The following is a 135,189-nucleotide window of genomic DNA, read 5'->3' as shown; positions in this document are numbered from 1 at the left end:
ACTCCACCGTGCCACTTGGGGGATTGTTCCCTTTTGCTGGTCACCCTATCTGCTCCATTTCCAGTCTGAATGTGTCTCAGGGGTTCTCACACTGGGGGTCAGGAGCCTGCCCTACCATCTGGGGACCCAGGCTCCGGCTTTGCCATCAGCCAGGGGGGCCTCAAGTTACAGGCCCCAGGGCAGTGGAGCTGGGATGGGCTCAGCCGTCCATCCCCCTCCTGGGATCGTGGAGTAACTTTTGTTTTCAGAAGGGGGTCGCTGTTCAAGGATGTTTGAGAGCCCCTTTAGTTTCCCCTTCCAGCCTATGCAACTTGGTAGATCTTTGGCTGCTAGGTGGGGGGCCGGGGTTGTCCCAGAGCTTGAGGATGGGCTGGTTCCTGTTTGATCCTGGTCTGCAGATCAACCCCTGGGATGGGGGGACAGACAGACAGACAATCCGGGGGGTGGGGGAGACAGACTTGCTGGGCCTCTAGGCAAGTTGGGGAGGGGGGCAGCTCTACACTCCTGGAAGGGGTGGGGCCTCAGGTGGAAGGGGCGGGCCTGGGGCAGCCAGCCCCCAAAGCTGCCCAGAGCATGCGGCGCCGAGCTCCAGTGGGCTCAGGGAGCCCCAGATCCTTTTGAATCACCGGGCCCAGGGGCAGTTGCCCCCTTGTTGGTGAACCCAAACCAGGGCATTTTTGGGGTAGCATGAGACAGCCTTGTCTGCACCCGCCCCTTTTGCCGTCCCCGGAGAGTTACTCTCCAGTGCCCCTGGGAAGGGTTTGCGGGTTTAGAAAAACAGGTGGCGCTTCAGTGGAGATGCAGCTTCCCCAACCAAAGCATCAGGTCGCTGGCCTAGCGTAGGCCGGGCCTGCAGCTCGCCGGTAGCGCTGATCCCAAGCTGCTCTCCCCGCCGGGCTGCCTCCTCCCCCTCTCGACGTTTGCCCCCCGTCTGTGTCTCTGCCCGGCTTATCAATGGCGTAACATATCGCCCCACCCGCCCGTTGACTCAGCACTGCCTGCACAAGCGCTCTGTGCGCCCCTCCCGTCCACCCCACCTTGAAATGGGTTAACTGGTTAAACATTGTGTTTAACTGGTTAACCAATTAAACAGGCGTTTCCATCCCTAGCTGTGGCTGAGGCCAGGGCTGGGGGGCCCTTCCCACTCCCAGAAGGGACTTCCTGGCCCACTGCGCCCTTTCCCCTGAATGTTCCCTTGTGCCCCTCTAGGCACAGTTTGGGGTCCTGCACTGTAGAGGAAGGGGGTTAGGCCGTGCTGATGTAAGGCACTGCTCCCCACGGCCACGTGTCTCGGGGGGTGCAGGTGGAAAAATACTGCCAGCCCTGCGGTTACTCCCCGGGACGTGGGCACTAGCTGAGAGGAGCGATGGAGAAGAAGGCCCAGCGGGATTATCCCAACAGCTGGCAGATCTGGGGACAGGCTGAGGGGCAGAGATCCTGGGTTCCCAGGCTGAGGGGCAGAGATCCTGGGTTCCCAGGCCAGTGGTGTGGCCGGCGTTGTGACCAGAGTCGTGGCCCGGGGCTGCCTGCATGGTGGAGCCAGAGCAGAGCGTTCAGAGAGATGCCCACGGGGGAATCCAGCCCTGGCCTAGGTGGGCCCCAAGCATTCGTTGCCCTGAGTTCTAGCTTCTTGTGCTCCGACTTCCGGCCATTGGCATTCGACCCAGGGCTTTCAAGCTGTGGTGATGGAGGGCGGGGAAGGGAAAGGAGTCTACTAGGGAGGGGGGCAGTGTGTGTGGGGGGGTATGGGGCAGAGGGCCAGGCCCAACAGGAGTGGCGGCTCTGGGAGCCAGGCTGAGGAATGGGAGCAGTGTCAGAACCTCCCTTGTGCATTGGGGATGCTGTGCCCTGAGTGGAGGTGGGGAGGGCTAACTGGCCCGGCGCTGGAAGCTCCAGAAGGAGTGGTCTCCCCATGCGGCCGCCGGGGCGCTCTGTGAGCTGTAATAGGATCGTTCTGATGCCGGCAGGGGAATCGCTGCCATCTGGGAGTGGGGCACTTCGCCAGCTGCACCACCCATGGGCCATTCCCACCGGCACCCTGCCATCAGCCAAGGCTACAGGGCAGGAGTTTTCCACTCGCTGCAGTCTCCCAGCCTTGCCACAGGCCCCACCGCAGCGATTAACCCTCTGGTGTCCAGTGGTGGGGAGTTCCACAGGCTCTATCCAGAAGGATGCCTGCCTCTTTCCTTGTGTGGCTCTGGTCACAGGGCTGAGGAGCTGGCCCCCATGGCCTTTAAACACCCCCTTGCATGTCACACTGTTACCCAGTGGGGGGAGGGGGGGCAGGACAGTTTGCCCTCAGAGCAGGCCAGGAGACCTCACCGTGAACGTCATGTGGCTGTCGGAGCCTGAGCAGGTCATTACAATGGAAGGACTCGTAGGATGACAAATCCACTCCCCACCGACATGGCTGCCTGGCGACCTGCACCCCGAGGGGAGATGGATTTCCCCAGCTCTGCACAGGGAGCCTGAGCAAGCCCCCAGCTGGAGAGCAAAGGGCTGGGAGGTGGGGTGGGGTGGGGTGAAGAAGAAATGGCTACAAGGAGTCAGGGCTCTGTCCTGGGAGCTGAGCCTGGAGGTCAGATGGGGACAGAGCCTGAACCAAGGGGTTCTCCCTGGCTTGGCTGGGCACTGGGTTTGGGCCGGGCTCTAACTGGCCTGGCTCTGTGCTTCCCTAAGGCCCTCTGGTGCTGTGTGAGAGCCGCGTCACTGCAGTACTTAGGGCCAGTGAAAACAGACAAGGTGGAACCGGGACCTTGTCCCGGGGGGGCTCCCTGACAGAGCTCCCAGGATGAAGCTGAAGGGTCAGGCAGCCAGGCCTGGAGCAGGGTGAGACCCTGTGCGGGCCTGGCACAATGTAGGGTTCATCTGAGTGCCTGTTCCAAAGTTGGGGTGTAGCACTGAGCCTGTGGATACACAACCACACAGGGAAAGACACCCCATGCACATGTAATGCCAACAGGCGGAACCGAACCTGAGACCTCTGGAGCTTAGTGCGTGAGCTAAAAACCAGCTGCCTATTAGCTAAGGGTCCTCGTTATTCTTCCGGTAAGTGGTATCAGTGCCACTAGATGGGACAGTCCATCACACCCAGCATGTGTGTAGGTTGCACACAGTCACACGCAACCGTAAGCACAACCACATAGGTACAGACACCCCATGCACAACCATACATGTGACCACACCCTATGCACAGTCACACGTCCAACTGCAAACATCCCACGCACAACCACACAGATACACCATGCACAGCCACACACCGCCACAACCATATCATCCACAGTTACAAACACCCCATGCACAATCAGCTACATGCTACCACAGCTAGGCCAGGCAGAGTCAGCCGTACACACACCAGGCACCACTGCACATACCCAACCTCACAATGATCACGCCAACACATGCGCAATTTCCTACAACCCCCCACAGGTGTGTATACACAAACACCATGTTCACCCACCCACCACACCCAACCATACATACACTCAATCTCCAAGCATAATCATACGTACATACACACGGCTACATGCACAGTTACACACGTGTACATGCAGCACCACCACGCAGGCCAGCCAGGGGAGGGGGCACCCATGGGTGACACCTGGGGAGTTAAAGGTTGAGCTGTAGCTGGTGATCGAACAGCTGCTAACCCCTGGCCAATGGGACTCTGGGGAGGGCTCCAACTGCACCAGAGGGCTGTGGGAGATGTAAAGGGACAAGATGAGACTCCCTCCCCCCAGCCAGTCCCTCATGGCCCTTTTAAATTGCTAGGCCCCAGGTCAGCTGCCCATTTGGTCCCCCCTCCCGGGGACAGCCTTGTTGGTAGGGTCTGGCAGCACTTTAGCATGGCTGCTGCACAGAACTGCTGGACCCTACCAGCTGGGCTGCGGATGGGGGAGAGCAAAAAGGCAGCTGTGTGCAGGCCGGCCCAGCGGCCAGTTCTTACCAGAGCACCGCACCAGCCCAAACTGGCCCAGTGTCACCTCTACGATTCCCTCTGCTCTCTCCTCTCTCCACGCCCTCCCTTTTTCAGTTCGTTCTTTTCTTTCAGCCGCCCTTCCCTTCTTTCCCCTTTTAATTCAGTCTTTCTTTCCTTCTCTAACACATTCTTCCATTTCATGGTTCAAATCCTTTGTCTCAAGTCATTTCCCCCTTGTGTTCTTTCCTTAACCCTTTCCTTTCCTTTCTGCCTCTTTCACTTCTTTCTTTCCTTCTTTAAGTGGCTTTCTGTTTTGCTCTTTCCTTCCTTCCTTTTTCACTTATTCATCCTTTCCTTCGGTAGGCCCTTGCTTCATGTCTTTGTTCTTTCTAACATTTTTCCACTCATTTTTTTCTTTCCTTCTTTAGGTCACTCTGTATTTTGCTGCTTCCATCTTTTGAGCATTCTTTAATTCCTTCCTAGGAACACAAAATGATGAGACCCATGGCCTGACTAGCCCAGTGACCTATTGTCCAAGTATGCCCTGTGCCAGCTGCGTTAGAGGAACTGAACAGAGTTATCGAGTGAGCCATCCCCTGGCACCCAGTCCCCGCTTCTGGTAGTTGGAGATTTAGAGACATTCAGAGCATGGGATAATAGAAGCCTTTACAATCGTGGCCAATAGCCATTGATGGACAATTCATGAATTGATCTCATTCTTATTTTGAACCCAGTTACAGTTTTTGGTCTTCACAACGTCCCCTGGCAAGGAGTTCCGCAGGTTGACTATGCGTTGTGTGAAGAAACACTTCCTTTTATTTGTATTAATTAACTATTAATTTCATTGGGTGACCCCGGTTCTCTAGGCATGTGAAGGGGTAAATAACACTCCATATTCAGTTTCTCCACACCAATCCTGATTTCGTAGACCTCTATTATGCCCCCCCTTGTTTCTTTTTTCAATTGAACAGCCCCCGTCTTTTCAATCTCTCCTCCTATGGAGGCTGTTCCATACCCTTCATTGTTTCTGTTGCCCTTCTCTGAACTTTTCCCTTTCTTCATGTATCTTTTTTGAGATGGAGCAACCACATCTGCATGTAATATTCCAAGAGTGGGTGAACTATGGATTTACATAGTGGCATTATGATATTTTCTGTCTTACTCGCTATCCCTTTCCTAGTGGTTCCTAACTTTCTGCTAGCTTTTGGACTGCCACTTCACAGGGAGCCGATAGTTTAATGCTGACTCCAAGTCTTTCTTGAGTGGTAACAACTGATTGAGACCCCTCACTTTGCACATAGTGTTGGAATTATGTTTTCCAGTGTGCATTACTTCTCATTTGTCAATAAATTTCTTCCAACTCATTTTTCTTTTTATTCTTGAATTGATTCTTTTTCAATCACTCTTTCCTTCTTCAAAAACAACCAGGAGTCCTGTAGCATCTTAGGCTACGTCTACACTACGAGTTTTGCTGCAAGAGCCTATGCAAATGAAGCGCAGATTAGCATTTTCTCACGCTTCATTTGCATACTCTCTTCCTATCCGTTTTTGCGTTAGGGGTTTTTGCCAAAAACAAGCAGTGTGGACCACTCCCTTTTTTGCGCAAAAACCTCTTTTTTGTGCAAAAACCTCTTTGCGCAAGATCCTTATGCCTCAAAAAAGGAGGTATACCGATTTTGCACAAAAAGGCTTTTTTGCACAAAAAGGAAACGTCCACACTGCTTGTTTTTGCACAAAAACCACTAGTGCAAAACGGATCAGAAAAAAGTATACAAATGAAACATGAGAAAATGCTAATCCGCGCTTCATTTGCATAGGTTCTTGCAGCAAAACTTGTAGTGCAGACATAGCCTTAGAGACTAACTATATATATATATATATAAAGTATCATGAGCTTTTTGTGGGCCTCTCATTTGAGGAAGTGGGCTGTGCCCATGAAAGCTCATGATACTATTTATATATTTTTGTTAGTCTCAGAGGGTACGTCTACACAGCAGGGCAAAAGCCGAATTAAGCTACACAACTTCAGCTACGTCACCTGCAGAGCTGAAGTCGAAGTAACTTAACTCGGCTTTTGGCGCTGTCTACACGGCAGCAAGTCGAAGGAAGGCCTCTCTTCCTCCGACTTCCCTTACTCCTCGTGAAATGAGGGTTGCAGGCCTCGGTGGACGAAGTCCTCCAGCTCGACATTGTTTCGAAATAACGGCTTGCGGTGTAGAGACGCACTTTGTGATTTGGAAATAACGTCAGTTGTTCGGAAATAACGCTGCTGTGTAGACTTGCCCTGAAGCGCCACAGGACTTCTCCTTCTTCTTGAGTTTCTTCTTTCTCCTTCTTTTAAATTCTTTCCTTTAGTCTTTCTTTCTCTCTCTCTCTCTCTCACTCACCTACCTTCCTATTTCCTTATTTGCCTCCCCCACTCCTGGTCTCGCTCTCTCACACTTGCAGAGTTGATGCCCTTATAAAGAGCCCCCACACAGGCTCCTCTCACTTCCTGCCCTGCACACCCAGCAGCGCTCAGCCGCGTGGAGCCCCAGCTGTTAGCAAACAGCAGGCAGAAAGCGACCCGCGGAGCCAGGGCTGGCGGGAGAAGTCGCTCGACCCCCCTCCCTGGCCTGGGAGCACGGAGCGCCCCCCCCCCCGAGCCCGATCCCTCCCCCCCCGGAGGGTAAGTTCGGCGAGAGGTGCAGAGGGGAGGGGGGGCTGGAGTGTCCCACGTGGGTGCCTGGGGCGAGCCTCCCCCCTCCCCGCTCCGTGCAGTCCACGTGGCAGGGCAGCCGAGCCCAGGGGTGTGTTGTCTCTGGGCTATTTCGGGGAGGGGGCGCGCGGAGGCTGCTGGGTGGGGGGCTTAGGGAGCTGGGATGCTGGAGGGGCAGGGGGCACAGGAGGGGGGCCCCTGGGACGAGGGTGCCCCCCCCCCCGAGGGCTGTCAGCTGTCAGGGGAGCTCCACCCCTGCCGGGGGCAGGACGATCCTTTGGGGGTTCAGGCCAGAGAGGGGCTGATTTTTCCCCAGGGCCCAGATCTATGTCTGGATTCCCCTCCCCGCCCCCCAGATGCAGGAACAGTTTGTATGGGGTGGGGGGGCGCTGGGAGCCATTGAATCAGACTGAAGTCCCAGTGTATAATGGACACCAGGTGGCCAGGGGGTGCCCCCATGCTCCCAGTCCCGGCATGTAATCTCCCCCCGGCCTCTCTTGGGGGGCGGTTCCCCTCTGAGGCCATTTTCCCACCTAAATTCCTCTGTCTTCACATTATCTCGCGCGCGCACACACGCACACACTCTCACACGCACACACACACGCCTTGGAGATTTGTAAGCTCAACAGAGTTCGGAGTGAGTCCCCGCTACGTGCAGCCCCAGCACCAGCTGGACCGGCTGGACTGGCCAGGATTCCAGCCCTCGGTCGTTCCAGCCGCTTCCCTCCAGTCTCCAAAGGAGTGCCTGGGGGGCACTGCCTAGCTCCCGCCCCTTGGCTCTTTCCCCGTCTGCCCCCCAGTTAGCTTTGGGAGCCTGCTGCTTCAGCTGTATTGGGGTCGCTTTCCTCAGGGCTTAATCGGAGCCCCCCTGCTCCGGCACCTCTGGGCCTGGTGGTTCCTAGCCCCCCTGCCCCGGCACTTCTGGGCCAGGCGGTTCCTAGCCCTCCTGCCCCGGTACCTCTGGGCCTGGCATTTCCTAGCCCCCCTGGTTTGTGGTGTCAGTTAAGAGAGTAAAAGGCGCATTCTAGGATTCTGTGACGTGGTTGCATCACCCAGGAACCGCCCTGGCTCCCAAGCAAGCCCTGGCATCCCCATATTAAATCCATGTTGGTATTTCACACTCCCAGACCCCCAGGCCAGACTGGCCCCTGCGACCAGCTCGTCTGACCTCCAGCTGCCCCGGGCGCGCTTGTGCTTGAACGACTGAGAGCAGGTGGGTGAGGTAAGCCCGCTGCTTGTCCTGCTTTCCAGCACCACAGAGTAGCACAGCTGTAGCCCCCCGGCAAGCACAGCTCAGACCAGAGCACAGCGAGCAAACCTGCGTCTATTTCCTGCCCAAGAGGACACGCTTGCTGGGTGTTTCTCTGGCCTGGCTTGTAGCTTCAGTGACTCTCAATAGGAGAAAGCAGGGCCTAGTGGTTATGGGTGGGTGCTAGCCTAGGACTTGCTAGACCTAGATTCAGTTCCGTGCTATGGCCCCAGGCCTGGCACAAGTCACTTGGTCATTCCGTGCCTCAGTTTCCCCTTCCATACCACAGGGATAATTGGCCTGTCTGGATGAGGCTACCAAGGCATTGAGGGGGAGTGGATTCTGTGCTGTTTACTCCGTCTTCCAGACTGGCAGGGCAGAGGTTAAATAAGGACCAGACCCCGGCAACACCTACTTCCTATGCTTTGCTATTTATTTAGAGCCGGGAGAAGCAAGGAGAGAAAGTGGGAGGGGCCAAGCAGGAGAGGGGCGGGGCAAAGAATGAGCCAGTTGCTCTGTGTCCCCAGCCAGTGGCCCCTGCGGAGCCAGGATGGTGCTGACGTTGCAGCAGGCGTACCGCCGGCGGTGGTGGATGGCATGTACCGCTGTGGTGGAAAACCTTTTCTTCTCCGCCGTGCTGCTAGGCTGGGGCTCCCTGCTCATCATGCTCAAACACGAGGGCTTCTACTCCCACATGTGCACAGGTGAGAGGGGAGGGGCCCAGGGAGAAGGTGGATGGGGTGGAAAGACAGAAGTGCAGGGCACAGAGAGGGTGGGCGGGACTAAGGCAGAGAGGGGAGGGTCAAATAAAGTGGGAGGGGCCAAAGGTGAAAGGGGAGGGGCAACAAGAAAATGGGTGGGGCCAAGCTGGATGGAGAAGGGCAAAGAAACTGAGGGAGCAAAGAGAAAGTGGGAGGGGCCAAGCCGGAGACGGGTGGGAGGTGATACGAGGAGAGGAGGACAAAGGGAAATAGAGGGAAGGGGGCAACCAGGGGATGGACTGAGATGAAGAGGGGTGGGGCCAAGCAAGGGAGGGGTGGTGTCTGAGATGTGGGGGCGGGGCTGAGTTGGGGTGGGTGGAGCCATAGGGAGATGGGAATGTGAGTGGCCCCTCAGAGCTGGGCTCCTTTGCAGACCAGCAGGGGCTGGCTGTGGCCCCTCATCCCAGGCGCATAGGGCAGGCCTTGCGGGGTGGATGGGTCTGACAAGGCCTGGGTCGTTCTGCCTGCCAGCGGTGACAGACAGACAGACATAGCATGGGGAGGGATAGACAGACACCATGATTTTGGCTCTCAGTGGCTTAAGGCCAGGCAGGGCCCAGGCACCAGCCTACACGTCTGCCCCATACCAGGCTGTTCTGGGATTTGTCCTAGGGGGTTCCCCTCCCCCAACACCTACCCATGGGGCTCCTGGGAACAGGGTGACCGTGAGACAGGTGCCAGGCGTGGTGTGGTGCAGCGCACCTGAGCCGGGGCTGGAGATCCCTGGGGACTCCTCTGCCTTATCACTGTCCCCAGTGGGATCGAGCTCCCTCCCATCCCCGCCATGGCACCTCCAAGCCTTGCCCTGCTCCCCCATTTTCCCATCCCCCATGTGGGGCTCCCGCAAGCCCCATGTTCCCCCAGTGAGAGCCTCTCCTTGAATCCCATGAGACCTCTGGCCCCCTGCTCCCCCATAGGACCAACCTCACTCCCATGGGACCCCCCCTTCCCCACTGAGCACTTCCTTGCCCCCCACGGGCTTCCCTGCTTCCCAATGTGTCCTCCCGGCCCCCCCACCTGAATAGTTTCCCCGTGGGGCCCTGCCCAGCCCCCCCCTGGGGTGAGGCCGGTGTGAGTCTGACCCTGCGACTGTCCCCAGGTGAGAACGGGACCAACAGCTCGGTCAGGGGGCTGCCCCCTCACCACTGGCCCAGCTGTGTGGAGCAGGAAGAGATGCTGAACCTGGGCTTCACCATTGGCTCCTTCCTGCTGAGCGCTGCCACCCTGCCCCTGGGGGTGCTCATGGACCGGCTGGGGCCCCGGCCGCTCCGCCTCCTCGGCAGGTGCGAGGGGCCCCTGGCTGGGGGGCAGGGAGGACATGGGAAGGGGGCCTGGGTCCCAAGGTGGGCGAGGTGGCTGGGGGAGGGCCTGACGGGGGTGCCCCAGGGCGGGGGAAGGGCCCATGGGGATCCCTCATCTGCTCTGATTGCTGCTCTGTGCCCCTGTAGTTGCAGCTTCGCTGTCTCCTGCGCTCTGATGGCCCTGGCAGCCTACGACCCCCCAGGTGAGGTGAGAGCCCCTTTGCCCCCACCGGCAGCACCCACAATGACCCCAGCCCCTTCCCTGAACCCCACCTGTATCTCCATTGACAGTGCCCCCCTCCAACGCTTCTCCTGAGCGCCCCTCCCCCCTGGCCTCGCACCCCTCCGCTCTCCAGCCCCTGCCCTCCGCTTTCCCGTCCCCTCTTGCTTTGCCTCCCCACCCCTCCTGGCCTCGCACCCCTCCGCTCTCCAGCCCCTGCCCTCCGCTTTCCCGTTCCCTCTTGCTTTGCTTTTCCCCGGGGCCTCGGGCCCCTCTGCTCTGCTGCCACCCCATGTCCTGCGCTCCCAGCCCGGACTCATCCATTCTTCTGTTCTCTCCCCTCCAGTTCTCTCCCCAGTGATTTTCCTCGGCCTGTCCCTGAATGGCTTCGGGGGCATCTGCTTGACTTTCACCTCGCTGACAGTGAGTGTGGGCTCCATGCCCGGGGCGGGGCCTGTCGCCATGGGGCAGGAGAGAGAGCCGTGCCCCTCGCGATGCCTGGTGGGGTGGGGGGTGTACCATGGGGGGTGTACCGTGCCAGCCCTCTCCGGGGTCACAAATGGTCTTTGGTCCCACGGCCTGACTCCTCTATGGATACCCAGAGGGGACAGTGCCTTGTTTCCCCCCCCCCCAGTCTTGGAATGGGGGGCCAGACCCCCACAGCTGGGTGCCAGGGGGCAGGCAGCATTGTGGGATGTGACAGACGGGCCCCTCCTTGCTGGGGTGGGGAGAGGGGACAGGAACGATCCCCCCACAAGGCGCAGTCCGGGGGGGTGGATTTCACCCTCCCCCACCTGCAAGGCCTTTCCCGCAGGCAGAGGCGGGGGGGGGGTGTGTGGCCCCTTTCCTGGCCTGCGCTCCCTGTCCCCTTTCTGGGCCCCACCCAGGAAGCTGGTGCCTGAAAGTGGGGATGTCAACGCTCCCCCCCCAGCCCACATGGAGCATGGCGCAGCACCTGGCTCTCAGGGCGGGGCTCGGCCTGGGGAGGGGGCTGCGTGTGGGTCTTGGTGCTGGCGGCCAGGGGGCTCTGGACCTTCTCTCGCCCCCTCCCAGGGCTGGGCGCGCTCTCCGGGCGCCTGCTTTGCACGTGCTCCGCTCCGGGCTGGGCTCGGAGCCGTTTCCCTCCGCTTGGCCCAACTGCTGGCTTGTCCGTTGGGGCGGGGAGGCTGGCCCAGTGCCCAGCGTGGCTGGGTGGGGCTGGTTCCCTGTGGGACGGGGAAGGGCCAAGCTCAGAGCCAGGCCTGGGAGCCTGTTGGCTTGGTGGGGGCTGGGTGTGCTGGCACTGGGGGTTTGGCATCCAGGGGAGGTGGGTTGGCGGGGATGTTGCTGCAGGGTTTCCATTGGGGCTGGCTCCCCGGGCCCCATAGGGCAGGGCGGGGGGCTCTTGGAGGCCAAGTCCCTGTGTAGGGCTGGGAAGGGCATGACCGGGATTGGGCGGGCACTGGGGGCCATGTGCTGAGCTGGGAGACCTGCCAGCGCCGGCTGCCTGCGAGCCCTCGGGGCAGGCTGCCCGGTGACCTTGGCCCACGATGGGAGCCGCTCTGTGTGGGTGGTGGGGGGGTAAGGAAACTTGCAGGGGGTGAGACGCAGCCTGGCTCTGCAGCTTCGCTCCGTCCAGCGCAGGGGGAGTGACTCTCCGCCCCCCCAGGTCATGTTGCATCTTGGCACTGGCACAGCCCCCCCCCACACCTGCCAGCCGTCATGTGACCTGGGCAGGTAGCCAGACAGCCAATAGGAAGGCAGGATGGCGGGGCACACCCCCCTGGCCCTGCACTGCGGGGGAGGGCGTGTGTTGGAACAGGGCTGAGGCACCATGTGCTGGCCTGTTTACTAAACCAAGGTGTCCTGCCAGCAGCTGGAAGGGGGGTGGGGAGAGCAGCTGTGCTCCCCTCCCCTAATGGACCCCGGCTCTGCTCCAGAGCTGAGCCCAAGGCCTGACACCCCCTCCTGCTCTAACCGTGTATGCACAACCCCTCCCCAGCGGGAATCCAGGTTTCCTCCCCTCCACTGCTCCCCTGTGGAGACCCTCCCCCCACTGGGGTCAAAGGGAAATGCCCCCCCCTGGAACTTAATGGGTCTAGGCCCCCCAGGGCAAGTCGGACTGAGCCAGGCAGCAGGGAGAAGCTGGGCTGCAGAGGGGGAAGAAATTGGGGAGGGGCAGGAGGCTTTCCTGGTGCCCGGGTTGGTCCCCTAACATCTCCCCTCTGTGTCCTCCCCAGCTGCCTAACATGTTTGGGAACCTGCGCTCCACCTTCATGGCACTGATGATCGGCTCCTATGCCTCCTCGGCTGTCACCTTCCCTGCAGTCAAGGTATGGGGTGGGGAGGGGGCAGGTTCAACCCTCCCTTCTTGCCCCAGAGCAGTGGGGCTGCTGGACTGGGGGAGGAGGGGACTCAGAGTTCTCAGCACCCTGGTATGCGGCAAGAAATCAGAGGCACTGGCGTGACCCCTGCCCAAGATGCCAGCCAGGTCCTCCCTGTCCGTCTGCCCCCCTCCCCATCTGTGCCCGCCCCCTCAACTCCTGCTCCCCTGCTCTCAGCTGATTTACGACGCCGGAGTCTCCTTCATCGCTATCATGCTGACCTGGTCGGGCCTGGCCTGCCTCATCTTCCTCAACTGCCTGGTCAACTGGCCCAAGGAGTCCTTCCCGGCACCCGAGGAAACCAACTACACGTGAGCCAGGGTGGGAGAGAGCCAGCCTCTGCCAGCAGGGGGCGCTGCAGGGAGCCGGGTAGGGGTGCAGGCTGTGGGGGAGCACCCGGCTACTCCAGCCCCAGCCTCTGCCAGCAGGGGGCGCTATGGGAAGAGGGGTGAGAGCGGGGGGGGGGGGGGCTCCTGGCTACTTTAGTCCCAGCTTTTCCCAGCAGGGGGCGCTGTGGGGGTGGGATGGGGCTGCTGGCTGCATGGGGAGCACCTGGTGCTTCAGTTTCAGCCTCTCCTCCTAGGGGGGCAGTGGCAGCAGGTCCTCCCCTAGCAGGAGGGGTGTGGCAGGGGGGGCAGTGGCAGGTCTCCCCTGGTGGGGGTGCTGGTTCTCTCACACTCTTCCCCCCCCCTCCCCGGGCAGGAAGAAGATCAAGCTGAGTGGGCTGGCGCTGGATCACAAGGTGACAGGCGATCGCTTCTACACCCACGTCACCACAGTGGGGCAGCGCCTGAGCCAGAGGGAGCCGTGCCTCCAGGAGGGCAAGGAGCTTTGCCCGTCCATGCAGGACCTGTGCCATGGGGCCACGATGCCGTCTGAGCGTGAGTGCCCCACAGCACCCAGCTGGACCCAGCCCCGGCATCCATGGGAGCAGAGAGGCAGGGTTGTGGTGCAGGGGAAGTCCTGCTGCAGCGCCCCCTGCTGGGTGTGCCCTGGCAGGGCAGGTTTTGGGGCTGCTGGGGTGTGTCTCTGTGGGGCGGTTCGGGGTGCATGGGGGAAGGGCTGTACCAAGGTGGGGGCAGAGCTTTCCCAGGAGGGCAATGTGAGGGGGCCACGTGGGAGTGTGGGGTGTCTGAGGGCTCAGGGAGTCTGATACCCACCCACCTCCATGGGGAGCAGGGGGCGGGGCTGGGCTCTGCCAGGGGGCGGAGCTCTTGCAGGCAGAGGTGGTGAGGGCGGGGCCAGCTGTGGTTCCATGCAAGGCAGGTGGCCTCTTGCATCAGGTGGCAGCCCAGCTGCCTGGGTGTCTGGCTCCACCTGCTGGCCAGAGCGGGAACTGCACATACCCCAGCTAGGATCCTACACTTACCAGTCGTGCTGGGTTTCACCTGCACCTGCCATCCCGGACCCACAGGGGGGAAGATCCCCAGCACACACCAGAGGGGGGTGTCGGGCATGCGGCCAGCCACCTGCGCAGCTGTGGGACGGGGCCTGAGTTTGGAGAGAACCCAGGAGTCCTTGCTCCCTAGTACCACCACTTCCTGCTCCAACCACTAGATCCCACTGCCCTCCTAGAGCTGGGCTAGAACCAACAGGCCTGACTCCCAGCTCTGCAGCCACACTCCACTCCTCCCCCTCCTGGCCTGGGGTTAGAACCCAGGGGTCCTGGATGCCAGCCCCCCAACTACACCTCACTCCTCCCTCTCCGGGACCGGGAATAGAACCTGGAGGCTTGACTGCCCACCCCACCCCACCTGGGGGGGGACTCTGGCTGAGGCTGTTGGGGTGATGAGGTCTCTCCGCTGGGGGGCGGAGGCGATTTGGGGGGTTTCTGGGGCTGACATCTCCCCCATAGCTCCCCTCCTCCTGCAGGCTCCATCCCTTTCCGTCGCAGCGTCTGCTCCCCCATCTTCCTCTGGAGCCTGATCACCATGGGCATGACCCAGCTGCGTGTCATCTTCTACATGGCCGCCATGAACAAGATGCTGGAGTTCCAGGTGACGGGCGGCGGCCAGCACGGTGAGGGGAGTCTGTCTCCAGGGCTCCCTGCTGCAAATCCAGCCAGACCACAGCCCCGGGGAGGTTGGGACCGTCCCCCTTCGGGGCGCTGGGCTGCCAGTGAAACCCGCAGCTGCCTTCCCAGCCTGGGGGAGCAGCGTATTAGCCGCCTGATCCGTGGGCTTGGAAAGGCCTTGGCTTAGCACAGAGAGGCAAAGGTGAAGCTGGTGCAGTTAGCCAGCCAAGCCGCTAGGGCCTCTCTTTCCATGTGGCTGTTTGCCAGCCCCGAGGCCTGGCCACCCGCCCCGAGGCCTGGCCACCCGCCTCCGTTCCCCTTTGTTCTCTTGCTGGGGCCTGTGCCTGGCGTCTCAGCCGCAGGCTGGGGAATGTCTCCCCCACTCTTGGCTGCAGCTGCTAGGAGTGAATGGCCCGGCCATGGGGTTCCCGCTCCCTTTCCAGGTTTTCCATTGAAGTGGGTCTGTTTCCATCAGCCCTTTGTTGACCCTTTGCAACCCCGCCCCCAACCACCGAGAACAGTGTGTTAACCCTTTGCACTCCTGCACAGAGCAGCACACAGCCCAGAGGGAAACTGAGGCACCGGAAGGTCTCATAAACCGAGTACCAAAATTCTGACTGGGTCATAAGGGGCCAGGAGAGGAATGGGGGCACGGGGGCTGGTCTCATAAAGCCGCAGGGCATGTGCCCTGGTTTGTCCCCTGTCCCTCAGAGGAGGGGGAGGTGAGGCCAGCAGGGGGAGCTGGGGGCAGGGAGGGGTTGGGGTAGGAGGGGGAGGTGAGGCCAGCAGGAGGAGCTGGGGGCAGGGAGGGGTGGGGGTAGGAGGGGGAGGTGAGGCCAGCAGGAGGAGCTGGGGGCTGGGGGCAGGGGGGAGCTGGGGGCAGGGGAGGGGGAGGTGGGGGCTGGGGGGGGGTAGAGCTGGGGGAGGGGGAGGTGAGGCCAGCAGGAGGAGCTGGGGGCAGGGAGGGGTGGGGGTAGGAGGGGGAGGTGAGGCCAGCAGGGGGAGCTGGGGGCAGGGAGGGGTGGGGGTAGGAGGGGGAGGTGAGGCCAGCTGGGGGAGCTGGGGGCAGGGAGGGGTGGGGGTAGGAGGGGGAGGTGAGGCCAGCTGGGGGAGCTGGGGGCAAGGAGGGGTGAGGGGTAGGAGGGGGAGGTGAGGCCAGCAGGGGGAGCTGGGGGCAGGGAGGGGTGAGGGGTAGGAGGGGGAGATGAGGCCAGCTGGGGGCGGGGGGAGAAGGTGTTGGGGGCATAGATCGGGGTTGGTGATGGGACCTTCTCTCCAGGCCCTTTATCCCCTGTCTGTCTCTCTCCCCATGGACCCAGTGCCGGAGGAGCTGATGGAGGAGGCTGAGAGCACAGGTAGGGGGTGCTGGGGGGACCCCAGGCCAGCGCTGCAGGCTGGCGTGTGGGGGAGGGGATGCTGATTCCTGGCCCCAGCCCTGGCAATGGTCGGAGCTGCCGAGGGACAGGGGAGCCAGGTCCCCAGGGGGCAGGGAGTGGGGCTGGCACCTCCCAGGGGGTCGATGGGCCCGTCCCCTCCCCTGGTGCTGTGTGGGCGGAGCCTGGGAGCAGGTTTTCCCCCCATAGGGCAGAAGGGTGGGGCCTGGGTGTGGGAATGGGGGCTGGAGATGGGGCCCAGGGGTCTCTGCCCTGATGGGGGAGGGGTGTCTCCGTGCAGCGGGGTTGGCAGCCGGTTCTCACCCTCTCCCTGCTGGACAGTGGGGTTCTACGCCTCCATCTTCGGGGTCATGCAGCTGCTCTGCCTCGTCACCTGCCCCTTCATCGGCTACGTGATGGACTGGCGCATGAAGGACTGCGTGGACGGGCCCGTGGGCGCGGGCGCCGCTGCAGCAGCGGGGTGAGAGGGTGAACCCCGGGGCGGGGACCCGCTGTGGGGGGTGACTCTGGGGCGGGGACCCCAGTGGGAAGGGCTGGGGGCGATTCCTGGCACAGGGGCCGCGGGGCGGGGACCCTGCTGGTGACTCTTGTCCCTGCCGTTCCCAGGACCGGGGCTGAGAAGTCGCCCGCCAGGCCCCGTTACCGCAAGATCCAGAAGCTCACCAATGCCATCCGGGCCTTCACCTTCACCAACCTGCTGCTGGTCGGCTTCGGGGTCACCTGCCTCATCAACAACCTACCTCTGCAGGTACCCCCCCCACCGTGCCCTCTCCTCGCCTGCCCCCGCGGGCTGGTACCTCCCTGAATCTCCTGCCCTCCCCCTGGTGCCCCAGGGCAGGGCCTGGGCCGATCTAGCTGTCTCTCTTGCCCAGTGACACCCCCCCGGGGTGCCCCCACATTCCAACCTCCCCCCATCTCCCTCCCTCTCTCTCGCCCTCTCTCTGCAGTTTTTGACCTTTGTCCTGCACACCATGGTGCGAGGCTTTTTCCACTCCGCCTGCGGGAGTCTCTACGCTGCTGTGTGAGTTCCCACCCGCACCCTAGGGTGCCCCCGCCACACCCAGAGCCGGCAGGGTTGCCCGCAGGGGCCTGAGCTAGCAGCCTCGTCTCCCTCCCTCCCTGATCTTCCTGGGGTCCACACCCGGGTGCCCAAGGCTGATGCAGTTTGGTGGGGGTCAGTATCTTCTCATGGCCAAATATATGGGGGGGAGTGACCAGTGGGGATGTGGGGCAGGCAGGAGTGGAGATGGGGGGGTTGCCCCCCTGGGTCCTACACATCTGCCTGTTGGCAGGGGCCATGGGAGAGGTTTGGGGGTCGCTAGCTGAGGGGGGCTCACTCCCAGGACTTAGGGGCAGGGCCTGGTGACCCAGAGGGGGAGGCGACACCGGGAGGCAGAGCCCTCACTGGCTGCTTGGCCTTCGGTTGGCAGGTACCCATCCGGTCACTTCGGCACGCTGACCGGCCTGCAGTCGCTGATCAGTGCCGTCTTCGCGCTGCTGCAGCAGCCGCTTTTCATGGCTGTGGTGGGGCCCCTGGACGGTGACCCCTTCTGGGTAAGCACGGGGGCTGTGGCCCAGGGCCAACCATGTCTTAGGATCCCTTCCCCACCGGCCTCGGGAACGCCTCCTCCAATCCCCATCCCGTGGAATTAGCACATGGTAAGGGGGTGGGCCCGTACCTGTGCCTGACCCCGCCCCCGAGGGCTTAGACTCCGCCCTGTTCTAGGACTGATCTGCTATGGGGTGAGTCTGGGACCCGACACCCCCTCCCCTGGCTGGGCAGTGGCTTTGAGGAGACACCCAGCCCGTTTTGACTAGACGTTGCCGTGTGCCTCAGTTGAATGCGTTAGCTAACACTGGAGAGGTGAGGGGCGGGGCTAGACACAGGCTCCTCCCACCATCCTGAAAGGAGTCTCAGGAACCTCCCTGCCCCTGGAGAAAGTCAGCATGTTTTGGTACATTGAGGGGAAGAACAGGCTGGACATGGGGGCGGGGGAGAGGGAGGGGTGCAGGCTCTCCTCTGGCCCCAGGATGGGCGTACAGAGTGGGACCCGAGCCTTTCCTCTCTAGGGAGCGCTGACCCCCGCGCCTAGAATGGGACAGTCCCTGGTGGGGCAGGTGACTGCATCCAGATCGGCAAAGCTGCCCAGTTGGCATGCAACGAGTCTTAGAGTGCCTCCCCCCCCCCCGCCCAGGCGAGGCGTGCAGGGCTGTGGCACGGGCCCGTTTCCCAGCTTGCCGTGCCGCTAATACAGGGGTGGAGAAGGAACATATTTTGGTGGCTGAATCACTGAGTGGGTAGCTCAGCTGTGAGATGAAATCACTGATTTTCCCCCGCCCCTCCCAATCTCTCCCACTTGCCTTGCATCCCCCCCAGGTCAATTTCGGCCTCCTGATCTTCTCTCTCCTGGGCTTCCTGCTTCCCTTCTACCTCTGCTACTTCCGGCGGGCCCTGCTCCGGGACCAGGCGGCGCCGGCAGACACCCCGGATCTGGTGGAGGGCGCCCAAGTCAAACTCCAAGCCGGCGTGGCCCTCAATGGCATGCTGAGCGCTGACGACACTGCGGCATAGGGGGGGTTGGGGAACGGGGAGGGATGGGGAGCGTGGGTGACATAGAACAAAATGCCAGATCCGCTCATCAGCCGATTGCCGAACAGATGGGATGAGACACTAAGAGCAGGAAAAAGAAACACTTGTAGGTTTCAATACGCGGGAGCCATGGAAATAGCCGAGCTGCGACGAATTTCTAATAGTTTTTATATATATCGAGAGAGAGAGAGAGATCTATATATTTTTGCAGGGAACTCTATAAAGCTCTAGGGCTGTAAATAGCTAACCAAAGATTGGGGTGCACGCCCAAGCCCCAAATCAGGATACACCCTTCCCCTAAGTATCTCCCCCTTGGGAAGGGTGCTGGGCCAAGTCCCGTCATCATAATAATTTCTCGCACTTACCTAGCCACTCATCTGTCAAACAGTGGCGGGTGAGTATCTGATTTCCCTTCCCCCCATGTTATAGATGGGGAAAGTGCCTCGCTGCCAAATCCTGGGTTTGAATCATGACGCCCCCCTCCTTTCCCTGCCTGACGGACACTGTGTTAGCAGATAGGTGAATTCTCAAAGGTTTCTCTCCCTGCTAGGACGTCCTTCATTGGCCAACATGGGCTGTCGATAAAGTTTCCTTTAAAATGGGTTCAACCCAAATGAAAGGAAGTGTTTCCTCGCACATGCACAGTCAACCTGTGGAACTCCCTGCCACAGGATGTTGTGAAAGTCAAGACTATAACAAATCTTAAAAAAAACCAGATAAGTTGATGGAGGTTAGGTCCTTCAATGAGAATTAGTCAGGATGAGTAGGGATGATGGCCCTAGCCTCTGTTTGCCAGAAGCTGGAAATGGATGACAGGCGAGGGATCACTTGATGATTCCCTGTTCTGTTCGTTCGCTCTGGGGCATCTGGCATTGGCCAGTGTTGGCAAACAGGACACCGGGCTAGATGGACCTTTGGTCTGACTCTGTTGCTGTTCTTATGTTCTCTAGGACTGTGGTTTTCAAACTTTTTTTTTTTCGTGACTCAGTTGAAGAAAATTGTTGATGCCACCACCCAACATAATTTAACTAGAGTGTGGGCTCCGGGGTGGGGCTGAGGGCGAGAGCTTTGGGGTGCAAGAGGGGGCTCTGGCTCTGATAGAGGAAGCAAAGGTGGGGGAAGCAACTAGTCGACTATCCAATAAGCTTTTATTTATCGGATAGTTGACGTCCTTAACATCCTTAGTCACAACCCCTAGTTTGAAAACCGCTGACCTAGGACATCCCCTGCCTGCCAACAGTGGGGTGTCGATAAAGATTCTTTCTCTCCTAGGACGTCCCCTGTTTGCCAATACTGGGTGTCAAAGATTCTTTCTCTCCTAGGACGTCCCCTGTTTGCCAATACTGGGGTGTCGATAAAGATTCTTTCTCTCCTAGGGTGTCCCGTTTGCCAATACCGGGTGTCAATAGAGTTTCCCTCCGTTCTTGGGCCACCGCACTCCAAGCTGCCCTCTATCTGCTCACTCTGGGGTGTCGATTGTGTTTCCTCTCCCCTGTTTTCATAAGCTATCTCGCTGGGTACGGTGGCTGTGAGCCCCACCCCACTCCAGCGGAACTAGGTGCTGAGGGGTGTCGGCTGGCATGTATTTCTCAGGTGCTCCGACTCGTCTCTTACTCGGGAGAGAGCAACGGTCCACGGTTGGTACGAAGGGTGGATCAGATAGGATGGGGGCCATTCTGAGTCCGGCTGAGGCTCTCTGGGGTAGGGGGGTGGTTGACAGCACCGGAGGGAGGGGTCTGAAATCAGAGGCCATCTCGTCACTCCAGGCAGCGCTGGGCAACCACCCTTGGCCACCTCCCCAGTGCCATCATTGCATCTGTTTTCTGCGGTGTTACCACCCCCCCCAGGAGCCAGTGAAGGGCTAGGCTGGGAATGAGCCCCTGCCCCCTCCTGTTTGTAACCCCCACTGTCTCTCCCCTCCCCCCTCACTGGTACTCTCCAGCCAGCGGGGGATTTAATTTATTGTTCTGCTCGTGTTTCAGAGGAAATAAAAAGGGAACGATGAGGCTGAGCGGTGATTGTGTGCAGGGAATCCGGCCTCCACCCCCGGCGAGGTCCCTTCTCTCCTGGGGCTTCCAGCAGGCTCCGGACAAGGCCCCACAGGAGCGGGCACCTAAGGATGCCAGAGGCTGGAATCAGAGAGCAGGAGCAGCCAAGCTGGCTCCATCCTGGCTTAGGAGGGGTTTAGTGCATGCTCTGCAGGGACCCCCGTGCCGGAGGTCTTAGTGGTGACAGCGAGCGCATGTGCAGGACACGAGGGCAGGTGTGTAGCGAGGGAGCCCTGCGGCACGCCGGGAGCTGGCATTCTGGGTCTGCCCCATGCAGGGACAAGGGCGAGTCCTGTGTCCCACCTGAGCGGGGTCTGAAATACCTGTCGCAGCTCAGAAGGGGGCCTGGGCGTCGTGGCCGACAGGTCAGGGCAGAGCTCTGCTCAGGGCACAGCTGCCATCCAGCAGCAAAGGCATGAGCTGGACAACATTTCAGGGCTTTCATGTTAAGAGTGGGGTCTCATCCGCACGCCTTGTGCCAGGTCATCCTGTCTGCAGAAGGAGGGTGCAAATCAAGAGGGGTGACAACAGTGAGCCGGGGGCCTGGAACACTGCCCAATGCTGGGTGATTGAAAAGATGGGGGACTGTTACCTTAGAAGGGTTGGGGTGTGGATGGGCTGGAAGTCTATAAAATACCCAAGGGAAAGCTGCAGCTGTTCCTCTCCTTGCCACCTGACAGCAGGGGACAGTTGGAGGTGTGGGAAGGCTTGTTTTAGACAACACCCTGTTAGCCGGTGGAACTCCCTGCCACAAGATTTCAGTGAGGCCAAGAGCAGGGCTCCAAAAAGGGACTAGTCCTTTCTACAGAGAACAAAACTAATCTTGACTTGTAGTGAATGCTGCCTGCGTTGGGGCAAGGATATTAGACCTCCGACTGCTGGGTTTAAGCCAATCCCTGAGGGCTAGGCATGAGGACCAAAGTCTCACACGTGTTCCCGCACGGCTCTTACATGGTCCAGGGCAGCCGCTGGTGCCCACCACTATTAGAGACAAGAGACTGGGCTTGATAGCCCTGGGCTCTGCCCTGCTCTGGTGGGCTCCATGTTCTCTGTGGTGACAGGCTAACCAGTCGCTGCAGCCTTATGAGCCCCTGTGGTCACCCAGTCAGAACAGGGTTGGGCCTGGTTAGTACAGAGATGGGACTATGTTGGGGGGCTCTGCACTCAGTCAGTATGGTGCTAGGGGGCGCTGTGCTGCAGGGTGGGGGGGGTCAGTGTGAGGTATTGACCTCCTAGTCGTTTCTGGCTGCAGTACTCTACCGCAGTGCTAGGGGGTGCTGTGTGACAGGGACCAGGGCAAGACTCAGTAGGGGGCGCTGTCCCCACCCAGACATTTCTTGGCTGCAATGTCCCTGCCTGGTGTTTTGGGGCGCTGTGTGACAGGGAACAGGGCAGGACTCCCTAGAGGGCGCTATCCCCTTCCAGACATTGCTGGTTGCAATGCCCCAGTCTGGTGGTAGGGGGCGCTGTGTGACAGGGAACAGGGCAGGACTCCCTAGAGGGCGCTATCCCCCTCCAGACATTGCTGGCTGCAATGCCCCAGTCTGGTGGTAGGGGGCGCTGTGTGACAGGGAACAGGGCAGGACTCCCTAGAGGGCGCTATCCCCTTCCAGACATTGCTGGTTGCAATGCCCCAGTCTGGTGGTAGGGGGCGCTGTGTGACAGGGAACAGGGCAGGACTCCCTAGGGGGCGCTATCCCCTTCCAGACATTGCTGGCTGCAATGCCCCAGTCTGGTGGTAGGGGGCGCTGTGTGACGGGGAACAGGGCAGGACTCCCTAGAGGGCGCTATCCCCTTCCAGACATTGCTGGCTGCAATGCCCCAGTCTGGTGCTAGGGGGTGCTGTGTGACAGGGACCAGGGCAAGACTCAGTAGGGGGCGCTGTCCCCACCCAGACATTTCTTGGCTGCAATGTCCCAGCCTGGTGGTAGGGGGCGCTGTGTGACAGGGAACAGGGCAGGAATCCCTAGAGGGTGCTATCCCCTTCCAGACATTGCTGGCCGCAATGCCCCAGTCTGGTGGTAGGGGGCGCTGGTGACGGGGAGCAAGGATGGGGATCTACAGTTTCTCTGCTATGCCTTGGCCCATAAACCCTCCCCACAGAAGCCCCTTTCCGCGTGCCAGTCGCCCACGGGCCACACCTTCATTCCAGGACAGGCCAAGCTGCTTCAACCCCTCCCAGACTGAGCTTCTGGGCTCCAGCCCTCCTGCTTCACCCCACAAGCTGCGCCCAGCGTGTCCAGCCGAGCCAGCCACCAATGTAGCTCAGCATGATGGCAGCCCCGAGACTGGCATGGGACGGCAAAGGGCAAGCCGGAATTCAGCCTGTCCCCTTCGCTCGTTGGGAGTGGCGTGTGCAGGAAACTTGGCAGCCACGTCTCTGGTGGAGTGGGGCCAGCTGTTGTCTCTGGAGGCTGTGCCAAGGATTGGCGCTGGTGCTGGTCTGTCCTTAATGAGCCCTTCAGCTCCCCCCCCCCCCCAAGCAGGTACGTGCGCCAAACACCTCGGCCCTTCTGGGCTTTACACTCCGGGCACAGCCACACAGAGGGAAACTGAGGCACGCATGGAGTCCTCCAGATACTTGTCACCAGGGGCTCAGGAAGGGGCCCTCTTCCCTCCCCCTCAGCGCTAGTGCCAATGCCCCATGGGGGAACTGGACAGGCTGTGCCACAAAGCAGGCGGGAGTTTGCTAATCGGTGTTTTCACCTCACTGTCCATGCAGCCCCCAGTGTCCCAGCATAGCACTAGGGCATGTTGTGCTGCAGGGCATGGGGTGGTGGAGCTATTTGGGGGCCGCTCTCCCCCGCTGCAGGCAGTGGCATTAGCAGCTCAGTGCTGGTTTAGGTTCTGTCTTTCAGAGGAGACTCAGAAATGAGGCTTGGCCAAGGGGCAATAGGGGACCAATTGCCCTGTTGCGGTTTCCAGCAACTCAGTGGCATCACCTTGCCAACTCCAGCCTTGTATTTCCCTCCCACCTCCCCGCTCAGCCCCGTGGAGTATCATTTGGGCAGCACCGTGGTTCCTCTCCTAAAAGCCTCTGAGTGTTACTAACAGCTGCTGCGCCTTCCCCCAGAGGTGGCTGCATCTGAGGCTGGAGACATAAGGTCATTGAAAAGTGTGGCGGGGTCCTTAGGCCTGTAGTGCCAGTGACACAGCTGGTATGGCCCTGCCCCCTTTTGGCTCTGGCCCCCTTGGTGGAGCAGGAGAACAGCTCGGTATAATTGCCCAGAGCTGGGGTTGTGTTTAGTGGCGCTGTGCCCCCTTGCAGTCCCCTCTAGAGCCCCTGGGAACCGTCTGCATCTCACTGGGCTGCGGCCTGGCTGGGTCAGGACTAGCGTGGCTGGGTCGGCTGCTTTTTTGCTGGTCAAGCGAGAGAGTTTGCCAGTTTTATGCTGTGTGGCCCATCCCGCTTCCCGGCTGCTGCCGTGGTTTGGCCTGGCATGGTCCCAGCATGTGGCATGTTCTCCAGCAGGGCAAGGCCTGCGTGCCAGCCACGGTGCCCTCCCAGACACAATGGGCATGGCCTCCAGCTACTCGTCTGCTGCTCAAAGCCATGGTGGCTTGGCAGTGCCAGGGCCTGGCCAGGAAGCGCCACAGTGGGTAAGGCTGCGGGATGAGGTTGAGCAAGGCTCCTGGGAGACCATGGGGGTGTGTGCGTGTGCCAAGGAGCGGGGTAGGGGTTAATTAGAGGGGGTGGGCAAGCCGATGGGGGCTCTCATGAGGCTCAGACCACAGGGCTGGTGTCTCTCTCCGAGCTCCTGTGACGTCCCTGGTCATTGGTAGGTCCAGGACTTCCCCCTCCAGGACTCCCCTCCCCTCCAGCTCTCCCATGGGCGGGGGGTAGTGTAGCCAAGGGAAGACATTGCCTTCCCAAAACGGCCTACACAGCCAGCCACCGGGGAGACTGGGGCTCCTCAGCCGCTGGCCAGGGCTAGGGCTGGGACCACAGCATGGCAGCCCCGGCCTTCCAGGGGACCAGGAAGGATCAGGTTGTTAGTGGGCGGGGCTTGGCTCCAGGGGTGGGGCCTCAGGGGAAGGGGCGGGGCTAGGACTTGTCTTCCCCAGCTGGGCTTTCACCTGCGGCCCATGGGCTCTTCTGTCTTGGTAGGAGTCTGCCCCAGCACAGTTGGGGTTGGGAGTCAGTCCTGCTTGGGCAGCCTCGGCATGCTGGGTGGGGCCCCTGGAGGCATCAGCCCCTTCCCCTAAGCAGGTCCCAGATGCTGGCTGCCATGTGTGTGTGTGGGGGGGGGTCTCTTTCTCACACACTCTCCGGCAGTGCAAAGCCGGGCTCCAGGGTGCCTGGCGTGAACAGCCGGACCCGGCAGGAAGAGCTGGGTTGGGTTTTCTGCTGTTTTCCTGAAAGGAGAGTTAGGTGAGGAACCTCAGGTTGTGCACTGAGCCCAGTGACCCGAATGGCCAGCCCCATGGTGAGCCGGACCCCTCTCCTGCCTGCCCCGGCCCAGTGACCCGAATGGCCAGCCCCATGGCAAGCCGGACCCCTCTCCTGCCTGCCCCGGCCCAATGACCCGAACGGCCAGCCCCATGGCAAGCCCAGACCCCTCTCCTGCCTGCCCCCGGCCCAATGCCCTGAACGGCCAGCCCCATGGCGATCCGGACCCCTCTCCTGCCTGCCCCCGGCCCAGTGACCCGAACGGCCAGCCCCATGGCGATCCGGACCCCTCTCCTGCCTGCCCCCGGCCCAGTGACCCGAATGGCCAGCCCCATGGCAAGCCGGACCCCTCTCCTGCCTGCCCCGGCCCAGTGACCCGAACGGCCAGCCCCATGGCGAGCCGGACCCCTCTCCTGCCTGCCCCCGGCCCAGTGACCCGAATGGCCAGCCCCATGGCAAGCCGGACCCCTCTCCTGCCTGCCCCGGCCCAGTGACCCGAACAGCCAGCCCCATGGCAAGCCCAGACCCCTCTCCTGCCTGCCCCGGCCCAATGACCCGAACGGCCAGCCCCATGGCAAGCCGGACCCCTCTCCTGCCTGCCCCGGCCCAGTGACCCGAACAGCCAGCCCCATGGCAAACTGGACCCCTCTCCTGCCTGCCCCTAGCCCAGTGCCCCGAACAGCCAGCCCCATGGCAAACTGGACCCCTCTCCTGCCTGCCCCGGCCCAGTGACCCGAACGGCCAGCCCCATGGCAAGTCTGGACCCCGCTCCTGCCTACCCCCAGCCCAGTGACCCGAACGGCCAGCCCCATGGCAAGTCTGGACCCCGCTCCTGCCTACCCCCGGCCCAGTGACCCGAACAGCCAGCCCTATGGCAAGCCGGACCCCTCTCCTGCCTGCCCCCGGCCCAGTGCCCCGAACAGCCAGCCCCATGGCAAGCTGGTATAAGGGCGAGGGCTGAGACTAAAGGCCCTTGGCATTCAGAGACGCAGCGGCTCGTTCTGCGATGCTCGTGTCTCGCGCCCTGTCTCCAATTCAGTGCGGGCTGGGGTTGTCTGCTCCGTGCGTGCCAGCCGATGGCAGGCAGAAGGGGGAGGGCGCTGCCTCTCGCCTGCCAGGAGAAGGACGCAGCCTTGGCTGCTTCCCCAACCACAGGGGCAGGAGGGGAGCCCGCTGCTGCCCTGCCCAGGGCTGTGCCAAGGCTAGCAGCGTGCCACAAAGGCCTTGGAGGATTTTATAGCTCTTGGTCAATACCCATGAACTGAGCCTCGTCCTGCCTGTGGAGTGCACAGGTCTTGATCTCCTTGTGGGCCAGGTGGGGAAACTGAGTCTCAGAAATGGGCAGGAGCTCACCTGAGGCCAGATAGCACGATCCTGACTCCTTGCCTCATTGCTGCTCTAACCACTAGACTCCACTCCCCTCCCAGAGCTGGGGATAGAACCCACGAGCCCTGACTCCCAGCCTCCCCGTCCCTGCAGGAACCCGCCGGATTCCATTTCCCTGCTGGCGAGAGGACCGTGAGTCCTGGCTCCTCAGCCACCTCCTCCTGGCTCTTGCCATTAGATCCTACTCCTCTCCGACTGGCTGTGTGTCACTAGGCCTTGTGCCTCCCCCCAAGGGGACAGCTGCCCCTCGGTGACCCCTTACATAATATGGCCTCCTCACTGTTGTCCCCACTGTGGTGCTTTCATGCGCAGAGGGGTCAGGGATCCGGCCCCAGTTCTTTCCAGAGCCCGTTGGGGGGGAGGCACAGATCCAGTTGCCCAGGGCTAGAGGAGACCCCCCCCAGGTGGGGGAGGGGAGCGTTATGGGGTGGGGAGCGCCGGCCCACGAGGGGCTGGCTGCCCAGCCAGGTCTCTATCCTCAGCATCAGCTGGGAGGGGCTGATGCCCATTCCCTCCCCCCATGCCTGTCCTGGGTAGGCCACCTTCCCATGGGGGCAGGGGCGGCCATAGCGCAGCCCTGAGGCACAGAAACACGAGTCTGGGTGTGTGGGTGAGGGAGGCCCCCCCCCCATGGACCCTCAGGCCCAAGTGCTCAGAGCCGGGCCTCCCGCCTGGCAGGGGCTGCTCTGTGCCAGTCAGAGGCAGAGTGCCCCGGGGCACCGCGGTCTGCAGCAGGGCCCAGGCGAGACCGCCCAGCATGGGGGGCAGGCCCCTTTCCTCACCGGCCCCCCTGCCCTGCCACAGCCCTTCGCTTCCCGCTCCCGGCCCGGGCTAATCCGTGCGGCAGGAAGTAATTCCCACAGCCGGGGAGATTATTACAAGAAGCTGGACTGCGCCCCTTCTAATCCTGGCACCCAGGGGTGGGAGAGGGGGCACAGGCCTAGTGGGGAGGGGCTGGGGGTCATTTTGGGGGCTCCAGCTCCCCCCGTCTGAAGCCAGGTGCCTGGGGAGGCCTCTCTCTGAGGAGGGGCCCTAGAGAACGGAGGGATAATTGGGGGGGGCGGTCTCCAGGCCGAAACCCCCCCCCAGCTGGGGAAGGGGCCCTGGTTTGGAGTCCCTGGGAGGCAGCCAGTGTTAACCATTGAGGGGCCAGGCCGGCGGCAGGCGGGGACCATGCTTGGCATCTCCTCAGGGCAGGGAGCACCCGTGGGGAGGGGCACTAATTCCATGCCACCAGGCCGGGGCCCTGTGCCGTTGGGGGTCAGCTCAGCCCCTCCCAGCAGCGTGCCCCCCAACGCCTCACCCCACTCTGCTTCCCACCCAGGCCTTGGGGTGCACAACGGGAACCCCACTCCTGCCGGGACCCCCTGACAGCTTGTTGCCGGGCTGGGAGGGGCGTGGGGGGGGTCCTCAATGTGGGGAGGGAGGTCGGGACCCACCCCCCCAGCTGTCGCAGGAGGCAGCGAGGAGCCAATGAAGCTGCCGGGAGAGGCTGGAAAGGGGAAACCCACCTGGGTCATGCAGCCAAGGGAGGGTGCGAAGGGGCTGGGTGTCGGGGGAGGGCCTGCGCCTGAACCCCCCAGCATGCTGCTGCCCCCCCAGAATCCAGCAGTGAAGCTGCCCCCCCATCCCCAGAGCCATGGAGACGGGGGTCCCTGAGCAGGGAACCGGAGTCCTTCAGGCGGGGTCCTGTCTCTGCTGCCCTCTACAGCCAAGTCCTGCCGGCTCTTTCTGCCCCTGCCCCCGGTGTGCCCTGTCCTGGGGCGGGGGTGCTGCCTCCCTCAGCCTCTGCGCCTCACTGCAAGGGCAGCACAGCGGGACGGGCCAGGATGAACACAGGCCAGGCGCTGGGAGTGGGGGGTTCCCACTTAGGGCTGCAAAGGCCTGGCGAGGTGTTGGGTTTGCACCATGGAGGGTATGAGCTGGGGGGAGGGGGGGACAGATGTGGGGCAGGCGGGCACCGAAAGGGGGAGGGGAGACAATGGAGGCCAGTCAGCATCACACCCGGAGGGGAGGGGCTATGGAGGGGGAGTGCCCGCAGTTCCATGGCTGTGACCCTGGGTATGAGCACCCACCTCTGTCCTGGCTCCCAGTACGGCCCGGGGACTGGGGGGAGACGAAGCAGCTGCCCCCATCACCTTAAGTGAGGGCCTCCGGATTCAGGCCCAGGGGTTGCTGCCCCAAGGTGCAGCCTCCGCCCCAGCAGGATTCCTGGGTTTGCTCCTGGCTCCACTGGGAATAGCAAAGACGATGCAAAAACTGCATCACCTTTGAGAAATGCATCCAACTGTGACCCTAGTGTGAGCCATGCAGCGAACCCACCGGAGTGTGCGGCGAGTCCGTTGCTGGGAGGGATAGGAACAGCCGGTGTGTCACCGTCGCTCTGCCGGAGTGCGCAGAGAGCCTGAACCATTGCTCGGAGGGGGTAGGAACAGCCGGTGTGTCACCATCGCTCTGCCAGAGTGCGCAGAGAGCCTGAACCATTGCTCGGAGGCGGTAGGGACAGCTGGTGTGTCACCATCGCTCTGCCAGAGTGCGCAGAGAGCATGAACCATTGCTCGGAGGGGGTAGGGACAGCCGGTGTGTCACCGTTGCTCTGCCGGAGTGCGCAGAGAGCCTGAACCATTGCTCGGAGGGGGTAGGGACAGCCGGTGTGTCACCGTTGCTCTGCCGGAGTGCGCAGAGAGCCTGAACCATTGCTCGGAGGGGGTAGGGACAGCCGGTGTGCCACCGTCGCTCTGCCAGAGTGCGCAGAGAGCCTGAACCATTGCTCGGAGGGGGTAGGGACAGCCGGTGTGTCACCGTCGCTCTGCCGGAGTGCGCAGAGAGCCTGAACCATTGCTCGGAGGGGGTAGGGACAGCCGGTGTGTCACCGTCGCTCTGCCGGAGTGCGCAGAGAGCCTGAACCATTGCTCGGAGGGGGTAGGGACAGCCGGTGTGTCACCGTCGCTCTGCCGGAGTGCGCAGAGAGCCTGAACCATTGCTCGGAGGGGGTAGGGACAGCCGGTGTGTCACCGTCGCTCTGCCGGAGTGCGCAGAGAGCCTGAACCATTGCTCGGAGGGGGTAGGGACAGCCGGTGCGTCACTGCTGGAGTGCGCAGAGAGCCTGAACTATTGCTCGGAGGGGGTAGGGACAGCCCGTGCGTCACTGCCGGAGTTCGCAGAGAGCCTGCGCTGATCTCACTAGGAGGGGTGAACCGCCCCATGTGTCTCTGGGGGGTGTTAATGCCAGTGCCCAAAGACCATCTCTCCTCTCCCATGTGCCTGCCTCCCATCCCCCAGCCCATGCCTCTCCCTCACCCTCCCCACACGAGCAAGGGGTCTGCCGGGTGCACAAGGTGGGTACTGAAGGTCATGGGGGTTCAGGCATCCATCAGTAGCTGAGTCTGGTCCTCCTCCCCCATAGGATCCCCTCTTCTTTGATCACTCCCCCCCCGGGGGCAATGCTTCTTGGGCACGCCCCCCCTTAGCATGAGTCATCCCCCCTCATCTCCTTTGGGGTGGGCAAGGTGGGGCCGGTCCACAATGCTCGGGGGGAGGGGGGAGGGCAGGTGTGTGCCCGGGACGGCAGAGGACAGGCCAGGCTGGGTGTGCAGATCTGGGCAGGATGATAAAGGGGCTGTCCCTGGGGAAAGGAAAGTGCTGAGCCCACAAGACCAGGGGTCACCCCCGCAAGGCGGGGCAGGCAGGAGAGAGATGGGGGGAGCGAGAGGGACGGAGGGGGGTGGAGAGGCCCCTTTGGATGCCCTCGGGGCAGGCTGGGCCTTACTGCCCTCCTCTCGCTTTCTTACTAGGGGCAAGTTATTTCTCTGTCTCCGTGCCGGGAGGGTGCAAGAGGGGCACAGAGCCAGGATCTGGGGTGGGGGGTGGGGGGAGAAGAAGCATTGAATGAAGGAAGCAGCTGGAGGTGGGGGGAGGGGGATTCAGCTGCCTGGCTGTGGGGGAGGGGGCCCAGCTGGAGGGGGGGAAGGTGAGTGGTGCCTCTAGGGTTTCGGAAGGTCTGACGGGGCTTGGGGCATTAAACTTTCATGCCGGTAACCTGACCTCCCCCCCAAGCATTGTCTGCACAACCACCGGCCTGGGTCACCTTACAGACTTCAGCTCTGCCAGCCTGCCCGGGACAGCTGTGTGCTTCTCCGCAGCAGTGCCGGCCTGCCCCTGCCTCGGTGCTGCGCACTTCCCCACAGCAGTGCCGGCTTGCCCCTGCCTCGGTGCTGCGCACTTCCACACAGCAGTGCCGGCCTGCCTCTGCCCCGGTGCTGCGCACTTCCCCGCAGCAGTGCCGGCCTGCCTCTGCCCCCGGTGCTGCGCACTTCCCCGCAGCAGTGCCGGCCTGCCTCTGCCCCGGTGCTGCGCACTTCCCCGCAGCAGTGCCGGCCTGCCTCTGCCCCGGTGCTGCGCACTTCCCCGCAGCAGTGCCGGCCTGCCTCTGCCCCCGGTGCTGCGCACTTCCTTGCAGCAGTGCCGGCCTGCCCCTGCCCTGGTGCTGCGCACTTCCCCGCAGCAGTGCCGGCCTGCCTCTGCCCTGGTGCTGCGCACTTCCCCGCAGCAGTGCCGGCTTGCCTCTGCCCCGGTGCTGCGCACTTCCCCGCAGCAGTGCCGGCCTGCCTCTGCCCCGGTGCTGCGCACTTCCCCGCAGCAGTGCCGGCCTGCCCCTGCCCCGGTGCTGCGCACTTCCCCGCAGCAGTGCCGGCCTGCCTCTGCCCCGGTGCTGCGCACTTCCCCGCAGCAGTGCCGGCCTGCCTCTGCCCCAGTGCTGCGCACTTCCCCGCAGCAGTGCCGGCCTGCCTCTGCCCTGGTGCTGCGCACTTCCCCGCAGCAGTGCCGGCCTGCCTCTGCCCCGGTGCTGCGCACTTCCCCGCAGCAGTGCCAGCCTGCCCCTGCCCCGGTGCTACGCACTTCCCCGCAGCAGTGCCGGCCTGCCTCTGCCCCGGTGCTGCGCACTTCCCTGCAGCAGTGCCAGCCTGCCTCTGCCCCGGTGCTGCGCACTTCCCCGCAGCAGTGCTGGCCTGCCCCTGCCCCGGTGCTGCGCACTTCCCCACAGCAGTGCCGGCCTGCCTCTGCCCCGGTGCTGCGCACTTCCCCGCAGCAGTGCCGGCCTGCCTCTGCCCCGGTGCTGCGCACTTCCCCGCAGCAGTGCCGGCCTGCCTCTGCCCCGGTGCTGCGCACTTCCCCGCAGCAGTGCCGGCCTGCCCCTGCCCCGGTGCTGCGCACTTCCCCACAGCAGTGCCGGCCTGCCTCTGCCCCGGTGCTGCGCACTTCCCCGCAGCAGTGCCGGCCTGCCTCTGCCCCGGTGCTGCGCACTTCCCCGCAGCAGTGTCGGCCTGCCCCTGCCCCGGTGCTGTGCACTTCCCCGCAGCAGTGCCGGCCTGCCTCTGCCCCAGTGCTGCGCACTTCCCCGCAGCAGTGCCGGCCTGCCTCTGCCCTGGTGCTGCGCACTTCCCTGCAGCAGTGCCGGCCTCACCCCCCCCCCCACGTGTTGTGCACTTCCCTGCAGCAGTGTCGGCCTGCCCCACCCTCCTGCTACGCGTTTCCCCACAGCAGTGCCCATTGCGTGTACCTCTCTGTGAGAGAGAATAGGAAGTCTCCGTGCATGACTGTGCATCGGCGTGTGTGTGCCGGTCACGCTGGATGTGCGTGTCAGTGTGTGTGCACCGAGGCGTGGATGTGCGTGTCAGTCGGCGTGCGCGTGTCAGGGTGCATCATTGTGTCTGTGCATCGGTGCGGAGGGAAGTTCCCTGCGTCCCCAGGACAGGCGCCCGGGGGGGCTCGCTGAGTGTCTGGAAAGTGGGTCAGTGAGCTGCTGTGATGTCACGCATAGAGCTAGGTTGTGGGCACAGGGGGCCTGGGAATCTGGGCCAGACAGAAGGAGAGTATGGCTGTAAACTGCCCTCTGCCCACCGCAGCTCCCTGCTGGACTGTGTAGAGTGCACCTCAGCAGAGCCCCTGCCCCGAGAGCACCCCTCCCACCCCGACACTGAGACAATCGGAGACTCTCCTTTTGCTGGCAGCAGTACAGAGCCCATGACACACAGCCATGCTCCCCTCCAGCAGAGGGCAGTGATGGGCTAATCAAGCCCCCCCCCCCCGCTCCCCCGCCCAGTGCAGGGGATCCTTTCCAGAAATGAGGCAGGGAAAGCAGGCCCACGCCCAGGACACAGACAGAGGGACAGGCAGGACAGATAGACACTGGGAGCAGAGGTGCCGACGTCTCTCGCAGCGCATGAATTGGGGGGGGGGGGATCCGTCTAGCCTAGGGGGCCTGTCTCTTTATACCCTGCAGCCTGGTGCCCTGGGCACCCAGGACACCTTCATCGCCTGCCTTTTGTTGCTAAATCCCTCTCTGCCCTTTGCCCATCGCCTCACATCCTGCTCTGGGCACCAGCTGCCCTTGCCCCCATGTGCTTTCCAGCTCAGATGCTGGGTGCATTGGGCCACCCCCCCCCACCTCCTCTCAGCCCACCTGCCCCCGCTGCTTCTCTAAGTCATCCCTCTGCCCTGCCCTTTGGACCCCCGAGGTGCGGTGCCGGAGGACAGGGGAGACCCACCCCTGCATGGCGGAGGGGAGGGCTGTGCTGCAGCTGTTCTGGGGGGGCATGAGGGGTGTCAGCCGGGCTGGGCCAATCTTCTGCCCCACTGCCAAGTCCCACGAGGGCCCCTCAGTCCCTCGCGCTGGGAGCTGGAGGGTGCCCCATCTCTTCGCTGGGGGCATTTACCTTCTGGTGTTCCCATGGGGTGGGGGTGGAGCCCATCAGGCAGCCAGACGGTAGCTTTGATCAGCGTCCCTGGAGCTGCTGGACCTTGGGGAGCCCCGGGGAGCAGCTGGCTCCCTGAATCCCATCCCGTGCTCGCTAATGTCCTTATGGCTTTAAGGTAGAAAACCACTTAAGATGTTTATCTTTTGCTTTCCTGCGGCTTAATCCCCGTGGCCCCCCCTCCCAAAACAGCTGTTCCCGCCGCTCAGCGGGATCTTCACTAAATCGAGCGGCTGCCCAATGGGTTGTGACAAGAAGGCCAAATTCCCCGGCAGCCGGCCCCTCCTCCCTCCCTCGGGCCAGGGTGTGGGGAGAACATGACAATGTTTAGCACCTAGCGACAGCGGCCAAGATCAGCTCCCTGGTGTGCCCAGGCCCCAGCACTGCCCAGACCCGCCCTGAGATCAGGGCCCCCGTGGTGCCAGGCATCACACAGACACACACGAGACAGCCCCTGCCCCAGAGCGCTCCCAGCCTGACTAGCTAAGGCACGGGAGGGGAAACTGAGGCCCGGAAGGGAAGGTGATTTGTCTGACGTCGTGCAGCAGAGCCAGGGATGGAAGCCAGGAGGCCTGAGTGCATGAGCCCCGGGGACCCTCTGTGGCTGACCCTGAGGGCCCACGGCTTTGTCACCCCCTCCTGAGGCACTGCAGTGGGGATTGTTCGGTGGCTTGGCGGGCTGGAGAGCACAGCCACAGAGAGCCGCCGTGGGCCCTCGGCTCCGTGTCCCCGATACGTTTCCCAGGCCCTTCCGCACAGCCAGGGCCCAGCCCAGTGGCTGGAAAACAAGGCAGCTGCTTGGGAGAGGGGCCAGGCCAGTGGCAGGGCAGGTACCAGCTGGAACCCGGCCCCGCCTGGCCAAGGGCGCTGGCTATGAAGAGCTGCCGGGGCGGCTTCGGGGTGCTACAGACCCCCACTGCTGCTCACCAGGCTGGCAGGCCGTGGGCCTGGCCTTGATCCCAGCTGCAAGCTCCCTTCTGCCCCACTGATTAAAGGGCCAGCCCCATTCTGCCCAGCTGCCCTGTCCAATACCTCCCCCCCACACACTCGCTTTAAAGGGCCAGCCTCACTGCCCTCCGGTGCCTTCCTCCCCCACCTGATTTAAAGGGCCAGTCCTGTTCCCTCCACCGCCTCTCCCCACGGAACACGTGCCCACAGATGGGCAGGAAAGTGCAACAGCACAAGGGGGTGGGGAGCGAATGTGAGTGGTTGCCAGAGGACAGGCTGGGCAGGCCTCCATTAACCTCCTCCCCTTCTGCTGCACCCCCCCCCCCCCCCCCGAGAACTCCCCATCCTTCCTCTGCTTTCTCCCTCACCCCGACCAGCAGCAGAGCCCTCTCCCCGGCAAGGGTCGCCTGTAGGCTCCCAGGGCAACAGCTGCCGTGTGGTGCCATGTGGATTGTACCCAGCCCAGAGCGGGAGGGTCCGGCTGCCAGCAGACTCCGGCCCACATTGCTGGGCTAGACTCCGCTCCCGCCAGCGTCTCCCCAGCAGCTTCATTTCAGAAGAATAATGAGGCCGCTTCGTGCCTCAGTTTCCCCCGTACAACAGGGAGGACAGCGCTGCTGTGTGGGACAGGGGGCAACTGCATTACAGCTGGGGAGGGGGCCAGAGAAGTGCTCAGCCAAGGGATTTTTTTGGGTGGGTGGGTGGGGGGCTGCCCCATAAGCAGTGGCTCACCCCATCCATCCTGCTGAGGGGAGGCTGAGCCAGGTCCCGCCCTCAGTGGCTTTAACTCCTCTGGTAGGCACAGCAGCCTTTGGCCTGCCCCCTGCCCGGCTGAGGGAAGGGGCAAGGTTGCTTTGGGTTGGGCTCTGCTCTCCCCCCCATAGCTGTCCAGGCCCCTGAGCCTGCGTGGGGAAGAGGGTAGAAGGGGGGTGCCCCCATGGGTGCAGGTGACACAAGGGGCCCCAGGCCTGGGCATGGAAAAGGGGTGCTGGCCTGCCTTGCTGGTAGGGTCCTTCGTGTGGCCTCCTGGTGCTGGTTTCAAGGCAGATAAGTGGAGGGACCATGAATATTTCACGAGGAGAACGACAAGTCCTGGAAAGGCAGAGCCAGCCCCTGCTCAGGGCAGCCCTCCTCTTGACCCCAGCCACACCCCACCAACTAGCTGACCTCTCACCCCAACCCCGTCTGCCCACCCCCACGAGCAACCTCATGCTCCCCCAAGCCAGCCCCAATAACGGGGAGACTGAAGTGGGGCAAAATGGCTCAGCTCAACATGGGTTCCAAGGGTGCATCCACACAGCACCGCAACTCGAAATCAGAAAGGCAATTTGAGCTACGCAAAGTGCGTAGCTTATTTCAAGTTAATTTCGAAATCGCTTCTTTCATAATTTGGCACGGTCTACACAGCACCAGATTTCAAAATAAAGCGGTAGTCCAAAATATCCTTTACTCCTCGTAGAATGAGGTTTACAGGGATGTCGGCATAGCGAGCCCAAAGTAATGGGCTAGCTGTGAAGACGCAGGATAGCTATTCCGGGATACGCCGGTAGCCTGAAATAGCACTGCAGCAGAGATGTAGCCCAAGTGATAAATGCTGGGCAGGGGCTCTGGGCAGCAGCCCACCTCCGTACATCATTTTTGGTGTGACTGCCACCATTAGGTTCCAGAGTTAACAATCATTCTGAACCCTCGCAGGCAGGTGGCGCAGGCAGGTTGCACACGTGTGTGGCACTGTTGCACCATCGCAAGCGAGCACCTGCTTTGGGAGATCAGAAGGGGCATGGAAGTGTGGGACTGCCAGGGTCCCCAAAGCTACTACCAGCTTCAGAAGCCCGAAGGCAGTCTTTGAAATGAGAGCAGAGGTTCGGGGGCAGGAGATGACGAGCTGCTGGGGCTGTGCCTGCGCTGTGGGGTGGAATCTCTGCCAGCTGCTCCGAGGCACTGGGAGCCAGGGCACCTACCCCAGCTTGACTCAGGTACCTTGGCACCCTCCTGGTGCAAGCTGGGGTCCAGGAAGCGAGCCGAGAGCCAGCAAGCGGCTTATCCTTCTGCTGCCCAGCAAGGAGACACGAGCTCAGAAACTGCCCCCCCTGCTGTGGCTGCCGCCCCCACACAAACTGTCCTAAACAGTCCGACAAACAGGCCTAAAATAATAGACTTTTTTAATAAATAATTTTCCAACCCTTTTTTTTTTTGCTTGTTAGAAGGGGGGGGGGGGGGGGGAGATGAGCAGCAGAAAAACATCCAGCATCAGACGTGTCAGCAAAGGGGGTCAGAGCCCCCGAGCAGGGCTTGGGGGATCCCACCAGACCTGGGGGGGGGGACGCTTTCAGCCCACAGGGCAGTCCAGACACATGGGGGAGGGAAAAAGAGGCTAGGGGGTTCTGGGAAGGAGTGGTGCACCCTGGGGTGGGCTGGGGGAGGGAGTAGCATAGAGAGGATAAGGGGGCAGGTATGGGGATGAGGTGGGGTAGATAGGTGCAGGGGCTGGTGGGTCGGGGGGTAGAAGGACAATGATCCCCCCCCCCCAGCATGAGGTGAGTCTGTGACTACTGGGAGACCTCCAACAACCTCCCCCACAACCACATAGCATGTCACATGGGGGAGGGGCTCTACCCAGGGTCACAGCCTGCCTACACCCCGTAGCGTGGGGGAGGGGCCCGTGGCGCAGGGGAGGGGCAGTGAGCAAAGGGGGGGGGAGGGCTGGGGTGGAAGGATCCATCAGGAGTGGGAGGGGTTTGATGGGGGAGTTGGGGTGCCAGCAGGGGGTCCCCAGTGGTTCTGTTCACACTAGTGCGCTCCCCCCCCAAAAGCAGACAAGCAGCAGGAACCCACCAGACCTGGGGAAAGGGCCCAGTGCCCCAGCACCACAGTCCCACTCGCCAGCTGCCCCGCAGGGCAGGGGCGGGGAGCACCAAGGCCGTGTGTTCCAGAAAGGGGGGGGGGCGCTCAGGGCCGATGCCCCCAGTCTCAGTGCCATGGGGAGGGGGAAGGGGGAGATTTAGGGCCTGTCCTCCCCTCCCCTCCAGTCGCTGTCCTTGTTCAGTCTGGTGGGGCCGGGTCAGAGCCGGGGGGCCCCCAGCAGCAGCAGCAGGGTCAGGGCTGCGGGCAGCACGCCCGGCCGGCAGGCCCCAGAGTCCAGCGGGGAGCAGCCGGGCCCGGTGCAGCTCTCCTTGAGTCGCCCCTCCTCGCTGTCATAGCCGGCCCAGTAGTCCACCTCGGTGGGCGAGTCGTACTTGGGGCTGCGGATGTCGCTGGCCGGCAGGTCCCGGTAGAAGGAGGAGGGGTCGGCGGGGGGCGCCCCGGCCTCCCCCAGCCCGTACAGGTGGTTGGAGGAGCCGTTGCTGCGGGGCCGGCCCGCCCCAGCCTCCCCGCCCCACTTGGGGCCCCCCGCGGGCCGGGCCGGGGCGTGGTTGGCCGGGGGGCAGTCCTGGAAGTCGGCCGGGCTGAGGTGGCGCAAGTCGCGGCCATGGTGCTCGGGCGGGGTGGCGCAGGCCACGGCCGAGCTGGAGACACGGGCGTGCTGGAACCAGGCCCAGAGGGAGCGGGCGCGGCAGTCGCAGGCCCAGGGGTTGTTGTTGAGGCGCAGGAACTCCAGCGAGGGCAGCTCGGCCAGCGTCTCGCCCGGCAGGGAGGCCAGGCTGTTGTTGAACAGGTAGAGGATGGTGAGCTTGGCCAGGTCGCGGAAAGCCCAGCGGTGCACCGAGTGCAGGCGGTTGGCGTGCAGCAGCAGGCGGTCCAGCCCCCACAGCCCCCGGAACACGTGCTCCGACAGCGCTCGCAGCTTGTTCCCGTGCAGGAAGAGGTGGCTCAGGTTGGCCAGGTCCACAAACAGGTCGTCCTGAAGGATCAAGGAAGGAGGGAGAGAGGACAGATGGGCAGAGAGGGGGTAGAGAGACAGAAAGAAGGGAGAGCCAAGGAAGGATGGAAGGGACGAGATGCACGGGTGGAGGAATAGATGGAGACAGGGGTAGAAGGAAGGACAGACGGATGCAAGGGGTAGAAAGGAAGGACGGACACATGGATGGAAGGAGAAGGAAGGAAGGAAGGAAGGATGGACAGACGGAGTAGAAAGGAAGGAAGGATGGACAGACGGGGGAAAGGAAGGAAGGAAGGAAGGATGGACAGACGGACGGAGGGGATAGAAAGAAGGAAGGAAGGATGGACAGACGGAGGGAAAGGAAGGAAGGAAGGAAGGATGGATGGACAGACGGACGGAGGGGATAGAAAGAAGGAAGGAAGGATGGACAGACGGGGGGAAAGGAAGGAAGGAAGGAAGGATGGACAGACGGAGTAGAAAGGAAGGAAGGATGGACAGACGGGGGAAAGGAAGGAAGGAAGGAAGGATGGACAGACGGACGGAGGGGATAGAAAGAAGGAAGGAAGGATGGACAGACGGGGGGAAAGGAAGGAAGGAAGGAAGGAAGGATGGACAGACGGGGGGAAAGGAAGGAAGGAAAGAAGGAAGGAAGGACAGACGGACGGAGGGGATAGAAAGAAGGAAGGAAGGATGGACAGATGGATGGAAGAGGAGGGAAGGACAGATGGACGGAGGGGGTAGAAAGGAGGCAGGGAGAGTAGAGGGATGAAGGAAAGAGATGCATGGGCGGAAGAATAGATGGAGACAGGGGTAGGAGGCAGGAGGGGGTAGAGAGAAGGAAGGAAGGAGGGAGGGGGAGGGAGGGCAGAATGGGGGGGGTGAGGAAGAGGAGCCAGGGAGGCGGAGGGAGAGCAGGAGGCGAGGAAGAGACGGGACACAGAGGGGTGGGGGAGAGAGGGGTGGCAGGCAAGTCATGACATGAGCTTTTCCCCTCAACGCCCCCCCTCCCCTCTGCTATGTGGTCTCTGCAGGGCAGGACCAGCTGTGCAGGAGGCAGTGGAGTCTGGCAGCCCCCCCCCCCACCCGCGCAGGCTGCAGGGGCCGGGCTGCTCCCTGCTGTGGGTGAGCCGCAGCGCCCGGGCCGGATGGCCGTGTGGTCGGAGAGTAGCTGGCTGGCAAGGCACCAAAGAGCCCCTCTGCTCCCCCAGCCTGGCCGCAGGAGAGCGGGGGAGGGGAGCCGCAGTGCCGGGCCCAGCGGGCTCCCAGCAAAGGGCGGGGGGGGGGGGGAAATCTCAGCCTGAGCCCAGAGAACTAGGCCCCGGGTGGGCAGCTGCTAGAGGGGAAAGGCCCCATTTCTACCCGCCCCCCCCCCAGCCAGCCAGTGCCCTGGCTTGGCCACAGCTGGCCGTGGGGTTCCGGAGCCCCGCCCCGCCCACCTGGAGGTAGAGCAGGCTGTTCTCCTGCAGGTACAGGTACTGGAGGCTGAAGAGGCTGCGGAAGAGGGTGCTGGGCAGGCTGCTGAGCTGGCAGCGGTAGAGGTGCAGGGACTGCAGGCGCTCCAGCCCCCGGAAGGTGTCGGGGTCCAGGCTGCGCAGGTGATGGTTGTCACCCAGGTCCAGCTCCTCCAGGGCGGGCAGGTGGTGGAAGGTGCCGGGCTGGATGGAGGAGATGTTGTTGGAGTAGAGCCAGAGGGTGACGGTGCTGGGCCCGAAGGTGCCCGCCCGCAGCGCCCCGATCAGGTTGTTCTGCAGGAAGAGGCGCTGGGCGTGGGGGGGCAGCGCGCGGGGCACGGAGGAGAAGTTGTTGGCCTGGCAGCTGACGGTGGGCGGGGGGAAGTAGCAGGTGCAGAGCATGGGGCAGGTGGACTCGCCCGTGGGCAGGGCCGTCAGCAGCACCAGGAGGCAGAAGAGGGGGGTGACGGAGCCTGCAAAAACAGAGAGGCAGGAGGTGAGGGAGACTCAGGGTGGGATCCCAGAGCCCCGCCTTTGCCCCAGCTGGGGGGGCGTCCCCCCTCCCGGATCCCACCCGCCAGGGAGCCCCTCCCACACCAGCCAAGTCCAAGCAGGGGGGCCCAGCCCTGCTCCCGTCCCTCCGCAAACACAGGTGCGATCCCATGCGTGTGTGGAGGAGTCCTTCGGGCACCTTCTTCCCCAGGTGGGCAAGTGGGTATCCCCACGCTCAGGGCAGCCCTGACCCTAGTGGCGAGCACATGTGTGTGTTCTCGTGCGAGCACTCGTGCGCGGGGCGGCGCACGCTCGCGTGCGGCGTGGTCCTCCCCCGCCCCCCGCCACGCGCGCGTGTCCCATGTGCGGATGCATGTGCCCGGAGCGTGTGTAGGTGGGCGGCTGACGCCAGAGCGAGTGACACAAGCTGCTGCCGTTCCTGTTCACACCACCTCCGCCTCCTCCTCGCCCCTTCCCCGCTTGGGGCGGCACGTGTCCTGCTCCCCACAACGCAGCTGCAGCCCCACACCCACTGGCCTTACTGGGGCGGCAGCATGGGCTGGTGGGATCCCCACAGGCACATGGGCAGGACCCCCCAGCCCCAGTCAGGTACCAGACAGGCACAGAGCTCCCCAAAGATGCCCCCAACCGCCCCATGCTCTGGTGCCCCAGCCCCTGCCCAGGGCATGCCCGGTCTCTGGGAATTTGAGGAGCCGAATTCTGATCCCTTAATCCTGCTCAGAGGCTTAAGCCATGTCCCCTGAGCACTGGTCCAGCCCTGCCCCCGAGACCCTCCCCCCCCAGGGCTGGGCAGGAGTCCAGCAGGGCCTAGTGCCTGTGGGGCTGCTCCGGGCCCCCGCCCCGGCCGAGCGAGCGGCTGTAACCCAAGGAGCCTCATCCATAATTCAGGCCTGTGGCTCTCTAAGTGCAGGGCGAGGGAGGGGGAGGAAGGGAGGGCTGGAGGATGCTCAGCCAACCCCCTTCCCACCATGCACAGGACTTGTGCCCACCCGGCCTGTGCCCCTGGGCTCAGCTCCCTCCAGGCCTGCCCTGCTCTCCCCTCCTGCCCCCCAAGTGCCCCTCCCTGCCCCAGCTGGGCTGCCCCACTGCCTCCTCCATTCACTCCCCCCTACCAGCTCCACTCCTCCAAGGGAAGCGGGGGGGGGGGGGCTGCCCCTCGCACAGCATGTCACCAGCCTTCCCGTCTCCTCAGCCCCTGGGGTTTGGCTCAGCTGCCGCCTCTCCCGCTTACCTGGGGGCCCCGTGCCAGCACCCCAGCCGCCTGCCCAGGCCCTCCCCAGGACTGTGCCAGCCCCTCCTTTCCCAGCTCTCCAGGCCTTCAGCCACTCGCTTAGCTTTTCCCAGGCTCCGGATGGAGGTAGTGCCCTCATGGCCGGCCAGTGCCCTCTTGGCCTGCCAAGAGCTGGGGCAGCATCTGCCCCACCAGCTCATGCCTAGTGGCCCATTTGGCCAGCTGACAGCGAGACCCCCCGAGCCAGCAGGGATAGCTGAGCGGCTTCCCGGGACAGGCATTTGGCCACGGAAGGAGGGGAGCAGGGAGGTGTGTACAGGATCTGGCGGGCATGAGGTGGGGAAATTCACTACAGAGTGGGGAGAGGCATGCCAGGGCAGTGAGCTGGGGTGGGGGAAAAAATGGAAGGGGGATGGGCAGCGGAGGGGCAGAAGATGCAGCTCTCAGGCTCAGGGGGCAATCCAGACTCCCCCCGAGGAAGAGGAGGGTGGGAGCAGTGCCGAGGTGGGGAGCGGTCCCCCTGGCCTCGGGCGCTCAGACAGACAGGGGGGAACCCTGAGGGGAGGCGGCTGGCTGGCCATGCGGGCTCCACGGCGGAGGGGGCACTGAAGGGGAGTGTGGTGGTGAGGACGAAGGCTTTGGGGAGCAGAAGGGGAGGGGGCAATACCCGAGGACCTCCCCCTCCCCGGCAGGGCGACGGCTGGCAGGGAGGCCTTGGGGCGGTGATGCAGGCGAGGGGACTCCGGGCGGCTGGGAGACGCTCTGTGCTCGTTCATAATTTAAGACCCCAAAATAAGCCGCCGCGCTGGGCGCTCTTGCGTAACGCGCATGACTATAAACAGCGCCAAGCGCCAGGGGTGCGGGGGGAGGGTGCCGGGATCCAGCCAACAGGGGGCAGCACTGCCCAGGCACCCCCTCCCCAGGGCCGGGGACCAGCAACTCTGGACACTGCCCGTGGGTGCTCAGCGCCATCGGTCCCAGCTTCACCCCCTGCTAATCCTGCCCCCTCCCACGCCCCCCTGCCACCAGCCTAGTCAGCGCTGGAGTGGCCAGCCCCTCGGTACCCGATGCTCCAGAGGAGAGCACAGAGCCCCAACCCACCCCGGGGGGTGCAGCTGGAATCCCCCCCAGACCTGTGCCTTTGGGGGGCTGGGAAAACACCCCCTAGCCAGCTAACCCCCCACCTCCAGTGCTCCCTAGAGGAGAAAGGTGCAGTGTCCCCAACCCCCCCTAGCCACCAGCCCGTCCCCCCACCCAGGGGCTGGCTGGGAGCCAGCACCTCCTAGAGAGAAAGGCCCCACGTCCCATTCCTTGGCCTGCCCCCTGGATAACTAAACAGCTGGGTGTGGGGGGAGAGGGGCGGCACTGCCAGAAGGGAGGGGCTCTGTGCTCCGTCTTTGTGGAGGACACACAGAATGTGCTGAGCTGCTTTGGCTCCCCATCACGCTGCCCCCCCAAACCCAGACATGAACACCCCCCCCCCATGGCTTGTCTTGTTCATGCACCCAAAGCTGCCCTCCAGGCCCCATCCTGTCCACCCTCCCTAATCCCTTCCATGCTCCCAGTGTGCTGCCCCATCCCATAGCCCCACCCCAGGGAGCTGCACTGCCAGTGGCCCTGGCACTGTTCTCATCACCCGTCACAAGACACCGCCCCAGGGGGCTATGTCCCCCACTGTCCCATTCCCTAGGCCCTTGCTGTCCTGGGTCCCCCACCCCGGGCACTGTGTCCTCCCTCACCCAGCACCACTCCATCGATACCCCCCCAATTGGCACTACCCCTCAGCACCACCCTCTCCTCCCCATGCTTCCAAGCCAGCAGCACCTTCCCAAGCTGCCCCAGCTGGTCCCACCGGGCTGGCACCCGGGAGCTGGCTGGCAGTGGCGCTTACCGTGCGGGAGGCGTCCCAGCCGGGGCAGCATGATGCCAAGGTGAGCGTAGAAGGACAGAGCAGGGCAGGGGCAGTGCCAAGCCACGGTGACACCCGGGCAGCAGCGCCCAGTGGCGGTCCGGCCGGAGGGGGTGCTGGCTTAGCGCCAAGGCATGGAGGACAGGATGGTGCCAAGTCCGCAGGGCTCACGGGTGCCCAGGCGCTGGGATCCCGGTCCAAGGTGCTGGCTCCCTGCAGGTGCCCAGGGTGAGGCTGGCACCGGGGCACTCTCCAGAGCCGGTTGGCTCAGCCCGGGCCGGTGCTCTCCAGTGCCCCTGGAGGAAGTGGGTGCAGTGCCCGGGTAGGGCACCCAGCGCCCAACCGGTGCCCGCTGCGCTCTGCCCAGTGGTGCCCGGCGCTCTCCCTGCGCCCCCGGCTGGCACCGTCCGGGCTTAGCCCCCGCTGCGCCGACGCCAGCGAGCGCACGGCGGCCTCATGCCGGTGGGGGCGCGGGGCGGGGCGGGGCGCTGCGCTCCGGGCTCGCTGCGCTGCGCTCCCGGCCGCTCGCGGGGAGAGTGCGCCCTGCGCGCAGCGCAGCCTTATCCCGGCCCGGCGGCTCCTCCCCTTGCCAAGGAGCCGCCGCTTAACCCTTGCGGGGCCTGGCTCCGCCCCGCCCCGCCCCGCCCCACGGGGGCAGCCCCACGGCGCTGGGCTGCGGGTGCCACCACAGGGCGGGGAACGGGGCAGGCAGCGTCCAGCGCAACAGGAGAGATCGGTGCGCAGGGCAGCGGCCGCTCTCAATAGCTTCCCGGGGGAGGGGGATTCACCACGGGGCAGGGGGGAGCCGGCGCCCCCTTGAAGGGAAAGGTCCCGTCTGCACCCCTCTCAGCCATCCCGGCCCCAGCCCCTGCCCTCGGGCCAGCGTCCTGTCTTCCTGGGGTGGGCTCAGAGCCTGCGCCCCTTAGAGGGGAAAAGGCCCCGTGTCCCGTTCCTGGCCCCGAGCCACCCCTCTTAGGGCTGCCTCACCCTTCCAGCATGGGCAAGGGAGCAGAGGGCTGAGGGCGGGGCTTAAAGTGGGAAGTGGGAGGAGCTAAGGAAGGGACTTGCCCCTCCCCTGTCCAGCCCCTCCTCTGCTCTGGGGCTCTGAGGGGCACATCTGGGAGCTGAGCTGGGTGGGAGGGGAGGAGGAGGCGCTGCCAGGGAGCTGGGAATGGGCACCAGCTGGTGCTGGCGTTGCCAGGGACTCCTCTGCCAGCAGGCAGCCCGCTGCCAGGAAACCAACCAGCAGCTCTGGCCGGGTGCCCCACTTCTCCGCTCAGCATGCCACGGTCGGCACAGTCCTGGGGCCACGTGCCCAGCTGGAAGTAGAGGGATCCGCACCTGCGGGCACCTCCTAGGCATCACACTCCTGCTCTGCTGGGTCCATGCCCCATGGAATCTACCAGGAGGCACACTGCCAGCCCAGCAGTCAGTGCCCTTAGGTGGGGGCAGGTGCGGAGGGCCCATGAGCTGTGCCCTGTGGCTGGCCAGTCTGTGTGCCCCGCCCATGGCCGTGTTTCCCAGGGCTGGGCTGGGGGGGGCTGGGTTGGCGGGCACTGCCAGGCTGCTGCGGCACAAGCTGGCGCGGGGTTTGTTTGCTGCGCTGCCTCCGGCGCAGCTCCCGGGGAGTGAAATATCACAAGATGGAGAGACAGACGCTGCGGGTGCGGGTGGGCGGTGGGCGCTGACTCAGGGGGTTGTCATCCGCTGCTGGCCATGTGCTCCGTGCCCCAGGGAGACCCACAATGCACCAGGGGGCCCACGCAGGGATACCCCCAGGCTTTGCATGGCCTATCCCAGGGCCCTCCACGCCTCCTTAAATTGAGCCACCAACTTTCCCAGAATACCCGGCACCCCTCGGTGCTCCTCTACAGAGCTACCCAGCCCCCACCCCCAGAGCTACCCACTCCCTACAGCACAGTTCCTCCTACCCCTCAACTACCCAACTCCCACAATGCTCCTACCCTCCACATAGCTACCCACCCGCTCCAGAACCCTTCCAGTCCATGTCTGTGCCCCAAAGGGTTAATTGCCTATGATGGGCAAAATCCCCTTGGTCCCAGTACCCTTTGGGTAGCCTTCTAGAGGTCATTTAGTCCAATCTCCTGCTCAAAGCAGGACCAACCCCAACTAAATCATTCCAGCCTGGGCTTTGTCAAGCCAGGACTTAAAAACCTCTAGGGGTGGAGATTCCACCCCCTCCCTAAGGAACCCATCCCAGTGCTTCACCACCCTCCTTGGGAAATAGTTTCTCCTAACATCCAACCTGGACCTCCCCCACTGCAACTTGGGACCATTGCTCCTTGTCCTGCCATCCCTCACCACTGAGAACAGCCTCTCTCCATCCTCTTTGGAACCCCCCTTCAGGTAGTTGAAGGCTGCTCTCAAATCCCCCCTCACTCTTCTCTTCTGTAGGCTAAACAGACCCAACTCCCTCCGCCTCTCCTCGGCACTTCTCTAGATCGGCAGGCAATGCTCCCCCTAATGCTGCCCAATATGCCGTTAGCCTTCTTGGCAACAAGGGTGCCCTGTTGACTACTATCCAGCTTCTTGTCCACGGTCACCCCCAGGTCCTCTTCTGCTGCACTGCCACTCAGCCAGTCGGTCCCCACCCTGCAGCAGCGCCTGTCTTCACTTGTCCTTGTTGAACCTCATCTGATTTCTTTTGGCCCAATCCTCCAACTGGTCTAGGCCAGCCTATGTCCTTGTCCGCCCCACAGGCCTCCCTACCAGAGGGGAGCAGGGTGTGGAGCACCCCAGGGGTAGGGTGGGGAGTGTGTGGTGTTGGGGACCCGCAGCCTCGGGCACTGTCGCCCCATCCCTGCAACCAGGGCAGGCCTGGACTAGTCTCTGCATAGGCCCCCTCGAGTATCCATGGCAATGAACTCTGAACCCGGGGTCAACACGAGGTGGCAGCTGTGTCCCAACCCGAGGTGATAGACAGACAGATGTGCGTGGGATCGATCGAGAGAGACGGAGGGGTGTAAGCAGAGAGGCGGAGACACACGGGCGTAAGAAGGGGGTGAACGCTATAGCTAGACGTTCAGACAGGGGAGTGAGACAGGGGTGTCTGGAGCAGGTGGATTTATCACCGTGTTTGAGATGGAGGGATGGACAGATGTGTACAGGACAGATGGAGAGGAAGATGGATCAAGCCACAGCTACGGCCAGGTGGACAGATGGCGGAGGGCCTGTGCGCATGATGCTTTCTAACACCCTGCCCTCCCCACCCCGCCTTCATTAACCCCTCTGCCCACCTGCAGCTCCTGCCTCACCTCTAATCCCTGGGCCTGGCTAGTGCTGTGACGTACACAACTCAGCGCTGAGCTGAGGCCGACTGGCTCTCCCTAGGCACCCATGCAGCTCTCCTGTGATCACACGTGGGGGCAGGAAGAGGGGCTCACGTACATCCCCAGAGCGGCCAGCCCCCCAGGGCGCCTCTGCCAACCCCTCTGCCATTCATGAGAGCAACACCGAGCCTAGTGGCTGCAGCTGGAGAGCGTGTCAGGAATCGCCAGGGGCTCCAGCCAGTTCCTGAGGGGCAGAGTTAAGCTGACGGGGCGTTTACCTTCACGCGATAGCTCCTGGTTTTCGGTGGTGTAAGTGCAGCTGAATGTGATGTTCCATAGGGCAAGTGTCACTCTGCATTAACAAAGAGTTTTGCTAAGACAGACAGACAGAGCCCTGCATGAATACAACTGTCTACCCTCAGATGCAGATATCTGTGGATCAAAATCGGTATCCGCTGCTCTGTGGGACTGGATTCCCTGGTGATGCTGTGGCCAAATGAGAGGAATGGGCGACTGTGCAGCAGAAAAGCTATGTCCCTGCCTCTCCCCCCCCCGGCTCTTCCACTGGCCTTCCTGTTGGCATTTTAGGGAAGGGCATGTGATCTCCCACACATCACCCCTATGGCCACCCTTGGAGGTGAGCCATTCTGAGACAGCCCGGTCCATGGCCAGTTAGTTTGTCAGCTCCGAGGAAGCGCAAGGCACCATGGGGGCCTGTGATACAACCGCCAAAACCTTGTTTTCAAGTTGGCAAGTTTGGTCAATTCCCCCTGTGCCCCATACGTGGAGAGCAAACCAGGGTAGAGACCTTCCCAAGGTCTCAACTGCTCCAGAATTACCCCAGCCAAGTGCCCGGTACCCTCAGCCCTGGGTGTGGTGGAAATGAAATTACAGCGTGAGGAGTCAAACTAGCATTTGGGTCCCCAGGCAGGCACATGCCCAGCAGGGCGAGGCCGTGTCGACACGTCCAGTGGCACATCTCCCGTGTAGCCGCTTGTAGCCAGTGGGAGAGCTCTCCTGTCCACGTAGCACAACCAGCTCAACGAGTAGAAGGAGCGGCGCCGTTGGCTGAGCATCTCCTGCCGACATGACGCTGTGTGCAAGAGAATTTTTGCTGGCCACAGCTGTGTTGCTCGGGGGAGTGTGTTTTCTTCACACCCCCCGAGTGAGAAAAGTTTTGCCAACATGAATGAAAGAAACTGGAGAGGGTCCAGAGAAGAGCGACAAAAATGATGAAAGGCCTAGAGAACATGAGCTACGAGGGAAGGCTGAAGGAATTGGACTGTTTAGTTTAGAAAAGAGAAGACGGAGGGGACATGGGAGCGGTTTTCAAGTACCTAAAAGGGTGTTATAAGGAGGAGGGAGGAAAATTGTGCTCCTTGGCCTCTGAGGATTGGACAAGAAGCAATGGGCTTAAATGGCAGCAAGGGAGGTTTAGGTTGGACATTAGGAAAAAGTTCCTAACTGTCAGGGTGGTGAAACACTGGAATAAATTGCCCAGGGAGGTTGTGGAATCCCCATCTCTGGAGATATTGAAGAGCAGGTTAGACAGACACCTGTCAGGGATGATCTAGATGGTGCTTGGTCCTGCCGTGAGGGCAGGGGACTGGACTCGATGATCTCTTGAGGTCCCTTCCAGTTCTAGTGTTCTAGGATTCTATGATAATGCTAGTGCAGGCCTGGCCCACGTGGGGATGCCGTGCGCGTGCACAGAGGGAAGTGAAGGGGGTAGAAAGGGAGATGTTTGTTCTATGTGAGCAGCTCATGGGGGGAGTCTTGTGGCTGCTAAAATCTGAGCCCCCCCCCCCCAGGCACAAAGGGTGCACGTTGGCTCCGGGTCGGACATCAGAAACATCAGCTTCAAGGTGGAGGAATAGGCGCAAATAAGGAGAGAGGGCCCGGGGTTCAGTGAAAGGAGGGGGACTCTGCAGAGGGAGATACGTGGGCTGGGCAGGTCGGACGGAGTTGGTGGATTGGGGGGTATCATGGGGTAGTTCCTCTGTCCCTTGCCCAAGGGGCACTGTTGAACCCATGGGCCTCATGGCACCACACCCCACGTTTTCTGCAACCCTGAAGTCCTGCCTCCTCAGGGCAATGTGGCCTAAGAGCTGGAGTCTCTAGCAACATCCCCTTCACCAGGGCAGTATGGCCTAGTGGCTGGAGTCTCTAGCAATGCCCTTTTCACTGGGGCAGTGCGGCCCAGCGGCTGAATCAAAAGTGAAGGTGCAGCATCCCCTTGGGGGTTAATGGGGGTGGGGTAGGGGGACCCGGGCCCTCCCTCTCCACCAGGTCCCAGCCCAGGCCCCTGTCAGTGGTGGGTGTGTCCCACCATTAGATCAGTGGGGAGTCTGCCCAAAACACGCTGAGCTTCTCAGGGGTCCAGTTCCCCACCCATGGGTACTTCCTACCCTGTCAGGGTTGCTGGCATCTTCCCCACCTGTGTCCTCCACGCCGGGCCCTTCCGTGTGCCATTTCTGCTGGCCGGCCTCTGCCGTGGGGTCTGCCTGCTGCTCCTCTGGGCTGGAAGCCTCCCCGGCTGGTCCCTGCTGGCCGGCCTCCCGGTTTGGTCTCCCAGCTGGCTCACCTGCAGGAGCTCAGGCAGTCCGTCCTTCCTCCTCGGCCGCCAGCCCAGACTGAGTCCCCCTCCCGGCTTTTATACCTGGGCTGCAGTCTGAGCATGCCCAGCAGGGCTTCTTCAGCCAGGTGGGCCTGGCTAGGCTCAGCTTTCCCAGTGCGGGACTGGTCCACCCCGTCACAGGGGGTTAAGGGGAGGGGCCAGGCATTGGGAAGGAGGACATGGGATGAGTGGGAGGGGGCTGATGGTGACTTGGGGCAGCTGCCAACTCCCCAGTACTCTCCTGTGGATGCCAGAATCTAGGAACAACCTCTTTTTGGGGGGGGTCCGAGCATCTCTCCCCATCTCTGTGTCTACCCCAGGATCTGGGGATCCCCAGCCCCCATAGGAGGGTCTGACCCCCCCACACCTGCCTTGTAAGCCAGGATAAAGGGGACTTGACTCTCTTGAGGTGTCTAGAAGCCATTCTCTTTCTCTCTCCATGGGATCTAGCGTTACCTGACCCTCCGGGGGTGTTCGAGTCCCGCTCCTACTCCTCCAGGCCAGCTGGGAGCTGGGCCACTTTGTCCTGTTATGGGCATCTGAGCCTGGCTCTCTACCGCCCAATGTGTGCCAGGCTCAGGGGAAGCCCTGCCCCTTGGGGAGTGGAGCCAAGAACAGAAGTGCTGAGAAGATTGGGCGTGTCTCTTGCAGACTTTCCAGCCCTGGGATGGGGGACCAGATATGCAGGGAGCGGCTGAAACCTCTCCAAGCGATTCTTGTTTTCCCCTCCTTCAGCTGAGAGGATCATACTCAAGGACCGGGTCCCCCATCCCACTGCTCTGAGCCGGCCGGACTGCGGAGAGCTGCCTACAGCTCCTTCCGTCAGAGCTCTGGCGCGTCTAGCAGCTCACCAGATCGACTATTGTTAAGTTCTCAATCAGCTCTGAATTTAAAACCTGACTCTCCTCAGTGGCCTAACCTCTGCCCAATGACTGCCTTGAAACTTGGTGTGCCTTGTGTGGGCAAGGGCTAGAATTTGGGGACTTTTCACCCAGGGGCTCCTAGCTACTCCCGAAAAGATCATTTCACAAAGTTCTCCCAGCTGCTTTGGTGCACTGCTGGCTCCTCGCATGCTCCCGGCTTAATCAGTGACCTGCAAACTGCGGGGAGGGGCATGAATTGTGAGGGACTGTGGGGATGGAGGAGGGAGGAGGGGGCCGCCCCAGTTTTCTCTCACACGCGTACAGTTCCTGCATGCACCATGTACTAAATCAGTTCAGTTCTCTGCAAATGGAGTTGCCCCCAACTCAAAAAAGATACCTTGGCATTGGGAAACAGTGTAGAAAGGGGTATGATGAGGGGTATGGAGAGGCTGTCATATGAGGAGAGGTTAATAAGGCTGGGGCTTTTCAACCTGGAAAAGAGATGACGAAGGGGGGATATGATAGAGGTCTCTAAAGACAAGACTGGCATGGAAAAAGTGAAGGGGGGCATCTTGTGTTACTCCTTCCTATAACACAAGAACTAGGGAGTCACCAAATGAAATGAATAGGCAGCAGGTTTAAAACAAACACAAGGAAGTTTTTCTTCACTCAATGCACAGTCAACCTGTGGAACTCCTTGCCAGAGGATGTGGTGAAGTCTAAGCCAAAAAGAGAGTTCAAAAAAGAGCTAGATAAATTCATGGAGGTTAGGTCCATCATTGGCTATTTGTCAGGATGGGCAGGAACAGTGTCTCTAGCCTCTGTCAGAAGCTGGGAATAATTGACAGAGAAGGGATCACTTGATGATTGCCTGTTCCATTCACCCTCTGGGGCATCTGGGCATTGGCCACTGTCGGAAGACAGGACACTGGGCTAGGTGGACCTTTGGTCTGACCCGGTTTGGCCACTCTTATGCTCTTGGGCCATGGCCCATATCTCAGATTTCTCTCACCGGCCTTTTAGCAGCTACACGCTGCAAACATCTCAAAGCATAACGATTATCCCCATCCCATCTTAACAACGTGTACAGAGGGAATGTGTGTGGGGGGGGGGGGCAGGGAAAGGCGCATAGCGATCACATAACTGTGTGCCCTAGTGGGGAAGATACTTTCTGTCTCCCCTTCTCTGGCCATATGAGCGAGAGATTGGATGAGATTGTAACCACAGGGCTGCTGCGCCATTTTGGGTATGTCTAGACGACATGCCTCTGCCAACAGAGGCATGTAAATTAGGCTACCCGACATAGTCAGTGAAGCGGGGATTTAAATATCCCCGGCTTCATTAAAATAAAAATGGCCGCCACACTGTGCGGGCTCAGCTGATTGTCAGCACAGCGCGTGAGTCAAGACGCGGATCAGTCGGCTGGGGAAGCCTTTGTTGACCACTCCTGTAAACCTCGTTTCACAAGGCATAAGGGAGTGGTCGACAAAGGCTTTCTCTGTCGACCGATCCGCATCTTGACTGCCGCGCTGTGCCGACGATCAGCTGAGCCCGCACGGCGCAGCGGCCATTTTTATTTTAATGAAGCTGGGGATATTTAAATCCCCGCTTCATTGACTATGTCGGGTAGCCTAATTTACATTCCTCTGTTGGCAGAGGCATCTAGTCTAGACATACGCTATTATGTAAGGGGAGACCACGAGGTGTTTGGCCAGAAGCTCTCCGGGAAGTTTGTTGCTTGAAAAGAGACAGAAGTGGGACTCTCTGCCCTGTCCCACCAACACACTTTGCCTCGTGGTGCCTCGGTTTCCCCGGTTTGCTCAGTGGAGCGAATGGCCTTTCCCTCCTTGGGATCTCCTGATGGAAAGTGTTGTGGAAGAGCTGTCAGGACATGGCCATGGGAGTCCCTGAGTTGCCGAGCTGCGCCACAGTCACAACTGCCCACAGACCCGCTGTCTCCTGTCAGCCTGTTCACGTTCTGCTCCGAGAACGGGGATATGACATGGCAGAGCGATTGGCTGACGGCACCTGGAAGAAGCTGGTGCTACTTCTATTGTGACTTCAGCAAAACTCCAGCCTCTGACAATGAGCCATTCCCGAGTTAAAGGCCATGTCCACATCGCCCTCATGCCGCCTTCCTTGCATAATGCCCCAGCACACCACAGTTTGTATCCACACGCTGCCTTTGCCTAGAAATGAGATGATTGGAGAGGGGGCAGAGATATGACAGAGTTCTACACAGTCACAAATGGTGTGGACGACGTGAAGTGTGATTCACTCCTTCACCTGACACAAGAGCCAGGGGATCACTGGATGATATTAGCGGGCAGTGGGTTTAAAACAAACACACAAGGAAACACTTCTTCGCAAAACACGCTGTCCACCTGTGGAACTCACCGCCGGGGGGACGGCATGAAAGCCAAAAGGATAACAAGGTTCAAAAAGGAGCTAGACAAGTTTATGGAAGATAGGTTCAGCAATGGTACAAGATGAGCAGAGATGCTACTCCATGATCTGGATGCTCTTAAAGCTCCAGCTTCTAGAAGCTGGGACTGAGCGACAGGAGATGGATCACTAAATAACTGCCCGGCTCGCAATTTTCATCTCTTTTTCCAACTCCTCTTTGTAGTGTGGACACAGCCTGAGAGGGGACATGCTAGCAACTTTCCAGGACCTAATAGAGCGTTACAAGGAGGGGGGGGGAATTGTTCTCTTTGGCCTCTGAGGATTGGACAAGAAGCAATGGGCTTAAACTGCAGCAAGGAAGATTTAGGTTGGACAGTAGGAAAAACTTTCTACCTGTCAGGGTGGTTAAACACTGGAATAAATTGCCTAGGGAGGTTGTGGAATCTCCATCCCTGGAGATACTATAGAGCAGGTTAGACAGACACCTGTCAGGGATGATCTAGATGGTGCTTGGTCCTGCCGTGAGGGGGCTGGTCTTGAGTTGAGCCAATCAGCATGAGAACAGGGGACACCCCTGCAGACAGCTGGGCTACATCTTACTGGCGGCTTCTTGTGCAAAAACTCTTCTACAAGAGCGCGTCTACACTGCCATGTGCTTTTGTGCAAGAGCATCCGTGCCAGTGTGGACGCTCTCTTGCACAAGAAAGCTGAGATGGCCATTTTAACCATAGGAGCTTCTTGCGCAAGAAATTCATGTTGCCTGTCTACACTGCCCTCTTGTGGAAGAGCTCTTGTGCCAGAAGGCTTATTCCTCACGGGGAGAGGAATTACTCTTCTGGAAGAAGGCCTGTTTTCTGTCGCTGTGCTATAAATTGACTTGCACAAGAACACACGTGCAGTGTAGACAGCAGGCAAGTTTTTGCGGAAGAACGGTTGTTCTTGCGCAAGAAGCCACCACTGTAGACATAGCCCTGGAGATGCAGGCGGGAGAGTTACAAAGACAGACCCAAGAGCTTTAGGACTGCACAGCAGCAGAAGGGTGGGCTAGGGGGTGAGCCCTGCCTGGCAGTATCTGTCTGCTGGCAGGAGTGGCTCACAAAAAGTGGGTCCCTGCTTTTCAGACTGGTCCAGGGCTGCCAGGTGTCACTGCTGGGTGAGCACTGCTTTAGCAGGCAGGGAAGTCCCAGCGCTGAGGCGTGCAATGGCGTGCGAGGTGTGCGAGGCGTGCAACGTCTTTTGTTGCACGACGTCTGGTGGCGAGAGAGACAAGCTTTCGAGTTCCATCAAACTCTCCTTCAGGGCTGGGAACAGCGCTGGGGGGTGTCCCAGCGGAAGAGGAGGGGGGTAGGTTGTGGAGCATCGTGTGGCAAACATGAACGGGGCCATTAGCCTTAGAGGACAAAGAAGGCTTAGTGCAGGGGTGGGGGACCTCAGGCCCAGGGGCCAGATGTGGCCCCCGGCTTGTCTGGATCTGGTCCCTGCGGCTCAGGGCTCCCTCCAGCATTGGGGAGCACAAAAAAACCCCCCAAGGCTCCAGTGTGCGAGGGGAATGTGGGGCGAGTCTTCCTCCTTCTCCATCACTGAGGGGGCTTTTGGTTTGTTTTTTGTTTTGTTTCTTTGCTTCTCACTTGTGCGTGGCCCCCGACAGATTTTCCTGTGGGTCAGCGGCCCACAAGACCCTAAAAAGGGTCCTCGACCCTGGCTGAGGGGGGTGCAGATCACCGGGAGCTCGCCTCAAGCCAGTCTCCGCTGGGTGCAGGGCTGCTGGTGGCCAGCAGAGGTCTGAGTTTAAACTCCAGGGCTTGTTTTTGGAAGAAGCTCAGCAGGGGTTGAAACCCGGGAGGGCAGCCCACAGGGCAGGTCTGTCCTTGATCATGTCTCAAGATGATTAGTTAATCAGATGGCCTCTGAGGGGTTTTCCCTTCTGTCACCTGATGGTTCCAACTCCTTGCACCGGCTGATGGTCGAATGGTTCCCTTTAGCTCTGTTCCATCAACTTCACTTTGGCTCCACTATCCACCGGGCGAAGTGCCCTGTGCCAAGGAGCGCGCCGAACTAAATCCAGCGCTGTGGGGCAGAAGATCAGTGCACATTGTGGGTGTCCAGAAGCCAGGGGACAGGGATGGGGGAAGGGACCAGTGCCTGGGGGGTAGGGGAGGAAGGATGCTCTGGGATGGAGGGAAGGGACCGGTGCCTGGGGGGTAGGGGAAGGAGGATGCTCTGGGATGGGGGGAAGGGACCGGTGCCTGGGGGGTAGGGGAGGGAGGATGCTCTGGGATGGGGGGAAGGGACCGGTGCCTGGGGGGTAGGGGAGGGAGGATGCTCTGGGATGGGGGGAAGGGACCGGTGCCTGGGGGGTAGGGGAGGGAGGATGCTCTGGGATGCGGGAAGGGACCGGTGCCTGGGGGGTAGGGGAGGGAGGATGTGACCGGTGCCTGGGGGGTAGGGGAGGGAGGATGCTCTGGGATGGGGGGAAGGGACCGGTGCCTGGGGGGTAGGGGAGGGAGGATGCTCTGGGATGGGGGGAAGGGAAGGGGAGGGAGGATGCTCTGGGATGGGGGGAGGGGAGGGAGGATGCTCTGGGATGGGGGGAAGGGACCGGTGCCTGGGGGGTAAGGGAGGGAGGATGCTCTGGGATGGGGGGAAGGGACCGGTGCCTGGGGGGTAAGGGAGGGATGATGCTCTGGGATGGGGGGAAGGGACTTGTGCTCGGGCGGGGGGGTAGGCAGAGCTCCCCTCCCCCATGACACCAGTGCCATCTCTGGCCACACTCTGCCCCCTCCCTGCAAACAGCGATCCAGGGGCGCCCTCTGGTGTCCTCCTGCGGCACGGCCGCCCCCTCCCCCGTAGGGGGGATGCTGTGGCGCCGCCTGGGGCAGGGGCCAGAGGAGAGGTGCCAGGCCGGTCGGGAGGTGGGCAGTGGGTGCTTGGTCCCTCCGGAGAGCCCTCATGCAGCTGGTCCTGGGAGGGGCAGATGGGGCTATGTCCGGAGCCTGGGAGACAAGAGGCCGGGGCAGCGCGCTGGGGGGGGGGGGCTGGCTGGGCGCTGGAGGTTGCTGAGGGGGCAGCACCCCCAGCCCATGCCAGGCAGGGCCCTGACTGCGCAATGCTGCTGCTTCTGGGACTTTGGCCTGGTGGTGCCGGGGGGGCCCTGTGCCAGCCCGGCTGGGCCCTTGTGCTGCAGGCTGGTTTGGGTGGGAGGCAGAGCCCAGGTGGTGTCACTGGGCCAGATCCCCAGGAGAGGTGAGGCCCACAGAGCTTTCCCGTGTTCTCTGGCACCCACCCACCCAGTGAAGTCATCTGCTCCCCCTATTTACCAGAGGTGCCCGGGAGGGGGGGGGGGGCGGGTTCCTCAGCCGCCCCATCTCCAGGCCTGAGCCAGCCTCTAAGGCCTGAGTGACAGGAGGGGACGTCCCTTGTCGGGGGAGTGTGACACTTCTGGGGTATCTGGGGGTGCAGGGTGCCTCAGCCGTGAGGGAGCCCTGTCAGTGCCCCATCGGGGGAAACTGGCCCCAAACTGCCGGTTCCTGGGCTCTTCCCTCAGCCGGCTAGCAATGTACACAGCCAGCCCTTGCGCTCCCTAGATGGGGCCTGGGGGCAGAGCAGACATAACCCCATGCTAAATCAATAGTGATCGCCAGCCCCTCCCACATGTGAGTCCACCCCCCCAGCGAACCCCCCAAAAGCCCGGGCCTGGACGCCGCAATGCGCCCGGATTGGCTGCCCCCGCGGGAGCCAGGCCCCCTGCACCCCAGCCTCTTCCTGGCAGCCGGCACTGGCCGTGTCTGCGGGAAAGCCAATCCGGCCTTTCTCTGACAGCGCTGAAGCGAAAGCCCTGAATAGCCGCGGGCGGAAGGCTTGGAAACGTCTTGCTTGAGGAACACCAAAAATAGACGACGCCCCCAAGAGCCGGGCTGCGGGACGGAGTCCCTGCCCTGCCCGCCGAGATCTCACCCAGCCGTCGGTCCGGCGGGACGTCTCCTGCCCTCCTTTCCGGCGCTACCACAGCCGCCCCCCATCCTCGTCTCTTTCCCCAACCGCCGTGTTTTGTTACATTCAGCTCCCGTAATGGCGGCCTTTCTTCCTGGGCTCTTCTGAGCTCCGTCAGGCCGCCTGTGCCGGCCCCCACCGAGGCTGGAACAGGCGGCGGGGCAAGGTGGAGCCGAACGATGGCCGTTCTTCTCACTCTTACACTGTTCCCACATGCCAGCTTCACATTCAGCAGCGTTGGCCCCTACAGTCTCCCCGGCACAGCCTGGAAAAGCGATGCAACACCACGGCCTGTCTCAGGAAACTGTATGTTCCTCCGGGGGGTGAATATTCCACCCCCCAGAGCAATGTCTGCCTGACATCCGTGCCGGTGTGCACAGGGCTGTGTCAATGGGAAAGCTTCTCCTATGGGCAGGGTTCCTTTTACAGAGCGTCTTCCCAGGGCCACGGGGCGGCTGTGCCACTGCAGCGTGGTAGGTAGAGACAGGCCCTTCGATTGTTTCTCCCACATGCAGCCCACGATAACCATGACAACCGAAGAGCAGGGTTGGAACAACCATACGGCAGTTCTACACCCGGCGCACAGGCGGGGCGCGGCGCCAGGGGACACGGCGCAGGCCAAAAGTATAGCGGGGTTCCAGAAAGAACGAGAGAGGTCTCTGGAGGATGGACCCCTCGCTGGCTCTGAGCCGAGATAGCCGGGGGTGGAACCCCAGGCTCCGGGAGTCCCTAAGGGATGGGTCACCCGATCATTGCCCTGTGGTGGCCCGTTGCTCTGACCCAGGCCGTGCGTCTGTCCCTCATCAGGAGGCTCTTAGCGTTTGGGAGAAGCTGCACCCAGCTCAGAGGGGGACCTGCCCCTCTGGGGGCATGTCTCGGAGCCGCTTCCCCATCTGAGGCCAACATGGGGCACCAGGATCGTAGCGGTCCCCGTATACGGTGGGATCCCGGCCCCTTCGTGGGAAGAAAGCAGGTGATGCCGGGTGGTGTTGGGGGCTGGGCAAGACGGGGCTGGGGTCAGAGCTGGTCTGACGGGTGCTATGGGCCCAGCCCCCTCCCTGCTCCTGGATGGGAAGAATTCATCCCCGCTGTGCTCCTGCCTCAGGGCCACCCGAGCGGCCACCCGTGAGTCGGTGGGCACGGGCACTTCCCCCCACACGGCGTGGGACTGTGTTGCAGGCGGCCGCAAGGCGAGGGGGTGAGGGAGCTCGGTGCACGAGGAAGAACCGCCACTCAGCTCTCTGCGCCCCTGCTCCCGGGACACCCCAGCATTAATTCACACCCGCCGAGGGAGAGATTTGTGCTCCAGGGGGTGCAATTCTGCAGCGGCCCCAGGGAACCACCCTCCCCCCTACAAATTCTGTAGGGGCTTCATGCACCTGGCTCGCCGTTGCTTGCCCACACCTCGGCATTACACCCGCCCACTCTGGGACGGAAAGCTGCCGAATCCGACGGGCAGCCGTTGGCCCTGGTGTGAATTTCCATCCATCTTGCAAGGCGGTGGCGTCACCGGTGTGAATTTCCACCCCGTTCACACTCATGGTGCACTGGTGTGAATCTCCACCCCATTTGCCTTTGGGGGCTGTTGCTCCCCCTTTTTATCCTCACTCAGTGGGTGTGTGAGCCCTTTGGATGCATTTCCCCCCACCTTGTACCTGAGGAGTTTCCACTTAAAGCCCCATTCCTCTTAGCAGACAGCCCAGCCCCTCCACAAAGCCAAATTCACAGCTGAGAATCTGCACCCACTAAGCGATACAAAAGCACCAATTCCACCTTCTGACGGTCACTCACACTTTAAAAACAGCCCAGAAAAGCAACACCCGGGAATCAAATGATTGGATGCTCTTGGACAACGTGCCCTCTAACTGTTCCCATCCACGTGTGGAATACATTTTGTTACATGCGCAGAGACCTGTGCAGAGGTGCACCACCACACCTGCTGCCGGATGTGGGCACGCTCCTAATCAGCTGGGTACAATCTGAATTTCTCCTGGGTGGCCGCCCAGCTGCTCCGCTTTCAGTGGAACCCCAGAGATACATTCATTTTTGAACCCTTCGTTTTCACTCTCCCAGCTCACAGGGCAACAGACTGAGCCAAACCCTTATCTGAGTGGTTCAGAGGTGACTCAGACGCGGTGTGTGTACCCAGCCATCCTGCTTCATGCCGCGAGTGCTGCCCAGCAAGTCCAACAGGGACAGAACCTTTGCCCCTTCTCGCAGATTGCGCAGGGACACAGGGCAGCCTTGGCATTGCAGGGGCGGGCGTGGGCCGGGTGTTGCAAGGCCTTGGGGTGGGCAGAGAGATGCAAAGGTCAGGCTGGAATTCCATTTTAGGAATGGGGGCTCCATTTTAGGTTCCTTTCTCTCTCCCTGTGGGTGGGTCAGAGGTGAGAGCTGTTGGCCGGCACTTAGACTTTTGTTCCTCTGCATGTCACGTTATTGGATTTTGAGGGGAGCAGCCAGGTCACTGCTGCACCTATGGGGAGGGGGTTGCCCCAAAAGCCGATACAAAGGGGGCCATGTAAGGTGTCAAACAAAAGCTTACTTTCTACTGGTTCTGTATCTGCTCTTCATATATCTGTATAATACCTGTGTGTGGAGTTATGAATATGTACTCTGTATGGAGACTGGAAGTTTCTCTCTATGTGGTTGAGTAATGGGCCAGGAATGTTTGCCTATGGACATGCTAATGGGCAAGTCTCCAGGGAACAATGGATCTCTGGAGGCCAAAGACACACCTGGCCACTGGCAGTGTGACTCTCTCCAGCTTGGAAGAAGCCAGGAGGGGAGATAAATAGACCATGTGGCCAACTCCATCTTGGTTTCCAGTTCTGCTCCTGACCCCAGATACGGCCTCGCAGGGAATCACAAGCCAGGATGATCTGTGGACCCATCCTGGCATAGGATGTGCACCAAGGACTTTTAAGCCAGCAGCTATAACATCTCTGCTGCAAGCCTGCATGGAGAACTGGGAGATTCAATGCATGTAATGTATGATACTTTAACAACCTTACTCTCAGGCTTTTCTTTCTTGTAGTAATAGAGCTTTAGATGTTAGATTCTAAAGGATTGGCTCAGCGTGATTCGTGGGTAAGGTCCAGAGTATATATTGACCTGGGATCTGTGGCTAGTTTCTTGGAACCGGACAGAACTTGTTCGGGGAAGAGGAGATTGGGTTCTAAGATTGCTCACCAGTGTACGAGGCCAGAGCCATCTGGGGCACAGATATTGCTGGGGTGCCAGAGGGGTTTTGCTCGTGAGGCTTCAGGCAGGCAGCCTATTTGGGAAGGTCTCCAGTCTGGGGGCTATAGAGAGCCCCGAATTTGAGCTATTTGCTCTGAGCGGACACCCTCAGCGGTGCCCAGACCCGGCCCGGTCCGTCGCACTGCGCCAGGCTTGGCCTCAGCTACTGTGCACAGGGGAGGGGAAATCTGTTTCCTCTCGGCCACCAGTGGCTAGAAGCAATGGCCCAGCCCTGGCCGTTCTCACTGGCTTGCCGGCAGGGCCTGTCATGATGATGAGGGTTAGCCAGCAGCCTGGGGATTAAGGGTTAACTACACCTAGCCAGGTGGAGTCACCAGTAGGAATGTAGGTGGGACTTTCAAACTGGGACAAACGAATTTGGGTTTTTTCCCTTTCTCTTTTTGTTTCTCTGGGTGTGTTCTCTGCAGCTACAGAGAGGGACAGGCATGTCTCTCTCTCTCCAAGGCACCATTCTTCATTTTCTGTAAGTAGGGTAAAGTTTAGGTAGTTTTGTTAGGCTTTATTGTGTTAAGGGTTGAGTATGGGATGTGAGATCTGGCACTGCTTAAAAGATGTTTTGGCTTTTCTTTGTAACTAAGTTCTAGGCCCATGGAGTTTCTCCATGAGTATTTTGTTACCTTCCTATCTAGTCATGATGCTTGCAACAGGAATATTGTTGTCATAATAAAAGTTCTTTCTTTTCTTTTTATTAACCTGGCAGTGGTTAATTGTACGCCCTGCTTTTTATTTTAGGGGTGAGATTTCCCAAATGATCTTTCCCCTGATTTCTTTATCAACAGTCTGGTGATGGCACCGGGAAGCTGGAGTGTCTAAGGGGTTTTGCTGGTGAGGCTTCCGGTTGACCGGGGAGGCAGCTGAAGTGCTCGGTGTAATTTGAGGGGTGCCTGGGGAAGGACCCCAGTTGAGGGCGGTAAGTAGCCCTGGTTTTAAGCAATTCGCCCTGAGCTGACACCCTCAGTGGTGCCAAGACCTGGCCTGGTGTATGACAGTGGTGTATTTTGCAAGAGGCACAGAACCTGGTCAATTGAACTTTAGATCAAGACCCCACGCTATTCGAAATTTGATTTTGAGACTGAGAGTTTGATTGGTTAATGAGGCATTTCTGGACTCAATTACTGAGTAAGCTTTTGGTATATCTGTTATGGTACTCCATGGATATGGAAGCATTTGTTTACTTTTCATGTATTCCATAGTCTAGTCAAGTGTGCATAATGTATTTACTATGTTTTATCTCAGACCTCCAGGAAGAAATCACAGCCAGTGTGGCCAGAGGCTGTCCAGTACCATCTGTGATTTGGGGGGCATGTTATGATTATGAGGGTTAGCCAGCCGCCCGGGGATTAAGGGGTTAACTACACCTAGCCAGGTGGAGTCACCAGTAGGAATGTAGGTGGGACTTTCAAACTGGGACAAACGAATTTGGGTTTTTTCCCTTTCTCTGTTTGTCTCTCTGGGTGTGTTCTCTGCAGCTACAGGGAGGGACAAGCATGTCTCTCTCTCTCCAAGGCACCATTCTTCATTTTCTGTAAGTAGGGTAAAGTTTAGGTAGTTTCGTTAGGCTTTATTGTGTTAAGGGTTGGGTATGGGATCTGAGATCTGGCACTGATGCTTGCAACAGGAATATTGCTGTAATAATAAAAGTTCTTTCTTTTCTTTTTATTAACCTGGTAGTGGTTAATTAAGAACATAAGAACGGCCGTACTGGGTCAGACCAAAGGTCCTTCTAGCCCAGTATCCTGTCTGCCGACAGTGGCCAGCACCAGGTGCCCCAGAGAGGGTGGACCAAAGACAATGATCAAGCGATTTGTCTCCTGCCATCTCTCTCCAGCTTCTGACAAACAGAGGCCAGGGACACCATTTTATCCCCTGGCTAATAGCCTTTTATGGACCTAACCTCCATGAAATTATCTAGCTTCTCTTTAAACTCTATTATAGTCCTAGCCTTCACAGCCTCCTCTGGCAAGGAGTTCCACAGGTTGACTACACCCTGTGTGAAGAAGAACTTTCTTTTATTAGTTTTAAACCTGCTACCCATTAATTTCATTTGGTGTCCTCTAGTTCTTCTATTTAGGGAACTAATAAATAACTTTTCTTTATTGGCCCTCTCCACACCACTCATGATTTTATAGACCTCTATCCTATCCCCCCTCAGTCTCCTCTTTTCTAAACTGAAAAGTCCCAGCCGCTTTAACCTCTCCTCATATGGGACCCGTTCCAAACCCCTAATCATTTTAGTTGCCCTTTTCTGAACCCTTTCCAAGGCCAAACTATCTTTTCTGAGGTGAGGAGACCACATCTGTACACAGTATTCAAGATGTGGGCGTACCATAGTTTTATACAGGGGCAGTAAGATGTTCTGGGTCTTATTTTCTATCCCTTTCCTAATAATTCCTAGCTTCCTATTTGCCTTTTTGACCGCTGTTGCACACTGTGTGGAAGTTTTCAGAGAACTATCCACGATAACTCCAAGATCTCTTTCCTGATTTGTCGTAGCCAAATTAGCCCCCATCATACTGTACGTGTAGTTGGGGTTATTTTTCCTGATGTGCATTACTTTACACTTATCCACATTACATTTCATTTGCCATTTTGTTGCCCAATCACTCATTTTGGTGAGATCTTCTTGGAGTCCTTCACAGTCTGCTTCTGTCTTGACTATCCTAAACAGTTTTGTATCATCTGCAAACTTTACTACCTCACTGCTTACCCCTTTCTCCAGATCATTTATGAATAAGTTGAAAAGGATTGGTCCCAGGACTGACCAAGGGGGACACCACTAATTGTACGCCCTGATTTTTATTTTAGTGGTGAGATTTCCCAAATGATCTTTCCCCTGATTTCTTTATCAACATTTGGGTGGTGGCAGCGGAAGTTTTATTCCCAAGATCTAGGTTTTTAAGATTTCGGGGGAAGTTTTATACCAAAGCCTGGTAGATAAGGCTTTGGGGTACACTTGCTGGCCCCCACTTCTGCATTTATTATGCCAGAGTGGGGAAGGAGCCGTGACAGGGCCGTCCTGAGGGGGGGGGGGCAGAGGCCTGGGGCGACCCCCCCATCTCTGGTGCCTCTGGGTTAAATATGCCTCCTGCCACAGGCCTCACCCCTACTCCCCCCCCCTTTGCCCTCTCCCCGAGCAACATGGCCCAGGGGATTATGGGAGCCTGGCACTGTGGGAGCAGGGGTCATCTGCCCCCCATACTCCTCTCACCATGCAGGGGGCAGGAGCCAAAGCGGCTCAGCAGCTCCCTTCAGGCTCTCTGCACCTTGCTTCTCTGCGGGGGCAGGAAGGGGAGCACCTTGGGACTGGGGGGCTGGGTCCCTCCCATGCCCATATGATGACCGTGGGGCGGCCAAAAACGCGGGGCCTGGGGCAGCCACCCCAATTCGTCCTACGGTCAGGCTGGTTCTGCTTGCCAGATGCTTCCCTGATTCGGTGGGGTGACCGTTCGCAGCTCCCTGCCCGGTGGGGTGACACCCCCACCTCCTCTCCTGGGAACAGCTGTTTAGCCTGTTCTGTCACGGGAGTCAATGCCATGTTCAGCACTCACAAACCAACCAGCCAACCCCCGCTTTGTCCCACTGCCCGGGGGCCTGGTGGCCTTGCAAGCTACGAACCATTGCATCGCAAATATTTGCCCTCCTTTTTTTTGGCGTCTATGAGGCAAAAGGCCCAAGCTCGGAGAGAGCCGTTTATTTCTCAAATAACTCGGAAAGCGATGAAATAGGAAATGATGGAGCAAATCTGTCAGGACCGGCGGGCCCCAACACACGGCTGTCTCTCGCTGCTGGAAGAGACTCCTGTCAACGTTTCCTGTTCTGCCAAGTTGGCGGGGGCCTCGATCTTCCTTGTCAATGACAGTTGTGGCTGACTAGAGAAAAGCCAGCCAGCAAGGAGATTATAACGGGACTTTGTTTGGTGCCACTAGCGCCGCGCAGCAATTTGATTGGCCAAGCTGCTCTGTTTCAGGGATGCTTGTGGGAATCTTAATAATTCTTGTCGTTCTGAGCAGGGTGTGTGTGTGTGTGTGATGGCTACGTTCTTGGCAAAGAAAGTCTGTCCCCAAGACACATACATAGTCAAAGACACGTCTCAGATCTCCTGGTCTGCTCACTATTATGATTCCTTTGCACTGCGAGCCATGTCAACTGTGGTCTCCTCAGTGATTCATTTCCACTGCCGCATTCTCACAGCACCAGTGTTGATTTTCACGCCCATCCACTTTGCACTTGCTTTTCACCGGCATAAATGGCCACCGGAGGTTGCCTCGGCGCGTCGCGGTCTGACAAGCTGCAGCGAATGTTGCTTTTTGGGCATCTGAAATTTGTCACTGTTGCCTCGCACGAGAGCGGCTTCGTGAAGCGGAAAGGGAACGGTGGGGGGGTGGAAGCCCGTGCTTGTGGGATCGGGTTTGCACGTCGTACGATGCCACGGATGCCTTGTGTTTCCATGGGCGGTGCGATCAAACAGAGAATAAACGATTCCATCCACAAAATGAAACCAGGTGTGTCCCGCTCTTTCTCGGAAGCTTCTCGGATGAGCTGTGCGTGATTTTCTAAGCAGCCGATTTCTCTTGAATGAGAAAAGTATCTCCCTCGCTCAGCGATGGGCAGGCTAGGCTAGTGAGCAGGCTGCGTGAGTGGCCCCCTTCATCCCTGCAAGATCGGTGTCACCAAAACAGTTTCCCAGGAGAGGGCTGTTTTGCTCACGGCGCTGGCTTACCTAGAATGTGCAGGGGGGGGGGGGGGGCCACCGACTGATCCATAGCAGCGCTGTGATTGGCTGCAGAGGGAGCGCCCGGGTCACACAGTCAGTGTTGTGCACAATCGGCCCCCACCTCACCTCACGTGCCCTTTTGTTACCGGCGTGTCACTTTAATAACACCAATAGGAAAAAACGATGCAGACGGAAACCAGGGGACTCTGGCAACCCCTGCACGTGGGCAGCAGCAAACAAAACGTCTCATGGGCCCCACATGGAAACCCCGATGGGCCGCAGGTTGCCTGCCCCTGGCAGAGCTACATGAAAAGGACATCGAGGTTGTGGGGTCAGGGCAGGAAATGCCCGAGTCCAGGGTGCCCGAGCAGTCTGAATAGTCTTTCATGACATGCCCCCAGAGGTTTTTTCCCGGGGCCCGTGCCTCATTCAGTGCACAATTTCACTATGTTCACTATTTCTTTATCTTGGGCGGCGTGGGAGCCTCGTCCTCTAGTCCAGCCCGGCTCTGAAGACAGAAATCTCAATTTCCTCATGGGCGTTTCTATGGTGCCCGTCACTATAGCATCCGAGAGCTTGTCTGTCACGCGTTGCTGTCCCCATGGGAGGAGGGAGTGTAAGGCGGACACGACGGGGATACAGTTCTCCAGGGTGGTGTTGAGCCGCCCTGGTCATGAGCCCTCCCGTCCCTGTCCCTTGCTCCCCGGCCTTGTGCACCTTGTTCCAACTTCTGCAACAAACGAGGCAGGGGCCCTGATAGTCATCCCCCGCCCCAGCACAGCCCTGATGGGTGCCGGCGGTCCTGTGGGGAAAAAATAGCAGGCGACCATGTCACTAAGGACTGGCTTCTAATGCAGGGGGCTGTCCCTCTGCCCCCCCTTAAGACCTTCAGCTCCTCTGGCTTCCAGGACCCTGTCCTCCCTGATCCTCCTCCTTCCTCTCTGGTGACTCCTTCAGCACGTCCTTTAGAGGGTCCCCCCACCAGCCTTTTGTGGGGGTCCACAGGGCAGGGTCCATGGTCCTCTTCTCTTCTCCCTCCATCCCACAGCTCTGGGTAATCTCCATCAACACAGACCCAACTCCAGTCTCTACGTGGCTGACGCCCAGACCTACTTCTCTGCCCCAGGCCTGCTACTGCCGCAGCTGGGCCCTTTAAATCACCGCCTGGCTGCAGGAGGCTAGCCCCAGCCCTGCTCTGGCTGCCTGAGGCTCTGCCCTTTCTGGGGGTGCGGAGCTGGATCCCCCCCGCCGCCTTGTCCAGCGGCCCCATGAGTCTGTCAGCCCCACTGTCTCCTGTCTTGTTAGAACATAAGAACGGCCAGGCTGGGTCAGACCAAAGGTCCATCTAGCCCAGCGTCCTGTCTGCCAACAGTGGCCAATGCCAGGTACCCCAGAGGGAGGGATCACAACAGGGAATCCTGATGTGATCCCTCCCCTGTCACCCACCTCCAGAGAAACAGGCGAGGGACACCCTTCCTACCCATCCTTGTTAATAGCCACTGATGGACCTAACCTCCATGAATCTATCTCGCTCTTTTTTGAACCCTGTTTAACATTCCAGACTTCACTGCATCCTCTGGCAAGGAGTTCCACAGGTTGCCTGTGCGCTGAGTGAAGAAAAAATTGTTCATGGTGATCAACTGCCTGGCACGTGGACCGGAACCTGGGTGTCATCTTTGACTCAGACCTCTCTCTAGGTCCTGCCCTCCAGGCTGTGGCTAAGTCGTGCCGATTCTTCCTGCACCACCTCGCTGAGCTCCGGCCTTTCCCGGCCCTCTTCAGCCTCAGACTCACTCCCAAAGTCTTGTTGTCTCGTGTCCCTGGGGCACCCTCCTTTTCAGCCTATGGCTCTGACCACGCCACCCCTCCCGCTGCTTCCCTTTCCCTTTTGTGGCCAACACATCATCTTCACGTGCTGGGACCCCTGTGGTTGGTCCTCCTGCTTCACCGGCGAGGGGGCGGCGCTCACATCTGATCGGCCCGTGGTGCCAGCCTCCACGGCCCACTTGTTATATTTTCAAAGAAGCCCCCGCAGGCTTTCTCCTCCCCCTGCCCGCCCCTCCCGGTTCCCCTCCCGCTTGGCCTTGCTGCCCACATCCACAAAGCCAGCTCATTAGCCTCCCGCAGGTCTCGCCTGGAAACGCTCCTTTGCCACGGTCCGTGTCCGCCCACTGTATCCCGCTGTCGTCTCTTCTGCTCTTGGGTTGTGAGTGGTGGGGCAGGGCCCAGCTTGAGGTTCTGGATCTGTCTAGTGCCCAGCCAGGGGTGTTGGAAGCTCCTAGAAGGGGGGGGGGCATGGGCACCCTGCTCTGCTCTGCCCTGCTCCACTCCCATGCCCACGCCTAACGCTTGAAGCCCCACCCCCAGGTCCCCTCTTCCTCTGAGGCCCCGCCCCCAAACAGCCTCTTCCTCGGAGGTCCCGCCCCCTCTTCCTCTGAGGCCCCACCCCCAAACAGCCTCTTCCTCGGAGGTCCCGCCCCCTCTTCCTCTGAGGCCCCACCCCCAAATAGCCTCTTCCTCGGAAGTCCCGCCCCCTCTTCCTCTGAGGCCCCACCCCCAAACAGCCTCTTCCTCGGAAGTCCCGCCCCCTCTTCCTCTGAGGCCCCACCCCCAAACAGCCTCTTCCTCGGAGGTCCCGCCCCCTCTTCCTCTGAGGCCCCACCCTCACTACACCTCACCCCCCTGAGAACCTGCTTGCTCCTCTCTGCCCCTTGCCCCCATCACTCACCCTTAAGGCAAGCAAAAAGTGAAGGGGCCCAGGCCCACCTCCCCCTATTCTGGTGCACTTGGTACAAGGGGGCCCCTGTCCATGGCTGGGCATCCAGGACACTGCTGCTAGCTGGGCTGGGGCATGACTGGCCTGCAGTGGGTGGCTGGAGATTGGTTAGGGCCAGGCCTGGTCAAAACCCAAAGTCAGAGAGGTGAACGGGGCCATGGCCTCACAGCAAAGGCAGGACACCAGGGCTCCAGGTCAGCGGTGAGGCTAAGGCCAAAACATCTGGCCACTTAGACAGCTCCTGGGACGGGCCCATCAGAGACTTGCAGAGGGCTGTCACTCATGCCTGATAGGGCAGGGCTTTGCCTTTCCATATGTCTTGGGGGCAGTCCAGCCTGGCCCCCTGGTGGTGCTGAGGGATTGGCACTTGCCTTGACCCCCGTCCACGTTGGTTCTTACACCAGCCCTTATCTTTGCTTCCCTTATCAGTCCCCTACAGGCCTCCGGCTGGGTTTGATCATCTCCCTCCTGTCCCACTGCCCTGTGCAGGGCCCTCAGTGACCACTCAGCCCCCCACCCCTACCCCTTTCTCTGTCCCCTTTTTCCTGACCCACGATCCTGCTCCTACCCAGGCAGCAGCAAAGCTTCTTGATGCCATCAGGACAGGGTGAGGCGAGAACTCCCCCTCCCTGCTTCTGGGCCCTGCCTTTCCCTCTTGCTTTCTGTGGCATTTTCCAGGGGTCCCACCCCCACGTGGCCCGACATGGCTCTGCATTGCCCCAGCTGGGACTGAATCACTGTGGAACCCCGGCTCACAGCCTCCTGCCCTCCCCACTAGCCTCACGCTTCCAGCTAGCTCCTCTCCCAGCGAGAAGCCCCTCCAGGGCTGCCTCCCCTCTGGCGTGGGCCCCTTCTCTCTGGCTCGGGCCGGGTCCCCAGGGGAAATCAAGCAGCACAAGCTTTTCCAGGCTCGCTCCCTCGGTGTGGCATCCAGCAGAAAGGAGAGTTTGTTCAGGGAGAGGGGAAATGAATCCAGAATATTGATTCTGCCACAGAGCATCTACCGGGGGCGCTATTCTACAATGTCTCATCCTGCTCGGTCAGTTTCCTCCCTTAGCCAGTGCCTAAATGGCACAGGGACGGCTTGGCAGGGCCAGGCAGGGCTGGGTGGGAGAGCAGACAGACCCCCAAGAGGCATGTCTGGGCTAGTGGTTAGATCGAGTTAGACTGGCTGCAGGAGGAACTCCCTGGCAGTAGTAGGGGGGTAGCTCGGTTTATAGACCACGCAGGGGGAGGCTAAATGCACAAATGGAGGCCAAGGTGCCTGAGTGGACGTGGCTAGAGTCGAGACAAGTGGGTGCTGCTGCCTCTGAGCCCAGGACTGGGACCCCCTGGAGGAGCGAGATCTCTGGGCGGAGGAGCGCCCTGGAGAACAGAGAGCGCTCTGTACGGGAGACCAGTGGCTCTGTGACCCAGAAACTTGACACCCTATATCCAGAGACATGCGTGTGTTGCCCAAGCATGAAAGGGCTAATTGATAAATGAGGCATCCTAGGCGTCAGCGCTGCTCTGGGCTCACAGCCCAGACAACAGCCACTTGTGCTCATAATGTCAAGCACCGCACTGAAAGAGCCACTCCGCGCGTGTCAGCTGGCCTCTGTGATCCCAATGGCGCTACAGCCGAGTGACATGGGCTGGGGTCTGGCTGGGGTCTGGCCCATTGACTCCAGTGGCGCTGCGGCCGATTGACACAAGCTGGGATCCGGCCCATTGACTTCGGTGGAGCTGCGGCCGATTGACACCAGCTGGATTCCGGCCCATTGACTTCGGTGGAGCTGCCACTGATTGACACCAGCTGGATTCCGGCCCATTGACTTCGGTGGAGCTGCGGCCGATTGACACCAGCTGGGATCCGGCCCATTGACTTCGGTGGAGCTGCGGCCGATTGACACCAGCTGGGATCCGGCCCATTGACTCCAGTGAAGCTGCGGCCGATTGACACCAGCTGGGATCCGGCCCATTGACTCCAGTGAAGCTGCGGCCGATTGACACCAGCTGGGATCCGGCCCATTGACTCCAGTGGAGCTGCGGCCGATTGACACTAGCTGGGATCTGGCCCACGGCGGATGAGAGCTGAACCTCGATAAAAGGAACTTGGTGAGATCTGCGTGTGTTACACTTTCATACACGCGACTAGTCCTGCGGGCTCTTGCCAGGGACCTGTCCCATTCCCTGCTGCCCCCCCCCCTCCGGAAGGCCTTTGGGACCTTGTCAAGTTGCTTGGCTGCTTCGTGCCTCAGTTTCCCTTCTGTACAAGAGCACCATCCCTCGTACTTTTGGTGCCCTGTGGCAGCTGGGCAGGGAGGCAGAGGGACTGGGCCCCCTGCAGTCATTGCTGGTCTCAGGAAGTAGAAGGATCCAGCCCCAAACTACTCCGCCCCTCCCATCTTCCTGGGGAGGGGACTTGTGGGAAGGGGTGGAACGCCCCCCCCCCCCATTCACTGGCAGTGGGAAGCGGAGTTACGTGGCTGGGAGCCAGCACAGCGGAGCAGGCTGGGGCTGGGTCACTCTACTTCCTGCCGCCTCTGGCGGGTGCGGGGGCAGGTCCACCCCCTGATGTTGCCACTAGCCCCCTGCTAATCCCTTGGGCTGTGTCACTGGGGGGAGGAGCTTGGGGGAAAGGGTGGAGTGGGGGCGGGGCAGGAGGAGATGGGCTGGGGGCAGGGCAGGGACAGGGATTAACTTGGCTGGGAATGTCCCTTTGTGTGTGTGTGTGGGGGGGGCAGAAACAGCTACAATGTAGCTCCACAGCACCCTTGGGTGTAACCACACCCATTGCCTCACGGGTCATGTCTCAACCTCCTAGCCCCAGGAAGAGAGACACTTGCTAGCACCAGCCGTCCGGATGTTGTGTCACACTCTGAGCTCAGACCCTTAAAGGCGCTGGACTCCCTGACCCCTTTGCAGTCATCAGGCCTCCACCTCGTTGCCCTTTACAAAGCAGTTCGGTGACATTATCCCTCTTGCACAGCTGAGGAAACTGAGGCACGCACCAAGCGGAAGTGACAGAATGGGGACCAGCACCTCCAGCTTCGGAGTCAGAGCCCATCGCCCTGCCCGCTAGGCCACACTGCCCACCTTTGATAGGATGTGTGTGTGGAGGGGGTGGGTGGGTGTCTCTTTCTCCCTCCTTTAACTACCTCCTCTAATCTCTCTCCGACCTTGGGTCCAAATGACTTCCTCTCAGTCGCTGGAAGCAGCTGCTTTCACCCCAGCCCCCAGCTGGTGCCTCCGGGTGCACTGCGGAGTGGTCTAAAAATAGAGGGGCCCGTGAGAAATAGGAGGCGTGAGTCTCCACCCATCTCCAAAGCCTGCAAGCTCTTGGCAGGAGTTCATGTCTGGCAGCTCCCTGCGTCCCCGGGGATGTGGCCGGCTGGACACAGCACAACCCCGCAAAAAAAGAGCCTTAGTTAAGGCTTACAGGACCGAAATAAACCTGGGCTCTGAGCCAACGGCTTGCCCAGGAGCTCAGCCCTGGCTCGGCAGAAGCTCCTAGTGGGCAGCGGGACTAGACTCCGGTGTCAGGGCAGAGACCTGGGAGAATGGGTGGCCAGCTGATCCCAACCTGATGGGGAGCGCCACAGATGGTTGCTTTGGTAAGTGCCAGCTGCCACAAACCATGTGGGTATGTGGGGGGAGGGTTGTCTCATTTGTGGGGCTCTGAGCCTGGGAGAATCTGCTGGGGTGCAAGTTATAGGGGCCGAGCTGCCCAGGAGCCATGGTGAGGGGCCCAGCCATAAAATGGAGCAAGGTGAGTGTGGGGGGGGAGGGGGAGGGAGATTATAACACTCCTTAGTGCCTGTTTTCCACCTGCACACCTCAAAATGCCTTGCACTGTCTTTAAGAACATAAGAACATAAGAATGGCCGTACTGGGTCAGACCAAAGGTCCATCTCGCCCAGTAGCCTGTCTGCCGACAGTGGCCAGCACAAGGTGACCCAGAGGGGGTGGACCGAAGGCAATGATCAAGTGATTTGTCTCCTGCCGTCCCTCTCCAGCCTCTGACAAACAGAGGCCAAGGACACCATTTTATCCCCTGGCTAATAGCCTTTTATGGACCTAACCTCCATGAAATTATCTAGCTTCTTTTTAAACTCTATTATAGTCCTAGCCTTCACAGCCTCCTCTGGCAAGGAGTTCCACAGGTTGACTACACGCTGTGTGAAGAAGAACTTTCTTTTATTAGTTTTAAACCTGCTACCCATTAATTTCATTTGGTGTCCTCTAGTTCTTCTATTTAGGGAACTAATAACTAACTTTTCTTTATCGGCCCTCTCCACACCACTCATGATTTTATAGACCTCTATCATATCCCCCCTCAGTCTCCTCTTTTCTAAACTGAAAAGTCCCAGTCGCTTTAGCCTCTCCTCATATGGGACCCGTTCCAAACCCCTAATCATTTTAGTTGCCCTTTTCTGAACCCTTTCCAAGGCCAAAATATCTTTTTTGAGGTGAGGAGACCACATCTGTACACAGTATTCAAGATGTGGGCGTACCATAGTTTTATACAGGGGCAGTAAGATATTCTGGGTCTTATTTTCTATCCCTTTCCTAATAATTCCTAGCATCCTATTTGCCTTTTTGACCGCCACTGCACAGTGTGTGGAAGTTTTCAGAGAACTGTCCACGATAACTCCAAGATCTCTTTCCTGATTTGTCGTAGCCAAATTAGCCCCCATCATACTGTACGTATAGTTGGGGTTATTTTTCCAGATGTGCATTACTTTACACTTATCCACATTACATTTCATTTGCCATTTTGTTGCCCAATCACTCAGTTTGGTGAGATCTTCTTGGAGTCCCTCACAGTCTGCTTCTGTCTTGACTATCCTAAACAGTTTGGTATCGTCTGTAAACTTTCCTAAACAGTTTGGTATCAAGATCTGGACGTACCATAGTTTTATACAGGGGCAGTAAGATATTCTGGGTCTTATTTTCTATCCCTTTCTTAATTCTTAGCATCCTATTTGCCTTTTTGACCGCCGCTGCACTCTGTGTGGAAGTTTAGCTCTGCAGACAGGGACACTGAGTCACAGGAAGGGAGAGAGGCATTTTGACAGCTCGCCCTGGTCATACGAGTTCCAGTCCAGTGCTGTGTCCACTAGGCCTCACTGCCTTTCCAATGTCATGACAATGAGAATGGCCCCTCTCTGGGGGTATGTCTACACTAGCCCTCTAGTTCGAACTAGGGAGGTTAATGTAAGCATTCGAAGTTGCAAATCAAGCCCGGGATTTAAATATCCCGCGCTTGATTTGCATCTTCCTGGCCGGTCACCATTTTTTAAATTTACAAGTCCAGCCTAACTGCCCGCATCTACACGGGGCAGGGACCTGGTAGTTAGAATTAAAGCCCTAGTTCGAACTACCTGTTAAACCTCCTTGCAGGAGGCTTAAATCCCGGGCTTGATTTGCAACTTCGAATGCCTACATTAACCTCCCTAGTTCGAACTAGGGGGCTAGTGTAGACATACCCTGGAGTAGCTGATCAGGGCCTCACCAGAGATGGGGGCTTAGGGTGGGAAGAGAAGGGGATAACCCATTGGAGATGCTGGGTAGAGGTTCTCCACCCTGGATTCCCACAGTCCAGGCCAAGGGGGTGTATGTGTATGTTTGGGGCAGGGGAGTTGATAGCCAGGCTGATGCCAGGGACAGGGGCTGGCAGAGGTAGGTTGTAAGGGGTGGGGATGCCAAGGGGATCAGGTAGTGACTTTGCTGAGGCGGGGGGAGCAGTGCCAGGCAGGCAGGTGAGGCCGGCAGAGGGAGGGCGGGGCAGGGCCATGCAGTGGGGGATTCACCGGGCAGGCTGAGGGATGTGCTGGAGAAGAGGGGGATGCAATGATGGGGATGGGGAAGGTGGACATGGCGTGGGCATCGAAGGCCGAGTGGGGCTGGTTGAGGGTGGTCTGTGCAGATGTGGGAGGGGAGAGCAGACAGCCTTGGGCACAGCCGGGAGTGGGGAGTCTGGGTAGGATAGTGGGTAGAGGGGCCGCGGTTGGGCTCGACTGAGTGCCAAGTGAGGAGAGATGGGGGTAGCATTGGAGGACCTGGCTGCCAGAAAGTCAACTCTGAGGGTATGTCTACACTACAGCGTTAATTCGAAATACCAGACGTTATTTCGCATGAATTGTAATAGCTGCCTACACATACAAACCGCTGTTTCGAAATAAATTTGAACTAGCGGAGCCCTTATTTTGAATTAGGTAAACCTCATTCTACCAGGAATAACACCTCATTCGAAATAGCTAATTCGAAATAAGTGCTGTATCGACACTGATTTCGAAATAGGGGGCCTCCAGCCCTTCCCAGTTCCCCCCGGTGGCCACTCTGGGCCAAACCAGGAAAACTTGTCTGCTCCCCCTTAAAGGGGCAGACTCTGGCCACAGTGCCTGTGCCAGTTGCCAGCCTGCCAGCATCCAGCCAGCAGACTGTGCACCTGGCACAGCACAAACCAGCCACCCGCTGCCACTCAGCCCTCCAGCGCTCCCCAGGACCAGGCTGGCGGCTCCCAGGAGCCTGCCAGGGGCCGCAAAAGGCGGGCGCCTTCCTGGTCAAGTGCAGAGATCGTGGGCCCCATTGAGATTTGGGGGGAGGCCTCCTATGCCCACGATCTCTGCACTAGGCGCAGGAATGCAGCCGTCTACAGCCGCATGGCTGCCAGCCTGGCCACCAGAGGCCACATGCGCAGCCAGGAGCAGGTGCAGACAAAAGTTAAAGAACTACAGCAAGCCTGTGCCAGGGCCTCCCAACCCGGGGCTGACCCGGAGGCCTGCCCCTACTATGAGGCATCCTGGGGGGTCAGACAGTCCGTGCCCCCCTGGTCATCATTGACCCCGGGGCAAAGGGCCCTGCCCCCGACACAGGGGAAGAGGAGGACGAAGGCAGCCAGGAGCCTGCAGGGAGCCTGCCCTGCAGCCAGGAACCCCAAGCCATGCCAGAAAGCCCGTCAGCAACCTCATCCGAGGCCGGGGAGGCCTCCACATGTGAGTGACATCATGGTCCCCTTATGTGAGGTGGGAGGGAGGGGGAGCCCAGGGACCTTACCCCGGGGAGAGACACTGCACACTGCCCACCCTCCAGACGCCCCCTCTACACAGAGGCAGGCACATCTTCCCCCCCCCCCCCCGACACCACACTATAGGCAGCACAGGGGCTGGGGTGCAGTCCTGGGCCAGCTCACACTCCCGGGGATAGCAGGATGTGATGGTGCAGACACCTGCTGTCCTCACCTTGCAGAGTGGGGCTGGGTTTCGCCCACTGTGTCCCCAAGGAGAACTGGCCACTTCTCTTGTTTCCCCACAGCTGCAGCACGTGCGAGTGCAGGGCGCACCACCCCGCCTGGACCCACCACCCGCACCCGAGCCAGCAGGCGCAGCCGCAACCTGGAGGAGTTCCAGAGGCAGCAGCTGTGGTTGCAGGGACGGCAGGTCCACAGCCAGGAGCAGTGGGTGTAAGAGGACCTGCAGCTGCGGCGGGAGAGCTTGCGGGAGCTCCGGGAGCAGGGCCGTGCCCTCCGCGAGCACCTGCAGGCCTTGGCGGAGCGATTGCTGCCTCCTGCTGCTCCAGCCCCTGTGGCCGCCCCACCTATCGCTCCTCCTCCCACCTCTGCTCCCCCTCCCGCTTCTTCTGCACCCTCCGTCCCTCCTGCCCCACCCTCCACACCCACTCCCCCACGACACCCCTGCACCTGCAGTGCTGCGAGCCAGCAAGACCCCCAACCCTGAGCTTTCCCTCCCCCTTCCTCACCTTCCTCCTCCTTCCAGCTCCCGCCTCCCAGGTTTCCCCCCTCCCTTCTCCCGCCCTCATTCCTCCTCTCCCCCCATCCCAGTTATGTGAAATAAAGACTTTTTTTGTGGCAACACGGGTGTTTTTATTGTAGCTCAGGAAGGGGGGTTAGGGAGGGGAAAGGGGAAGGAGGTGAGGGAGGAATGTAAGGCCCCACGCCAGGGGGACTTCAGTCCTCGTCCACCTGGAAGCTCTCCCGCAGGGCTTCCCGGATGCGGACAGCCCCCCAAGGGCCTCCCGGCTGGCAGCCGTGCGGGGCTGGCATGAAAGCCTCCCCCTTCCTCTCACACAAATTGTGGAGCACACAAATTGTGACACCACAAGGCGGGTGAGGAGGCACCTAAATCATGCTTTCAGTCAGCCGAAGGCCCCCTTGACCATGATGCGGGTCCTGCTGAGCCTGGCATTGAAGGCCTGTCGGGAGGGGCTGAGGCGTCCCATGTAGGGCTTCATGAGCCAGGGCTGTAGGGGGTAGGCCGCATCCCCCACCAGGCACACGGGCATGTCCAGGACCCCGACCCTAATGTGGCGATCGGGGAAAAAAGTCCCAGCATGCAGCCTCTGGCACACAGAGGAGTTGCAGTACACCTGCACGTTGTGTGCTTTGCCGGACCAGCCCCCATTGATGTCCGTGAACTGGCTCTGGTGGTCAGACACAGCCTGCAGGCACATGGAGAAGTACCCCTTCCTGTTGATGAAGAGGGAGGCCTGGTGCTCCAGGGCACGGATGGGGATGTGCATCTCATCGATTGCCCCCCCCCCCCCCGCAGTTGGGGAAGCTGAGGGCGCCGAAGCCCTGGATGACCGCGTCCAGGTCAGTGAGGCGGACGACTCTGTGGAGCAACTCCCTGTTGATGGCCTTTACCACCTGCAGAGAGACACACAAAATGGAGGGTCACTGGGGTGCCCAGGTGGCTGGGACTGTTCTTTCCCTGCCACCGTCCCATGCCCCACTCCCAGGAACAACCCCTGCTGCAATCCTGGCCACCGCGGGCGGTCAGTAGCGCGGGCAGGACGGACCGACCCCTCCTGGGAAGGGCACTTACACCACCTGCCCCCTGTTTTCCCTGGGGCAGCCCACGTCCTCCTTGCAGCCCCCCATCCTGGCCCAGTGGCCGGTGAGTACCGTACCTGCATGAGCACCGCTCCGACGGTGAATCTCCCCATGTCGAACTGGTTCCCGATGGATCGGTAGCTATCCGGCATGGAAAGCTTTCAGAGGGCAATGGCCTCCCGCTTGTGGAGGGGAATGGCGGGCCTCATGCGTGTGTCCCGTCGCTGCAGACCAGGGGCGAGCCACTCGCAGAGCTACAGGAAGGTGTCCTTCTTCATCCTGAAGTTCTGGGTCTACTGTTGGTCTCCCCAGCGCTTCAGGATGATGTGGTCCCACCAGTCGCTGCTGGTATCCAGACTCCAGATGCAACGGGGCACACTGATGTCCAGGCGCCGCTCCTCCAGGGCCCCCAGAGGGGGCAGGGGGAAGGTCAGGGGGCTGGTCTGCAGCAGAAGGTGCCAGGCAGCCTCCAGCAATTGCTGCCAGGCTTGCAGCAAGACGTTTAACATGAGCACCAGAGTGCCCAGGGCAGCTCTGGCTCCATGGTGCCGAGTGCTGCGGTGCCCCAAAGGAGAGTGACCGAAGCAGGCGGAGACGAAAATGCTTTGCTGTCCCTCGGTGAGGTTGGCAAGCAAGCGGGAAAGCTGAGAACTGGCTGTCCAGGGGGGTCCCTTTAAGCACGAGCCTCAGATAGCCTCAGACAGCAGACACACAAAGCAATTACTGACCTGATGCCCTGCTGGAACTGGTTTCAGCTGCCCTTAAATGTGACCCAGCATCCAATCAGTGTGGACATGCTATTTCGAAATAGCAAAACGCAATTTCGAATTAGTTTTTGGGTCTAGATGCGTTATTTCAAATTATCTTATTTCAAATTAACTAATTCGAAATAAGTTAATTCGAAATAGCGCTGTAGTGTAGACATACCCTGAGTTCCCTTGGCCAACCATGGAATGGAGGAGGACAGTGTGACCTGGGTGGGAAGAGGGGATGGGTGGGTGGATGAAAGCATGTATATGGCCATGGAAGGATGGGTGGCTGGAGAGTTGTGTATGGAGCTGGATGGAGGGTGGGGGTGGCTGGAGAGGTGTGTGTTTGGGGGCATGGAGGGGTGGCTGCAGAGGTGTGTAGGGGGATGTGTGGGTGGGTGGTGGGTTAGATCACATGAGTTTCCCAGCATCTGTCACCAGGTGTGCTAGTCATGCCACTGAGCCCACCAACCTGCCCTCTGGGGTGCCCCACCACCCAATCCCGCTGGGCCAGAAGCTCTGATCGTCCCCAGCCAAGGCACAGAGTTGGGGTAACAGCCCCCCAGCAGAGCAACACAGACAATAAACCAGCTCAGCTCTGGCAGGACTCAGCGATAAGGCCTTTGACAGCACCCAGGAACACAGCCCCAAAGAGGACCAACCCCCCAAATAAATCCATCTTACTCTGCATGAAATCTGTACACGCAGAAAGCTTATGAGTTCTCCCTCTTTTATCAATGAAAGAGAGATATGCACACTGGTTGCTCCCCACCAGGTAACAATTACTTACACTGAGCTTGATAATAAACAAACGTGTTTGTATTTAGTACAAACAGTAGGATTTAAGTGTTTGCAAGTGAAAACAGACAGATCAAAGTAAATTACGAAGCCAAAATAAACAAAACACGTCAGCAAACCCTAATAGAGTAAGAAACTTGTTCCCTGCATATTCTTACCCTAACAGTTGATCTAATCATCTCTTTCACAAGCTAGGCAGCCTCCTAGCTTGGGCCTGATCCTCCCCCCTCTTCAGTCTTAGATGTTTCCTATAGGCATCTTGGATGGTAAGTGGGGTGTCTCCTTCTGTCTGGACATGTCCCCCTCTTGTTTGGCTTCCCATCTTCATATCCCAAGGCAGGAATTCCTTGTGTTCAGTTCAAATTTCTCTCACCTTGAATGGAAAAGTACCAGATCCAAAATGGGTTCCTACATCAAGTGGCCTGGCTTCATGTCCTGGCAGAACCACCCACAGACTTCCAGGAAAACCAAAACCATTCACAGATTGTTACCTTGAGCCCCAGGACATTGTGTTTCCGGAGTACCAGGAGCAGCCCCCATGGGCACGTTTAGAATGATGAACAGATCCACTCTTCATGTTTCTAACTTCCACAAGGACACCAGACTCTACCCAGCCACCAGGCTGCTGCTGGAGTCAGGCTGTCACGAGGAAATGCACCAGGTTGGCGTGGCCATGGCACTAGCGTATCTATGCTCCTGGGAAGCAACTGGAGATGGTTGGAGGCTTTGTGTGAATGGGGAGGCCAATTGCTGGTGGAAGGAAATCCAAGACCATGTCGGCAGTGGGATTTGGGCTAGAGGGAGACCAAAGGGAGGGAGGGAGAACTCCAGCTGGAAGATCCTGACCCACCTCCCAACAAGACGGAGAGGGCGGGTGGAGCCAAGTTAGTGGCTTATGGAGATTTTGTGAGAGAGCAGAAAGAAGACCCAACACTACGGCAAGTCTGGGAATGAGTGAATGACCCCAAAGATGAAGGGAGCCTTTAGGATTGAATAGCCGCTTTGAAGTCCACAACAACCAATTATACCATGTGACCAGGCACCTGCAAACCCAAGAGAGGCACCAACAGTGACTGGTATCCTGAAGACTCAGATGGAATCTGCTGCCTTCAACCCACTCAGCACCCTGGCTGGGTATCTCGGGCGAGAGAAGACGTTACAGTGGGGGGCTATGTAGACTTAGGCTATGTCTACACTGGTGGCTTCTTGCGCAAGAACATCTTACGCAAGGGTTCTTGTGCAAGAAGTCTTGCGCAAGAACACGTCCACACTGCCATGTGCGAGATGTGCTTTTGTGCAAAAGCATCCACGGCAGTGTGGTCGCTCTTTTGCGCAGCCATGGGATCAAACTACCGACCTTCAGACCAGGGACTGAATCCCCATGATTGCTGCCCTCGTCCAAGTCCACGTTGTGAGCCAAATGGCAAAGCCCATTGGAAGTGACCTGAAGGATAGGACTGGTAAACTATGAGTGTACTCAGAGACCCAAGTCCGCCATGTAACCGCTCAAAGGCCTGTAAGGCCAGGGAAAGTTTGTTAATTGCCCCCTACCTCTCTGAACCAGAACTGGGGTCTATATCATTAGACCCATTAGATCCAACTCCCATGTCAATTGGACGTGAGCTCAATGGAAAGTAGCAGCCGCGGATGTGACAACTGGTCCAGTCCTTTCCAGCTGTGCTATCGTCCTTCCCTGGATGAACCTAGCCCACCATCCCACAGCCACCAGCCTGGGGCAGAGGGTCCAAGAACCACGCTCAGTCCCTTCCCAAGAAGATGTGAGGAGCTGTCCAAGAGGAGCACAAAGCAAAGCCGGGCCTGGAGGAGTGGAGGGGACCCATTGTCCTCATCCAAAAGCTCAATGGGTCAATGAAATTCTGCATTGACTTTTGGAAAGTCAGTGCTGTCTCTCATGCGTCGATACTCACCCGAGGCTCTGAGTGGATGAGCTGCCCAGACGTCGAGGAAATTGGTATCCACACTGGACTGGAGAAAAGGATACTGGCGCATTCCCCTGACCATAGAGAAAACAGCCTGGGCCATGCCTTTCCCAGGTTATAGCCACGCCATTCGGGCGAAACGGGGCCACTGCGACTTTCCAACAGCTAGTGGCCCAGCTGCGATGACCTCATGACCAGTATGTGCTGGCTTTGCAATTTGCAGTACGAGCGGGGAAGATCGTCTATGACGCTTCACCGCAAACACTCGGGGAGCCAAGCCAGTCGTGAACCTGGCTAAATGTTTCCTACAGCAAAGGGAGGTGACCTACCTACGGTGCTCACCGGGACGGGGTCCGTTACGCCTGCTCGTGAAGGAGATCCAAACCCTGAGATGCCCTCAGACCGTGACGGTCAAGAGGCAGGTGAGGCACTCTCTGATATAGGTGTGTTGTTGCTTGTGTTCCTCACTCTGGCTACGTCCCTCACAAAAAACTCCCAGGCGCGGAAAACACCGTGGTCGCACGAGTGCGAAAAGGCCCTGGAAGTCTGCATGGCTGGGCGACCTTTGTGCTGTTGGGACTTCTTGAGGCGATTTATACTCCCGAGCGACGTCTCAGGGGTGGGCCTCCGAGGGCGCCGTCCCCAGCCTAGGATGGGGAGACACACCCCATATTTTACTTCAGCAGGACGTTGTACCCCCCTGAAATGACATTCTACCATCAAAAAAGGGGCCCCGACTGTCAAGCAGGCAGTTGAAACCTCATGGTGTTGTCTGCTGGGAAGCCCTTTCCAGCTCACCATCGGCCCCGCACTCCTTCGGCGCATGAACTCCCCAGAGCACATCACAGGGCAGTGCCAGGGTGGTGAGGTGGCACCTCTCTGGCACCAGCTCTATGCGTGCCTGGCCCTTCATCATCCAGGAATGCTGATTTCTCCTCCTGAGGGGGAGGGGCTGACTTTGGGCCCTGTCCGGAGGGGAGGATGTGCAACGGGGTGTATATACCCAACACTGGTGGGGGGGGGGACACAATCACGTTGGGCAGAGGAGCCCCCCTCAGCCCCACCCTAGTTTTGCATCCTCTTAGTGGAGGAGGCGGCTCCAAGCAACAGGCCGGTTCAGACAGGGTCGGCCGAGGAGCAGAACGTGCGCTGCTGGGGAAGAACCGTCTGCTCACCGGACGGCTGAAGAGGGAATCTCAGCCTATGCCACCAAGGCCCCCCGGCCCCGGAGTCTGTGCAGAGAGGCCAAGCTGCTGCCCGGGGTGGGGAGGACGAGCCCTTGGGAGGCTCGAGGGTAGGACGTGTCGCTGGGAATGGGCTGAGAGCCAACATGGGAATCCTTCACCAGGAGGCGACCGGTGTCCAAGGCCCTGGGTCGGAACCAGAGCTCCATTTGTGATGAGAGGCGCCGAGGCTCCAGCAATTAGGTGCTGGGGCCAAGCAATGGTTTTGTTTTCATACAAATTCTGGGGCGGGGGCTAGGAACAGCCAGACCCAGAGGGGCCAGGGCTAGGAACAGCCAGGCCTGGAGGTGCTGGGGGCTCTGAATTGCCAGACCCAGAGGGGCCAGGGCTAGGAACAGCCAGACCTGGAGGTGCTGGGGGCTCTGAATTGCCAGACCCAGGGTACGTCTACACTACAGCGCTAGTTCGAACTAACTTAGTTCGAATTAGTTAATTCGAACTAAGCTAGTTCGAACTAACGCATCTAGAACTAAAAACTAGTTCGAACTAGCGTTTTGCTAGTTCGAACTAGTAAGTCCACATTGAGTGGACTCTGAACAGGGCTTAAGGATGGCCGGAAGCAGTGCCGGCAGGGCATAAAAGGAGGACTTAGAGCATGGAGATGCTGTCTCAGGCTAGCCGAGGGCTGCGCTTAAAGGGTCCCGACCCCCACCCCGGACACACAGTTCTAAGGGGTGCCCCGCTTGCAAAGAAGTTCTGGCTTGGAGTGCCCTGAGTGCCCACACTGGGCACATCACACCACTCGGCCATCAGCCCGGCTGCACTTGCCGCAGGCTGCCATCTGGGGAGAGGGAGTAATTGGGGGGCTGCAGGAGAGCTTCCACCCCCAGAAGCCCGCAGAGCCAGCCCAGTCCTCCCCATCGGGGGCTCGTACCCCATTCCTCCCTCACCTCCTTCCACTTACCCTTCCCTAGCCCCTCTTCTTATTGATGTACAAAATAAAGATAACGTTTCTTCCAACATTGACTCTGTCTTTATTGAAAAAAACTGGGGGACACTGGGAAAAGGAGGTGGGAGAGGGGAAGAGAAAGGCTGGGAGAGGGGAGGGCAACTAACATGATCAGGGGTTGGGAACAGGTCCCAGATGAAGAAAGGCTACAGAGACTGGGACTGTTCAGCTTAGAAAAGAGGAGATGGAGGGGGGACAGGATAGAGGTCTCTAAAAGCAGGGGTTGGGTGGAGAGGGTGCATTCAGAAAAGTTCTTCATGAGTTCCCATAAAGAAGGACTAGAGGACACCAAAGGAAAGGAATGGGTAGCAGGCTTCAAACTAGTAAGAGAAAGTTGTTCTTCTTGACAAAGCAAATAGTTAACCTGTGGAACTCCTTGCTGCAGGAGGCTGTGAAGGCTACAACTAGAACAGAGTTTAAAGGGAAGTGAGATAAAGTGATGGAGGTTGGGTCCATGGAGTCCTATTAGCCAGGAGGTAGGAGTGGTGTCCCTGCCCAAAGTTTGTGGAAGGCTGGAGAGGGATGGCACGAGACAAATGGCTTGGTCATTGTCTTCAGTCCATCCCCTCCAGGGTCCCTAGGGTTGGCCGCTGTTGGCAGACAGGCTACTGGGCTAGATGGACCTTTGGTCTGACCCAGTACGGCCATTGTAAGCTCAGGGCTCAGTGTCGGGGGTCTCAGTGGACCCCCTTGATTTTCATGCACACCTGGTCCTGGGTGGCCAGGCTGGCAGCTCTCCTGCCCTAGACGGCCACTTTCCTGTGCCTAGTGCGGAGATTGTGGACGAGGTCCACGATGTCCGCACTAGCCCAGGAAGGTGCCCGCCTCTTGCGGGCCAGGGCAAGCTCCCGGGAGCCGCCAGCCTGGTCCCGGCAAGAGGGGGTGGGCTGGGGGGCATCGGGTGGGTGGCTCTGTGCCGTGCCAGGGGCAGGGTCTGCTAGCTGGGGCTGGCAGGCTTGCACCTGGCACGGGCTCCGTAGCCAGCCCGTGCCCCTTTAGAGGGGCCGGGGCCGGGAGGGGGGCATAGAGTTTCCCTGGTGTTGGCCAGAGTGGCCACCAGGGAAACCTGGGGAGGGCTAGCCTCCCACTAGTTCGAACTAAAGGGCTACACAGCCCTTAGTTCGAACTAGCTAGTTCGAACTAGGCGTTAGTCCTCGTAAAATGAGGTTTACCTAGTTCGAACTAAGCGCTCCGCTAGTTCGATTCAAATTCGAACTAGCGGAGCGCTAGTGTAGCGCATAGGAAAGTTAGTTCGAACTAACGTCCGTTAGTTCGAACTAACTTTCTAGTGTAGACATACCCCCAGAGGGGCCAGGGCTAGGAACGGCCAGGCCTGGAGGTGCTGGAGGCTCTGAATTGCCAGACCCAGAGGGGCCAGGGCTAGGAACAGCCAGGCCTGGAGGTGTTGGAGGCTCTGAATTGCCAGACCCAGAGGGGCCAGGGCTAGGAACAGCCAGGCCCGCGGTGTGGGGGCTCAGCTGCGCCAAGCCCAGCCCAAATTAAGCTTGGGTTAGAAGCCAGTGGAGTATTCTACCCCCACCCAGCACTAGCCACTCCACGAGGGATGTTAAATGTAGACGAATTAACTAATCGAATAGTCCGTGGGATTTCCATCGACTCTTTGATTAGTTGATAAGGGCGCCCTGCCGGGCTCTTGCTACAGTTCAAAAGCAGAAGTCCCACAGGGAGCGTGGGGCCGGCCGGGGTCTCCCGGCCCTGGCAGAAGTGGCCTCTACCCCCCCTGCCGCCCGCAGAGATAGTGCTGGGGGGAACCAGCTTTTAAGCCGGCTTTCCCCCCCCCCCGCGCCGGCTCCTGCTCCCCCCCACTTCGCTGCCCCTCTCTGATAGAGGCAGCACGGGGGAGGGGGAAGCGACTAGGCGCATCGCTAGTCGACTGTCCAATAAGCTGCTGCTTATCAGATAATCAACTCGTCGACTAGTCGCTTCCATCCCTACACTCCACTAGGCATTACTGCCGGGGATCATTGATCTGCACTGCTCCGCCTTGTCCCCAGGGCTGGACCGCCAGCCCACCAGCCTAGCCAGGAGGCTCAGGGTTATACATTTGTCCTGCCAGGTGGGCTGGGAGCAAAGGTCCAGCAGGCAAACAAGGGCAGCTCTGAGGACTTTTTGCCACCTGGTGGCCCTATAAGAAGAGGCGCCTCAGTGGGCCGTGTCTGGTCCGATGTCGTGCCATAAAAATGGGGCAACAACTTCGTCATACAGTGCCCTGTGACAGCCCCTGAGAGCAACTGGGCATGGGGGGGAGGAGCAAGGGTCTGCAACAGTGTATGTGTGTGTCTGTGTGTGCGCGTGCGTGAGTGTACATGCTGGGTGTATGTATGTGTGTGTTTGTGTTGTGTGTATGGGTATGTGTGTTCTGTGTGCATGTGCCAGTGTGTGTGCGTGTGTGTGTGCATGTTGTGTATGTATGTATGTGTGTGTTATAGGTGCATATATAAATGTGTGTGTGTGCATATCATGTGGATGAGTGCGTGTGAGTGCTGTAGGCGCCTGTTGTGTGTGTGCTGTGTGTGCAGCTTGTGTATGTATAAGTGTGTGTGCCTGTCATGTGCATGAGTGTGTGAATGCGTGTTGTGTGTGCTGTGTGCATGCCATGTGAGTGAGTGCCGTGTGTGCATGCTGTCTGGGTGTGCCTGTCGTGTGTGTATGACTGCGTGCGTGTCTGCTGGGTGTGCGTGTTGTCTCTGTGCTGGGTGTGCGTGTGTGTGTGCTGGGTGTGCGTGTTGCCTCTGTGCTGGGTGTGCGTGTTGTCTCTGTGTGCTGGCTAAGTGCTCATTCCAACATCTGTTTCCTGAAAGGGGGCAGAGGGGGGCGGAGCAGGGGAGAGGGACGAGGGGAGAGGAGGGGGAGGAGAGGAAGTGCCTTGGAGTGTCCCGGCAGGGCTGTCATGCTGCTGACGGTCTAGTGCCAGCAGCCCGGCTCCTGAGCTGGTGACCTAAGGTGAGTCTCCCCATTCACCTGCTCTGCCAGGCCACCCCCCAGCCGGCCAGAGATTTGTGGGGGGAGGGGCCAGCACAGGGAGGCCCCTGGCTAGCCGGCCGGCCAGATGGGCTGTCATTGTCCCTTCTGCTGCTCCACTGCTTGGCACCCTCCAGCCACCTCCCCAGCTCTCCCAGACAGGCACCTGGGGAGCACAGGGCTGGGAGGCGCAGGGGCAGGCGAGGCTATGGGAACTCAGGCTGTGTCTACACTCCAGACCTTCCAGTGGCACAGGGCCAGCTGCAAACGTCTCCCGCGTAGCCGTGCTCTGCCTGTGGGAGAGTGTCGGAATGACACCCATGGAGCGGCGGTAGCGATGTCACCCGGACAGTGTCTTCTGCTGTTTGTGCTGTTCACACCGGCACTTTGCTGGTGAAATGGATGTCGGTCGGGGGGTGCGTGTGTGTGTTTGGTTAGGGCCACAAAAGTTGTGTGGACCAAAGTGCTAGTGCAGACATAGCCTAAGAGAAAACAGATGCACCGTGTAGGGGGAGGGGTGGGTGGCTCTGGCTCCTACTAAGAATAAGTGACTCAGATCGGGGGTGTGGAGTGTGGGGAGATAAAAGGGGCGAGAGCTGGAGGCGTTACAGCTCAGGAATAGGCCAGATAAGTGGGGATGGGGCCAGTGAGAGGGGAGAACTGAGAAAGAAAGAAAGAAAGAAAGAAAGAAAGAAAGAAAGAAAGAAAGTGTTGTGCAGGGGATAGATAGATATGGTGTAAGCAGATAGATTCATAGATGTGTGTGTATGAGGCTGGGTGGATGCATGGCTACATGGTGTGTTGCACGTGGATGAATGCCTAGGTGCGGTGTTGCAGAAGGACAGATAGAGTGGGGTGTTGCGGGCGGATGGCTAGGCGGGGTGTTGCAGAAGGACAGGTACAGTGGGGTGTTGCAGGCAGATGGCTAGGTGGGGTGTTGCAGAAGGACAGTTACAGTGGTGTTTTGCAGGCGGATGGCTAGGCGGGGTGTTGCAGAAGGACAGGTACAGTGGTGTGTTGCGGGCAGATGGCTAGGCGGGGTGCTGCAGAAGGACAGGTACAGTGGGGTGTTGCGGGCGGATGGCTAGGTGGGGTGTTGCAGAAGGACAGGTACAGTGGGGTGTTGCGGGCGGACGGCTAGGCGGGGTGTTGCAGAAGGACAGGTACAGTGGGGTGTTGCGGGCGGATGGCTAGGCGGGGTGTTGCAGAAGGACAGGTACAGTGGGGTGTTGCGGGCGGATGGCTAGGCAGGGTGTTGCAGAAGGACAGGTACTGTGGGGTGTTGCGGGCGGATGGCTAGGCGGGGTGTTGCAGAAGGACAGGTACTGTGGGGTGTTGCGGGCGGACGGCTAGGCGGGGTGTTGCAGAAGGACAGGTACAGTGGGGTGTTGCGGGCGGATGGCTAGGCGGGGTGCATGCAGATAGCTCGTTGCCAGTTGTGCATGGAGCAGGAAGGGAGCCATTCTGTGGAGGGAGGCTGTGGTGATGGGAGGTGGGGGCACTGTGGTGTTTGTACGTGAGCCGGACAGTGGGAGCGACGCTGAGGGAGAGCTGTATTGCAGGTGGGGCAGGGCAGTTTGGCTGCTGGCCTTGGTCAGTTCCTTGGGGCTGTCATGCTCCCAGCCCCCACCCTGGGACACTGGTTGACCATGTGCCTCAGGCAGGGCACATGGGGATGGGGCGGTTGGGAACGCAGACTCTCTGGCAGTGTCTGTTCTAGCTTGGAGCATGTGGCCGGGGGAGAAAGCAGCGATGCCTAGTGACCTGCCCAGGGAGGGGCGGCTGGCAGCCAGCTGTTCCCGACGCTGCCATTGCTCCCCCCGGTGCCTGGTGTGGTCTGGGCGTGTCTGCCCGTGCGGGAGGCTGCAGCTTGCAGGGAAAGCCGGTGTGTGTGCTGTGAGTTGTGTGAGCATTCACCCCGGGGGAGAACCGAGCTTACAGCAAACAAAGAATCCCGGATGCACACGCTGCATGGAGGTTGGGCTGCACAAGTGACATGTCGCACGTATGTTGCACGGGGTGGTGTTAGGCATGGCTGGTGTGCTACACTCACAGATTCCAACGCAGAAGGGACCCTTGTGATCAGTCGGTCTGACATCCTGGATATCACCAGCTGGAGACCTACCCCCAAAGTTTTCCCAGAGCAGAGCTGGGAGAAAGCCAGCCCCTCCTGCCTGAAAAACGTCAGCAATGGAGAATTCACTGCTGCTCTTGTTTGATAGACACTCTCGCTCTGCATTGCACAGCTGTTGAGTATACACAGGGAGTACAGTTGCCATGTTACACATGCGTGTGACATTGCACGCACATTTCACAAAGGAGGGTTGCATGTACTGCAGGGGGCGTGTCACACACACGGCCTGGTTGTCATCATGTCGCACATATCCCTGTGGCACATTGCACATACACTGCACGACTGTTGTGTGGCACACATGCTAACAGGACTTCATTGCGCAGGCGTGACACCTGACACGCACAGCCATCTTGTCGGACAGGTGTGAGAGTTCACACGCTGCATAGCAGCCACTCTGATACATGTGTGACACGAGACGGGTGCTGCACGGCTGTTGTGTCTGTCACATGCATGATGCTGTGCAGCAGTTGTATCACATACATGCATGACACCTCCCACAATGCTGAACGGCACCACACACGTAGGCATGACAGTGCCCACAGGACGCATGGGCGCACGGGGCTCTGGCCTTCATTACCAGGCAGCCTGGCACGAGACAGTTCTTAGTTGTGCCTCAGTTTCCCCTTCAGGGAGTTGGGGAGCAGGAATGTACCCAGGGGATGGGGCTCCATGCACTGGGGGAGGGGGAGCGCCTGGCGAGTGGCATGTGGTGCTGCCATAGAAATGCAGATGATTATTTATAACTTCCCACCACCCACAGCTGAGAAGAACAGGCTTCAGTACAGCAACGTGCCATTACTGACTCACCAGTGCACCTCCAGCCTGGGGCCAGAGCTGGGGAAGGCTGTCACCTAGGGGCTGGGACTCTATCTATCTATCTATCTATCTATCTATCTATCTATCTATCTATCTATCTATCTATCCCCATACACCCCATCTATCTATCTATCTATCTATCTATCTATCTATCTATCTATCTATCTATCTATCTATCTATCTATCTATCTATCTATCTATCCCCATACACCCCATCTCTCTCTCTCTCTCTCTCTCTCTCTCTCTCTCTATCTCCATACACCCCCTCTATCCATCTATCTATATATCTTATTCCCATTTTCTCTCTCTCTCCTTCTCTCTCTGGGTATGTCTAGACTACAGGCCTCTGCCGACAGAGGCATGTAAAATAGGCTACCCGACATAGTCAATGAAGCGGGGATTTAAATAACCCCGGCTTCATTACAATAAAAATGGCTGCCGCGCCGTGCGGGCTCAGCTGATCGTTGGCACAGCATGGCAGTCAAGACGCGGATCGGTCGACAGGGGAAGCCTTTGTCGACTTCTCCCTTATGCCTTGTGAAATGAGGTTTACAGGAGCGGTCGACAAAGCCTTCCCCTGTCGACCGATCCGCGTCTTGACTCACGCGCTGTGCCGACGATCAGCTGAGCCGGCACAGTGCGGCGGCCATTTTTATTTTAATGAAGCCGGGGATATTTAAATCCCCACTTCATTGCCTATGTCGGGTAGCCTATTTTACATGCCTCTGTCGGCAGAGGCGTGTAGTCTAGAGACATACCCTCTCTGTCTACCATCAGAATACACGTCTCCTCCTACCCTGTGGTGTATATGCTGTGGTGTATGTGGTGTATATGCTGTGGTCAGACAACATGGCAGTGAGCCTCAGAAGAAGGGAGGAAGTTAGACGGGAAGACAGAGGAGTGGATAGGCTGGGTAGAGGCTAGGTAGCGGTTGAGTGTGTGCGGGTTGGAAGGTGCAGATGGGACAAGCAAATAGAAGGCTGGAAAGGTAACTGGCAGTGTTCCCTGTAAGCTGAGGGCTTGTGCGGCCGCCCAGAAGAGATACAGGTGCCTCCCAGCTGGTGGTGCACATCTGCACATGCCTTAGGGCACATAACAATATTTATTCTGCACATGGACACATTGGTAGGGGGTGCCTGTGGCAGAGGCAGAGGGTGAGGCGATGGGTGGGTGGGTAGCAGGGCATCTCGTGACCCCTTACCTTGGGACTATGGAAAGATATTCCAGCCCCACCCTACTGTGCCCCTGCCCCTTTGAGTCGGCCCCGGGCTCTGCTGGCACCAACAGCTCATTTCCCGACGGGCCGCATGCTGATGGCGCTGGTGGTCGGTGTGTTCGTACCCTGTTGCTACATCACATGAGCTCCCAGCAGGGACCACAAACTGCACCCTATGGGCTGCCCTGCCTGGATCTTCCTGGTCACAGCCCTGCTGGCAGATTCAGGGGGGAAAATTGGTTGGGCTCTGAGGGATCTAGCACTTGGCTGCTGTTTCTATTTCAGAAGCACGCAGAGATCAGGGCCCTGTGGGATCGGGTGCTGCCCAGACACAATGAGAGACAGGCCCTGTCCCAGCTGAGATCAAGGCCCTGTGGGATCCGGTGCTGTCCAGACACAGCGAGAGACAGGCTCTGCCCGCAAAGGCCTCACATTCCCAATAGCCAAGGCAGATGGGGAAACTGAGGCACAGAGCAGCACCGTGACTTGCCATGGTCATCCAGCAGAGGCAGGGCTAGAACCCAGCCTCCTGAGAGGCAGGCTGGTGATCTGTACCCTGGGGGTGTGTCTAGACTACATGCCTCCTTCGACGGAGGCATGTAGATTAGCCAGATCGGAAGAGGGAAATGAAGCCGCGATTAAAATAATCGCGGCTTCATTTAAATTTAAATGGCTGCCCCGATCTGCCGATCAGCTGTTTGTCGGCAGATCGGGGGAGTCTGGACGCGATGCCCCGACAAAGAAGCCTTTCTTCATCGACACAGGTAAGCCTCGTGAAACCAGGCTTACCTGTGTCGATGAAGAAAGGCTTCTTTGTCGGGGCATCGCGTCCAGACTCCCCCGATCTGCCGACAAACAGCTGATCGGCAGATCGGGGCAGCCATTTAAATTTAAATGAAGCCGCGATTATTTTAATCGCGGCTTCATTTCCCTCTTCCGATCTGGCTAATCTACATGCCTCCGTCGAAGGAGGCATGTAGTCTAGACACACCCTGGGTGTACTGCCTTAACTCCCAGCTCTGTCTCTACAGTCCCACTGGAGCCCCTACCCAGGTCACTCTACCCAGGCGCTGTAGGCCTGCAGCACCCTGTGGCTCCCTAGGGATGGATAAATCACTGTCCACAGCCCTGTCACGGGTGACCCCCGTGTCCTTCCTAGCTCAGCATGAAAATCCTGCTGACAGGACTGTCCTTGTCAGGCCCCAAGGTGCTGGCTCCTGCGCCCGGCCCCAGAGCACAGCCTGGCCAGGGGAGGAGCAGATTCTGGGCACTGCTGGGGGGCGGGGGAGGCAGGAAGTAACCCTACTGGCTCTCTCTCGACCCAGCCAGAGCACCCAACATAGGCCAGGCTGGGCCTGGAGGGGCGGAGACATGGAAGGGGAAGGAGCATGGGAGATCCCTGGAGAAGGTTTTATTGGTTCCCACGTCCCATATTTCCCCTCCACCCCGTTCCTTTGTGCTGAGCTCTACACCGATCCCCTACTGAGACCCCCCCAGTTCTGTGTGGGTGACAGCAAATGCAGGCATCCCTGCTGGGGGAGTGACACTGCTCTCCCTCCCAGCCTTCCTACTCAGTGTGGGGAGCTCTGGGATGGGGGAGTGGGAGGGGGCAGAGGCTCAACAGGAGGCGCTGTGCCGCAGGGAGGGGGCAGAGGCTCAGCAGGGGGTGCTGTGCTGCAGGGAGGGGATGGAGGCCCAGCAGGGGGTGCTGTGCCCCAGGGAGGGGACAGACCCACCAGAGGGCGCTGTGCTGCAGGGAGGGGACAGAGGCCCAGCAGGGGGCGCTGTGCCTCAGGGAGGGGACAGACCCACCAGGGGGCGCCGTGCCGCAGGGAGGGGACAGACCCAGCAGGGGGCGCTGTGCTGCAGGGAAGGGACAGAGGCCCAGCAGGGGGCGCTGTGCCTCAGGGAGGGGACAGACCCAGCAGGGGGTGCTGTGACTCAGGGAGGGGACAGGCCCAGCAGGGGGTGCTGTGCCTCAGGGAGGGGACAGACCCAGCAGGGGGCGCTGTGCCTCAGGGAGGGGACAGGCCCAGCAGGGGGTGCTGTGACTCAGGGAGGGGACAGACCCAGCAGGGGGTGCTGTGCCTCAGGGAGGGGACAGGCCCAGCAGGGGGCGCTGTGCCTCAGGGAGGGGACAGGCCCAGCAGGGGGTGCTGTGACTCAGGGAGGGGACAGACCCAGCAGGGGGTGCTGTGCCTCAGGGAGGGGACAGGCCCAGCAGGGGGTGCCGTGCTGCAGGGTGGGGACAGAGCCTCAGCAGGGGGTGCTCTCTCCACACAGCTAGTGCTGATCCCAATGCGAACAAGGTCTCTTGAACTTTCCAAAGATCAGTGGCATTTTTCAGCAGACCTCCCGCCATACGCTGGCCTGTCTCCCACAGGGTGCATTCCTTTGCCAAGCTCAATTTCCCCCCAATTCCAGCTGGGTACGTTATGGCCCCTCACCTCTTGGGCACTGCTTCAGAGCAGCTTCTGTGTCCCGGTCCAGAGGCAGCTGCACTGCTGTGCTGGGTGAGGAGCCCCTGCATAAACAGCTGCTGCGCCCCACCCCTGGCGTGATCGTCCTGCAGAGATGGGGGAGAGGTCACAGTATAAGCTGCTATGCCCCACCCCAGAGGTGGCTGCTCTGTAGTGCTGGGTGGGGGATCCTTGCGTGGAGATGAAGCGTGGCTGTTAAACAGCTGCCACTACTCTCCCCGTAGGCGGCCACCGCTTAGTGCTGGTCAAGAGAGTCATCTACAAACAGCTGCCACCTGCCCCCCCATAGCTGCCCTCCGGGCCCAGCCCAGTGAGGGGTGGCAGACTTGCAGAAACGTTGTGGAGCCTGGAATTTTGTGGTGCCCTTCTCTGTTCACTTTCTCGCACGGGTCACTCATGTCCCCTCTTAGCTGTCCCCGTCTTTTTAGGCTCTTCTTGCATGGAAGCCGTTCCATATCTGGGGTCATCTTTGTTGTCCTTCCCAGAACCTTTTCCAGTTCCTCTCCAGCACTTGGAGATGGGGCCACCAGACACAGTGTTCAAAGTGTGGGCACACCCCGAATTTACAAAGAATCACAGACCACTAAAACTGGAAGGGACCTTGAGAGGTCATCGAGTCCAGTCCCCTGCCCTCACGGCAGGACCAAGCACCATCTAGATCATCCCTGACAGGTGTGTATCTAACCTGTTCTTCAATATCTCCAGAGATGGAGATTCCACAACCTCCCTGGGCAATTTATTCCAGTGTTTAACCACCCTGACAGTTAGGAAGTTTTTCCTAATGTCCAACCTAAACCTCCCTTGCTACAGTTTAAGCCCATTGCTTCTTGTCCTATCCTCAGAGGCCAAGAACAGTTCCCCCCCACCCCCCACGTAACACACTTTTAGATACTTGAAAACTGCTACCATGTCCCCTCCCAGTCTTCTCTTTTCTAAACTAAACAAGCCCAGTTCTTTCAGTCTTCCTCATAGCTCATGTTTTTAAGACCTTTCATCATTTTTTGCTGCTCTTCTCTGGATCTTCTCCAACTTCTGTACATCTTTCTTGAAATGTGGTGCCCAGAACTGGACACAATACTCCAGCTGAGGCCTGGTCAGTGCAGAGTAAAGCGGAAGAATGACTTCTCCTGTCTTGCTCACAACACTCCTGTTAATGCCTCCCAGAATAAATGTTTGCTTTTTAAAAAACTGTCACATTGTTGATTCATATTTAGCTTGTGGTCCGCTATGACCACAGTACTCCTTCTTAGACAGTCACTTCCCATTCTGTATGTGTGAAATGGATTGTTCCTTCCTAAGTGGAGCACTTTGCATTTGTCTTTATTAAACATCATCCTATTTACCTCAGACCATTTCTTCAGCTTGTCCAGATCATTTTAAATTATGACCCTATCCTCCAAAGCAGTTGCATCCCAGCTTGGTATCATCTGCAAACTTAGTAAGCGTACTCTCCATGCCAATATCTAAACTGTTGATGAAGATAAGGTATGTCTACACTACAGTGTTATTTCGAAATATCTTATAGCTTATTTCGAAATAACGTGTCTACACACAAAACGCATTTCAAAATAGCATTTTGCTATTTCGAAATAGCACGTCCACACTGAGTGGACTCTGAATTGCATTTAAGGCCGGCCGGAACCAGTTCCGGCAGGGCACCAGGTCAGTACTTACTCTGTGGGGCTGCTGCCTGAGGCTATCTGAGGTCTGTGCTTAAAGGGACGCCCCCCCGGACAGCCAGTTCTCAGGTTTCCCTGCTTGCTTGTCTACCTTGATGAGGGACAGCAAAGCATTTTGTCTCTGCGAGCTCTTGTTGCCCTCACTCAGGACACCACAGCAACCTGCAACAAGGAGCCAGAGCTGCCCCTGGGCACTCTGGTGCTTCTCTTGGACACATTGCTGTGAGCCTGGCTGCACTTTCTGCAGGCTGCCATCCGGCAGGTCCATCAGGGGGCTGTCAGTATCCAGGAGGCCCTGCGGAAGAGTTTCCACCCTGAGGAGCACTAAAAGCCTCCCTGGTCTGCCCCACTGGGGGCTTGTGCCTCATTCCTCCCTCACGTCCTTCCACTTACCCCCCCCCCCCAGCCTCCCTTCCTGATGTCAAATAAAATACATGTATTTTCATGAACAGAAACTCTCTTTATTTCACAAAACTGGGGGGAGAGGGAATGAAACTCTGGTGAGACTGAGGAAAGGAGGCTGGAGAGGTGAGAAGAGAGGGTGAGAGAGGGGAGAAGGAAACCTGGGAGGAGGGAGCTGGAAAGGGGAAGCAAGGGGAAGAAGGGGGAGGGGAAGCTCAGGGCTCAGGGCTCAGGGTTGGGTGTCTCGCCGGACCAACTTGATTGTCATGCAAACCTGCTCCTGGGTTCGCATGTGGCCTTTGGTGGCCAGGCTGGCAGCTCTCCTGCCATAGATGGCCACGTTCCTCTGTCTAGTGTGGAGATCATGGTCATTGGGGGCATCCACCCCAAACCCGAAAAAGGTCCATGATCTCCACACTAGACCAGGAAGGTGCCCGCCTTCTCCAGCCCCTGGCAGGCTCCTGGGAGCTGGCAGACTGCTCCTGGGGAGCGGTGGAGGGCCGGCTGCCAGTGGCTTGCTGGCTCATGTTTTGGGGCCACTGGGTCAGGGGCAGTGACTGCTGGCTCTGGGCTGGCAGGCTTGGAGCTGTCATAGGTACTGTGGCCAGAGTCAACCCCTTTAAGGGCTCCAGGGAAGGGGGGGGGGGGAGAGAAGTGTTCATGGTTGATGCTGGAGCAGCCACCAGGGTACCCTGGGAAGGCTGGAGGCCCCCTATTTCGAAATAAGTGTCTGCACAGCACTTATTTTGAAATAGCTATTTCGAATTTGGTGTTATTCCTCGTAGAATGAGGTTTACCAAATTCAAAATAAGCAGAGCGCTTCGAAATAGCGGTTTAGCTAGGAACGTTATTTCGAAATAAGGATTGTTATTTCGAAATAACTTTGCTGTGTAGACATACTCATATTGATCAGAACCGGTCCTAAAACAGACCCCTGCGGAACCCCACTTGTTATGCCTTTCCAGCATGATTGTGAACCATTAATAACTATTCTCTGAGAATGGTTATCCAGCCAGTTATGGTTAACCCACTTTATAGTAACCCCATCTAAGTTGTATTTCCCTAGTTTATTGATCAGAAGGTCATGTGAGACCATGTCAAATGCCTTACTACAGTCTGGGTATACCATGTCCACCACTTCCCCCTTATCCACAAGGCTTGTTATCTTATCAAAGAAAACTATCAGATTGATTTGATGTGATTTGTTCTTTACAAATCCATGCTGGCTGTTACCTATCACCTTGTTGAGATGTTTGCAGATGTTTGCAGATGGATTCCTTAATTACCTACCCCATTATCTTTCCTGGCACAGAAGATAAACTGACTGGTGTATAGTTTCCTGGGATAACACAGTGGTGTTAGGATATTTTTCTGACTTATTTTTTTATCCTTTTCCTGATAGTTCCTAACACATTATTAGGTTTTTTTTTTTAAACCCCTGCTCTGCACCGGCTGGATGTTTTCAGACAGGGCCGGCCTGAGCCATTCGTGCGCCCTGGGAGAGTGGCACCGCCCCCGGGCGTGTGGCGCATGCATGGCCCCGCACCTGCTCAGCCCGGCAGCACCGCACAGCGCTCCCTACAATGGGGCACCCCGGGTGGTAGCCTGGTCAGTCCGTAGCTTGGGCCGGCTCTGTTTTCAGACCTACCTCCAATAACTCCCAAGTTCTCTTTCGTGGGCGGTAACAGCTAATTTAGACCCCGTCGTGTAGCATGTCAGGGTGGGATTATATTTTCCAATGTGCATTATTTTGCACTTATTGATGTTAAATTTCATCCGCCCTTTTGTTGCCCAGCCACCCAGTTTTGTGAGCGCCTGTTGTCACTTGTCACAGTGTTGGATGTAACAATCTTGAGTCCTTTTGTAGCAAAACAAAGCAAATGTTGCCATGTCAATGTTCACCCCTTCCCCAGAGCATTTCTGGATATGTTGAACAGCACAGAAGACCCTTGTGGGACCCTGCTATTCACCTCTCCATTGTGAGAATGTCCCATATTTTCCTTCCCTTTGGCTACATCTAGACAGCAGCGCTATTTTGGGATTCCTGAAGTATCCCAAAATAGCAATTCTGCATCTTTAAATGTGCCCGTTATTTCAAAATATATTTCAAACGAATGGGCGTGTTATTCCGGTGTCCCTGTAACCCTCATTCCATGAGGGCTAAGGGACTTGTCGAAATAGCACTTTATTTCAAAATGTATTTTGAAATAAGCTACGCAATTTGCATAGTGCAAATTGCGTAGCTTATTTCGAGGTAAGGGCACAATGTAGATGCACCCTTTTGTGTCCTGTCTTTGAACTGGTAAGGGTGCATCTACACAGCGGGGCTTAACTCGAAATAAGCTATGCAAATTGAGTGGTGTCAGTTGTGTAGCTTATTTCACAATGGCTTACTTTGAAATTGAGAGTGTCTACACAGCACTTATTTCAAAACAGAGCACTCTTCCTCCGACTTCCCTTGCTCCTTGGATAATGAGGGTTGCAGGAGTCGGAGTAAGAAGTCCTCCAGCTTGACAGTATTTTGACAGTATTTTAAAATAACTGCCTGTTGTGTAGATGCGGAGTCAGTTATTTTGAAATACAATAAAACTCCAATTGTCCGGCATCCCGTGGTCCGGCACTCCTGAAAGTCCGGCACCAGCTGGAACCCGGAAGTGCTCCGGCCAGCCGGACAATTGGAGCTCCCCGAAGTGGCGGCGGAGAGGAGGCGAGAGGCAGGCAGTGTTCCCAGCCGACCCCCGCCCGCCCGCCTTAAACAGCTGTCTGCTTCTCGCCTCCTCTTCGCCGCCACCAATTGCAAGCTGGCTGCACGTGGCTTCCACCCCCCCCCCACCACAACACAGCGGAGGGTTTGCCCCTCCCCACACCCCTCCCTGCCGACTCTCCCATGCAGTGCGGGTCCCGGGAGACCCATCACAGCACCCCGCCAGAATACCTCCCGATACTCCATCATATCCGATAATCCGGCAACCCTTGGGTCCCAAGGATGCTGGATTATCAGAAGTCTACTGTAATGTGGCTGTGTAGATGTACCCTTACTGATCCATGAGGGGACCTTCTTTCTTATCCCCTTGCTACCATATTGAAAGTTATCTGCAAATCTGCCTACTCTATATTGCCGGTTGTGTAAAGCCTTCGCTCTGCTAGTATATTGGAACTACTCGATTCCCACTCTGGAAATGGGTGACAGGGGAGGGATCACGTGCGGATTACCAGTTGTGATCCCTCCCTCTGGGGCAACTGGTATTGGCCACTGTCGGCGGACAGGATACTGGGCTAGATGGACCTTTGGGCTATGTCTACACTTGCGGCTTCTTGCGCGAGTAATATGCAAATGAGGCTAAGCATGGAATATCGCCGAGCCTCATTTGCATACCAAATGAGCCACCATTTTTTTCAGAAGAGGCTCCTGCACCTAAGAACGGCATTGCACAAGAGGGTTTTTCAATGTAAACGCTCCTTCTTGTGCAAGAGCCTCATCTGAAAAAAATGATGGCTCATTAGGTATGCAAATGAGGCTCGGCAATATTCCATGCTTAGCCTCATTTGCATATTACTCCCGCAAGAAGCCGCGAGTGTAGACCTAGCCCAGGTCTGACCCAGTGTGGCTGTTGTTATGTTCACATACATTTTCTGGGAATGCATTAAACTGTAAGGTCCTGCGAACACATGACAGAGAGACTGACAAAATATGCTGCTGACTGCATGGAACACTGTTTGGGGCGGGGGGTGGGAAGGGACAGTTGTCTTCCAAGCCATTTCTTTACTGATGATTTGAAGTTGGCTGAGAGAGGAATGGTTCTCAGTCGGTTGCTGTGCTTGGGAAGGCATCTTTGTAACCACTGAGCTTGGTGGTGGTTCCTTTGTCACTTTCAACCGCATTGCCTTTGAAGTTTGGCCACTTGTTGTAAGACTGTTGAGCTCTGCAACTTTGTAAACTTTATAACTCTCAGCCTTTTGCGTTCTGCAACTCACTCTACGCTGCCGTTCCCTCCTGCGATAAGGGGGAGCTGTGCAGGTGATAAGAGAGAGAGTGTGTGAGTGGAGACAGGAGCCAGGAAAAGAGCAAGGCCAAACATGTGGCGCCAGGAGCCAGGTGATCACTAATTAAAGCAATCTTGCACACACACTGCTCTAAGCCAAGGAAGGACCTGGAAGGAGGTCTGGGATGGGACGGTCCTTGCGTGCATGACAAAAAGGAGAGAACTGAAGCCTTCTTTCTGATCAGCTGGCCGGGGGGGGGGGAATCCATGACTGCAGGCCGATGCTCCGGAGCTACTATGCCTTGGCTTTCTCTCTCTCTCTGCCTGCAACCCTTTGCCAGGGTAAGTGTGTGAGTGCCTGAGGCATGAGTGTGTGTGTGTGAGAGTGACAACTCAGTCCCCTTTAGTTTAACCCAACAGTGGCATTTAATAAATCCATATGGGTATGTCTACACTACAAAGTTAATTCGAACTAACAAACATTAGTTCGAATTCACTTTGATAGGCACTACACAGGCAAACCGCTAGTTGGAACTTAATTCAACCTAGCGGAGTGCTTAATTCGAACTAGGTAAACCTCATTCTTCGAGGACTAAGCCTAGTTCGAATTAAGTAGTTTGAATTAAGGGCTGTGTAGCTTAATTCGAACTAGTGGTAGGCTAACCCTCCCCAGCTTTCCCTGGTGGCCACTCTGGGCACCACCAGGGAAACTCTTCTGCCCCCCTCCCGGCCCCGGAGCCCTTAAAGGGGCACGGGCTGGCTACGGTGCCTGTGCCAGGTGTAAGCCTGCCAGCACCCAGCCAGCAGACCCTGCACCTGGCACGGCACGAGCCAGCCACCCGCTGCCACCCAGCCCTCTGCCTCTTCCCAGGACCAGGCTGGCGGCTCCCAGGAGCCTGCCCGGGGCTGCAAGAGGCGGGGACCCGCCTGGTCTAGTGTGGACATCATGGATCTCATCACGACCTCCACACTAGGCACAGGAAAGTGGCCGTCTAAGACAGGATAGTCTACATGCATCTGACGAAGTGGGTCTTTGCCCACGAAAGCTTATGCTCCTACACTTCAGTTAGTCTATAAGGTGCCACAGGACTCCTCGTCGCTTTTGCAGATTCAGACTAACACGGCTACCCCTCTGATACTTAAGGCAGGATAGCTGCCAGCCTGGCCACCCAGGAGCAGGTTTGCATGAAAATCAGGGTGGTCCAGTGAGACCCCCGACCCTGAGCCCTGAGCTTAGAACAGCCATACTGGGTCAGACCAAAGGTCCATCTAGCCCAGTAGCCTGTCTGCTGACAGCGGCCAACACCAGCTACCCCAGAGGGGATGGACCGAAGACAATGACCAAGCCATTTGTCTCGTGCCATCCATCTCCAGCCTTCCAAAACAGAGGCCAAGGACACCATTTCTATCCCCTGGCTAATAGCACTCCATGGACCCAGCCTCCATGAATTGATCTAACTTCTCTTTAAATTCTGTTCTACTTCTAGCCTTCACAGCCTCCTGCAGCAAGGAGTTCCACAGGTTGACTATTTGCTTTGTGAAGAACAACTTTCTGTTATTAGTTTGAACCCATTCATTTCATTTGGTGTCCTCTAGTCCTTCTATTATGGGAACTAATGAACTTTTCTTTATGCACCCTCTCCACACCACTCATGCTTTTATAGACCTCTATCATATGCCCCCTCAGTCTCCTCTTTTCTAAGCTGAGAAGTCCCAGTCTCTTTAGCCTCTCTTCATATGGGACCTGTTCCAAACCCCTGATCATTTTAGTTGCCCTCCCCTCTCCCACCCTCTCTCTTCCCCTCTCCCACCTCCTTTTCCCAGTCTCCCCGAGTTTTGTTAAATAAAGAGAGTTTCTATTTTTGAACACGTGTCCTTTATTTTGTACATCAGGATGGGGGGCTAGGGAGGGGTAAGTGGAAGGAGGTGAGGGAGGAATGGGGTACGAGCCCCCGATGGGGAGGACTGGGGTGGCTCTGCGGGCTCCTCTCCTGCAGCCCCCCAATTGACCCCCCCCCCCCGGATGGCAGCCTGCGGCAAGAGCAGCCGGGCTGATGGCCGAGTGCTGTGATGTGCCGAGTGTGGGCATTCAGGGCATTCCAAGACAGGACTGCTTTGCTGTCCCTCATCGAGTTAGACAAGCGAGCGGGGAACCCCTGAGAACTGTCTGTCAGGGGTGGAGGTCGGGACCCTTTAAGCACAGCCCTTGGCTAGCCTGATACAGCAGCTCCACGCTCTAAATCCTAATCAGATGCCGTGTCGGCACTGCTTCCGGCCATCCTTAACCTCGGTTCAGGGTCCACTCGATGTGGACATACTAGTTCGAATTAGCAAAACGCTAATTCAAACTAGTTTTTAGGTCTAGATGCACTAGTTCGAATTAGCTTAGTTTGAATTAACTAATTCGAATTAAGTTCGTTCGAATTAGTGCTGTAGTGTAGACGTACCCCCTGGTATTTCCTCCTCTCCTTGAGTAGCCTCGTTCTGCCCAACTTTGGTGTTGCCTGTTTGCTCTGCACCCTCCTGCAGGGCCCGGCACCGAGTTAGCCCTCCAGCCTTCGTCTGTGAGCACGTGGGCGTGTTGCGGGCACCTGTGGGGGATGGTTGGATTTCACGGTTCCTTGTTGGCCTTTCCCATCTTCTTTCCTAGCCTCCATATGAGGATTCTCCAGAGGCGGCCGCCTCTCAGTGCTGGGTGGGGAAAGCCTCTATTAGCCGCTGCTCCTCCCCCCTCCCCAGAAGCAGCTGCAGCTCAGCCCCAGGCATGGGCATTGGAGGTCTCTGCAAAGGGTTGACCTCCTGGGATGTCTCTTTGTGGTTCCAGGCTCAGAAAGGGACCCTCCCCGGAGCAGAAGGGCAGCGAGCAGGACGCCATGGAGGGGCAGGGCGCGGTGCTGGCCAAGCGGCTGGCTACCCTGCTCTCCGGCCTGCTGGAGTGCATGTGCTTTGCCGGTGTCATCTTCGGCTGGGCGTCGCTCGTGTTCGTGCTCAAGGACATGCATTACTTCGAGGAGCTGTGCGTGCCGGCGGCTAATGGCACGGGCAACGGCACGCAAGGCCCAGGTACGGCGGGGGCAGTGCTGGAGGGGGGAGGGAGTGCCGGGGAGGGAGTGGGCAGTGCTGGAGAGGGGTGGGGCAGCAACGCAGAGGCTAGGAGGGGGATGGTGTCCATCTGGGCTGCAGCACCAGAAGCCTGAGGTGAATATGCAAATAGTGCAATGCCCTCATTTGCATATTTGGGGTGATGCATTGTCACGTTTGCAGATCCCTAAATAAAGATTCCTTTGCATTTTGGTTCCTGACCTTGAGCTCCCCCCCAGTGACGCCCGTTTCCCTCAGACTCCCTCTTGGGCTGTGGGTGGGAGAGAAGAGAGGACCTGTTAGGGGCATGGGTGAAGGGCATGAGGGAGCGTCTCCGGACTGCGGGCCTTGGGTGTGGGGAGGGAGGGGGTGTCAGGCCATGGGGACCGTGTCTGGGGGTGAATCTGTGTTGGGGCCCCATGTGGGTGTTGGGGTCTAGGTGAGAGGCCTGTGGGGGCGCCGGGCGGCGGGTGAGCCGGGTCAGCGTCTCAGGCCACGCTCTCCCCAGACTGCCGGGCGCAGGACGAGAAGCTGTCACTGGTCTTCACTATCGGCTCCTTCATGAACAACTTCATGACCTTCCCCACCGGCTACATCTTTGACCGCTTTGGTACCATGCCCGCGCGCTTGCTGGCCATGTGAGTGGGGGGGAGGCCCAGGGACCCACCCCTGCTCCATTGAGACCAGCCCCCTGAACCCACCCCACTCCTACCCCCTCACTTGCATCCCCTGGGGACCCCTCCCCTGGAATCTAGGGCACTGGAGCGGGGAGATGGGGTCCTCATCTCCATGGGTCTGTTTGGGGTGTGTGTGGGATGGAGTCAGCAGGGAGAGAAAGTCCTCCCTCTCCACTCTCTCTTTGGCTGTTTCTCTTCCCCATTCTCCCCACAATGTGGCGATCAGGGTTACCAGGCCGGGGCCGCGCCTGGCCCATGTTATCCAGTGAGTCCAACCGCCTCTCCTTGCGCCACCCTGCCTGGGCCCACAGATCAGGGCCTGTAGCAGCCAGCCCCACAGATTGCTATTGTCCCGCCACACACAGCTCCCCACTTTCCCAGGCCTCTCCCCACTGCTGGGCTGGGTGCTGGCCAGCTGTCCCATGCCCTGAGGGCTCCATCTGCACGGCATTCCTTTCTCCTTGGTGGAGCCTATGCCTGGGAGCCAGCTGGGGGATGGAGAGGTCCCTTGCGTGGCTGGTCCCCAGGGGGCCGTGCAGCTGGCTCTATGGCTGTAGCAGGGCCAGCCGGCTGGGCTGAGGTTAGGCAAGTGCCCAGAAGGAAGTGCCGGCTTCCTTGCAAGCCGTTTCCGTCCTGCCCATGCTACAGAGCTGGGGCTGCTACCAGGGATCTGCAGCTCCAGCCTCACACCTGCCCCCACGCAGCTGGAGGCCAGCCCCACAGTTCCTGGCAGCCACAGCAGCGGAGAAGCCAAGGAGGAGGAGCTGGCCATCGGGTGGGGGTGGGGGAATGGCGCTAACTGGAGCCTCCAGCTGCCACCTGCCCCCACCAGAGCTCTTCTGCTCCCACTGGGCTTGGGGGGCTCAGCGATCACCTTCCTGGGGACCCAGGCCCAGCTGCAGGGCAAAGGTCAGCCAAGCCACCTGCCAGCTGGGCCTCTGGCACCTGCCTTTGTCCTGCTAAGGTCTTGCTCTATGCTAGCTGCCTATCCACCCCTCAGCTGCCATACGTCCCATCACGTCCTGTCCCATCCATCCATCCCTCCATCCCGTCCCATCCCATCGGGCAAGGGCACTAGCTGAGGGCTTGTCCCCACCCCTCCATGGCCTCCTCCTTCCTTCCACTCCTCCACTGCCCCTCCCTTCCCCATTCCTCCCCCCCCCCCGTGCATCCCACGTGTCTAGCTCCCCCACCACTGCCCTCAGCCACCCCTCCCTTGCTCCCCTGCCCCCTGGAGCTGGGAGGGGAGCTGCAGGCCTCCGAGCATGGACAGGAGCTGGAGCCTCTGCCCCCCCCCCCCCCCCGGTCGCTCCCCAAGCATGGCCCCGTGTCCGTGTGTTTCAGATCCCTCTACACCAGTGGCACGGTGCTCATCGCCTTCTCCACCGCAGGTAAGGCCGCCGCCTGTTGGGCACGGTGGGACGGGGGCGGGAGGGGCGGCACCCGGCACTTGACTGCAGGAGCCCCACTGGGCCAGGAGCTCCGCCTGCCAGTGTGGCTGGGGCGTGGGCGCAGCTCTGCCCCCTGCTGGGCAGTCAGGCCTGAGCCACCTCAGCGGAGAGGCTGCTCTGGGCACTCGTGTCTGGACACTTCTGGGTGTGTGTTGGCCAGGGACTCTCAGGAGGTGTCAATGTGTGTGCGTGTGTGACACTCCCTGGGGCTTGTTATGAGAGCCAACATGGCGTGTGTGTGCGCGTGCGGGTGTGTGTGTGTGTGTGTGTGTGTGTGTGCGTGCGCACACATGACAGAGAGAGACCCTCACTGGGGCTTGTTATGAGAGCCAACATGGCGCGTGTGTGCGCGCGTGCGTGCATGTGTGTGTGTGTGTGTGCGTGTGCACACATGACAGAGAGAGACCCTCACTGGGGCTTGTTATGAGGCCCAACAGTGTGTGTGACAGAGGGAGATGCTCTCCGGGGCTTGTAATGAGGCTCGACAGAGGGGTGTGTGTGTGTGGTGGGTGACAGAGAGAGAGACACTCACTAGGGCTTGTTATGATGCCTGATAGAGGTGTGTGTGTGTGTGTGAGAGAGAGAGAGAGAGAGTGAGACTCACAGTAGCTTGATACAAGGCCCGACAGGGTGTGTGTCCATGTGTGTCTCAGTGAGACACTCCCTGGGGCTTGATATGAGACCAGACTTTGTGTGCATGTGTGTGTGTACACTCACTGGCGTTATGAGGCTTGGTGGTGGGGTGTGCAACACTCCCAAGCAATTGTTCTAAGTCACAAGTGTGTATGTGTGACTCACTGGGACTCATCACGAAGCCGGATCGTTCACGTCCCGGCATGTGCTTGTGCGTGTGTTCTACACACTGGTGGTGTGGCGCACGGCTGGCTGTGTGCGTGCCCGGTGCCCTGGGCGAGGTCTGTGGGGTGCAGCTCCCTGACACGTGGTGCTTGTGTCCCCCCCGCAGCCACGGCGCTGATCCTCTTCCCGGCCATGTGTCTGCTGTCCGTCGGCGGGATCCTCTTCATCCTCACCAACATGCAGGTCTGACCCTCCCCCCTCTGCCCGGCCTCCGGCTTAGTGAGGAAGGGGCCTCTTGAGGTGGGTGGGCTTGCTGCCCCCTGCTGGGTCCCATGGGCAATCCGAGCTTTAGAAGCAGGCTCAGAGACCCAACACGCCCTGAAGTGGGAGCCCCCCAGAGCGGGGAAGCCGGGGAGGCTGGAGTGCGCACTTCCCAAGTGGGGAGAGGGCTTTGGTGAAGGAGAGGACGCTGAGGTGGCCCTTGTGCAGCCCTGGAGGAAGGCCCACGGGGTGGCGCCACGAAAAGCGAAGAGGCAGAGCAGGGTGTGTACAGCCTGGACAAACCTAGAGCAGTGCGTGTCACAAGAAAGTCTGAACATTTCAACGGGCATCTTGCAAGCTTCCCCTGCCACCGAATGCAGTGGCTGTGCCCTCGTCACTGTGTGCGGCGGGCATCCTGGTACAACGGCCACCGGAGCAAGAGTGCTGGGCTTTGCTTCTGCCTCAGCACAATCCTAGAATCCTGGAACCAGAAGGGACCTTGAGAGGTCATCAAGTCCAGTCCCCTGCCCTCACGGCAGGACCACACACCATCTAGATCAGTGGTTCCCAACCTTTTCCAGATGGGGACACATTTTGATAATTCAGGAAGACTTGGTGACCCAGGGAAATTCAAAAATGAGGAGAGGGGAGGGGAGGGGGCAGAGCCACCTGGGGAGACACTTGGCGACCCTTTTGAAATGTAATGGTGACCCATATTTGGGTCCTGACCCATAGGTTGGGAAACCCTGATCGATGTCTGTCCAACCTGCTCTTCAATGTCTCCAATGATGGAGATTCCACAACCTCCCTAGACAACTTATTCCAGTGTTTAACCACCCTGACAGGTAGGAAGTTTTTCCTAATGTCCAAACCTAAACCTCCCTGGCTGCAATTTAAGCCCATTGCTTCTTGTCCTATCCTCAGATGTCAAGGAGAACAATTCCCCCCGCTCCTCCTTGTAACACTCTTGCAAACACTCCGGACGCTGTTAGATGTGTGTTGGGCAAAAATGTGGTGCTTCCAGCAGCATGTTCATCCTGCATGCTGCAGTATCGTGCAAACACAAGAAATTGATTTGTTCAAGCTCAGGCTGTCGACTGTTCGGGCAAGCATCACACAGAGCTGGGATGCTTGGTAGCTCAGCGTGAACATTCACTTCTTCTTTTCCATTTCCCACTTTGCTTGTGGAACAGAGAAGAAAGGCAGCCCTTCTCCAATTTTCTCCTTCCTCACTCATGACATCTGGAAGTGTTTGTGTTACCCTGCAGTTGTGGTTTTGGGGGGGTAGGACTCATTCGAAGCCTTTCTGCTTGCATTTCAAAATACTCAAATAGAAATCGGACGTTTGTGGCAAATTCTTGCAAGGAAGGCAGTAAATAGACAGCAACGGCCCAATCTGGATTTGGCTTTTGGAATCAGGTGCTAGTTGTGCCTACGCTTTCTAATATCACGTCCCAGAAGGTCCTCATGACAGATTTTCTCGTACAATGGTCATGCTGCCATTTTCCTTGGCATGGTCTCTTGTCCTTTCAAACAGTGTTGAGTGTCCTCACAGTTCATGACAATTGCTTTCCAAGATTCAACTTGATGAGATCCGCTTGTGTCTGGCAGCATATTCAGGGCACAGTCAACCTGTGGAACTCCTTGCCAGAGGATGTTGTAAAAACCAGAACTTTACCAGGGTTCAAAAAAGAGCTAGATAAATTCATGGAGGACAGGTCCAACAATGATTATTAGCCAGGATGGGCAGGGATGGTGTCCCTAATCTCTGTATGCTAGAGTCTGGAAATGGGTGACAGGGGAGGGATCACTTGATGATTGTTCTGTTCAATTTCTCTGGGGCACCTAGTATTGGCCCCTGTCGGAAGACCGGACACTGGGCTGAGATGGACCTTTGGTCTGACCCAGTGTGGCTGTTTTTAGGACAAGGAGGATTCCTTGATCACTCTTGTTTCACAGATACGGCCCGTCCCCTGGCCAATGCTGAATAGCCAACCAGCCAACCCACTCACCAACGCTCAACAATTCCTTGTCGTTTCTGCACAAAACACTGAAAGTTGATGGCTTCCAAGCAAGCCTCCATGCTCCGTGTCCCAGCAATGTTCAGAGAAAGAGCTGTGCACGACCCATGCCCAGAGAGGGGGCATAAATCTTTGGAGCTGAGCTCAAAGACCTTCACGCTTTCCAGACATGCTGCTTGCCTGATGGTATGATTGACCTCTGCCGTTTGCAGTTGCAGTGTTGTTTGTGTCCGACGACAACATCACAGGCTGGGAGAGGGACTTTGCCATGTGGAGTCGGACGGGTACCCACCAACAGCGTGCTCGTACCTGACACTGTGCAAGCCGTATCGGAAAATGACAGGTAACGGTTCAACGTGAGCGTCCGCAGGAGCTGAGCCTGCCCTCACAGAGTAGCATTTCTCCTGCGTAATGTCACTGCCATCGACTTTCAAAACTGTTCCTCCCACTCACGCGAGAAACTCGTCACAGATTGTTTTGAACAAGTAGAATGTTTCCACGGCGGCATTTGAAGCCCTCGCTTAGCCATGGAGCATAGTTAGCGATAGTTCCAGGGGGACCTTGGTAACTTCCATTTTCAGGAGAGCCGACGATGTCTTCCCTTCTGCTAAATTCTAAATCAGAGAGAAGCTTAATTGTCACAACAAACCTTAAACTGTCCTTCTGGTGCCCACTCTGAAAAGAGGCCAGGCCTTCCTTCATACGCTTCATGCAAAACTCCTCTGCTATCAAAGGCCATTTGGCCAGGTCTTGGTTGATGCTAATGGCTACTTTATCTTTCATATTGTGTTTCATCTCTCTGCCCTCTGTTTGGACAGGTGGCAGGAAAAGTTAGCCATCTCTTTCATAAGAACATAAGAACAGCCATATTAGGTCAGATCAAAGATCCATTAGCCCAGTATCCTGTCTGCCGACAGTGACTAATACCAGGTGCCCCAGAGGGAGAGAACAGAACAGGGAATTGTCATGTTATCCTTCTCCTGTCATCCCTTTCCAGCCCCTGACGGAGGCTACACCATTCCTACCCAGTCTGGCTAGTAAGTATTGATGGACCTAACCTTCATGAATTTATCTGGTTCTTTTTTGAACCTTGTTAAAGTCCTGGTCTTCACAACATCCTCTGGCAAGGAGTTCCACAGATTGACCATGTGCTGAGTGAAGAAACACTTACTTCTGTTTGTTTAAAACTTGCTACCTATTAATTTCATTTGGTGAGCCCCAGTTCTTGTGTTATGGGAACAAGTAAATAACTTTTCCTTATTCACTTTCTCCACACCTGTCATGATTTTATAGACCTCTATCATATCTCCCTTTAGTCTCCTCTTTTCTAAGCTGAAAAGTCCAAGTCTTTTTAATCTCTCTTCATATGGGACCCGTTCCAAACCCCTCATTTTCGTCACCCTTTTCTGAACCTTTTCCCAATGCCAATATATCTTTTTTTGAGATGAGGTGACCACCTCTGTATCACATCATCATGACTTTTGTCTTAGATTGCAGAGACACTTTTCTTCTGTCCTTCCCCGACATCGTGATTCCCATTTTCTCAGCAAGCTGGTCTGGCAACATTCGGAAGCCGTGAGAGCAGAGAAATCATGTGTCCTGTTGGGTAGCTTGCTTACAGAGTGCTGTCTTTCCAACTTCCTGTTCCATCTCGAAAGCGTGGACTTGGTAGGAGGTTCATAGACTCATAGACTCATAGACTTTAAGGTCAGAAGGGACCATTATGATCATCTAGTCTGACCCTCTGCACAGTGCAGGCCACAGAATCTCGCCCACCCCTCTTAGAATAATCCTCTCACCTATGTCTCAGATATTGAAGCCTTCAAATACTTTAATGAGGTTAATGAGAGGTTCAGCCAGTCCTAGCTAGCAGCCCGAGACCGGTGATAGTTGCCCCCAGTTCGTACCCCTGCCTTCAGCAACTGAACGTCGGAAAAGAATGAAATACGCCTGACGTGGGAAAGCTTCAGATGTTAGCAAGATTAGGACCAAAATCCCACGTGGGTGCAGGATCACAGCCCCACTCAGGAAAGCAGAGGCCTCGGGGTGCGGGCGTCCTCATGGAGGATGGGGAAACTGGTCCTCCTTCAGCCCGGCTCCCCAGAGACCCCAGTCCCCATAGCGTTCCCTCAGCGTCCTCTCCAACCCCACCGGGCCCCCCTTAGCCCGACTCCCATATCCCAGAGTGCCACCCCCACATCCTGGCTCCATGTGGGCTCCCTGGCCCCATAAGCCTCCCCCATCCAGCTCCCTGTGGGTCCCAGCCCCAAAGCACTCTGTCAGCCCCCAGCCTGTGCTCCCTGTGGCCCAGCAGGGCTGATTGGCCGGGGGGTGTCTCATGCTTCCAGGTGGGGAACCTGTTTGGGAAGCACCGCTCCACCATCATCACCCTCTACAACGGGGCCTTCGACTCGTCCTCCGCCATCTTCCTCCTGGTCAAGGTGAGCGCTGGGGCCCAGCTCGGGGGGAGGGAGGGGAAACGGGGGGGGGGGGGGGAGCAGAGGGGAGGTTGGGAGGCTGGGGCAGAGGAGAGACCTCCTGAAAAGCTCAGCCTGAATGTCCCTCCCACCCGCAGGAGTCACAAGGCCGGCTGATGACTCTTGTCTGGGTCTGGCAGGACCCTAGCAGCTTGCAGTCCACCGGTGCTGGAGTTAGCCAGCAACTGCAAGGATGGGACCCCAGGAGGGAGATGGCTGAGCCCCGGGGGATGCTGGGAATGTTCGGGGATCCCCGGAGGGAGAAGGCTGAGCCCCGGGGGATGCTGGGAATGTTCGGGGATCCCCAGAGGGAGAAGGCTGAGCCCCGGGGGATGCTGGGAATGTTCGGGGATCCCCAGAGGGAGAAGGCTGAGCCCCGGGGGATGCTGGGAATGTCCGGGGATTCCCCGGAGCCCTTGAGGACACTTGCTGCGAGTTTCCTGCTGGCTGGCCCAGGGCCCAGAGACAGCTGCTAGAGTTAAGCATGAGGCTATGGTATGGTCTAAGACAGGGGTGGGGAACCTCAGGCCCAGGGGCCAGATATGGCCCCCGGCTTGCCTGGATCCGCCCCCTGAGGCTCAGCATGGGCTGGGGCACACAAAATCTACTAGCCCGGGTACCACCCCCCTGCTGTGTGAGGGGAATGTGGAGCCCCCGACTGATTTTTCTGTGGGTCAGCAGCCCCTGACCCAAAAAAGGTCCCCCCCCAGCTAAGAGCTTTTCCCCCCTCAGTGCCCACATGCTGATGTGGGTTGGGTCAAAATTGGCTCTGTTGCATGGGAGCCCAGGGCGGGGTTTGAGGTGCGGATTTGGGGCCCATTGAGAAAGCTACAGCCCCCACCCCGATTTTCTGACGTCCAATGATCCGCTTCTTGTCACCCCACACGCCCCCAGGGCTCGCCTGCATTCTGGCCCCCCTCCCCTCCGCCAACCTGCCTCCCCCCCCACGCAGGGAGAGCTCAGCTCGCGTCCCAGCCCTCTGGGGAGCAATGTCAGGCTGCCAGGCAACTCTGAGCCAGCAGGAGACGCCAGAGAAAGCCCCTGGTGTGGTCACAGCAGGATTGGGCCAGGGGAGGAGAAAGACAGTGTGGTCCAGTGGAGAGATCACAGGCCCGGACCTTGGGACACCTGGCTTCTCTCTCCCCCCGCTGACTTTGGGCCAGTCCCACCCATGGCTCTGTGCCTCAGTTTCCCCTTCCGCCCTTTGTCTGTGTAGAGAACATTGGCTCTTTAGGGCGGGGACCGTCTCCCTCGGGATTATAACACCCATGGAGCCTCAGGAGGCCGGTGTTTAATGGGAACGCCCAACCAGGACTGCCCCCTGGCCTGTGTTCTGCCCCTGCGGCTCCAAACCCCCCTGCTCTGGTCTGCACGTGAATCTGGGATCAGCCTCCAGAGAGAGGCTTGACTGGTTTTGGCCCTGCACCCCATGCGGGTCTGCAACGCCTCCCCCTCTCCCTTCCCCCGCCAGCCGGCCCACGGGCCTCTCACTGCCTCCTGTGGCGCCCCCTTGTGGGCAGAGGTGCCTGGCTGTGCCCCAGCGCTCAGGTCTCCTGCACAGACCAGAGGCAAGTTGAAACGTTCCCCACCCAATTTATTCAGCCCCAAGCCCAGGGCAGCGTCTCCCTCCCCTTCACTGGGGGGCTCCTATCCCTCCTTCCCAGAGCTGGAACCCCCCCCAGCGTCTCATGGGGGTCTGTGCAGCGCCGGGCACAGGGGGGCCCTGCTCTCAGGGGGGGGTCTGTGCAGCGCCGGGCACAGGGGGGCCCTGCTCTCAGGGGGGGGTCTGTGCAGCGCTGGGCACAGGGGGGCCCTGCTCTCAGGGGGGGGTCTGTGCAGCGCTGGGCACAGGGGGGCCCTGCTCTCAGGGGGGGTCTGTGCAGCGCCGGGCACAGGGGGGCCCTGCTCTCGGGGGGGGGTCTGTGCAGCGCCGGGCACAGGGGGGCCCTGCTCTCGGGGGGGGGTCTGTGCAGCGCTGGGCACAGGGGGGCCCTGCTCTCGGGGGGGGGGTCTGTGCAGCGCCGGGCACAGGGGGGCCCTGCTCTCGGGGGGGGGTCTGTGCAGCACCGGGCACAGGGGGGCCCTGCTCTCGGGGGGGGGGGGGTCTGTGCAGCGCCGGGCACAGGGGGGCCCTGCTCTCGGGGGGGGGGGGGTCTGTGCAGCGCCGGGCACAGGGGGGCCCTGCTCTCGGGGGGGGGGTCTGTGCAGCGCCGGGCACAGGGGGGCCCTGCTCTCGGGGGGGTCTGTGCAGCGCCGGGCACAGGGGGGCCCTGCTCTCGGGGGGGGGGGGGTCTGTGCAGTGCCGGGCACAGGGGGGCCCTGATCCTGGCTGCAGTCTCGGGGAGCCACCGGTCAGTGAACCTAGGGAGGCCCCTTGTGCACTCGCTGACAGCGTCCCTGCCCCTTCGCCCACAGCTGCTGTTCGAGGGAGGCCTGAGCCTGCGAGCCATGTTCCTCTTCCTCTCGGCCTGCAGCATCTGGCACCTCACCCGCACCTTCTTCCTGATGCCTCGCTGGCACATCCCCTACCCGCTGCCCTCTGGGTACACATACGGGTGAGCCACCCTCCACCCTACCGCCCACTCCATGGGTCCCTCCATCCCCCCTCTCCATCTGCGGCTCCCTCCATCCCCATGGGCCCCTCCATCCCCTCTCTGCCCCCCTGCGGGCCCCTCCATCCCTATGGGCCCCTCCATCCGCTCTCTGCCCCCCTGCGGGTCCCTCAATCCCCATGGGCCCCTCCATCTGCTCTCTGCCCCCCTGCGGGCCCCTCCATCCCCATGGGCCCCTCCATCCCCTCTCTGCCCCCCTGCGGGTCCCTCAATCCCCATGGGCCCCTCCATCCCCTCTCTGCCCCCCTGCGGGTCCCTCAATCCCCATGGGCCCCTCCATCTGCTCTCTGCCCCCCTGCGGGCCCCTCCATCCCCATGGGCCCCTCCATCCCCTCTCTGCCCCCCCCCCATGGGGCTTCCCCTGCCCCCCCGGCTGCCTCTTGTGGGTCCCTCTGCCCCCATGAACCTTTCCACCCCCCCATCTGCCTCTTGTGGGCCCCTCAGATCCTTCTTCATCCTATGTTGACCTCCCCTGGACCCCCTGCCCCTCTTGGGGCCTTCTACTCCCCACCTACCTCCCATTGGCCTCTCTTCCCCCCATGGCTCCTCCAGCTTCATTTGCCTCCCCATGGGCTCTTCCACCCCCCTGTTTGTCTTCCTTAGGCCCCTCTGCCTCCTACAGGTTCATCCCCTCCTTACCTCTTGTGAGCCTCTCCCTCCCATTTAACCCCCACCCCCGTTTGCTTGCCACGGATGCCTCCATCACAGTCTGTCTCATAACCCCACGGCTACAGGGGAACAGGCTGCTGGGTGGATGGGGATCAGCCCCTTGGCACTGATTCTGCCCCAGTCCCCGGGCCCTCCTTCCTTGGGGCTGCTCCTGCGCTGCAGTGGGCCCTGGCCCTCGCGTGAGGGTCGCTGCTCCCTGTGGTGGGGCTGGGGGGCTGCTGGCTGTGGCCGTGCCGGGCCCAGGGCAGGCAGTGACCGGGCTGCTGTGCACAGGCTGAGGTGTGAGAGGCAGGGCTGCTCGTCCTACCTCCATGAGGAGCAGCATCCGGGCCCGGGCGATGGAGCCCAGGAACCAAGCAACCCACGTGTGGAGCCAGGCCCGGGAGATGCTGATGCCAGAAAAGCCCTCAAGGGCAATGGTAGGGCTGAATCAATGCCCCCCCCATTCCTGCTCTCCCTCCTGCCCCCCCAGTCAGCCCCTTTACTCTTCCACCTGGATCTTAGGGAGCACCCCCAGATCTCCCTCCACTTCCACTGCTCCCCACGCCCCCAGGGAGCCCCCCAGATTGCCCTGTGACACATCCACAGTGCACGAACTGTGGGACAGACTCTAGAGGGCCCCTTCAGGGTGCCAGACCCCCTCCATCCCTGGTGAGACTCTCGTGCTGTCTCTGTGAAAAGTTGCTTGGCTCCACCACCTTCGGGGACGCAACCTCAGAGCCCCAGCCCCCGGGCTTCACGCCACACGCTCCCTGGAGCGGGTCTGCCTGAGCTGGGCGTGAGGGAGAACCGTGGACCCCCAAAGGGACCTTTGCTGTTCCCAGCCAGCGCTATGAAAGCGCCAGGGCTCAGCGCTGGGGAGAACAGAACAGTACAGCAGGGGCCCACTTGGACCAGGTGAGCAGAGACTCCAGCTTCCAGCCATCCTGGCTCTGCCTCTGCCTCAGCCCTGTGCTCGTGCTCCCCGCAGACTGTCCCCCGGAGGTGCCAGGGTGGCACAGAGTCACCTCCCTCCATGCCGCAGGCCTGGGCCCCAGCAGCAGAGACACAGCCCAGGCTCCGGCGCAAGTGCCGTCCTGGACTCTCTCTGGGGTGGACCGTATCTTAGCTTTTACCCCTGGCCGGCTGGGGGGGATGCTGGGAGATGCTCCAGGGCGGACAGCCACAGTCACCCAGGTTGGGCTGGCCTGGGCCAGCGGGCCCAGGGGCTGCTCCCTGCTCCCTCCTCGTTCCAGATTTTACAGCCTTGGGCGACTTGCCCCCCGTCACGCCCTCATCCCTTTGCATCCCCTGGCATGGCCCCCCCACACTCTGAAACTCCACCCCCTTGGGGTGCGGGATTCCCCTCCCCGCCAGCCCGAGGCTAAAACTGACATGTGCTGTGCCCATGCCCAGGAGAGTCGGGGGCCGGGCCGGGCCACGGGGAGCAGCAACCTGCCAAGTCTTTCCGGGCCTGCGTCTTCTCCAAGCTCTTCTTCTGGCACCTCATGTGGCTGTCGGTGATGCAGCTGCGGCACTACCTCTTCATCGGCACCCTCAACCCCATGCTGGAGCACCTGGCCGGCGGGGACACCGCGCTAGGTACGGGGAGAGCGGGCGGAGGGAACGGGGCAGGCGGGCACGGAGAGACGATGCCGGGAGGGGGGGAAGGAGCAGGCTGAGGGGAGGTGGGCAGCTCTGGCCCCTTCTGTCTGATGGATGGCTTGCGCTCTCGCCCACGGTGGAGGGAGGCGATCGGACGCCAGAACGGGGCAGGCGCCCATGGAGCAGAGGGGAAGCAGGAACAAGTCTAATGAACCCCTCAGGCCTTTCCTGTCCAGCCTCTCAGGTGAAACCAGCCATGCTCTGGTAGGACACTCCCGCGCTCCTCTAACTCGTGGGGAGTTCCACAGGATAGGAAGAAATCAGTGGAAACACAGAGCGCTTGAGTAGTTGCCAGTGTCTGTTTTATTGCATAGCACAGCACTAACTAGAACCAGCTGCGCTGACCCCCGTGACCTAACTCAGTTACTCTAACAAGATGGAACTATACCGATCTCCGGGGCTTGACAGCCACTCGCCAGCCCTGCACTGTGCATGTGCCAAGCGCCCGTGAATAAAGGTTTAGAGAACATGACCTATGAAGCCAGGCTTCATGAACTGGGCTTCTTTAGTTTGGAAAAAAGAAGATTAAGGGGGGACATGATAGCGGTTTTCAAATATCTAAAAGGGTGTCACAAGGAGGAAGGAGAAAATTGGTTCCTCTTGGTTTCTGAGGACAGGACAAGGAGTAATGGGCTTAAAGTGCAGCAGGGGAGGTTTAGATTGGACATTAGGAAAAAATTCCTAACTGTCAGGGTGGTCAAATATTGGAATAAATTGCCAAGGGAGGTGGTGGAATCTCCCTCTCTGGAGATATTTAAGAACAGGTTAGATAGACATCTGTCAGGGATGGTGTAGACGGAGCTTGGTCCTGCCTTGAGGGCGGGGGGCTGGACTCGATGACCTCTCGAGGTCCCTTCCAGTCCTATGATTCTATGAATGGGGCGCTCGGAGCGACCAGCTGAAATCTACTGGCCCCGGGCGAGTGGATTCAGCAGTTTGTTGAGCCCTGCCTATCTCATAGAGCTGGAAGGGACCTCGAGAAGTCATTGAGTCCAATCCCCGGCCCTCATGGCAGGACCAAGCACCATCCCTGACAGATTTGCCCCAGATCTCTAAATGACTCCCCTCAAGGACTGAGCGCACAAGGCTCGGTTTTGTAGGCCAGTGCTCAAACCACTGAGCTATCCCTCCCCGCAAGAGCTACAGCTACAGCTACAACCACAAGACGGTGTCCAGGCACATGGGCAAGCCACCTGATCCTGCACGGCTTAGCTCTTTGCAGAGGGAAGCCATCCAGATGTGGAATGGCATCTCCCAAGGTCCACTGAGAGTCAATTACTCCTCGATGGGCCATTCAACTTGAATAGGCCCTTCAGAATACGTTGGCCATATGCTTGATACGCTTCTGTGGGGAAAATAACACAGCCGGGCACAGATTATCCGCCAAGTTCTTGCACTGCAGTGGAGATGATTTTTTTTTATTTCAGACAGTGGATAAAGCTACTAGGGGGAGGCTTTACTAGATTTGATTTTAACCAATAGAGAGGAACTGCTTGAGCATTTGGAAGTGGAAGGCAGCTGAGGAGAAAGTGATCATGAAATGACAGGAAGTCTCAGAGGGTCTGGCCACTCAATCATGGATTTAAAAGTAGCCCTTCTTCTGCAAAGGAATTTCACTATCCAATTACAGAAAGAGACTGCAGAATTGGCATTCATTGTGAAATTTGACACTGTTAACCCGGGCTTGAACAAAGATACTAACTGGTTGGCACATTGCAAAGCCAATTTCTCCTGCCTCTAACATGCACATTTGCACACCAAGAATGATGAAAGGTCTAGAGAACATGACCTATGAAGGAAGGCTGAAAGAATTGGGTTTGTTTAGTTTAGAAAAGAGAAGATTGAAGGGGGACATGATAGCTGTTTTCAGGTATCTAAAAGGGTGTCATAAGGAGGAGGGAAAAAACTTGTTCATCTTGGCCTCTGAGCATAGAACAAGAAGCAATGGGCTTAAACTGCAGCAAGGGAGGTTTAGGTTGGACATTAGGAAAAAGTTCGTAACTGTCAGGGTGGTTAAACACTGGAATAAATTGCCCAGGGAGGGTGTGGAATCCCCATCTCTGGAGATATTGAAGAGTAGGTTAGATAAATGTCTATCAGGGATGGTCTAGACAGTATTTGGTCCTGCCATGAGGGCAGGGGACTGGACTCGATGACCTCTCGAGGTCCCTTCCAGTCCTAGTATTCTATGATTGAAAAGCTATGAATGGGACACTTCCAGCCTACTTAATTAGCCTCATTAACATGGGCCCTACAATTGACAGGTACTTCTGCTGTTATATAGATCTTGTTTTCTGTTATTTCCACTCTAATCCATTTGATGAAGTGGGTTTTACCCAAAAGCTCATGATTCTATATATTTTTGTTAGTCTGTAAAGTGCCACAGGACTACCCGTTGTTATGAAATGACGGCGTTTGTGATTTTAAGGAATGGTAGAGGGAAGAACAGCAAACTAAAGACAGTTGATTTCAAGAAGGCAGACACCAGTAAACTCAGGATTCTGGTAGCTAAGATCCCATGGGAAGCAAGATTAAGAGCAAAAACAATTGAAGACAGTTGGCAATTTTTCAAAGGGACATTATTAAGGTTGCAGGATAGGAAGTATGGCAAGAGACCACCCTGGCTTACCCAAGAGATCTTGAATGATCTAAAAATCAAAAAGGAGTCCTAAAAAAAGAGGAAACTAGGTCAAAATACAAAGGATGAATATAAACAAATAACACACATATGTAGGGGCACAATTAGAAAGGCGAAGGCACAAAATGAGCTCAATCTAGCTAGAGACATAAAGGGTAGCAATAAAACATTCTACAGCTATATTAGAATCAAAAGGAAGACCGAGGACGGGGTAGATCCATTGCTTAATATAGAGGGAAAAACAATAACAGAAAATGTGGAAACAGCAGTGGTGTTTAATGACTTCTTTGTGTTGGTTTTCACCAAGAAGGTGAGTGGTGATTGGATGCCTACAATACTGAATGCTAGAGAAAAGGAGGTAGGGACAGAAGTTAAAATAAGGGGGAAAAAAGCAAGTTTAAAACTATTTAGAAGAGTTAGATGTCTTCAAGTCACCAGGGCCTGATGAAATGCATCCTAGAATACTCAAGGAGCTGATAGAGGAGATATCTGAGCCTTAAGCTATCATCTTTGAAAAATCATGGAAGTTGGGAGAGATTCCAGAAGACTGGAAAAGAGCAAATATAGTGCTCATCTATAAAAAGGGAATTAAAGACAACCCGGGATACTACAGACCAGTCAGTTTAACTTCTGTGCCAGGGAAGATAATGGAGCAAGCAATTAAGGAATCCATCTGCAAATATCTGGAAGATAATAAGGTGATAGATAACAGCCAGCATGGATTTGCAAAGAACAAATCATGTCAAACCAATCTGATAGCATTCTTTGATAGGATAACAAGCCTTGTGGATAAGGGAGAAGCAGTAAGGCTACGTCTAGACTGGCATGATTTTCCGCAAATGCTTTTAATGGAAAAGTTTTTCTGTTAAAAGCATTTGCGGAAAAGAGCGTCTAGAGTGGCACGGACGCCTTTGCGCAAAAGCACTTTTTGCGGAAAAGCGTCCGTGCTAATCTAGACGTGGTTTTGCGCAAGAAAGCCCTGATCGCCGTTTTCACCATTGGGGCTTTTTTGAACGAAACAGTTTTTAGCTGTCTACACTAGCCATCTTGTGCAAAAGCATTTTCGCAAGAGGGCTTTTTCCTGAGTGGGAGCAGCATAGTATTTGCGGAAGAACACTGACAATCATACATTAGATCGTCAGTGTTCTTGCGCAAATTGAAGCGGCCAGTGTAGACAGCTGGCAAGTTTTTCCGCAAAAGCAACTGCTTTTGCGGAAAAACTTGCTAGTCTAGACACAGCCTAAATGTGATAAAGCTAGACTTTAGTAAAGCATTTGCTAGTCCCACATGGAACTATCAATAAACTAGGGAAATACAACTTAGATGGGGCTACTATAAGATGGGGGCATAATTGACAGGATAACCATTCTCAAAGAGTAGTTATTAATGTTCATAGTCATGATGGAAGGGCATAACAATCAGGGTTCTGCAGGGATTGGTTTGGAGATTGGTTCTGTTCAATATCTTCATCAACAATTGCATATTGGCATAGAGAGTATGCTTATTAAGTTTGCAGATGATACAAAGCTGGGAGGGGTTGCAAGTGCTTTGGAGGACAGGTTCATAATTCAAAACGATCTGGACAAACTGAAGAAATGGTCTGAGATAAATAGGATAATGTTTAATACGGACAAACGCAAAGTGCTCCACTTAGGAAGGAACAATCAGTTTCACACATACAGAATGGGAAGCGACTGTCTAGGGAGGAGTACTGCAGAAAGGGATCTAGGGGTTAGAGTGGACCACAAGCTAAATATGAGTCAACAGTGTGACACTGTTGCAAAAAAAGCAAACATGTTTCTGGGATGCATTAGCAAGAGTGTTGTGAGCAAGGCAGGAGAAGTCATTCTTCCGCTCTTCTCTGAACTGATTAGCCCTCAGTTGGAGTATTGTGTCTAGTTTTGGGCACCACATTTCAAGAAAGATGTGGAGAAATTGGTGAAGAGCAGCAAAAAATGACGAAAGGTCTAGAAAACATGAGCTATGAGGGAAGACTGAAAGAACTGGGTTTGTTTAGTTTGGAAAAGAGCAGACAGAGAGGGGACATGATAGCAGCTTTCACCTAAAAGATTGTGAAGGGAGAAGGGAGCAAAATCGTTCTCCTTAACTAACTTCTGATCATAGGGCAAGAAGCAATGGGCTTAAATTGCAGCAAGGGAGGTTTAGGTTGGACATTAGGAAAAGTTTCTGGCATGGTAGTTAAACACTGGAATAAGTTGCCTAGGGAGGTTGTGGAATCTCATCTCTGGAGATATTTAAGAGCAGGTTAGACAGACACCTGTCAGGGATGATCTAGGTCAGGGCTACTCAACATGTGACCCGTTTGTTTGCGGCCCAAGGTGCAGGTTGGGTTTACACAGGGCTCAGCACACGGCCTGTGCGTGGGGTCCTTTGAACATGGCCTCCACCGGGAAAATGCTCCACAACGGTGAGGCCTATCCAAGGCAGGGTGAGCATTAAAAGACGTAAGCGGACAGACTGGCTGGAACAGATGGGTACAGGGTGTCGGCGTTTCTAGCTCCCAGGGAATAGGTGCTGGGAGCACCAGAGCAATATGGGAAAGAACCTATTTGCATATATTTGCATATATGTGTGGCCATCAGGATGTGCTGTGAGTATCATTGTGGCCCCTGGGTGCTTCCAAAGTTCAGTTGCCCTGATCTAGACGGTGCTTGGTCCTGCCATGAGGGCAGGGGACTGGACTTGATGACCTCTCGAGGTCCCTTCCAATCCTAGTGTTCAGTGATTCTGTGAGTCACTGGTGCTCCTCAGAATCAAACCTGTTGAAATACAAGTCCATGCCCATTACTCATAACTTCAAATACAGAAACAATAGCTGCAAATCGTACAACCATACTCAGCAAGCCCTACGCTTGTGAGAGACCCCTCGCCTGGCACACTCTTTACAAGATTTGTGGCAAACATAACAGTGGTTGCACCAATCATCTGCCTATTATAACATCACAGGAGGTTGGTGCTGGTGTCACCCAGGGGAAACTGAGGCAGGGGGCAGGGCAGTGGCTTGGCCAAGGTCTCCCAGGCCTGGGAGGGGAAGCTGCCCTTCCGTCCAGGGGCTCAGGAAGTGAGCAGTGTGCGGGGGCTGGCGTCTTGAGCCATCATGCCGTGTGCTATCTCTGTTCCCAGTGAGCACCTACACCAACGCCTTCGCCTTCACCCAGCTGTGCGGGGTTCTGTGTGCCCCCTGGAACGGGCTCATCTTGGACCGGCACAAACGCGGGAAGACTAAGGAAGGGAGCGCCAAAGGTAATCGCCCCATCTGTCTCCAGCCACTGGGCCCAGCTCTTCCCACAGCAGGGCCCCCCCAGTGCTGTGAGCTTCCCTGCAGCAGTGCCCACTAGTGCTGTGAGCATCCCTGCAGTGGGATCCTGGCGCTGTGAGCTTCCCTGCAGCAGTGTCCCATGCCTCTCCCTGCCCCCACGGGGTGTCTGTCCTGTGTCTCAGGTGCCGTGGACCCTCTGGCGGATCTGCGCTCCTGTGTCCTGTCACTGGCCGTGACGGCGCTGCAGTGCGTGGCCTTCTCGGTGTGCGCCTCCGTGCCGGTGCTGCCCGTGCAGTACGTCACCTTCATCCTGCAGGTGCTGAGCCGCTCCTTCCTGTACGGGGGCAACGCCGCCTTCCTGGCCATCGCGTGAGTCGCCCAGGGCCCGGGCTGGGGAGGGGAGATGCGAGAGCTGGGGAGGGGGCAGGGGAGCAGAGCTGGGCTGGAGGAGATGGAGGGAGGCCTGGCAGCACTGGGCAGTGGGAAGGGTTTGGCTCTGGCCTGTCTCGGCAGAGGCCTGCCCAGATCTAACGTCCCTGCCCGTCCGGGGCGCGCCCCCACAGGTTCCCTCTGGAGCACTTTGGGAAGCTCTACGGGCTGGTGATGGGCCTGTCGGCTGTGGTGTCGCTCCTGCAGTACCCCTGCTTCGCGCTCGTCAAGGGACCGCTCGGCGACGACCCCTTCTATGTGAGTGGCCGGGCCTGGGGAACGTGATCGACCCCCCCGCAGTGAGAGACGAGGGGGGCCCCCGCCGGGCCTGGGGAACGTGATCGACCCCCCGCACTGAGAGACGGGGGGCCCAGTGCCCGGCCTGGGGAACGTGATCGACCCCCCGCAGTGAGAGACGGGGGGCCCTGTGCCGGGTCTGAGGAACGTGATCGACCCCCCCCCGCAGTGAGAGACAGGGGGGCCCGCGCCTGGCCTGGGGAACATTATTGACCCCCCGCAGTGAGAGAAGGGGGGGGCCCCGTGTCGGGCCTGGGGAACGTTATCGACACCTCACTCCTGTGTTGTTCAAAATCTGATCCTCCCACCCAGGTGAACATCGGCCTCAACGTCGTCATCCTGCTGGCCTTTGTCAGCCCGCTGGTGGTGCTGCGGGAGTGCCGGCGCCGGGCGAAGGAGCAGGACGAGCCACGCGCCGACCCATCCCCTCCGGCCCTGCACAAGGCTGGGGTGGAATCCTCCATCTGACCCCCCCTCCCATGGATCTGGGGGGGCTGTTCCCCACACCAAAAGGGAACTAGGAAAGGGAATTAGGGCGGATCCCGGCCCCTCCCCAGCTGGGGCCCTCCACCCAGGATTGGCACTGCCAGCTCCAGCCAAACGCTGGCTGCGGTGCGGGGTCACGTTGGGCCCTTTGGTCCAGAGACTTGATTTTCTCGGTGTTTGTAGAGCCGGGTGGGTATAAATCCCTCCGTGCTCCGAGGTGCCTGGGGGCAGCGCTGGGGGGTATTTCAGGCCCCTCTCTTGGCAGGCTGCCTTCTAGCGCCCCCGGTTTCTTCTTTTTTACGACCGCGATTTTGTAGCTTTGTTGTAGCAGCGAAGGAGCCGGATGCTCCGGCGCCTTTATCCTGGAAATCGCATAAATGCTAACGCGGCGCTAACCCAGCTCTGCACGGCGCCCGTGGGACAGGTCGCCCCCAGCCCGTGCTGCCCCAGTACTGGGGAACCCACCGACCCCATGAGGAGGATCCAACAGGAAGCAAGGCTCCTACTAAAATCTTGCCCCCTGTTCTGGGTGGGGATCTGGTGGGCTCTGGTGCCCACCCCTGCTTGACTGCAGAGCCTCTGCGCTGAGGCATCTCCTCCCACGACAAGCCCCCTCAAAGCCGCTCTCCGGGGAGCAAAATATCTGATGCTTCCTGATAGCAGCCTACAGCATGGGCTGCAGCCCCCTGCTCCCTTCTGGGCCCGGCCTCTCTGAGCCCTTTGCTTGCTGGGCACGTCCCAGGAGGACCCCAGAACTGGACACGGTCCCCGAGCAGCAATAACTCCCCATGCTGCCCCAGGTGGGGTAACCCCCAGCCCCCTCCCACCCAGCCCAGCCCCAGCAGGAAGGAGCGAGGCCAGGGGTGCTGAAAGAAAAGCTGTTTTATTGCAGGGAGTCACAGGCCATGACCAAGAGTGGGGGCCAGATGCTGCCTCCCCCTGGGGAGCTGTGGGGGGCTGGGAGGGGAGCTGACTCCAGGGAGCAGGGGTGGCAGGGTGGAGCAGGGAGGCCCAGGCCAGCAGAGCGATGGGGGCAGGGCGACCCCGTGGCAGGAGCATCCCCCTCAGTATTCGCAGACAAAGGGCAGGCGAGTTCCGCAATTGAGGCATCTCCATAGACCAGCTGGAAGAGAAGGGGGGGGTCAGTTCCCTCCAGGCCGGCACCTGGAACCCTCCCCACTGCCCCGCCCCGATCATCTTCATAGGAATGGCCAGACTGGGTCAGACCAAAGGTCCATCTACCCCACTGTCCTGTCTGCCGACAGTGGCCAATGCCAGATACCCCAAAGGGAGGGATCACAACAGGGAATCATCACGTGATCCCTGCCCTGTCACCCATTCTCAGACTCTGACACAGAGGCGAGGGTCACCATCCCTGCCTATCCTGGCTAACACCCATTGAAGGACCTAACCTCCATGAATCTATCTTGCTCTTCTTTGAACCCTGTTAAAGTTCCAGCCTTCACTGCATCCTGTGACAAGGAGTTCCACAGGTTGACAGTGCGCTACCTGAATAAAAACTTCCTTTTGTTTGTTTTAAGCCTGCAGCCAATTATTTTCATTTGGTGACCCCTAGTTCTTATCTTGTGGCAATAAGAACTTTCCTTATTCACTTTCTCCACACCACTCATGATTTTATAGATCTCTCGCGTATCCTCCCTTAGTCTCTTTTCTAAGCTGAAAAGGCCAAGTCCCCAGATCCCTGTGGCCCACACACCCGGTTCCCCTACCCCAGGACTCTTCTTCCCCAAGCAGTGACAAGATCCCCATCTCCACCCTGCTCCCCCCCAGTGCCTGGGGTGACTCACTTGCGGTGCACATGGTCACACAACGTGTCCAAAAGCTCCTGGGGTACCCTCGGGCCCAGTTGGAGTAGTTCCAGACGCTGTTGTCCATCCAGTGGGTGCGCACCCAGAAAAACTGGAGGGGGGAGGCAAAGTTGAACTGGGGTAGGCTCAATGCTGTCCCATCTTCAGGGCGCCCTGGGGAAACCCCCCTCCCTTGAGGGCCGGGGCCTTGGCTCCCAGGAGCTACCGCGGCCCTGGAGCCACACGGGGCTGGGGGTCTCAGTGAGGGGCTCTGGTTTGGGGGCCAGACCCCAGAGCAGGGTGCCCCTGGCATTTGCTGGCCCTAGCCTCTGCCTTGTTCCCCATCCTAGGCAACTGAAGGTCAATAGGCCCCAAGGAAACGACCAGCCAGAGGGGGCAGCTGGGACCCACGGCTGAGCCGGCTGAGCCATCTAGGGCTGCCTCTCAGGGAGCAAGCGGGGGTGGCCTGGGGCCGGGCTTTGGCTGGGATGCACTGAGCCGCCGTGGGGGCCGGATCCTCCTGCCCATGCTGCAGGCCCGGGCAGGGCACAGGGGAGACTGGGGCAGCGGGGCTGGACCTCTCCTTACCCTCCAGGAGGCTTTCCCGCCGAGCCACAGATCGCTGCGGTTGGTGCGGGTGCGAGCTGTGCAGCGTAGCTTCTCGTTGACTGCATGGCTGTGGATGGAGGCCAGGCGGCCGCGGTAGCAGCGGGAGCACTGACGCTGTGGGGAGAGGTGAGAGGGCAGCCAGGGCTCCAGGCACACAGTGACATCCACCAGCCAGTGCCCCCCCACGCCACCTCCTGCCTCTATGCCCCCTCCACTGCCCCATGCACCACTCACACCACAGCCCTCCCATTGCCTCCATGCCCCCCTCCCCATGCCCGCCACCCTCCATGCCATCAAACTCTCCCCACACCAACCCTGCTCCCCCACCGATGCCTTCACTGCCCCACGCTCCCTCCACTGCCTCTCTGGGCCTCCTAACTCACCTCCTGACCCATCTGTGAGTCCCCCACCCACCTGCCCCCTGCTCCACTCACCTGGGCACCCCTAAAAGTCTGGCAACTGCTCACAAACACATAGCGGTAGGTGCGGCCCCCAGTGCCTGGCACGACCATCCGGACGATCTCACTCTCCGTGGGGCAGGGTGGCTCTGGCTCCCCAGACTCCTCCTCACCCTCTTCATCCGGGATCTCCTGCTCCAGAGCACCTGCATCTGGGGGGGCGGACACACCAGTGGACCCTTCCAGCCTCAAATCAGAGCCCAGCCCTTGAACAATCCATGGATGCAGGGGGCTGGGAGGGGCCAGGGGACCCTGGTGTCCGGGCTGCTGAGGGTGGGGGAGTCATTGGGAGGTTAGGGGATGCTGGGGTCCGGAATGGAGAAGTTCGTGGGAGATTGTGGGGCCAGGGAACCCAGGTGGCCAGCCCAGAGTGGGGCTGTGGGTCGGTGAGAGCACAGATCTGGGGGTACTGGAGCCCTGTCCTGTCCTTGCTGGGGTCTGACCCAACCCAAGCAGGGTGTGCGGGAGGGGAGGTTCCCATTGGGGAGATGGCCTATAGGTCAGACACCCCCCGGGGTGGGAGAAGGGCTGTAACCACAGGGACTTGAGCCCCGGAACTCACCGAGCTGGTGAGCAGAGACGGCCCCTAGCAGGGCAAGTGACAGGACCAGGGACAGCTTCATCTTGGGTGGAGCTGGGGGGTGAAGTGCTGTGAGACACAGATTGACCCCCCCCAAATTCCTCCCTCCCCCACCGAGCCCAGACTGACCGCTCCGCTTAGAACCCCACCGCCCGGCACTGCACCTGCCCTGTACCGCAGGCACCAGCAATATGGGCACCCACTGGCTATGGAGAGAGACTGTCAGGGAGAACAGCATGGATCGTTAGCCTGTGGAACTCCCTGCTACATGATAAAGAAACCAAGTGCACTGAGCAATACCAGTGCACTTGGTTCTTATATCCTGTGGCGGGGAGTTCCACAGGCATCAAGGCAGCTTCAGGGGCCAAGAATGAGGCTTCACGAGCTCAGCCTGAAGGGCAGGAGCTGAGCAGTCCTTGGGGTCAGGCTGGGATTTTCCTCAGCCACAGAGAGATGAATTATGGGAGTCACCTCCTCAGGGCATCTAGTGCTGGCTCCTGAGAGCCAGGCCCTGCTGAGTGACCATCCTGCCCTGGGGCTGGTCCCCGTCTCTTCTCCCCACAGCCCCTGGGGCCACCCAGAGACCCCGCTCACCTCTGTGACAGCCACCAGTCCGGGGAGCTCTGCCTGGTCCAGCCGTGCCAGCCCCTTATACTGGGCTGGAGCAGGAAGCTGGGGATGGGGGAAGAGCCCAGCTCCCAGCCCCTTGTGCTCCCCCCTCCCTGCCCCCCACAGCTTGTGACACACACCCTGGGCTGTGCCCCCCCAGCTGCCTCATGTTGCCCCCTAGTGGCCATCAGGGGAGCTCACAATCAGCTGTTTCCCCCGCCCCCCTGCCCATCCCAGCCCCGCTCTCAGGCTGCAGGTTCCCTGCAGATAAGCATCTCCCTTTCACAAGGGGATTGACACAGTAACGGCCGCGCTCGGACCCGATAGCCCGGGGCCGTTATACCGCAGGGCCTGGCCACAGGGAACGGGGCAGCCCCCAGCGGGGCTAGTGCCAGCTCCCCCTGAGTGCCGGGGTCCTCTCCCGTCCCCTGCCGGGTACTCACTGGGGGGTGCCCCTCTGAGCCAGACACACACCCCCACTACCATGGGCCTGTGCACTATGGGGCTGGAGTGCGGCCCTGTCCTGCCTGCTGGGACCCATGATTGGGAGCCTGGACACAGCTGAATTTTGGGGCTTCAATTGGCCTCTCTCAGCCCCCACAGCTGGCACTGATGCTCCCTGCAGCTGCCCCCATGAGAATGTGGGGGGCCCTGTCTGCTCCTGCATCATGCTGAGTGCTGGCCCTGCCCACGGGCTCCCGCCCCCATCCCCACAGAGCAGAGCGCAGCCTCTGCACAGAGACCCCAGCCCGGCCTGGAAGACTCCCAGTGACGGAGCATCTGCCCCGCCCTGGCTAGGTGACCCCAGGGAAAATCCCTTTCATTGCACCAGCCTGCCCCGAATCTCCCCAGCCTCCTCTGCAGCCATCTGGGCCAGGCTGTGGCTAAGAGCCCGGAGCCCTCGCGTTTCGCAGGCCCGCTCCCAAGGAATGGGGTCGGCTCCCTGCCCCCGGGGAGAGTGGTTACGCCATTGGGAGACACACGGGGCAGGGGGACTGGGGCAGCTGAGGGGCTGTGGTGTTTTAGATGCTGCTTATAATTATTAGAACTGGGAGCATGGGCTGTTGGGAGTCTGGAAGCACAAGGATACTGGAAGGTGGGGGAGAGAAGATTAGCCAGGCCTGAGTGAGAGCTACTGAGGGATGCAGCAGCTTTGTAAATAAAGTCCTGTTGAAGTTTGTTTGCACCTTGCTTGCATGATACAACATGTTGGCGACGAGGATGGATCTTCTGCCTCTGAACCCACCTGCACCCTTTCTGCAAAGCCCAGGTGAGCCTCCAATTGCTTTTACTGCCTGGATCCATATGTTTGAGACTTACCTGCTTGCCATCAGTGCTACAGAGATTTCCGAAGTAAGAAAACGTGCTCTGTTAATCCACTGCCTTGGAGCAGAAGGGCAGCGCGTATTTTACACTTTTCCCCTTGCAGATGATAAATATGAGACTGCACTCACTGCCTTAAAGAACTTTTTTGTGCCAAAAGTGAATGTGGTAGCTACTCGCTACAGATTTCGCCAGTGTGAGCAGAAACCAGGGGAGACTATAACACAGTCTATTGTTTCTCTGAGGAGTCTGATTATAACTTGTGACTTTGGGAATATGGCAGATGAGATGATTAGAGACCAGCTCATTGAGAGAACGACCGAGGTTCGTGAAAGAGAACGCTTGCTTCTAGAACCACAACTTACACTGGAAAAAGCAATAACCATTGCTACCCAGACTGAGTCAGCGATAGCAGAAACCAAAATAATGAGCATGGATATAGGAGCCCCAATCCAGGCTGTGACTCCTTTGGAGAAAAGTCCAGTTTCACTGCAGACGAATAATTATAAGGAGAAAACAAATGAAAAACCACAGAATCGGCAAATTCAAAGCACAGCAAAAGCATGCTTTCCACAACACCTTGCAAGCTACACAAGATGTCCTGCAAAAATAGCTCAGTGCAATCACTGCAAAAAGATTGGGCATTTTGCTAAGATATGCCGCTGTAGCCAGTCCAATCAACAGGTGCATGTAGTTACAATACTAGATGTTACTGTGCTGAGTGTGGACAAAATCACTACTGCACATATTCCAGAACAGATACATGGTTACGTCTACACTGGTATGATCTTGCACAAGAACTCTTTTGCGGAAGAGTTCTTGTGCAAAAACTCTTCCAGAAGAGAGCGTCTACACTGGGATGTGCTTTTGCGCAAGAGCCTCCGTGCCAGTGTCGACGCTCTCTTGCACAAGAAAGCTCCCATGGCCATTTTAGCCGTCGGGCTTTCTTGCGCAAGAAATTCATGTTGCCTGTCTACACTGGCCTCTTGTGCAAGAACAGTTGCACAAGAGGGCTTATTCCTGAGCGGGAGCATCAGAGTTCTTGCGCAAGAAGCCCTGATTTCACACATTAGAACGTCAGTGTCCTTGCCCAAGAACTCGTGGCCAGTGTAGACAGGCAGCAAGTTTTGCACAAAAGTGGCCGCTTTTGCGCAAGATCGCACCAATGTAGACACAGCCTATTAAGGTGCACTATAAATGTTTCCACCACATCTTCAGGCAAACGACATCCTGTTCAGCTAATGTTGGACACTGGCTCAGCAGTATCTATACTACCCGATTCCATCTATCTGCATTACTTTGAAGACGTGCCTCCTAGTGAACCCAGACTTCACTTGGTGTGCTGTTTGAAAAACCAAATTCCAGTTCATGGCTGGCTGCCAGCAACAGTGACTTTTGGCGATTGCTGTGTAACTACATTGTCCATGGAGTCTCTCTTATCCTTGGCAGCGATTTCTTGGCTACTTTAAACCTCAGGGTAGTTAATGGACAAATTGATCTTCCTCAGCAAAGTGCTCTTGCAGGACACACACCAGTTTCAGGGCTCACAGGTCATGTCCATACTCGGCCCCTCGGTTCCCAGGCAGAACCCTCCTCTCCAGTGAAACAGCCCTTTCTCAGTGAGTCCATTCCAGTGTGGTGACTCTGCCTTGGGGTGCCTACTCTCACCTGGGGGGTCCGCCCCTCCACCTCCAGGATGGTGCCTCTCAAGGCCTTCAGCTGCCTGCCTCCACCATGAGCCCCCTTGGGGGGGCTCCACTCTCTCTGGACCCCCGGGGCCTCCACTCCCAGAAGGAATAGCGCCCCCCTGTTCTCTAGACCAGGGCAACTATCAGCCAGCACAAAACAGGAGGTTTTATTGAGCTTTGAACACAGCAACGGGTCTCTCAGGCCGGTAGGCCTGGGCCCTCAGCCCACACGTCAGTCTCCCCTGCAGCCAGCTGAGCTCTGCCCTCAGTCCCCCCCAAAACAGCCCCAGTCTCCCAGCAGAGGCTCCAATATCCCCAGCAGCAGCCCCTCCCCCGTCCATTGTCTTCTCCGCAGGTAAGAGGGTCGCCTGGCCCCTCTCTTCTCCGCCTCCTCTCCTCTGTTCAATGTTCTCCCCTCGCTGGGATCAGCTGGGTCCTTCTCTGCAGCCCATTGTCTGTCGTCTGGCCAGATCCGGCCGTGTCCTCTGAGCAGGGTCGGGGTCACCAGGGTCCCAGATACCACAGCTCCAACTCTGGGCTGTTCTCGGAAACAACAAACTCCCCCCCCCTTGACACATTAAACCAGTAACTTCCGGGCACTGAGTGCCCCCCTGCACGCAACACCCCCCTTTGAACTCCCGGAGCTCCCCACTTCCGCACAGACCCAAGACCAAGTTGGGAAGAAACTTGGCTGTGCTTAGGGGTTTGTGCCCAAAGTTAACATGCGACATAATGTGATGCCTGCACGACAGAAGTTACGGCGCTTACCATTTTCAGTCAGGGAAGCTGTTTCAGAGAAACTTAAAAAAACCCTGCTGCATGGGGACTGGGACTCCAAACGGCCGCTTGCTGCCACTTGCTCCCCTGCCGCGGCCCGGCTGAGCGGCGCAGAAGTCAGCCGAGCGCCACGGCGGGAGTCAAGAGCGCCGCCCACAGGGAACAGCCAGCGTTTCAGCGTTACAGAGTCACAGACATTGGGCTAATATATATATGACGCCGTGGAGCAAAGATGTTTTCTACTCTTGGTTTGCAGAGCGCATACCACCAGGTTATGTTGCATGAAGAGAGCAGAGACCTCACAGCATTTATTACACGAGGGACTATTTCGTTTTAAACGTGTTCCATACGGTCTTGCATCTGCCACAAGTGCCTTCCAGAAAATGATGTCATTGATTCTGAAGAATCAACATGGAGTTCAGTGCTATCTGGATGATATTATCGTGTTTGGAAATACTCCTGAGGAGCATGGGAATACCCTGCCGTCTGTACTAAACTGTATCAGCACAGCAGGCCTCAAGCTCAATTTGTCTAAATGCAAATTCAGACAAACAGAACTCTCCTTTCTGGGGCATACAATTTCACCGGCTGGACTGAAACCTGATCCAGATCATATCCTAGCAATTTCAAATGCTCCTCCTCCAACCGATTTGCAAACCTTACATTCCTTCTTGGGTCTAACCTCCTGGTATGCAAAATTCATTCCCAATTCTGCTTCTGTCATTGACCCATAACGAGAATTACTATGGAGAAGTTCAACCTTGGTGTGGACAACGGATGTACAAGCTAGTTTGGAAACTGTGAAAGACTTGATTGTACATAATCCAGTACTTGCACTATTCAGTCCTGCATTGCCCACAATTGTGACTACTGATGCGTCTGATTATGGACTTGGGGTTGTCCTCACACAACTTCATGAGGACAACACAGAGAGGACTGTTGCATTTGCTTCAAGAACACTGAGTGATGCTGAGAGAAAATATACTACAGTGGAAAAAGAAGCACTTGCTTGTGTCTGAGCCTCTGAAAAATGGAGAACTTACCTGTGGGGCCGCATGTTCAAGTTGCGCACAGACCACAGCCCTTTGACAACATTGCTAACCACAAAAGGACTGGGAAGAGCAGGGAATCGTATTGCTAGATGGTCTGCAAAACTGCTCTCTTTCAATTATGAACTGGAATATAAGCCTGGAAACCAAAATGTGATAGCTGATTGCCTCTCTCGCCTGCCTTTGTCTTTACCAGATGGTCCACTGGAGGATGAGGATGAAGTAGTTGTGCTTATTACAAGCACTCTTACTGCAGTTACAAGAGAGCAATTCCAAGCTGCATGTTCAGCATGTCCAATTCAACAAAAGCTATGGGAATTTCTGACAAAGAGATGGCCCAGTAATCCTAAAAACCTTGATCCAGTTTTGCTGCCTTATTTTAGAGTTCGGGATGAACTTTCTTTGCTTGATGGCTGTGTGCTACAAGGTACACACCAGACTACTTGTGCCAGAAGAATTACAGTCAAAACTCATACACCTGGCACACGATACTCATCAAGGAATTGTCAGAACCAAAAACGACTATGGGGTCTGTATTGGTGGCCAAGAATGGATACACAAACTGAAGACATTATAAAATCCTGTGTCACTTGCCAAATGCATGTTAAGACAGCAGTGACATGTACCCCACCATTACAGCCTGGTCCTCTTCCTGATTCTGCATGGGGAAAAGTTGCGATTAATGTCCTAGGACCCTTTGATACTGCTCTAATTGACTCTCATTATGCCATCACTTTAATAGACTATTTCAGTAAATGGCTTGAAGTAGCATTTACATCGCAAATCTCTTCTGATACAGTAATTAAGTTCCTCTCTACAGTTTTTAGCAGGGAAGGTAACCCCAAAGAACTGGTTTCAGATAATGGTAGTCAATTTACTTCCCTAGAATTTGAAACTTTTCTAGCAGAGAGGAACATTTTACATAGAAGATCATCCCTGTATTACCCTCAAGCCAATGGGGAAATCGAAAGGTTTAACAGAAGTTGAAAGAGAGTTTGCAAATGGCTAAACTGGAAGGGTGATCGTGGATAACCTTCACTACTGATTTCTTGCAAGCATACAGGGCTACACAACATGCCACAATGCAAAGATCACCCGCAGAGTTACTGCATGGAAAACAGATGGATAATAAACTGAACATTGCTGGATTTTTAAAAGCAAGACCTGATGCACTAAGCGAGGATGATGTGAGAAAAACTGTTGAACAGAACCAAGAAAAACATAAGGCTTTCACAGACAAATGATGGAGTGCTAAGGAATCAAAGTCTGAGTGTGGTTCCTTTGTCAGAGTAAGAAAACCTGGAATTTTACGCAAAGGGGACCATAAATTCACATCTCTTCTTAAAATCATAATGGGTATGTCTACACTAGCCCCCTAGTTCGAACTAATGTAGGCATTCAAACTTGCAAATGAAGCCCAGGATTTAAATATCCCAGGCTTCATTTGCATGTTCCTGGGCGTCGCCGTTTTTAAATCCCCCTTAGTCCGAACTCTGTGCCGGTGGCTACACGCGGCACGGAGTAGGTAGTTCGAATTAAAGATTGTGGAATGAGGTATAACGGTAGTTCATATTAGGATCTTTAATTCGAACTACCTACTCTGTGCCGCGTGTAGCCACAGGCACGGAGTTCGGACTAAGGGGGATTTAAAAATGGCGGCGCCCGGGAACATGCAAATGAAGCCCAGGATATTTAAATCCTGGGCTTCATTTGCAATTCTGCTTGCCCTAATTACCCTACCTAGCTTGAACTAACGAGCTAGTGTAGACGTACCCATAGAGAGGAAGGGACCTTACACCTATTGATTTTCTGATGGGCGGGTATGGAACGCTTCTTATCTTGCACCTGCCTATGCACCAAGAAGAGATGATACCCACACCCAGTCCGCGATGGATGAGTTCAGTGTAGTACCAACACAACAAGACACTGCACTAGAAACAGGGTTTGAGAGAGGGTCCGTCAGACCCAGATGACCACCTGTCTGGACTAGAGACTATGTTATGAAGTATTGACAGTGTAATATTTCTGCCAGCAGTATAGAGGCTTGTTCCATATTTGTTGCTGTGGTTAGAACAACAATGTTTATTTTATAACTGAGAGAGCTTCTTAAGAGAGGAGGGAATGTGCTGTTTTAGATGCTGCTTGTAATTATTAGGACTGGGAGCACCGGCTGTTGGGAGTCTGGAAGCGTAAGATACAGGAAACAGGAAGGAGGAGGGAGGAGATTAGCCAGGGCTGAGTGAGAGCAACAGAGTAGGGTTGCCAGATGGTCCCCCCAAAAATACCGGACACGCAGTATTTTGGTCAAGCAAAAATAAAAAAAACAAACCCCAACGCAGGCTAAAAAATTTTGTCAAGCAAAAAAAAAAAAAGAAAGAAAAAAGGAGCACAGGATAATAAGTACTGCCTCTCCCAGCCACGTCCCCGCCCCTTGTGACGGGCCCAGACCGGCGATCGCAGCCCCGCCTCCCAGCCTGGGAGTCCCAGCTGGAAGATGGGGCCGTGATCGGCGCTGGGCGCCTATGATTGCGCAGAAGCCTGGCGGGGGCGGGGATGTCCCAGCCACTCCCCCCACCCCTGCCAGGCTTCTGCGTAATCACAGGCTCCTAGCCCCAGTCGTGGCCCCATCTTCCAGCTGTTCCCCCCGCCCACGCCAGGTTCCGTCCGGTGCGCATATGGAAAAATCAGAGAATACTGGACATTGCACATGTCTGGTATTCTCTGATTTTTTTTTACCGGACCAAGAGCGCAAATACCAGACTGTCCGGTAGATACCGGCCACCTGGCCACCCTACTACTGAGGGGTGCAGCAGCTTTGTAAAGAGATTTCAGTTCTGTTGAAGTTTGTTAGCACCTTGCTTCCATGATACAACAGAGGCCTCCCTCTGTGGCTGGGCAGTGCCAGGCTCAGGGCTGAGGCCGTGGGCAGAGGCCACCAGCCCCAAGACCCCGGCTCTGCGGGATGCGTCCCGGCTCCCTCTGCCTGGGTGTCGCCGTCCCCCCGGCCAAGCTCAGGCCTTGCCCCCCCCAGGCCTGGGGCCCCTCTGGAGGTGTTGGGCAGCCTCAGCCCAGCACAGGCCCAATCCGCCCTCAGGCAGAGCCGGGGCAGGGGCAGATCATCTGTCTCCCATGGAGACGGCTCCTTCTGGGCAGGGCGCAGGCCTCTCCGGGTTCTCCTTGGCTGGCAGGGCCGCTCCCCTTCCATTTGACCTCAATGCAGCCAGCCCCACTGCCCCCAGGCTTGCATGGGACTGTCCCTCCATCCCCCCACCACAGCCAGCCCCAATGCCCCCCAGGCCTGCTTAGGCCTGTCCCCGCACACAGCCAGCTCCACTGCCCCCCAGCCCCACTTGGGACTGTCCCTCCACCATCCACCTCAGCCAGTCCCATTTCCCTCCAGCCCTGCATGCTCCTGTCTGTCCTCCCCCCCCCCCAGCCAGCCCCACTGCCCCCCAACCCTGCATGTGCTTGTTTCTCCAACCCCCCACCACAGCCAGTCCCACTGCCCCCCAGCCCTGCATGGGACTGTCCTTCAATGCCAGGCTAGAGGCAGAGAGGCAAACGGAGCAGGGAAGAGATGGGGTGTGGGTAGGGTGGCCAGGCATCCGGTTTTGAACCGGACAGTCCGGTATTTAAGCTTTCTCTCCGGGAAACAGATTGAGGAAATATCAGACATATAAATGTCTGGTATTTTCTAATTAGATATGTTTTATTATTATCAGGAGTATCAGTACGTAGCTGCGCACTGCGTGAGTGTGTCTACTAGCCAGGCAGTATGCAGCTACGCGGTAGGGAGGAGAGGGGCGGGGGCAGGATGGAATCCCCGGGGCCGGACTAGCCTGTGCACCCCACCGGGTCCATGAGTGGGATGGGCAACACCCTGGGATCTGTGTGCGCCTGGGTCAGCCCTGCTCCCTGCTGGCCGATTCCCCCCTGGCCTGGCCTGCTTCCCCGACCCTCCAGACCAGCCCTGATTTCTGCCAGCCGCCCCCCCCCGATCTCCCCGTCCAGCCCCGCTCCCCCTGACACTCTCCCGGCCAACCCTGCTCCCCTCCTAGCCAGTCCCCCCCCCAATCTCCCCCAGCCATCACTACTCCCCCCGACCACATCCCGGCCAGCCTTGCTTCCCACCAGCCAGTTCCCCCCTAACCCCTCCCTGCCAGCCCTACTTCCCGCCGGCCGGTTCTCCCGATCTCCCCGCCATCCCCACTCCCCTCCCAACTGGTCCCCCGCATCCCGTTCTGAGATCATGTGTCTGGTATTTTTTTGAAACCCATCTGGTAACCCTAGGTGTGGGCGAGTTGTTGCCAGGGCTGGGAGCTGTGGGTGGGACGAGGCAGGAGCCAGGCCAGGCCAGGCCAGAGGGCAGTGTGGTCTGGGCACTGAGAGCAGCACTGATGGGGGGCTGGTGCCAGGGTGCTGCACAGCTCCACCCTGGGTCTGCCAGCGTCAGCGGGGGAACGTTTCCAGCCCCTGAGCTGCAGCCCCACTGGGCAGGTCCCCATGGCCATGCTGGAGAGAGGGGACCCTGGCTCTGAGGGGCACCCCCCAGAGAGTACCAGGCAGGGGAGGGGAGATAACCCGACCCTGGCACTCAGGGGTAGCTGGCACTCAGGGGTAGTCCTGTTCCCTGTGGCCGGGAGCCCGGCCCTGTGGCTTGTACTGTAAACGGCTCCGGGTTATCGGAGGGCCCAGGCGCGGGGTCCCAGCGCGACCGTTACTGTGTGAAATGCCCCTTGAGAAACCAGCCTGGCCTGGAGATGCTTATCTGCTGGGAGGCCCTGAGCCCGCGGGGCCTGAGGGTGGGGCTGGGAGAAGGCTGCAGGCGGCACCTGACAAGAACGCTCCTCAGTCCCGACCCGCAGCCCCTGCCAGCCTGTTCCTCGGGCGCCCCTCGGTCCCACCCCAACCTGCACCCCAGCCCTGGGCTCCCTGCCCCATACACAGACTCTAGGCTGTGGTCCCTGCCAGATCTCCTGGGTCTGCCACTTCCTGCTGTGACGTAGTGGGGGGCTGTCTGCTCTGTCACCCGGGGTTCCCCTGCACTGGGATGAGATTCCCACTGACTCACCCACATGTGGATCGGCCCAGACACCTAGGCCCAGCTTTAGCAGACAACAAGGCTTTTCCCAGAGGGAGAGACGAAGGAAGGGAGGCGGAGACGGACGCCTGGCTGGGGGGCAGTTTTTGGCTGGGAAACATGAAGGGAACAGACTAAGCTGAGTGCTAAAGGTTTAAGGGGTGATGGACCCCCAACCCAAGGGGTCTGAGGCATCCTGGCCCTGACTCCTGTAACCCCATCACATCTGTGCTGGGCTGTATCCTGGAGAAGCAATAAACCCCGCTCTGTTCTACTGGCTGGCGGAGTCTGTTCTGGCTCCTATGGGGGTGCAGGATCACACGTGCCTGTTCCCCCCAATGGGCCGTGTTCTTCCCCATGGACAGGCCTCCCCGGTGCCTCCTGGTTAACCGGGCCAGTGCCTTTTCCCTGGGTGGGGGTGCGCAGCCTGGCTACGTCTAGACTGGCATGATTTTACAGAAATGCTTTTAACGGAAAAGTTTCCCGTTAAATGCATTTTCAGAACAGAGCGTCTAGATTGACACAGACGCTTTTCTGCAAAAGCACTTTTTGTGGAAAAGTGTCCGTGCCAATCTACACGCGCTTTTCCGAAAAAAGCCCCGCTCGCCATTTTCGCAATCGGGGCTTTTTTGTGGAAAACAAATCTGGGCTGACTACACTGGCCCTTTTGCGCAAAAGTTTTGCGCAACGGGACTTTTGCCCGAATGGGAGCAGCATAGTATTTCCGCAAGAAGCACTGATTTCAGACAGTAGGAAGCCGGTGCTTTTGCGGAAATTCAAGCGGCCAGTGTAGACAGCTGGCAAGTTTTTCCGGAAAAGCGGCTGATTTTCCGGAAAAACTGGCCAGTCTAGACACAGACCCTGTGTTTGAAGCAGCCACCGGGCAGCCTGGAATTTCCTGACCTCTTCCCCCCCCCTCAGCTCACCCACATTTAGATCCACCCTGAGGGTGGAGAATGCATGCGCCCCCCCCCCCCCGAGCAGCACAGCTGGGCTGACCTGTGTGGATGTGGCGAGGGGGGAGACGAAAGTTCCATCCGCTTTTAGGGGACCCTGCTGCCTCAGGCCCCTCCCCGATGGCTTGGATCATTGGTGCCTGTGGCTGCCCTGGCAGGGAAAAGGTGTGGGGGGTTTTACACCCGTTCTGCCTGTCCGGGCTGGTGGGTACAGTCGGTCACTGGGGTGCTTGTTGTCTCTTCCGGCACGGTTGCAGCCCACTGGTCACGGTGTATTCTTAGCACCCCCGCTAGCTGCTGTCCCAAAAGTCTCGTGCCTCTGGCTCTGTGCCAGAAGGATGGG

General features: G+C 58.4%; 4 protein-coding genes across 11 annotated transcripts; 2 read left to right on the top strand and 2 right to left on the bottom strand.

The window, feature by feature from the left end:
- Nucleotides 1–6,369: 6,369 nt before the first annotated feature.
- On the top strand, nt 6,370–20,514 carry SLC43A1 (solute carrier family 43 member 1). 3 transcript variants are annotated; one of them, XM_075928602.2, is made up of 16 exons: nt 6,374–6,587; nt 7,745–7,839; nt 8,394–8,570; nt 9,727–9,910; nt 10,076–10,131; nt 10,495–10,571; nt 12,368–12,460; nt 12,689–12,822; nt 13,214–13,392; nt 14,384–14,530; nt 15,845–15,880; nt 16,241–16,379; nt 16,526–16,667; nt 16,867–16,940; nt 17,350–17,473; nt 18,297–20,514. In XM_075928602.2, the coding sequence occupies exons 3-16, from the start codon at nt 8,417–8,419 to the stop codon at nt 18,489–18,491; spliced, it is 1,734 nt and encodes a 577-aa protein (XP_075784717.2). In that variant the 5' UTR covers nt 6,374–6,587; nt 7,745–7,839; nt 8,394–8,416; the 3' UTR covers nt 18,492–20,514. The 3 variants fall into 3 exon arrangements, with proteins under 3 accessions (XP_075784721.2, XP_075784719.2, XP_075784717.2); XM_075928606.2 differs by lacking the exon at nt 9,727–9,910 and having other exon boundaries at nt 6,370–6,587; nt 7,745–7,830; XM_075928604.2 differs by lacking the exon at nt 9,727–9,910 and having other exon boundaries at nt 6,370–6,587.
- Nucleotides 20,515–36,234: 15,720 nt separating this feature from the next.
- Nucleotides 36,235–43,075, bottom strand: RTN4RL2 (reticulon 4 receptor like 2). The gene is made up of 3 exons (XM_075928601.2): nt 42,943–43,075; nt 39,293–39,780; nt 36,235–37,877 (listed from the first exon to the last, which is right to left on the bottom strand). The coding sequence occupies exons 1-3, from the start codon at nt 42,971–42,973 to the stop codon at nt 37,098–37,100; spliced, it is 1,299 nt and encodes a 432-aa protein (XP_075784716.2). The 5' UTR covers nt 42,974–43,075; the 3' UTR covers nt 36,235–37,097.
- Nucleotides 43,076–58,972: 15,897 nt separating this feature from the next.
- SLC43A3 (solute carrier family 43 member 3) lies at nt 58,973–121,449 on the top strand. Of its 6 annotated transcripts, none has more exons than XM_075928594.2 (14): nt 58,973–59,117; nt 60,170–60,300; nt 99,913–100,151; nt 100,678–100,807; nt 102,191–102,237; nt 103,262–103,338; nt 107,726–107,818; nt 110,270–110,409; nt 111,409–111,554; nt 112,531–112,716; nt 118,562–118,681; nt 118,880–119,066; nt 119,261–119,384; nt 119,736–121,449. In XM_075928594.2, the coding sequence occupies exons 3-14, from the start codon at nt 99,962–99,964 to the stop codon at nt 119,889–119,891; spliced, it is 1,596 nt and encodes a 531-aa protein (XP_075784709.2). In that variant the 5' UTR covers nt 58,973–59,117; nt 60,170–60,300; nt 99,913–99,961; the 3' UTR covers nt 119,892–121,449. The 6 variants fall into 6 exon arrangements, with proteins under 6 accessions (XP_075784709.2, XP_075784711.2, XP_075784708.2 ...); XM_075928596.2 differs by having other exon boundaries at nt 58,981–59,112; XM_075928593.2 differs by lacking the exon at nt 58,973–59,117 and adding an exon at nt 59,703–59,853.
- LOC102445614 (proteoglycan 3-like) lies at nt 120,894–124,087 on the bottom strand. The gene is made up of 6 exons (XM_075928599.2): nt 123,959–124,087; nt 123,347–123,418; nt 122,761–122,936; nt 122,306–122,440; nt 121,718–121,829; nt 120,894–121,032 (listed from the first exon to the last, which is right to left on the bottom strand). The coding sequence occupies exons 2-6, from the start codon at nt 123,405–123,407 to the stop codon at nt 120,974–120,976; spliced, it is 543 nt and encodes a 180-aa protein (XP_075784714.1). The 5' UTR covers nt 123,408–123,418; nt 123,959–124,087; the 3' UTR covers nt 120,894–120,973.
- Between the last annotated feature and the right edge of the window lie 11,102 nt (nt 124,088–135,189).

Source organism: Pelodiscus sinensis, chromosome 5 (genome assembly GCF_052426305.1).
Source record: "Pelodiscus sinensis isolate ZL-2025 chromosome 5, ASM5242630v1, whole genome shotgun sequence".
Lineage (NCBI taxonomy): Eukaryota > Metazoa > Chordata > Testudines > Trionychidae > Pelodiscus > Pelodiscus sinensis.
The sequence above is the reverse complement of the archived record's forward strand: the minus strand, read 5'-3'. Positions and strand labels throughout refer to the sequence as shown.

Coding starts and splice junctions, on each gene's coding strand:
- SLC43A1 (XM_075928602.2), top strand. CDS start 8,417: ATGGTGCTGACGTTGCAGCAGGCGTACCGCCGGCGGTGGTGGATGGCA. Junction 13,393..14,383: donor GGCCACGATGCCGTCTGAGC/GTGAGTGCCCCA, acceptor CTCCTCCTGCAG/GCTCCATCCCTTTCCGTCGC. Junction 15,881..16,240: donor GGAGGAGGCTGAGAGCACAG/GTAGGGGGTGCT, acceptor CCTGCTGGACAG/TGGGGTTCTACGCCTCCATC.
- RTN4RL2 (XM_075928601.2), bottom strand. CDS start 42,973: ATGCTGCCCCGGCTGGGACGCCTCCCGCACG. Junction 39,781..42,942: donor GCTGGGACGCCTCCCGCACG/GTAAGCGCCACT, acceptor CTGTTTTTGCAG/GCTCCGTCACCCCCCTCTTC. Junction 37,878..39,292: donor ACAGCCTGCTCTACCTCCAG/GTGGGCGGGGCG, acceptor TTGATCCTTCAG/GACGACCTGTTTGTGGACCT.
- SLC43A3 (XM_075928594.2), top strand. CDS start 99,962: ATGGAGGGGCAGGGCGCGGTGCTGGCCAAGCGGCTGGCTACCCTGCTC. Junction 102,238..103,261: donor CATCGCCTTCTCCACCGCAG/GTAAGGCCGCCG, acceptor TCCCCCCCGCAG/CCACGGCGCTGATCCTCTTC. Junction 103,339..107,725: donor TCATCCTCACCAACATGCAG/GTCTGACCCTCC, acceptor TCATGCTTCCAG/GTGGGGAACCTGTTTGGGAA.
- LOC102445614 (XM_075928599.2), bottom strand. CDS start 123,407: ATGAAGCTGTCCCTGGTCCTGTCACTTGCCCTGCTAGGGGCCGTCTCT. Junction 122,937..123,346: donor CGTCTCTGCTCACCAGCTCG/GTGAGTTCCGGG, acceptor CCGCCCCCCCAG/ATGCAGGTGCTCTGGAGCAG. Junction 121,033..121,717: donor TGTGACCATGTGCACCGCAA/GTGAGTCACCCC, acceptor CTTCTCTTCCAG/CTGGTCTATGGAGATGCCTC.